A 110,508-nucleotide genomic window follows, 5' to 3' on the forward strand; every position below is an offset into this window, starting at 1 on the left:
ATTTTGACGTTACCCAACACTGAAATCAAAGAAACCTTTTAACAACTTGTTATATAAAGGTTATATTTCAAACTAGCTTAATCGATCAAATTTAGGCTCAAGATTGTTCATTGCATTAGTAGAGTGAACTTTGGAACAAATAAATCCTAGATAAAGGAATTCATTTAGACTATTGAGAGCTAAAGAAATTATCGATTGCTTTGAGATAAATAGTTTGCTTTTAGATAAGTATTTATGACATTTCCTCTCTTGGTATACACTCTTTAGTATACACTTTTCTAAAGCTTAACGTTTATAAAGCGCCAGTCAACTAATAACTTTAGTCAATTAATGTCCATTTCGATTTCAACTTGAGTAGATAAAACGTGATTTTTTTACCATATTTAATTTTTTCCCATACATTTTGTGGTTGGGGGTTTTTTTTTTTCTTCTCTTTTAACCTAATGTGCTGCAATTACGTACATCGATTGGCATTTAATTAAAACAAATATTCAAAACAGGCATTTCTGTTTTTTAGTTTGGATGAGTGGAGAGGTGTGTGCGGCGGGAAGTGGTGAGATGGAGAAGGTAGTACTCGTAACGCATTCATTGAAATCGGTGCGAGAAGCTACATACGATCTCTCCGTCTGTTTGTCTGTCCGGCTTGGTTTAGCTAGCTTATCTCCTCGAATGGATTTGACAGGTTTAGGTTTAAATTTGTTGTTTTTACTTTTTGCGGACTTTGTCTGGTTTTTTTTCTTTTATTTGATTTTCTTTCTTTTAATCTGCAAAGATTTGCATTTGCTGTCCGGTCTGGTGAGAGAAGCCAAATGATTTATACGCTGTCGTCAAAATGGATTTTCCTTATAAGTATGTAATAGTATGTATATTGTATGGGGTTTTTGTTTTCATTAAAATGACAGCTTATTTGGATTTAAATCAAAAACGGACAAGGCAAATTTTTAAGAAATTTCCAGAATCAAAGGGGAATCCCCTGTTAAAATTACTCAAAAGGAAATACTAAATCCGCCATAGATTATATTGTGTAATTAATGAATTAGCAGTATTAATCTTTTAAAGTTAATATTTTTTCTGCGTTATTCACTTTTCTAGTGAAACAATCATTTGAGTTGTACTTTTGATAACAGGCAACAAACAGGCAATGAATTATAATGGAAATAAGTAAATAGCTTTATCATTTCTTTTTCGCATATTTACAAAATGACACTTTGAGTTAAATTGTTAAATGCATTTCTCATGATTTTTGACATAAAACAAGCTAAACAAATTATTTTTAATTGCCTGCACAAACAACAACATCATGAGCCGCAGAGATACACGATGATCGCCCGAGGAAAGTGTGAAAAACTGTAAGAGATCTCTTGAGGTATAAATAATAGAAATGTTGCTGCCTGCCTCCTGACTACTGAAGATCGGGCGGCAATCCACCAAGTTGCTGGCTGGCTGGCTGGCTGGCTTGCTGGCTGCTGTTGCTGCTGTTGGTAAATGGCAAACATTTGGCAGAACAACAAACACCACATGTGGTCCAGCAGGCGGGTAAAAGTCTGGTTCAACATTTTTATCCAAAAACAAAACTTGCAGCGGGGATTGGGAATGCAAAATGCAAAATGGAAATGGTAATGGAGATACCAAGTAACAGCAGCCAACCACATATATGATAGATGCACAATGTTATGACTTGAGAGGATCGGCTTTAGGCATTCGAATTGGTGTTTTAGATTAGACAACAAGAGATTAGTTATACGGTTTTAAAAATTGAGATTAAAGTTCTCGTTTGGTTTGTGATAAATTAACTAGATCAATATTTAATTACCTTTTTGATATTTGTTTGAAGAAGTTTGGCCAAGCCTGAGAGCTACTTATACATCTATAGAGATGCTTCTCTCTACTCCTCTTTTGAAAGCCTAATTTGCCAAAGCAAAGGGGCAAAAGGATTGCGCAAAGATTCGCATATCGTGTTAACCTTGAGCAGATTCAACGATTCTAATGAGTTATAACTTGGCACAACGAAAACAAGACTGAGAGGGTCCAGAGGGTTGGGGAGAGTACAACAAGTGTCAACATTAATTTAAAGATGTCTGCGATGTTCATTTCCAATATATACATATACAGATATATGCGAATGTCGCATAAATTTCACAAATATGCACATGTGTTTGTCTGTATCTATAACTTATAACTCTCTCTATGGATGTGCGCGAGTATCTGTATATTTTGTATCTGTATCTGTATCTGCATGCTGCGCATATTTTGCCACACCCTCCAAGCTGAATTCTTAATTTTTCGGTTTGTTTGGCCCCGCCGCCTGTCAACTTGTATAAACAGCTAATTCTGTTGACGCCTCCAAGAGATTGAGAGAGTGTAGAGAAATACGATCTGCCATAAATGGCATCACAAAAACAAAAAACGATATATATATATATATAGATATATATGTGATAATTTACTTTAAGTCCCAGTCTAATTCATGGACTTAAACCTTTAGCAATGATAAATTGGTTTAACTTCCGCTTTGGAATTGGATTTCCAAGGGGGTTTTGGCACACCATCGACAAGAGTCATATACGTATGTAATAAATTAAAAACTAGAGCCAACTTCAAAATGGGTGGAGTTGAATAGAAGAAGAGAGTATCCTAAGCTAGTTAAAAGAGGTTGTAATTAGAGAAACAGAACTCGAAAAGATTTATTTTACTAATCATTTACCAATTGGGAATGGCTTAATGAATCAGGAGAGTGAGTAGAACGTAATAGCAAGCTCTAATTTAGGCTTATTCATAATAATTAAGAGCTTGACTAGAAAAAAAATGAAAATTCATGAAACTTACTTTAAAATCACTTTTAAAATATCTTTACAAAATCTTTTAATGGAGGGCTGTACATTCAAAACTATGTGAATTCCGAATACTCATATTCGAATGCCCAATACGCACAGACTATTATACCGCACCGAATACTATTTGAATGAATAGTTATCTTCCTTTTTAGAAAATTCAAATAATAAGCGAAACCGAATAAATCATTTTAAGCTGAATGATCGAATGATTAGAAAACTTAGAGTAATCTGAGAATTCAATTTTTAATTTATAAGCTTTACTCATAATATGCAATGAATCAATGATATCGACTACAGCAGTCAGCAGTTGTATTTATCGATTCATTAGTTTAAAGTCATAGTCATTCGATTTATTATGCCACTGAATGTGTTTTAAATTTTGAATACATTCATCTGGATCTGTAAAGCCTATATTTATATCGAATGCAAATACTTGATGCTTATGCTATTTTGAGTTTTCTCACATTTCCTTGCAGTTCAGATTGATACGGACATACATATGTACATATGTAAGTAGTAAATGTGTTTGTATGTAAGTATGTCAGTTGGGTCTAAAGATCTTTTGTGTTGTTCTTTAGCAAACAACAAAGCAAAAGCATTCATTGAATAATTGTGCAAGTTGTAGTACATAGATCGAACGACTTATATATATGTAAATGTGTGTGTGTGTGTGTGTGTTTGTATTCTATTTATATGGAATGAGTTGTGTTTTTGTATACTATACGAAATACATTGGATAATGCCCAAAAGCAGGAAGTGCAACGTATGCTCACTTCTTGTCGACTTCTTCTTTTCGTGCACTGTTGCTCGTGTTCTTTTTGTTGCTGTTGTTGTTGTTGTTTGTGCAAACAAATGTATCTCGGGGCATATATTGAGGCATGCTGCCAGATGATTTAGTAGGCGTTGCAAACATACGCCATATGCATGCAGCATGCGGAATGAGTTCGTCCCAAGTAAGCGAGCAAACGATGCCACTTAAATTTTTTAAAAGGCTGCCACAGAAAGAACAAAAACACAAAAAAAAAAGAAGGAAAACTTAAAACCAAAACAACCAGCAAAAACACACTCACTTACTCCTTCCCCCCAATGCTCAGTGAACTTCTTCGCGCCTGCCTGTCTGCCCCCGCATTGCCGCTTTACCGCGTTCGGCCTCATTGGTGGCAACGCATGCGCAAATTGCTCGCCGACTGCTGGGGCAATAAATTCATAAAAAATCATTAAGCTGAATGTTTTTTTTTTATTCTTGCTCTCTCTTACACAAAAAAATCAACTTCTTTGCCAGGGGTAAGATATGTTAAGCCCATGCGGGAAAATGTCGCATTAATATCAAGCTAAGTCCAAACGGATCGGTGATTCGCTGTTCTTTTATTGGGCCAGCATCGAATTGCCTATACTCTACATGGTCAATGGAATAAACTTAAGCTAACTTCGCCCCAACATTGTCTAAAATAAACTTACGCGACATACTTTAGTTCTAAAAACATACATAGATGGTTGCTACTTATCCTGTGATATGCGAGGCGCATTGCCCCCTAGACTATGCAATAAGTTGAAAAAGTTATTGTTTAAATGACATGCTTTAGACCATGGTGTTGAAAGTTCTAAAAATAACTTTTTCAGAGGGTTACTACTTATCCTGTCATATGCGGTGCCCATTGCCCCCTAAAGTAGGCAATAAATTGGAAAAGTTATTGTTTTCAACCAATTCTTAACTTTTTGTATGTCTTGAAGAATTGAAAAATTGTCTATAAATAATGAATGCTTAAAAGTTTATGTGGTAATCCTTAAAACATACCAAAATTCCGTTGAATGTTATTAAAAAAGAGACATGGTTTTCCTATTTCACAGTCCTAGATAAGACAATGACACCCATAGACCTTATTGATCCCTAAAAAAGCAAGGACGATTTGCATTAGGCTTCGATTTATTCTTAAACCACAAATTTTCAAGCGGTTTTTGTAAAGAAAATCTTTGCAAATCAGAATTCTGCATAGAAAAACTAGAATTGCCCACTCTCTGAGAGATATGTAGAGTATAGAAATGATATCTTAAGCACATCGTAAAGCCATAAATTGGATTCAACAGTATGAAAATAAAATACAGAAAAGATATCGAAGAAATTGTGTGAGTCAAGCCGAGTCATATAATGTGATCATTTGATGATGGAGATGTCATACATACTAGGTTGCCACTCTGATAAAAAACACATCAAAAAAAGACATAAACACTGAGTTGGCAACAACTTACTTGATGGCTAACCCTCCCTCCCCCGAAAGTAATGCCTAAATTCATTTTCACACTCTTGTGTCTTGTGAAACGCTAAGGTCACGAAATGTTTTTTTTTTTTTATAGACATTTAATTTTCCAGCCACCTAAGCAACTAATTGACATAATTTACATATCTTTGGTCTGCAAAAGGGGAACGAGGGGAGAGCAGTGCAGTTAAAGGTACAGAGAGCGAGGGGGTAGAGGGTTAAATGGGCTTACATCACACACATTTTAGTTTTATTGACCTTGCCAAAAGCGAAAAAGTGGTAGAGAACTTGACTATAAATGGCAAATGAAGGGCTCTTGCAGGTGTCAAGCAATAAAACAAAACAAAAAAAAAACCAAAGAAATAACCGATCGTGTGGGCTCTCTAGCTCTAGAGCAGAAGAAGCCAAAGTCAATGACCATGAGGCGCTTCTGCCGCCTGCCCATGCCTCAACAAGAAGAGTGTGTGTGTGTGTGCGAAAGAGAGAAAGGTGGGGAATAGAGTGGCAACGTGTGTCGCTAGTTTATTATTTATCAGAGTCACAGCTGTGATACAATTTGACAAGCTCGACTTGCTGAAGTGAAAATGATTGCAGTTGAAAGCGAAGGCGAAACCCGATACGCCTTCAAGTAGTATCGCTAGCTGGGAGCAAATGAGGCGCAATGGGCGGCTGGGCAGAAGGCAAGGAGGAGGTGCGCAGAGGCGGATCGATTGAACAACTGTTCTGCTATTATTTGTTGTTGTTGTTGTTGTTGTCGTTGTTATTTCTTCTAGAGCCAAGTGCAAAGGCGTCAGTTTGCATTCAATGAATTCCAATCACACGCATATCATTCGCCACTTGAAACTCGGACTCAGACTTGGTCTATGCCCCCCTAACCTCCCACTGCTCCCTTTTTTCTGAATGACAAATGAAACGTATTGGCCATAATAATGAGGAATTGAGTAATTACATTAGTTAAACTCCCGTACATGTGTATGCTAGAACAACAAATTGAAGTACAACTGTTGTAACATTAGATTGAATTACCTGACGACTGCCCTATTTGAAATTCGATATCTTTTATGTTGTTTTATTTCTTTTCCTTAAAGAAATGAGACTTTCTTTATTTTGTGGCTGAATTGTAGGAACGTGAGTCAAAAAACTGTTCAAATTGTGATTCAAAAAGTTTACTTAAAACTATATGCCCATTGATTATCGAACACCCTCAAAAAATATTCAAGTTTATAGTGACAACTAAAGAATTTTGAATAACATTTTCGCATACAGGAAATCGGAAGGAATTTTCTCAAACAAAATATTATTAATCATACTTTTTATTATGGCTTTTCTTGAAAAGTTAGACAGGAATATATTTATATATATGTATCAATTCCTTGTTTTTCAACTCTTTCATTTCTGAATGCTTATTTGATCACTCGATAATCTTTAATACCATTTTTGTTATAGCTTTCTACATTTTTCCTGTGTATTAGGGATATTAAACCCCTTTATATATGTATATAGTAAGTTGAGTATTATAATAAAAAAAGACTCCTCTCAATCAATCTTTAGGACAATCCCAAAAAAAACTTTGGAAGCAAAAACCGTTTGAACATGTTCGTCCAGTTATAACATAAAAATCGGTAAATGAAAATTGGGTACAAGCAAAGAAAAGAAGTTCTTCTTATACGATCTTCTTATTTGATCAATTTAAATAAGCTGTATATTCCTTATGTTCAAACTCTCAAATACTCTCTGTATTTTCATCACGAGTAGTAGGTGAGATTAGATATACATAGCTAAAGAGAGTTTCACATAATTTTCTATGAGTATGGGAAAAAACATTATTTAATCTTTACTCACCATCGATAGATGCTAGTTATGGATATTATTATATTATTTATTATTTAGCGGTTGTGAAGTTGCCTTTGCCTTTTCATCTTAGTGCTGCGACGGGGAACATCAATCAAAAGAAAATTTTTCCAAATTTGCTTTTAGCGCTTCTATAAGCATAAATCATAAACACATCTAAGCCCAACTTGGTTTTGATCCCAAAACTAAAACCAAAAAAATACAACATGAAAAAGAAACTACCTAAGCCATAAATCTCAAGATTCATTAGGTGCAACTTAAACAAAAACAAAAAAAAAATAAAATTGAGCGCGAAAGTTGAGGTTGTGCTTCAGGTTCTGTTTCAGTTACTATTTTTGGCGCGCTTTCTGTTTTTCTGTGCTTTTCCTCCCAAAAAGTCAGCCATAAAAGCCATTGTGGCGACCTTCAAATGGTTAAAACTTCATGCCACTTCACACACACACACACACACACACAAAGGTGGGGAGAGACCCCTACACGCACACAAAGATGCGGAGAGATCACGCCACTTGAAGTTGATGTTGTTGATGTTTTAGAGTTTTACCTGAAGGCGAAGGCGACAGCAACAGCAACAGCAACGGCAACTCCGAGGCAATCGGTAACATGTTTTATGCATCCGCATCGAGAGGCAATGCCAAACAGAAACAGAAAATTTATAAGTATATAAGTTTGTATATACATATATTGGAGGAACAACAACACTGAAATACTTTTAAAGGCTACGCAAAACAGAAACAAAAAAAAAACACAACAACAACAAAAGACAAGAGCAAAAAAAAAAAACAGCAACAAAAAACAGGAGAAGAAATTTCACGAAGGTCGTTTTTATAACCATACTCTGCACCCATAGATACAAAAGAGTGGTATATTAAGTCGCCAATATGTAGACACTTAATCCCCTCATACTTATATACTTAAGATTTTTGTTCAGCTTCAACAGACATTTCGATTGAGGCAGATTTGCCTATAAAAACATAAAGTTATGGAAGAGTTTTGGGCTTGAATTGCTTTTCAGATACGCAATATTACGATGCTGTGCTTAGTAAACAGAATGATTTGCTTATCGAAATTTAAGACACCTAATTATGCATTCAAAAGCTACCAATACATAAAATTTCATCAAAATTCGACCCAAAGAAGTCAAGTTTTAGCATAGAAATGTTTTATAGATGGGCTAAGAGCAAACGAGATGACAAGAGTTTAGTGAAGTACAAGGTATACCCAAGTCGCTTCAATGACTTTTCAAAAAAGCAATGCAAATTTGCTGTGATTTTCGTTTTGCTTAAATATTTTTTACCCTGCATAAAAGAGTAAGTAAGTACATGTTTGCCTCTAAAGATCTTCTCCTTTTTTATGGAAGCTCATTTTCATTGCAATGAGCCTTAAATCGTTCCTCCTCCACAAAAAGAGTTTTTTCCATTTTTTATGTCTTCATTTTCATCATAGAAAAAAAAGTAAGAAAAAAACTGCACTTAGTCAGCATTAGCAGACGTTGTTGTTTTTTTTCTTAAGCCCCACTCACACACACACACACACACTTACAGACTTTTCATTAGTTGATTCAATCAGAGTTGACCAAATTTACGATCACATAAAGTACAATTTAACGAATGTTTCGCAGATTAACACAGTGCTTAACTAAATTTAGCCGGAGGCACTAAGAAACGGTTATACAACAGTAGTAAACTAAAAAACAAAAACAAATTTTATTTCAATCTGCATTTGCATTAAAAATAGAACTACCAAAACCGTTGAAAGATGCATGCTTTTAAGCAATTAAGTATAATTACTTGAAAACAAAAATCAATAATTACTATAATTGCAGCAGTATAAGCTGCTGATCCAAACCAAATATGGCCTTGACTATTTGGCTAATCTCTGGCAACGCCTTTGGGCCAGAAATTGGCAATTGAAGGCCCCGCCGCGGCTTTGGCTTTTGTTTTTTTCGGGCAATTAGGCGAGAATATTTTTATTTGTTATGGTAATTACAAAATAACAAAGCACAACGAACAAACGAACAAGCGAACTCTACAAAATATTATTATTATTATTAATAAAATTTTTTATTATGTTGATTTAAGCTCTGTGTATGTTAGACTTGAAGCAAAATCATATTGGCATGCAAAGGTCAATGATAAACATTTTCATTTTGGGGGGCGTCAATGAAAATTAGATGAGTGGTTGGCCAATTGAAATCCTATGACCATGTGGAAGAAGTATTAAGCAAAAGGTTCAAATTCGTGTTGTTGTTGTTGATTGATGGTTCTTGTCGCTAGGTGGCGCCAATATGTTGAGTTAATATGTTGAATCATCATCATTATTATTGTTAACAACAATTCGCATGTGTTATTTGTTGTTTTTTATGTTAATCTCAAGATAGAATTCCTTTATCCGCATACCAATTCAAAAATAGAAACAAACAAAACAACAAAAAAAAAACGGCACAATAAAATTTTATAGCTAATGAACGATTCGTGCCATAATGGCAATTAATCAAAATATTTTAATTAAAAGACAAAATGCCATATTAAAATGTGCACTTTACAGCTTACAGCAATTTATTTCAATTGCAAATCTGTCGCCAACGTGCAAAAATCACAAACATTCTCTCCATCCCTCTTCCAAGCCTTTGGTTTGGTGTGGTTTGGTCTGGTGAGGTGAGTTGAGGTGTCTCTATCCATGTGAGTGTGTGTCTGTGTGTGTGTGTGTGGGTTGCAATTAGAAGGCTGACTAGATACAGTATGTATAGAAAATAAATGGAAAACTTGAATGAAGCTTAGTTATATAAATGGGGTTCCAATGTGATTCCTCTATTCTTATAACCCTGCAGTCAGGGCCGGACTAACCAAAAACGCCGCCCCTTTTTTTGCCTATTTGTAGATGCAAAATTGTTTTTAAGCTTGTGAATATCGTTACTTCTATAAGAAAAGCCGAAGGAATGAATATGATTGGTCCATTTTGATAGAATTCCGAAGAATTTAACCTATGAATGCATCAATTCAACTTCAGTTGAAGTACTTTTATGGCTACTTTCGTTTGTAAATCTTAAAAAAGACATGACGATTGGTATTTGTATTAAGGCAAGGGTATCTTAACTTCGGCAGGATCAATGTGCTATCGATTCAAAAACAATTGTAACAATTTTAGCTAGTGTTTTAAAGAACTGCGAATATAGAAATGCCCAAAAAAGATAGAGAGAGAGAGAGAATCGTTGCCTATTTTCGAATTGCAAGTATGTAAAAAGGCCTAAAGTGAAGGTTAACTGCAAGTCAAATGACATACATATACTAAATGAAAATCCTATGAAGGCTAAACCCCTCCATACCCCTTCTAAACGTTTGCTGACTAACCTCTATAAGAAAAAAAAAAAAAAAAAAAAAAAAAACAACAACAACAACAGCAACATCTGTACCATTATCATTATCGCAGCATGCGATCTCGAAGCGTGCAATTTGAAAATGTTTATCGATTTCCAATAGTTTTTCCACAATCTGCATACATACATACATATGCATTGAAGTTGCACCTCCGAGGGGAGAAGAAAAATCAAAAGCAAAAGCAACATGCAACATGTTTCGGTTTCATGCAAGAATTTTCCTCTTTGCCCAAACATGATTTCGTGCTTTCTTGGCCCACAGATGCATTCATTAATGCATAATTATAGACAATTAACTGCACAGATCGAACCGATCAAACGGTTCGAAGCCATCGATAGATCGTTCGATCGATCCAAGCTAAAAATGGTGACGCTGAAAATTGCCAATCAGTGAAAATTGCAACAATTCCAATTGCAATAACAGCAACAACACAAAAATCTAGAGCGTTTTACAATGTTTGTTTAAAGTTTATAAGTTTTTTTTTTCTTTTTTTTTTTCCTACTCCTATGGGGCGTCGATATCGTCGTCGTCATCGTCGTCTATGGAACGTGAACCGTCGAATTGTCGAACTCGTTTTCCCACGTTGGAAATTCTTCAATTTGCATGCACAAATCACAATCTCAACTGACACCTTTTCAGTACGTACCCCACCCCATACATATGTATATATACATACATGTACATATATTTTTTAAATACTTCAACCTAGAGAGACCATTTTTTTATCCATTCGAAAATTCATTTCGCAATATTCTCCTCCATTTGACGAAATTTCATTCAATCTTTCTCACTCTCTATCTCACGTTCCCAAAAAAGCAAAAGGAAAAAAATCTGGCAATGACAATGTCCAAATCAATTCAAACAAATTGCACAAAATCATTATAAAAACAAACCAAAAGCTGCTGGGAACAAAACAAAAAACATAACGAAAACAAGAAAAAAATAACAATAATTTGGCAAAAAGAAGAAAGCCAAAGCAAGAGAAAATACAAAAAAAAAAAAACCACACCAACAAAATAGGTAATTGTGTGAAAAATCTTATGACACACTCTCATTGTGCCAAAAATTGAATTTTTTTCGGATGACACAAAGCCACAAAAGAAAACACCAAAAAACGTAATAGTAAAAAACAGAGCCAAAGCCACCAAATTAAATTAAAGGCCACCCAGTTTTTGTTTGTCTTTTTTGGTAAATAATAGAGTAAATACAATTTCCCCTGCGAAAAAATGTAAAAAAAATGTTTAAATCTCCAAGAGAATCAGTTCTAATAAATGCTTAATTTAATTATCAAGTAATATTCTCAGTTAGAGCTCAACAAAACAAATTTGTAGATGGATTTCTTACAATCTTGACAAGGTGACAGGTGAATTTTTGTTAGCCAGAGAAGACAAGAATAATAATTGAGTCAGAAGCCAAAACTGGGCTGAAAGCAATCAATGGAAGTTGGTTGTTTTCTTCTAACTTTTGCACAACGATCTCACATGTTCGAGTTTTCGAATGCATTATTGAAAATGACATCTTTTATATATAAAAATTCAGTATCATTGCTTGAATCTCGATGAATATTTAATAAAAAACTGGCACACGTTGCGTATACATTATATTTTAAGATAGGCTATAGAAAACTTTTGGAAAATGAGGAAACTAGGCAATTATTAGCCCAAAAAACTTACAAGTCTTTAAAATTTAAAAGACCAATAGATGACAGACCTAATAAAATTACTAAGACTTAAAGAAAATCCTTGTTCGTCAAAAATAACGTATACGCAGAGTGTAACAAAAAAAGCCTCTAATACTAAAAACACTATTAATATTAGATTCTATGACTAAAAAAATGAATCACATGACAACACATTTTGTCGGCCAAGAGAATGGGAATTAAAACCACATTTAGACAACAGCAAAACAAAGAGAAATGATCATGGTGTAATTTAACACACATTTCGTATTACACATTCAAATAACGAAAAACAAAAACAGCCTTATCAAACAATATACATAAACTAAACAAATATGTTTTAAATGAAACTAACAAATTCTATTTCGGAATTCATTGCGTGCAAACTCTTTCCGGTTTCGTTTTAAAACAAAACAAAAAAAAAACCAAAATCGTGTCAAAAATGCTTGAAAAATCAACACTAAAACAAAAACGACAAAGAACTTGACTCACAAAACTCATGAATATTTAATATGGCAAACTTTTTTTAAACTTAAAACAAAGCTCAACTTAATTAAAGCATAGGCATAGGTTCAGTCAACTTGTTGAGATACCCTGAGGTTTATAAAGAGTATATCAAATATTTTTCTAATCTCTGAATACTAATGAATTAGAAAACAAGAAAGGGTATAGAACTAACGACGTGGAATGTGCAAATATTTGTAATTCTCTGATGAATGTCTCCTCGGCTCATTAAATCAAACAATCAAACATTTTTTTTTTCGCCGGTTTTTAGTTTATATATGTATATATTTGTTTTTATTGTAATTTGTACATTTTTGGAGTGAGAGTGACCATGAATATGTCCAGCATAATGATTAATGTTAATTAAACGCGCTGCTGCTTCATTTTCCACACAAAAAAAAAAACAAAAACAAACACACAAAAAGGAAAAGCAAATTTGTATAATAAAGTTGTAGATTTCAGATTTGCACACATGCAAAATACAAGAAAAAAAAAAACAAGAAATTATGGTTTCATTGGCAGCTAATCGCATTTGTGGTATGGAGACATTCGAGTGAAATTGCCTCTAAAAGTGGAAACAAAAGATAAACTTTAAAATCTTTGAGATGATTTATAGAGGAGCAAGCTGAACTGAACTGAACTGGAACATAATCATCATGCATATTTATTAATTTATGAGGTTGCTCCTCCGAATGTGGGTTAATCTGAACACGTTTGGCTGCGACTAGATCAATATGGAGAGGGGGAAATCATTTTGGGCTTACCCCTAAAAATAGAAAAAAAACAAGTGTTGACTTTAAGGATCCACTATGTCGAATAACTAAGGAGTTATCCCAAGGCATTTCGTATGAGATGTTCGGACAAGCAAGTTAGTTAAAGTTTAACTTAACTTAACTTGAATCTTGACCAATTTGTGTGTGCTTAACGGGGATTGATAAGAGAAAGTCCCTGCCTATGTTTTGCGTGTAACCACAGCCAAAACAGCCTGCCAAGTGTCATCTATGGAGCAGTTCGTCGGAAACTTGTCACTTGTCTTACACACACACACACATGGAGAGAGAAGATGAAGTGTGGGGAGAAGGAGGGGCAGGAGGATCATAGAAAAAGACGGACCATCGTGGTATGGCCTGGCATCACATTGCATTGCGCTTGTCACTAAATTGACCCATTTCAAAGCTTAAGGCAATGCCAGTTGTAAATAAAAATGCACAACAATTGACCGACCACTTGGATACCCTACAACAAAATAGACATTCCTTTGGACTTTCTACACAAATGAGAGAATGTTAGATAATATTTCAACTATCTTAATGTATACATACCCTATTCATTGTAAAGAGTATTCCAGATACGGGTGGAAAACCAGATTGACAAGTCTAGAAAGAACACAAAAGCTTAGAACCAGTTGCACTTACACCACACTCACTCACACACACACACTCACTCTCTCACACACACATGCATTCTTTTAGAAGAATTCTTCCTCTTGGATTTGGCAAAGCCAAGTGACTAGAGTTAAAGGTAGTGCTGGTGGATGGAGTGGTGAGCAGGGGAAAGGTGGCACACACTGACCACTGATCACTGCACATTCTTATCTTAATATGCACAATTTCTTTCGTGCTTCTGGATCGGCGGTTGGTACATACCATATGTATGTACGTATGTATGTATGTACCTTCCATTGGGTTACGTGCGTTGCTTACTTAAGACCTCGTTATTGCCGCTCATTAGCGAGCCAAGAACTTAACTAACGGTATACATTGTTGTCGGCCAGTTTTGTTGCATAACTATACTTTATGGGCCTATAGATGAGACCTATTTATATTGGTATTGGTACAGAAAAACAACAAAATAACAAAACAACAAACATACCAAACTCTATGTAGATGTATGTCTGATAAATCAACGTCAGCACACAGAATTCTGTCCACACAACAAGTCATCGTTGTCGTTGTTGTCGTCGTAGTCGTCGTCTGCAACAACGTCAACTTCTCTTGTTCTGTCCATCTCCATCTCCATCTCCGTGTCCGTCTCCGATTCCGTGTCTCTTCGCTAATGACACAAATTGCCCCACTGGAAATGGAGTGGGGGGACTACCAGGGGGGGACACAGACAGAAAGAGAAAGAACGAACGAACCATGCGACTGGTCTTCGGCATTTATTGACGGCTTAATTATGCTGATGAGTTCATTTTCGCAATTATTATGCCTGCAAAATGCGTGCGTGTTTTTTTTCTTTTTTTTTTTTTTTGCTTTTCTCTTAGCTACAATTGAAATGCAAGTACAAGTTATTGAATTTATTGTATTTTGGTTTTGCAATTATATCCCAGTTGACCCCATAATACTTAGGATACTTATAGAAGTCGAAGAGAATCGACAAGTCACACTCATACGAGCCGAACGTGTGCCGAAGTGAAGCCTATGGCTTCTCTTTCACTTTCTTATTCGATCATGAAACAGACCTCTTAATATAAAAGGATACGCCTTGAAGCCGAACAAAATCGGCAAGTCACAACCACACGAGCCGAATGCATGCCGAAGTGATGCCGATGTCTTCGCTTTCATTTTGAACAACCTTCTCTAATATAGTTTGAAGAGTTCTAAGGCATCTTGAAATAAAAAATTTCACTGTTTTCCACTTAATAGAAAATCCTAATACCTTGATAAAGCTTTAAATTCCCCTTGACATTTAATATCAAATTATTTTATTAATTTATTATAATATTTACATTTATCGCCCTTGCCATTATTTGTTTTCTAATAATCATTATTTGTTTTTCATTTCCAGGAAATTAAATAAAAATATGTAAGTACATACATAACAAAGAAAACTACTTATAATTGATATAAATTCTTAAACAATTTACTTTGTTGCGCCATAAACATATATATATATATGTATGTATGCATTTTCTTATCATAAAAAATTTTAAAAAATGCACTGAAAATTCACAATGAGTGAGTGACGCATTCGGGAAGTTAAGTGATATTAACTTTTATCGACAAACAAAAACATTGAGATTTATGCTGATTATATAGGTGGGTGGTTTGGTTTGGTTTGGTCTTTTTGGGTGCGGCAGATAGTGTACTTAAAATAGTGGGCTCTTGACCCACGACGCGTCTAATCAATTAAGCTTAAGAATTATGGGCTCGTCTAGGGCTAGCTAGAAGACTTGTTGAAACTCGGCGGTTGGCGGTTGGTGGTTGGAGGCTTAAATAAATTAGAGCAACATTTTGGCTTATGAGCTCGTTTTTGCTGCTGCTGCTCTGTCATTTTTATCAATCGAACAATTATATCTTAGTACCTTAAAAATGCAATGCAATATACATAAGTATCTTTGCCATAAAGGCCGGAACAGGCATTACCCAAAGCCAGCCCACTCGAGAGACTCGCCAACTTTACACAAGAAAAAAACATCGATTCGGTATCGACTTTGGGGCCGCCACAGCACGCAAAACGAGTCACGAAATTTTTTCTTTTTTTTTCTTTTGATCGCAAAAGAAAGAAAAACCATTGGCAGCTGGCATAAAGATGACGCTGAAAAGCGACCAGCAAACAATCATTGGGTCGATTTTCATGGATGCGGGGGCGATAGAGGAGGCGGGGGCAGTCGCTGGTTTGGGGAAGAAAACGCCTTTACTTATTAATTTAACCTACTTTAACGATCGTGTCGCAGTTCAATAAAAAGAAATGAGATTATCCACAAAATCGATCTAATGAATTAGAAAATAATAATGCCAACCATAAACGACTAGAAAGTCAAGCTAAATGTATAATGGAAAAGGAAAGATACTACCATTAAATGAAATATAGTTTAGTTTATATTGAAATTGTAGAAGCCCTTGGAAACTTATAAACTATGAGGGGAGGGCAATTTGTCACTTCAGGATGGCAAAGGAAATATTTTAGGTAAATAGAGTAAGAAACTTAATAAGTCTTAGATTTGAGAGGCAATGATTCAAACTTATTTTCCGATATCTTTTGTTTTTCCTCCCTTGGATGGATGAGGAATTCCAATAACATGGAAATCTTTGTATATAAAACGAAGACGTTGGGGTCTCCTGGGATTCCTCAAAGGTATTGCATACTTTCGATTGCATGTAAACAACCAAATCGTATCGAAATCAACATATGTTATTTAAATAGGGAAAAAGTTGTAACTACCAAGAGATCACTAACCTAGCAAAACAAAGCATTAGCTGATGGGATCCTGAAGTTTTCTCAACTGAATCTTTCTCTAAATAAGAAGATAATTAAAAAACTAACTTACCAATTGTCCTATTCCAATTGAATGAATATATGTAAATGTTTATTTTCTTTGGATTTGAAGAGATGAATCTTATAGAATCATGTATTCACAGAGAAAAAGAAGGCACTAAATAAGTTTTGCAGATCGGATGATCTCTGATCCTATCGATCTTATTGGATCTCACAGTCTGTTGCACATAAATCAATAGTTTTTTTTATGGTTTATTTTTAATAAAAAAAAGAAGCAAATAAAATAAAACAAAAAACAAAAACAATTAAGTAAATAAATAATGCTTAGAGATTCGAAATTGGATGAGATGAGATGTGATGATGATGGAGAAGAATTTTCAGCGATCACTTGAAAACGCGTCAAAAACGAACGAACCTTAAACGGCGACTGAACCAGAACCGGAGTCGAGCTTCAAATTGAAGTTAAGATGAGAGACAGAGAGAGACAAATCTCTCTCGCTCTCCCTCCCCGTGTGTGTGTCTCTAGCCCTCTCTTTTTGTTTTTGCTTGATCAGTGTGGGAGTGCAAAACCGGATTGTTTGGGCTGGCAAAAGCAGAGCTTGTTGTTGCTTATACCTTGTCTTCCTCCCTCTATCCTCCATCAGCAAGCCGTCTCAACTCTCTCTCTCTCTCTCTCTCGCTCTCTCTCTCTTTCTTTCTCTGTGCGTGCGTTTCTCTCTCAGTCTGTTTGTTTCTACTCTTTCTGTCTTTCTTTTATGCTCTTTTGCATTGTGTCGCATAACCAAAACAAACGTTCACGTTCTTTGTTTTCGTTTTGACTTCTGGTTTACCCCCCGCCCACCACACGCCCTGCAATTCTTCTTCCTTTACATTTTGTTTACTCCGTCCGCAGCTCATTAAACTTTTTACAGCTACTGTTCCTTCACTTCACTCTGAAAACCCATGCGTAAATTAATTTGATGGCCTCCGAGCGTCGTCCGACCGTCCGTCCGTCTGTACGTCCGTGCGTCTGTTCGTTGTTCGCCTCCGCCCTTAGTTTAAATCGCTGCGATAAGCGCGCTTGCTTTGCCTGCGCTTGGTCGATCCATCCATCCATCCATCCATCGTCCCCCCACGTTCTCGGCCTTTTTTATTTGGTTTTTTTGGTAATTGACTTTCGTCAAATCAAATTAGTTTCTGTGTTCAATCTAAGCACAGGGCCAGGCATTAGCAGCTGATGTTTCTTCTTTTTATTAGTTATCTCTCTCATGAGTCTTCTACAACGAACTTGGCCTTTAGCGCTATGTCTCTGTCACTGTGAGTCTCATTTTATGTTCTTCACAGTTAGATGCAGTTTCTGATAGGGCTGATAGAATATACATACATACATATGTACATATACACAGAGGTGTTTGTATCGTTCTCTACCTTTTGAATTGATACCAGTTGGTGGCCCTACCTAAGCAATCAAGAGGGTAGAGTTTCTTTTTTATTACTTTAGCATAGTTCTACAAATTAAGTGTATTCGATTTGATGTCTGTATTATGATAATATACCGATGAAACAGGTATTTTTCACTTCTAAGCCTCTTACATTTGAAAGGATTTTCAAGAAATGTTAAGCTAGATCGTTAAAATGAAACCAAGGATCTTACCAATCTCAAAGATCGCTTTAAGTCAAGTTTTAGATAGCTCTGAAGGAGATGAAACTATTTTCTTAAAGAATCTGCAAAGAAAAGTTATGTTAGGTCAATATAACTATGTATTTCGAAAGAAAAGTTAGGTTAGAGAGATAAAACGGAACCCACAATCATCGTCCAAAGATCTAGTTCCTTAATTTCTAAATAGTCCTCGAGGAGAATCGAAAAAAGTGTAAGACAAGTTGATGTAATACACAATTCCTCTCAGTCTTTTGTGGCTGCTGTTTCCTTCGTTCACGAAAAATGAGGTTCAACTATTGGTCTCTCGTCATTGGCCCCCAAGCAAACTTAATTGTTTCTTGCGGTTGTTGCTGTTGTTTTGCTGTTTTTTCTCTTTTTTTTTCTTTATTTCTTGTTGTTTAACATTCGTTTTGCTCTTGTCATTCGTTGCAGTTGTGCGCTTGTATAGGAGGTGGGCAGGAGGTTTGGGGGTAGTACCAACGACCATGACTTTGTGCAACTGGCGACATCGACATGATGTTGAGGCAACATGGCAACTGGCAACTGGCAACTTGATTATGGCCCCATGGCATCATTATGAAGCTGAGGAGCTAACACATATGTACATACCTACATACACTCACAAACAAACAGAGAGAAAGAAAGAGAGAGAGACAGAGACATATGTATAGTTCTAGTGGGTGTGAGAGAGAGAAGGCAAGGGAGATCTTATTTGTTTGAAGCATAAATTAAGTTTAAAGCTCGTGCAAATGTCGCGCCATAATGTTGTTGCATGCGGCAGACTGCGATGATGATTCTGATGATAATTCCAATGATCATGATGATGATAATAATGATGATGGTCTGTCCGGGGTTTGGCCCCGGTGCTTGATTGCAGGTTGCCACATCCACATCCCAATGCCCAAGCTAGGAGTTCTCTTCATCATGATGTCGCCGTTTCTTCCTCTGCCTAATGTGGGTTGGGTTGGGTTATTTATTTTCATTCTCGTGTCACGCTGACATATCTACACAAAACTACAGTGGTTCATATCAAAATTATATAGATCTATGTATATATAAAATATCTATATGAAATATACCTTTTTCTTGTTTATTAACTGCATCGTTATCATGCATCTGTAGTGAATCATCACATGTTGTAATTGGTTAAACAAAATTTTACTATGTAAACCCACTGTGTTGGCCAGATCTTTAAATCTTGTTCTATACGTGGGTGGTTTGGCTTGGATTGAATTGGCTGGCTCTCTTGGTGGTTGATGCAACCAGATAAGATAGGTATATGTTTGCATAACTCCAGCCCAAAACAACAAAATCTACATAAATGTGGCACAGCTAAAAAAAAAAATGTTTACCCAAAATGAGAGAGTGTCAGACTTTTCACATAAAGTAATTGACCCTTTTTTTCTTGTTGCTTGTTGCCTGTCGGGCTCTATACGCAATTTACCTTGCCCTTTTTGATCCAGACTTAATATGTTGGTTATACATATAATGTGTATTAAAAACTTAAACGAAAAACATCTGCCCTACTATCATACAACCAGGGCACGCGCCACAAAAAAAGAAAAAAAAGAAAAAAAACAAAATATAATCAAACAAAAGCAGAAGTTCGCTTGCAGCATACTCGATTAAGTGACAAGGTAAATGCTAAAACCATATTAAAATATTTTGGCCACAAAAACAGCTGGCCATATTCGAGCACGAGCCAAAACAGAAGACAGATCAGGACAGGGTTCAGAGTCAGGGACAAGAGAACACCAACTGCAAAGACATCAAAAGTCCAGGCGGCGGCTGCTGCTGCTCCTGCTGCTGCTGCTGCTGCTGCTTGAATAACCGGTTGCATTTGTCTCCCACAGGCGAAGAGCATAATTTGTTACCCACTTTTCAAGAAACCCAACAAGAAAAGGTATATCAATTGGCTCGAAAAGTTTGCTAAAATTACAAAAACTAAACTAATCTTCTAAGCGAAGCAAATCATCGAAATCTATACGCTTTTATCCTAGGTAAATGAATAGATAGACCATGCATAAAATTTCAATATGCCTAATCTTTACCTCTGTGTCTCTAGATTTTACCTATTTTTTTTTTTCTCTTTCGTGATGCATGTCCAACCGGACACTGCTTTTTCTATTGGAGTAGACATGGACTTGGGGCAATGACAGCAACTAGAACAACTATCACCATTAGTCGTAATCTTTGGCCAATTGTCGTTGATTGTTGCCTCTGCCTTTAGAGTAGTATGTCTCTAAATTTGCTTGATTAGCTGAAAATTGCGTGCGAATCGTCCAGTTACATTTAACCTCGTATATTTTATTTAGGGCAATTGTGCGTTGCTTTAACCATTAAATCATTTAAAGACTAAATTGAAGATAATGAAGTTTAATATGTAATACAAATGTAACACGATTTGTCGTTGTCAAGGATTACATTTAATTGCGTATGGCTTTGTTTTTGTTTTAAAAATGTTTGTGTTGGCGCCAAACAAAAAAAAACCTAGAATCGATAATACATTTAAATCGATTGTTGTGATAGGCAATGTCATCAATTTGTATCGATAAATTTGTAGCTGCTCGCGAGCCGCGATAAATAATGAAATTTGCTCGTCACTAGAAGCACATATTACTAATGCTTCTGCAAGACACAACGCTAACAAGAATCCGTTATGCGTCCTGGTAATCGTAGCCATACTCGTAGGAGCCAGCAGCAAAGCCCACGTCAACGACGAATCCTTTCCGAGAGCGAGGAGTATCAAGAGGAGCTCGATATTGAGGAACTCAACAAACAAGCCCAAGATGAGAAGCGACGACAATCCAAATATTTGACAAGAAACACATCTAAGAGGCCACTTTTCCTCTTACTTGGCGAACAGGAAGAGGAAGACTATGACCAGGAGGAGGAGGACCAGGACGATGGAGACGACGAAGAATTTAGGGAGGAAGAGGAGCGTGAGTTCGATGGTATAGGTGACTACGAGGCACAAGACGATGAAATAGGCCTTGAGGAGCTGAACTCGAAAAATGAATGCATTAGACAAATAAATGCGATTCATCCAGAACCCAAATACCCTTTTAAACGAAAGGAAGGACGATTCCTATGGAGTCCAGAGGCAACAAGCCTACTCCTAGACCTTTGGAAGGCAAGTCGAATGGAACTTGTAACTATGTCTAAAAAGAATACAACCATATACAAACGTATTACTGAAAAGCTAAGAGGCTTTGGCCTCAGGCATTTGGAAGTCAAAAGCAAAATGGACAATATGGCAAGAAAATATAGGTAAATTTATCAGGGCCCATTCTGCTTGCTAATCAACAAGTAAATGTTATCCCCCTCTTTTAGAATCGAAGCGGATAAAGTGCGTAATACGGGCGAACCTTCAAAGTGGGAATATTTTCATAAAACCCAAGCGTGCCTCATTGGCACTAAAAGTGTCGATGTCTTTGAGGAAATTATGTTTGAGAAATCAGCAACAGCAGCAGACGGTAATGAATGATACTGGTTAAACGAAATCCAATATCAACCATTAACATATTGTATATAAACACACATTTCAGATACGAACTCTCGCTTAGACGAAGATTCTGAAATAAATGATGAATCTACTACAAATTTCATTAAATTAGAGGACAATACGGAGGAAATTGACCCGGACCCAGAACCAGAGCCAGAAATGCCAATAGAAGATGATGAACCAAAGGAGTCGAAAAAATTTATTAAAAATAGCTTTAGCAATAATCAAGAGAATTGTCATGCAAATGAGCAATTGGATGAATCTTGTGCCCAAAGTACAACCATAGCGGGTAAATCGAAAAAGAGAAAAATAGCCGATACATTGATGCGAATCGAAGAAGAGAAACTTGCTATTGAGAAAGAGAAACTCCAGATAATGAAGCAAACGTCGAAAGAGTTAAAATTATTCCATAGAGATTTATTGCGGATGTTTAAAGAAAAGTAAAACTACAAAAAAAAAAAAATCAAACCAAACCAAACTAACAAAGAAAAAGTATTTACAAATAAATTTTTCAAATTAGCAACCAACAACCAACATTTTTTTTAGAACCAGTGCTAAGGAGGGTGTTTGATATTCGATAAACGATAAGAATGCTGGTTCTCCCTCCATATCAAGCAAAGCAAGAGCGCCCTAATAAACATTAGCAATGGCAAACGTCAGGAAAACACAAGTTAAAAAAATATCAAGTCCAAATATTATTCAAATTACGGCGACTCCTATCCCAACGCCCGAAATTATATGCAATGAGCCTCAAGCAAGTATTTTGCATAAATTGGGAAATGGCGAGTATACGATAGTAAAACGCAACATATGCAGTTCCGTTTGGAAAATATTCCGCGAAATTCGGCGTCCCGATGGTACAAAGCTATTGGGTCGTTACTATTGTGTTGGATGCAATCAGATTTTAAAGTCTATAGGTGACATAACATCAAATTTACGTTCGCATAAATGTCATGCCGATTTTTTAAAGAAACAAACAACAAATCCATTAAACTCGACGACAATTAGTACCAATGGTAGTAGTAGTAATATAACCGCGAACAATACAGTCACCGGGAAACGCAAGCGGGGATTGGATATGTCAGATACCGAGTGGGAGCCAAACTCTGATGATGGCAAGAAAAATACCTCGCCGGTCTCTGTGCGGTACCAGAAAAATGATAAAAAGAAGGTAATTGCTGCAGTATATTTGGCAAATTTACTCAATAACCACATGATGTTTTGTTGTGTTTCAGAAAAAACCAATTTTAAAACAAACAAAAGAAGTGCCAAAGGAGACACCGAGATGTGATTACAAACGTTTCAATTGGACTGAAGATGCCACAAGAGTGTTTCTACAATTATGGGCAGCTCATATAGACGATTTACGTGGTAGTCGAATGAAAAAAGAGGTACATAAGGAAATGGCCAATGAGATGCAAAAATTTGAAATCACTTACACTGAAGTTAAGGCTAAAATAGATAACATGTCCAAGCGATATAAGTAAGTTTCATTTATTTTAAGTGTAGACGTTTGCGGACTACAATGTTTTGTTTATTTAGACAAGAATCGGAAATGTCTAGTTCAACTGGTATACCCTCACAATGGGAGTATTTTTATAAACTGAGATCCCTTTTAACTGGGACCGCATCTACAGTTAAATCTTTCGAAGAAATCATTGTTAAACAGCAAGGTAAAACCTAACAAGATTATGATATCAACATAATCATTCTAAACAATTGCATTCTAGTTTCTGATAGTGATAATGAAAGTAATCATGCCGCATCATTTGATATGGAACATGACGAGAATCTAATGAAAGAGGATGAGGACGAAGAAGAGTTTGACAATAGTATGATGCTGCAAGATGATCAGCAGACAAATTTATCAACAAGAAGGCAACACAAGGATGAACCAGAAGATGACGATGATTTTGAGGAGCAGCAAGATCTAGACACATCCGCATCGCCATCAAACGTTAGTCCCAAAGTAAATCGAGCCGAACGCTTATTACAAATTGAAAAGGAGAAACTTCAAATCGAAAGGGAGAAATTGAGTGTAATGCGAACATTTAAACAAGATTTGGCATCATTTCATAAAGACCTCATGGAAATATTGCGGCGGAAATTTAATAAATAAAAAAAGTTTGCAAAATAAAAACACATTTTCCTTTGGCTTGTATGTGAAAACAACAAAACAAAAATATTGAAAAGCGAAAACAAAACAAAACGTTCCAGTGAATCAGTCATCAGCTGACTGTACTAGTTCTAAAATTCCTAAAAATGAACCAGTTCTTAGGTGCACGCCAGGTAACAGCTTGGCTGCCTCCTAGGAGATAAAGAAAAAGACACAAAAAAAAAACGAAAAAGAAAACAAGCAACAAAGAGATGTTTTATATAAATGTTCAAGAGGAAGAGGAGAAATGCACGGAATCCCAGTTGGATATATTGCTGAAAATCAGCAAAGGTGAGTACAGACTCATCAAGAAGAAGAAACGCAGCTCCGTGTGGAATGTCTACCGGGAGATTGCACGTGCCGATGGTTCCAAGCTAAAATGGCGCTACTATTGTGTGGGTTGCAAGCGAGTGATGCAGTCAACAGGCGGTTCCACATCCAATTTACGCATCCACAAATGCCATGTTAGATATCTCAAACAGAATGGCAATGGCATGGCATTCGATGCTGCCCCACCATGTCCATTGACCCAGAAGCGTTCGGCAGGATCATCTTCATCACCCATCCCAGCGGTAGTGTGCTCACCCTCCTCCTCAGCTGTAATTGAAAATAAAGATTACTATGAAATTCCCATGGTGGACACAACAGAATACGATGATGTGGAAGAAGATGAGGATGCTGATGACAATTTGGAAGAGGAGCGCATTAAAGATGCAGCACCGCAAGTTATAAATCAACAAATTGCTTTACCCACAACCACCAACACCACATCCCATGCGCGTCCCCTACTCCAGCTGCTAACAGATGAAGAGAACTGGTCTGACGCCGACATGGTCGAAGTGCAACTGCCCATTGAATTGGATAGTGCTACCATTAATGAGCAGATGCCACCGGAGGAAACGGAGCTAGAACAGGAACATGAACCCCACGAGGCCGAGGGCGAGCATGAGCACGAGCACGAACTCCTTGAAACGGAAGACGAAGAACCAGCGACAGTCGAGTTGCAGCACAACTTTGACCAAGACACAATTAATTTACCACCTCAACCTTATCGCGGCTGTACACCCTTCGATTCCAGTGCTCTGGCCGAAGCGGAAAGCTATGCCAGAGCCTGGTCTCATGCCTTTCTTAAGCTAACCGAAGAGCAGAAATTCTATGCGAAGCGTTCAATTGATGAACTCCTCGTTTTGGGTCGTTTGGAGAAACTCAATATATCCACAGTGACGGCACTGACAACAAATTTATAAGTCAGATTTGAAATTCGAGACTATTTAGCCCGATGACATTTAAGATTAGGAATAAAGTGTGAAGTTTTATTACTTCGTTTCATATTCTCAAGCTGAGTTCTTCCATGGAATCTCTCCATCTCCCCAATCCATATGCATATGCATATATATACAGATGGTAAACGATTCAATGAATTCACTTGGAAGATTTTTTTTCTAAATTATTTTTGTAATACTTTATTTTACGCTAAATGAGAAGTGTTTGAAAGTATTTTATTATTACCTTTGATAATATTTGCTTATTTAGAATAGATTACAAATAAAAATGAATATGTATAAAAAAAAACTATGAATAATAAAATAAATTTAAATAAAAACAAATTCATTTATATATATAATATGAGTTATTCTAAATCAGCTAATATAGATTTATATGGTAAAAGGTTTTGAAATGATTTTTGGCATTCATTTCGTTTTATACTTAAGATATATCCCGATTTGCCTTAATGTGTGAATTGAAGAAATTTAGAAGAATATAAAAGAAATTTAGAATAATTTTTAGATAATTATGACAAAAAATATGTTTGAAATCCAATTTGGAACTGGTTTAAATATTTTTCATATTTTGATTTGAAAATAACGATATATTTTTGACTAGTTCCTTATTAATAGGTATAATTTTAATGTAAATTTAAATGTACGCGCCAAAGTGAACTCAAAGATTCGATAATTTGATAGACTGTCAGAAAGTAATACCCATGTATTTTCAAATCAATCAAGCAATCAATCAGGAAACTTCAATTGTAAATTATTCTGCACCCAGCAAGGCAAATCAAATCGAAAAAGGGAATTCAATTTCTGTTCTATTACCGAAATGACATCAAAATATGAGGACATCGATGATGACTGCGACGGCGAGAATAGTCACGATGAGATGGAACCGGAAATTGAAACGGATGCCATTAATGGAGGAGGAATAAGCTTGGAATCGCAGGCCAAGCGATTTCGTCCGAAAGTACAAAAATCATCGACCACTGAAGATATATACAAATTAATTTCCTGTGTTAAAATGGAGCATTGCATTTGGGATCCAGCGAGTGAGCTGTACAACAACAAGCTGGCACGAAATAATGCCTGGTCGAGGGTATGCACTGCCTTCGATTCCCTCTATGATCATTCCGAGTTGCATGCCAAGTGGACAAATCTTCGTATTCAGTATCGGTATAAATCACGTTCCATATGGAAATTTGCCAATGCTTTGGCCTTTCTTTAGCCAATCCTTACCAATATGACGCCGGCGGGATCGTCTGCCTGCAACTCATCCATTGAGGATAGCAATGATAGCGCTTTGAATGTCTCATCGGCTGCAAGAAAAGGGGTGGCTTCATCAACTGGGGCTAAAACTCAACACACTCACAGCTATCGGCGCCATCGTCCTGCACCGTATTCGCCAGCATCCATTTCCATGCCGGAGTTGAGGGATCGGGATCGGGATGCTTCACTTGTCCAATATCTGCATAGTGAGCTGCGTTCCCTGTCGGATCATGAGGCGAGTGTTCTACGCTGTCGCCTTCAACGTACTCTGCTGGAATTCAATGAGGAGCAGCAGACAAGTTTATATGCCAACCGGATCGAAGTATTAAATCGAATTTCAAAGAACTAAAAAGGACCAATTTTTGTAACATATTCAAGTCCCCCCGCAACAGCAAAAGAATTAACTAAATAATTTGGTTTCTTTTTTATATGTAGGTATGTATGTATATATATATATATAGATAATAGGTTTTACATATATTTATTATTGCAGGTTTTTTGTTTTTTTTCTAAAGATTTAGTTACTTGGCTTTACATATAGACATATGAATATATATATCCGCCATTCACTTGTGATTTTGGTTATCAAAAAAAAAAAAAGAACGGAAAAAAGACGAAGATGTAGAAAACTTAACGACAATATTTTGTTTTTGTTATTTCCGCCAGTTCCCTTTTTTTCTCGAATACTTCACCCGCAATTCGCCCCAGTCCAGCCACTACATCCCCCCGTTTTGATTTAGTTTGCCTGAGTTGTGGCCGGTTGAGAGTGGTTGTGGTCATGGCTTGGTGGTGGTGCTGCTGCTGCTGCTGGTGGTGGCGGGGTGAACACATGCGCCATCTGTGGAGGCAATGGCGTTGGCTGGGTGGGAAACAGGCCTCCCATTGAGGGTTGAACTTGCGGATATGAGGGTACTGTTTGGGCAGCAGCCGCAGGATAAGAGAGAGCAGCAGGAGCAGACATGTAGGCTTGTTGGGGAGCAGAGAACATGGGTACAGCAGGCACAGATACCATTGTCGGAGCTGGGGCTGGGGCTGGGACTGGTGCTGGTGGTTGTGGTTGTGCTGTAGCCTGAGGATAGGGTAATTGGGCAGCAGGAATGCTGGGATCTAAAACGCCGGGTATATAAATATTTGATGGTGGCGGCACAGCCACATTTGGTGGTTGTGCAGGAACTTCAAATGGAACAGGAGCAGGAGCTGCAACAACAGATGGTTGTGACGGAGCCGCGGGTGCTGGAACCTGAAACTGTGCCTGAGACGACGGCGGTGGTGCCGCAGCCGCAGTTCCTGGCGTATCATTGGTGACAATGGTAGCTTGTGTTTCTAGGGCAGCTGTTAGAGCATCTGTGGCATCATCTGGATTGAAATATGTTTTGAATAGGCTCTGTTGTTGCTGCTGTGGTGGCTCAATTGTGGTTGGTTGCTGTTGTTGTTGTGTTGCTGGTGGCCTGATCTCGGCATTTGTGGAACCAAATGTATTGGCCAATGGTGGTATGTAAGGCATCGTTGGTGAAACAACCGCAGGTGGAGCCACTGCAGCAGCAACTGATGCTCCTCCCCCAGTTAACAATGGAGCTGCAGCCTCATTGGTCGCTGATCCAGCTCCGCTTGACGTCGCTTGTGCTTGAACTGGAATCCGATGCAAATAGCCGTAACCAATACCACAGCCCAGCGCCCCCTCTCCACCCCAGGCGGTATTGGGTTTAATTGTAACCTCTCGACAGGCATCGTCATCCAAATTGTAGACATACATTTTCAATGGCTGCTGTTCGTGCATCTCAATCAGGGTAAAGAGATCATCGTTCTCATGTCGAATGGCATCCGCCCCAATCACATAATCACTGTAGGCCCTCAGACCAGCCAACTCTGCTGGCGAATTCGGATGCACCTCCAGTATATGCCACACACTCTCATTGGCTCCCTCAAACGAACAGAAACGTATGCTCACACCGAGCAGTCCCTGGCCACCCCAACTGTTGCTCGGTGTCAATGTCAGCTCTCGTACGCTTTGTGTCTTACTCGAGTAAACAGTAAGTCGCACCGGTTTGTCCACATTCTGGCGCAAGAGCTCTTTAAGCATATCATTATCCTGAAGATAGATATAAATATAAGTAGTAACCCGGATCTCATAAGTTTTTAAAACATTTCTTTTTGTTTACCTGGTCAAGTCTTGTCCCAGCTATTGCAACAATGAAATCAAAAAAGGCCTCTAGTCCGGCTTTCTGTCCCGGTGAATTGTCCTGTACTTTGAGTACGTGGTATCCTGCAAAAAAATCAACAACAACAATTCCATGTTTACAAAACTTTCCTACACAACACTTATGTATATATGTATATATATACATACATATGTGTTCTAATTGGAATACCGATAACGTTTACGTGGTCTTCCTTCAATAATGGAAATCATTCTTACGTTACCTTCTGTGCCACCGCCGGGTACATGTACACTGTGACTCGAGCCCATGGTTTTGGTTTTAACTATGACTATGTGGTTCTTTCGTTAGCAGCGGACTGGTCCAATTGACTGGCGTGTCTTATAAAATTCTAGTTTCCTTCCTCTTGCTTTTTGCCAACACAAAATATAAATTACTGTGGCACTTCGTGGCAAGTTCTAAGTGTGACCGGGCCGGATTACATCTAATAGACTATCAATGTTATCGTTATCGATTGATTCTGTAACGTATAAGAGACATCAGACAGACCACCACCAAGTGGCATCACTGTAGCACAGTTATCCCTATAATTTTTGAAACCATTTTAAAGAAATACGAAAATCCGTTTATTCAAAATTTTAAACATTAATTACCTCATGTTTATATGTACAAAGAGTTTTAAGATTTACAAACAAAAATATGCGACGTTATATAGAATATATGATCTCACACATGTGGATATTTTAGTATTCTGAATGAAGATTCAATTCGATAGATGGTGTAAGGATAATCATTCAACTGTTAAATTAAACAATGATAAAAATAAAACAAATGATTAATTGCACTGTAAAAATATATGTATATATATATATTCATACTTTATTCAGCGACTCTTTTTTTTGTATACATTGATTTTATATATATCTTTCTTTTCTTCTCACGGCTTGTCTGTGTGTGTGTGCTGTCATGAAATTTATTATTTTATGTGCTGTGTGTGTGTGTGTGTTGTGTTTGAAGGTGCTAAATATTAAATGGATTTGGAATTTTTTTTTCTTACATTATTCTTTCTTCATTTTCTTGTTTTTGTTTTTGTCCTGTCTTAAAAAAATATTCTTTATAGACCGACTTTTGTATGTAAAAGAGATAAGATATATGTAGATATATATATTACTCTGAGCTAATAACAACTTTAAATCCTTTTCGGTTTTTTTTTCCTTTTTTTGTTGTAGTAATTTTGTTTTTATCATTTCGTAAAACATAATTGTTAAAATTATGAGTTAATAGCGTTAAGTAACTTGCATTAAATCGATATAAAAAAAAAAAACAAAATACAAATTTCAAGGGGGAGTGCGAAGTGGGGGTGGGGGGTGTGTATACAAATGTGTAAACAGAATGTTTTAAGATGATATAAAATAACACAACATAATAGGGATATAAAAGTAAGGGTATTAATATAAGTCATAAGTTTGCCCTGGCTGGGCTTATTACGTTTTATTTTTGCAAGATCTGAGATCCCCATCGATTAACCATCGTCGTTGCAACATATCAATACGAGCAGCAGCAACAGCAACGTCGTCGTCGACGCTTGCGTCAGCGCCTCTCATACTTGGCCGTCGGCACGGAAAGCCGTGTACGTACTCCTGCTCCACCTCCTCCGCCAGTGGCGGCTGCGTTGCTGCTGCTACTCGTATTGTTTAAGGACGATCTTCCACCACGCTCCGTGGTTGTGGTTCGTCTACGGTCAATGAGGCGCTTACTACTTGCTGGCAGTGTATGATTGTTGCTCTTATTGCTGTTGTTGGTGCGGCTAGCTCCTCCTCCTCCTCCTCCGGCAGCAGCAGATTTTCCAGCATTGCCCTCACTATAGCGCTGACGTTTATTGATCGCCGCATTATCTATATATATTATATATATGTATGATATAAGTTAAGTTAAGAAATGATAGAAATGATTTTTGTTTTCCTAAATCTCGTCACAAATTGCCGCCAACTCTCACAATGTTGGCACAATTTTAACACCAACTTCTTCTTCTTCTGCATCATCATCATCATCATCATCTTCCATATCAACATTCACATTAACATCCACATCCACAATATCATCAACATCAACAGCATTGTCATTGTGAGCCACTAGTTCGGGCACATCCAACTGTTTCTGCTCCACATCTGCCAAAAACGTATCACAAGAGGGTAAAGGGAGGAGACAATAAAGAAACAAAAAAAAAACAAACAAAAGAGCATCCGAAAAACAAGAGAGAGAGAGACAAAGAAGAGGATAAAGAGAGAGGGAGAGAGAGAAAGAAACAGAACATTTGATAATGCACAAAAAGGAACATTATCAAATGGTTATAAAAAAAATTTTGATCAAAATCAATTTTGAATTTGGATTTCATTTTTTTTCGAGCTGATGGCGAGCAATGTGGATGGAAATACTATGTGGGTATGCGTGTGGTAAAGCAGGGAATGCCCAAACCGTAACGTAATTACCGGAATACCAAGGGAATCATATGGATAATCTCGAATTAAAATAAGTTACGGTTCGGTATTCCCTGATAAACAATGGTTATGGTAACAATAAATATAAATATATATGGTTGTTTGCTGTGCGAATATGTTGCAAGGATTCAAATGTGTGTGTTTCAGTCCATGACCAGGTATGATAACTGAAAAGCGACCCGCCTGCCAGAGATGAGAGGATTGATTGACATGGCTTGAATGGACGAATGATGATGATGATAATATGATGTAGAATGAGATGATGTTAGATGACAGCGAGATGTGTGTTGTTGTGTTTCCTTGATTCCGAATACCAACCTTTAGCACTCATTTTGCGTTTGGATGTAACAATGCCCGAGGAGCTGGCATTATTCTTTTGGCCATCATTGGAGCCCAGATGTCCTCCCGTTATGGTGCTGCGACGTTTCAGACTTGTATCGGAACGACGCTCTCTGGTATTGGCCAAACTGACGCCTAATGCTGGTTGATCTGCCGACTTTTTGGCTACATTCTTGCTATTGTTGTTGTTGCTGCTGCCACTGGATGATGAGGATAGTGACGAGCCACTTGCCGCCAATTCTTGGGCCGCTGTTTTAGCGGCTGCTGCCGCGGCAGCACGTTTGAGATTTGCGGGCATGCGTTTAGGTGGCTGCATAGTGGCCACCCCTCCATTCGACCCAGTCGATGTCGCGGACGACGACGTAGTTGAGGTAGTTGTATTGTCCGCTGTGGCGGATAATTTTTGCGGCGATGAGGTCTTGGGCAAGGTCTTGAGGTCATCCTGCTTCTTATGCATGCCCACCTCAAGCCAAAACTTGAGCTGAGACTCACGTTGACGCTGCATTAGCTCCTGGCCGGCAGCATATTTGCTTAGCAATCCCTGCAGTTTCTGGACAGTCTTGTATACAGTTTCGGCAGCAATTAAACCGTAATCAAACAGCGAGCACATATGTAAAATGAAATTGCGATAGAGATTCTTGCGGACAATCTCATGGCCCTTGGCGTCGAGGAACATCTCGCAGGCCAGCGGCAATTGGCAATCTCCCACAAATCCATGACGCATCACATGAAGATTCCAAAGTTTCATTAACTCCTTTTCACCCTCATTGACATCGGAGAATTCATCGATCATTTGAATGGTCTTTTGCCGCAACCATAGAGGATCACTCTCGCCCTCTGAATCAATGTCCAGCTCTTTGGGATGTACGGGTAGGCAGGTCTCCGTATGATGATATAGCCTGCCAAAGAGAGAGAGAGAGAGAGAGAGAGAAAAGGGAAACGTGTAAAATATGGAATTGTAGAGATTCATCCGGTTCTCTCACCTATTGTGCCCGGTTATATACGAACGCTGATTGCTAATATCATCCTCATCCAGTTCTAGAAACTCATCTAGGCACGTCTTTTGACGCCTTGGACGACAGACCATTAAACTGGTCACCGAAGTGCGTCGCACTGGGCCGCAGGTTCGGGCGAATGAAGAGCCCGATGGTCCAGCTAGATCATATGGTGAACCGGCATAGGAGCCATCATAGGCATCGTTGATTGTAACATCGATGCGTGCTCCAGTTCCGGCCGGTTGGTAGGTGAAATTAAAGCGGGCATGACAAAGTTTCAAATGCTTGAGTAAGGCATATAGACGCAAGCAATCCAGACCACACCATGGACAATTCAATTCCTGGGTATATTCTGTCTGTTGTCGCGTATTATTGCTGTACATAAAATTGTAGACAATTTGTGTGGTTTGCTGCTCCAACTGGTTGCTCGAGGAATTGTTGTTATTGTTGTTTGTTGTGGAGGCAGTTTTATTGCCATTTTTAAGGCTGCTGCAGTTGTTGTTATTATTATTATTGTTGTTGTTATTGTTGTTATTATTATTGCAATTGTTATTATTATTATGATTAAGGGCAGCAACCGCCGCCGTCTCGCTAACATGTTGAACATAACGCTGCAAATCAGGAGCCGCTATAATCTCCGGCAATTGCTCATTCGATAGGGTCAAATGGAATTTTAACATTGGACTCTGCTGATAGACATCATAGGTTAACGATAGTGGAATGTAGCTATCGGGTATTGCATCCCAGGTGCATTTCTTTGGTGAGAAGGATTTGATGCTTGTGGAATTCAATGGCTGAAGCATGGCCTCGTATTCGCCTTCGGTAATGAAACCCGTGGATTTCTCATACAATATTAACTCGGAGCCATACATTTTCTCATTGGGGCGAGATCGTTTCGACGGCGGTGGTGGCGGCAGTGGTGAAGCTGCATATAGAATTCAAATGATAATGACATCCCTTGTAAATCCCATCTAAACCCGATTCTTACCTAAATTCTCATCATTGCAGGGGTCAGCTGGCGCTGTAGTGGCTCCCCCTGAAGTTGCTGGCATCATTTTGATACGGAAGAGCAGCTTGTAGAGTGTATGCTGTTCCCCCATGGGTCGCATGGTCTGCAATGGTATACTAATGGTGGCATACTCGCCAATACCATTCTTGGGATTGTATATAATTTGTGAACTCTTGCTCAGAAGCTCTTGAAAATCCAGGGTGCTATCTTTGCGTTTGCTTCGTGTTATTTTGTAGAGCGTTGTCTCAACGCATACCGATTCGCCGGCCTTGCATAGCAACTGCTCCTGCAGCAACTCATCTGAATCCTGGGATTTTAGTTTCTCATGCAATGAATCATAGATAACATGCAGGTAGTTTTGTGACACCGCCTCAGATTTTTGTAGAACGCCACCTAGTATGGAATTAACCTTGAAGTTAGCTCTTTTCTTGTTGTTCCTAGACATGCGCTCCTTCATGTAGCTGAGTGTTCGGTTCAGGAAGATGGGCTAAACGGGGCAGAAGAAGATTGATAAATCAATAGAACTAAACCAGATGGGGGCTAATTACATTTGTCTCATGCCGATTCCGTAGATAGCGATAGATCTGCGTGGGCTCTGAAACAGAGAAAATAAACCAAGTTAAAGAATCGGCAACTCGGCGACTAAGCGGGGAGTATGATATATACTTTCAAATGCCTGCAAAAAGAGTTCCTGCTCTTGTTGATGTCCATTGAGTTTGACTTGATTGCTGTTGTCGGTGGCTCCGGCAGTTCCAGTAGCGGCACCCGTTGTGGTGCTGGTGGTGCTTGTATTTCCTGCTGCATCTGTTGCTGCTCCGGGGCCACCAGCACCACCACCACCATTTGTTGTTAGTCCATGGCCATGTCCATTGGATGCAGTGGCTGCAGCGCTATCTGCATTATCTTTGTCGCGTTTTTTCTGTGGTGCCATTGTTTTTGTTGCAGGGGTGCGGGGCGGGTTTGCGGAGCGTCACACACACAAACACACACTCACACACACGCGCGCACTGAACTCTCACGCTTCTTCTCTCTCTCAGTTGCTCTCTGTTGCTCCCGTTTGCCAGCTCACAAAATTCTTAATTAATTAAGTTGTTTAATACATTGTTTGGCAAAATATCAGTTGTTACGCGTAATTTGTTTAGTGTTTTTTTCTTCCGTTTTTTCTGTTTTCCTTTTTCTTTTCGGCGCGAAACAATTTGCTTTTGTCTCAGGCTACCCTACACACTCGATAAATTTCATATTTATCGAGTATACATATACACTGAAAACAATCGATATGTATCGATAGTCGTGCATGGCAATTATTTGTGATATTTATCGTTATCGTCATCGACGTCACATGGAATTTCGGCAGTCACCCTCACACATTTTTTGTTACAAACTATTAGTAAATTAAGTGGAAGTATTTAATATTAAGCAAAAGTAAGTTGCATAAATTAATTACCACTTTGTGACATTAATATAATTTGAACGAGATAATTGTACGTACATGAGTGAATAAGCGGCACTTACACATACAGATAGAAATTCGCCGCCCCCACACACACATACACTCATCTCTAAGTTTGTTAAAAGTTGAATAAATTTTTGTTACAGTCAACTGTTTTGAAATAATCATAATTCGAATATATCATCGTTGAGAAAAACATTAAAAATGGATAAAAACAGCGCAGCGTTGTATAAAAAAATGCAAACCGAGGTTGAGTCATATCAGACCCTGCAAAAATGTGAGTTATTCTCAAAAGCCCATAAACCATTCTGAATACTAAAGATTTCGATCATCCCCCATAGCCTGTGTTAAGATGGTCAAACAACGTGCCCTGCTAGAGAGTCAACTGAATGAGAATAAATGTGTCCTGGATGAACTGAATCTACTTGGACCAGATAATAAAGTCTTTAAACTTTTTGGTCCTGTTCTGGTCAAACAGGAGCTAGAGGATTCGCGCCAGAATGTTGGCAAGCGCATTGAATATATATCCAAAGAACTGAAAAGCTCCAGTGATACACTAGAGAATATGTAAGTGGACGCAAAGAATTGCTCCTTTCATATATAATATACTTATTTACTCATTTCAGGGAAAAGGATATGCTGAAACATCGAGAGGCAGTTGCCAAATATCAACAGCAATGGCAAGTGGCGGCAGCTATGAAGTAGAGTAGTCTTAACAACCTCCCCCTCCCCGCACCCCCATTGAAATCGCAACAAAATTTAAGTTATAATTTATTTTTGGAATTCTACAACACATTAACAACAACAACGATAACAACAACAACACAACCAAATACGAAAAGCATTTAATTATCGTATTCGTTTTGCTTCATTTTGTTTCAAGTTATGTAGATTTATTAAGTTGAAATATGTATTTTTCTTTGGAGATTTTATGTTAATTGCAATCACACAATATAAAAAAAAAAAATATTTTAATAATCAAAATAATCTCTCTAGGGTCAATATGAAGTGAATGTAAGAAAGAATATTTGAGTGCCTGCTGCAATTTGATCAAATAAATGAGTAACAATATGAGTAATTTACGAAATTTGACGAAATGGCCTCAATGTTACCTCAATGTTTTGTTGTGTATTCGACTTGTTTATAAAATATTTAAATTTTGAGAAAGAAAATTTTGAGCCTAAGATGAAAACCGTATTTATTAGATCTTCTTGAACCTTACGGTATTCTAGATTATGTGCGTACAGTAAAAGAGATTTTTGAATTGTAGATAAATTATCTGTTTTTATTTGTGTTTTGTATAAAATTGTCAGTTTTTTTTTTTTGAATATGTAGATAGTTTTTATTCCGATTCTAAAGGAAAACAGAATTTTTGGCAATTATATAGTCAATATCATTCGTCCAGGGATTTTTAAATGCGCGCCATTCGCTCTGCAATTGTATGTAGCCATTGTCCTTGCAACGAAAGCGATAAACCTGAGTGGTTACCTTCTCGGGTACTTGCATGACCATTTTGTGGGATTCCACCAGTGCGCCAATATCCTCACTGTGAAAATACTCGTAAAAACTGGTGCCCAGAATCTCTTGAGGTAGAAATCCGATGACAAGAGTTGCACTAAAACAACAGAAAAAAAAATTGATAAGAGGGAGGAGAAGAGAGAAAGGAATCGCTGTTCTTACCGCTGATCGACAAAAAGAAATTTGCCTTCCGCCGAATGGCGGGATATAAAAAGCACATGCCGTATATTGGGATGAGTGTCCAGCGAAGATGGAACACTGGAGTTAAGTGCATTTGGCGGTATACGTCCGATGGCCACTAAACACGAAATATTTGTTGTCTGATCATTGCTATCGCCATCCTGATCCTCATCTTTTACGGGAGTCCACGATTTGAGGTAGCCAGTACACTGTATAACCCGATATTTGTGATCAATGCTCAACTTTGATTTACGTTTGGTGGAGCTACGTGAACTGGAAGATGTGTCCGATTCTTCTTTTATCTGATTGTTGGCCGCACGCAATTTCATGCGACAGAAAAAAGAACGTCTTGCGCCAGGGCACAGGCGGCAAAGGCTTTGGGGAACATCTGTCTTAACAGGAAGCATGGCTAAACAAAAGTTAATTGGATTAGTCAATTTGAATTAGGAAATGTTGCACTTGTCCGCTTACTCTTGGCATCGATTAGACGTTCACGTGGGCATTGCTCCAAAGAAGATAGCTGCTCCTTCACCTTGCCAATATCCTTGGGATGCAGCACATCGAACCAACTTTGGTTCAATAGATCCGATTGTGTACAATTCAAAACACTCGAGACAGAGTCCGAGACGTAAAGTATACTTCCTCGATCACAACCAACAACGAATAGAAATCCTTCTGATGCCTGCAATATGATCATTTTTAACTCCTGATCGGATAGAAAACTTGGCCTATAGTCGGCTAAGGGATGAAGGCTGCCACTTCCACGTATCCCCCGTAAATGCTGCACCGCCATCCGCAGGACAGTCAACTTGTCCAATTTCCGTTGCATCGCATAGCACATCGGTATCATCGATGAGAGCTCGTTGATGTAGGTGTTCATTTTATCCCGTCGCCGTTTCTCAATCTCACTGTGATTTTGTCTTGAATATTGTAAATAATTAATAATATTAGCAAAACTATTGCATACTTTTGGGGCGTATCATAACGTAACAAATGGGACTTGGGGTAAATAATTCGATAATTACACTAAAAGGACATTAAAAACTTAAAAAATTATTTTATTAAAGTTGATTTTAATTTTATGAAGACTATGAAACAGTTTGATGAGGCGTTCCTACACAACTATTACTTAATTATACACATACTTGCGATTTTCATCCGAGGTGCGAGCTGATTTCTCCTCATCATATGTATCATCCTCCAATTCTTCCAGATTCTCGCTGTAGAAGGATATATAGAAAACGAAACCAGAGACCAAAAAATCAACCCCATTGGAAAAAACATGGCGCTGAAAAGCAACTGTTGCTCGCTTTTCCACAAAGCGAACAATTTTCCGAGTTTGTGTGTAAGTGTGTGTGTGTGTGTGCAAACTTGAGTGTGTGGGTTCTAATCTGCACACACTATTCGCTAAATTATGCACGCACACGTACTCAATTTTATGTAACTCTTGTAATTTGCAGATATATTAAAATCCAAAGACTTACCAAAACTCTTGCATTTCCATATTTAAAAAAAAACAACTAAATTTTTTGGCTTCTCTATAAAGATATTTGTGTAATATTTGCTTGTTTACAAACACGGAATGCGAAAAGTATCTGAGAGGGAAGCTTTTCCCACAGCTTCAACCACTTCCCTTCGAAATAGTTGGGTGGGTGTTGCCAGACATACCGTGAGACACCGTCTCAATGCATTTCTTTTGTCTGGCAACGCGGCAAGCGGACTGCATCGAAAGCTTACATGCTCTCTGTTGCACATGGGGGTGGGAGTGGGCATGTGCCATTCCGCCCCGCTCAATGGAAAATTTTGCAAAAAGCTTTCACAATAGATTTTTTTATTTACAACTTTACCACGTCCTTCGAAAGTGAGGAATATTTCTATCCAGCGCATCTCGAACAACGGTTTTTCTCATATTTTCTATAGCCTACTTTGAAGGGTCTTTGCATTAGTTATTTATTTTAAGAAACCACGCTGCAAAATTCACGTTGATGTCCATCCATTAAAAATTAAACAAAATATTCAGTCAAGTATTAATATATTTAATAAAAAACAGATCTATCTAAACTAAGATTAACTAAATTATATACTATTTCACTCTTATTCCATCATATTTGATTTTTTGGGGGAAAAAATGAAATGCTAAATAAATAACACACAAAAACAAAACAATTTAAATATGATACATTCTATCCAAGCATATGGTAATGACCTGCATGTAACGATCCCACAAACATCGAGTCTCTTGATCTCTGTCAAATAAAAAACGAGAGAATTAAGTTTGAAATTTGCTCCATAATAATAGTCGAAAAATTGAAATCCTACCTGGATATTTCCAGGTCCAGGACACTCTGCGTTATAGAGGCAAGAAATTTGTTTACTTGCTCACGATTCCAGCCGTTCTGACGCCAGGGATCAATTAATTTCTCACAGAGATCAACAAAGAGATCACGCAATTCACGATTGCGATGCAGATTACAGGCAATTGTAATTAAAGCACGCCAATATGATCTAAAAATTAAAAAGTATAATTATTATATATTTTTTTTTGGTTTACTAAAGAATCGAACCGAAAATTGTTGTCCAATTCGTGAAAGGCACGTTCCAGCAGGACAGGCTTGAGGCGGAAACAGACAAGACTGAGGGATGAAATAATATATTATTAATATATCAATAGGATTTGTAATTTTGACTCACTGTTTGATCTCTTTTTCCTTATCGAGCAGACAGCGCAATTCGCGTAGATCTAGAAGAAATTCTTTATCCATTTCGGTGTCGTAGTACTCCGGACCCGTGTGCTATTAGTTTAGAAAAGAATGCTTTATCTCAGTCCTTTATATTGAAAACCATATCGTTTACCTGGTAAGTATACGTCCAATAGATCATTATGGCGTGCGAGCAGGTTAATAAATCGTCAAAACTCAAATATTGCAACTTTTTCTTTGTCGTCTCGAAGCGCAGGCAGGCCAAGAATACAATGCATGCATATTTCCTATTGACACAAAACGAGAACAGACCAAAATTATCTCGTCTCTTTGATTGTAAAGAATGAAGCTAGAACTAATATGCCTACTTGGCCAGATCATTGGAGATGAAGAACAGATGTTTTATGTTATTCGTCAAAGTTCCTGGTAGCTCCTCCACAGCTTTGAAAATGCGTTTAACATTGTCAAATTGTCGACGACATGATTTCAGCTTGACACATGTCTTTTCAGCTACTTCATCCAGATCCTTGCGATATCGGGATGTCAGTTTTTTGCCTAATATCTCACGAGCCACCACATCATCAATCGAATAATATTTTTCTATGATCAAGTCTCGTGTGTGAGTTTCCAGTTGAAAGCATGATTGTTCCTTACAAAATAGAAAATAACAGTTATCATTGAGTGTTATTAAATTGTTATCATTAAATTACCATTAATTTGGTGGGTGCATGAAGGTAGAGCTCAATGAGCGAATAAGTACGATAGTGATCCAAAACATCAGAGGCAATCAAGTCAATTGGAGCGCCCATGGAATGTCCGAATCCTTTCTGCTTTAAATAACATACAGCTTCGCTGGCTATAAGAGTATAAAACTAATTATTTATGTACATGGATATACAAATTGGTTATTACACGAAAATCCTTCGATCCATAGCTGATAGATCTCTGGGTCGACGAGGGTGTAATTGCTTATAAAGACATCGACATCGGCCTGAAACAATATAAGACATGATATTAAATTACAAAATATCCATCTAACCCATTATCATTCCCATTCATAAGTTTTTAATGAAACTTAGTTGATAGCTTTCTGTGATTAAGGAATCATTGTTTCAATTGGATGCAGAAAAAGCTATTCCATGACGTTGCATTCAGAGCCAAAATGATAGAATAGTTTTAAGTGTGTATAAGCTTGGTAGTGCTATTTTTTTCGTATTATTTTTAAAACATTTATATTTATATTGATAAAACCAGAAATTACCATTTTATTTTAATGTATTTAACTATTACTCTCACCCTTAGGACTATTACTCTCACCCTTAGGACTATTACTCGCACCCTTAGGACTATTACTCGCACCTTTAGAACTATTACTCTCACCCTTAGGACTGTTTACTCTTTCTGGTATTTTTTTGGGAAATTTGTCTCTTTCTGGTATTCTTTGGTAGTTCGTGAAAGAAAAAAATGTTCAGGGAAGTGTAAAAATGTATATCGAAAAAGTCGATATCAAGCTATCGATAATCGTTTCTAATGTTTATATGGCAACACTATTTGGTAGTGATGCCAATATTAGTAGAAAAGCAAATGTAATATTCTGGCAACCCTTGACTATGAGGAAGAAGAGGAGGAATAAAAATAAAATATAAATTTTAAACCAAAAAAATGTGAATAACCAAATGCAGTGCAATGTCAATAAACGATAAAATATACACTATGAGAATATAAATGTTAAGCGCGCGCGAAACACACACACACACAAGCGACAGTTAACGAAACGAAACAACAGCGCAACACAACAACAGCGCCAACGCCAACAACAACAGCAACAGCAGCAGCAGCAGCAGCGCAAGACATCGGCGGACATCGTATCCAATTGCAAGTTGCAACAAAATTCGATGAACTTCGATGAAAAAAGAAAAGTAAAAGCGAGTGAAATATAACAACAACATTTAACAACACAACAACAACAACAATTGGCAGCCGAGAGTGTAGTGTATGCGTGTGTTAAGTGTGAGTGAGATAGCGAGTGAGAGAGAGAGAGAGAGCTGGTGTGAGAGTGGAGAGCGCGTAAAATTATGGAACAAGTGGATTCCTCAACGGAACTGCATTTGAGCAGGATACGCGAAGTGAAAGATTTGACGGCACTGGCCGACGATGTGGTAAAAGAGGAGGTGATTCTCGAAAGTCCACAGCATCATCATCAAACACAACATCATCAGCATCAACAACACCAGCAGCAGCAGCATCATCAGGTAACGAAACGCACACAAAACTTTTAGCACGGCTTTCAATTTGCGCGGCGATAGCAGCAGCAGCAGCAGGCAATAAGAGAGAATGGTGAGAACGTAAGCGGAGGGGGTTGGGAATGTGTAAGCTTCTGCTGCGTCCCAATCCTGCTCATGTCTCCTGTGCTTTGCTCTGTGCTCTGCTCAACTCAACACGACTCGACTCGACTCGACTCTGCGCAGTTGTAGAAAGCTGCCTGTATGTATGTGTATGTGTATGTATGTATATGTATGTGTGTGAATGAGAGAGATAGCGTGCGCCCAAGGAGAGGTGATGTGCAGAAAGGGTGAAGGGAGCAGGAGGAGGGAAGCAGGAGGTTGGGGGTGTGTGTGTGTATGACGGCGCCGAAGAAGGAGGGCAAATGTTGGCCCAACGGCGCAACAAAAATGCGCGCGGTGCTCCAAGTCTAAGCTAGGAGCAGCAGCATAACCCACCACCCACCCGCCCAACCACCCCTCCTTCCTCTCCGCCTTCACCCGTACCCCATCCCTGATTTTGTGGCGCAAATTGTTGTGTATACCGATTTTCATTTTCCCATGCTGTGTGTGTTTCTTCTGCTTGTGTTCTGTTGTTTACTTACATTCGAATTTTCTTCTCCTTTGGTTTTTCCATTTTTGCGTACACGGAAATTTTGGGAACAAAAAACAAAAAAAAAAAAAAAACACAAAATAATATACGGAAAAAACACCAACTAACTAACAACAACAACAACAACATCAACGACAACGGCGACACCAACCAACACCAACAACGTTGTTCACATGAAATTCATGTGACGCGGGAAATCATCATCTCGTGTCCCGTGTCATTCCCGGTACGTGCATAAAATAATATGTGCGCCATGGTAATGCAGTTGGATACAAAAGTTCGCATGGTCACATCCTCCTCCGTTAACAATACCGACAATAGCGGCAGCGGCGGCGGCGGAGGCAACGGTACAGCAGGCAGCGGCGGCGGAGGCGGCGGGGCTAGTGCTGGTGGCGGAGGCGGCGGTGGTGTTGTCTCTGTGCCAGTTTCACTGCCCATTGGCTCGATGATAACCGGCACAGCGTTTAATGTGATTACCCCCGATCAATTGCCTCACTTCAAGCCGATGCTGTGCGTCGATAACAATGGCTATCTCTCCGGCAGCACAGTGAGCATGGGTGGTGACCTCAAAACGATTGTCATCCAGCAGCAGCAGCAACAACAGACGCAAACCCAGAGTACGGCTGGCGGAGGAGGGGCAGGCGGCGGCGGCGGTGGTGGTGCTGCCGGTGGTGGCAATGGCAGTGCTAGCACCAATACAACCGCCACAAACACAATTGGACTGAATCACGATGGCTCTGGCAGCAACAATAGCCATGACAGCAGCATGGCCACTCTGGAGCACTCGGGCGGCGGCGGTGGTGGTCCAGGCGGCGGCAGTGGCACCCATCATGCACACACCAATTCCGGCTCCACATGGACGACAGAAAGTGCCACCCAACATATGGAGGTCTTCCAGATTCGTTGTAAAACCACCTGCGCCGAATTGTATCGCAGCAAACTGGGCTCCGGTGGCCGCGGACGATGTGTTAAATATAAAGATAAATGGCATACACCCAGCGAATTTGAACACGTATGTGGGAGGGGCTCCAGCAAGGATTGGAAACGTTCCATCAAATATGGCGGCAAATCATTGCAATCTCTCATCGATGAGGGTGCCCTAACGCCGCATGCCACCAACTGCAGTTGCACCGTGTGTTGTGACGATGAAGCAGGTGAGTCAGGTGAGAGATTCAACACACAGACACCCACATACCCGCACACACACACTCAAAACCAAAATACCCACCCATCCATCCATCCATTGAAATTCTCTAAGCAATCCAAGAAGAGCAAGTGCAATACTGGACGACTAAGACTTGAGAATAAGCTCCAAACCAAACGAACATCAATTCCGATGATCCAACTTAAAATCCAGTTCAACTCCACGGATGAGAAACCACAGATATCCTTCTAGAGAACGAGAGTTTGATTAGAGATTTACTCTGTTAGTTTCTTTAGACCTTTCAAGACCTTCACAAGGTGGTGCAAGATCATTAGAGTTCGATATTCGTTTGGTTAACTAAGAGTCTCTTGTCCCGCCCATGTTACATTTGCTCCTAAATACACCAGACCCAGATCGTGCTTGAGTCATTTGAGTGCCATTTGATTTGATCTCACCACTATTCACTATATGTTCCGTTCTTAATTTCACAGCTTCCGGCCCTGTACGCTTGTTTACGCCCTATAAGCGACGAAAGCGAAATCAAACGGATCTCGATATGGAGCCGGGACCCAAACGTAAACGTAATGCCCATCATAGCAACAACAACAACAGTAATACCAACAATAACAACAACACAAGTGGCGGAGGGAATAGCAGCAACAATGTGGATGTTAATGCAGCTGCTGTTGCAGCTGCCACAGCGGCAGCGAATGTTGTCGATGAGAATAATATGTTCCTCGCTGAGGATAATATCACATCCAAGGATGAGCCATGGGCCGCACTGAATGATAGTTTGGATACATCCAACGAGCTGGTCGATCAATCGCAAATGGGTAATCCCTACGAGCGTGAAACGTTTGTGGTGAATATCAATGATGCAGCCTCCATTGCCGTCTTGGATAGCACCCAATCAATGAAGAATATCGAGCATGTCTATTGCACCATGGTCAAGGCAACGAATGACTTTAAACGGTTGCTAAACGATATGAAACAAAACTTTGATCGGCGCATTGAAGTGCTGCAAAAGGAACGCGATGCGGCTGTCAGTGCGATGCGTGTCCAAGTCCATGCGGATATCGATGATCCGAATATATCTGGCTCGTTGCATGGCAATGAGATCATATCGGCCAAGAAGGTGAGCAAATGGAGAACCCCAAACTCAATCCCCAGTTGGGAATTCCAATAGGCAAAATGTTGCTTCTTCTCTTTCGCACCCACACTCATTTACCATCTGTGTCACTGTCTATTTTGTTTTTTAGTGCGCCAACTGTAATCGAGAGGCATTAGCCGAGTGCTCACTGTGCAGGAAAACGCCGTATTGCTCGGAATTTTGTCAGCGCAAGGATTGGAATGCTCATCAGGTGGAATGCACGCGAAATCCACAGACGACAACGCAACAGGTCATGCTATTGATCGATGATCAGTCCTAAGCCCACATAACGAATTGTATATACAAACACAACACAACAACAACAACAACAACAACAAAAGCAAAACAAAACAAACAACAACAACAAACGACAACAACAAAAAATGATGAAACATTTTACTACTAATTAAAAATACGATTATACAAAGTTTCCACCTGCCCCCTAAGAAAACAAAAAAAAAAAAACCAATCCCCACCCACCACACTTTACCCTGATCCTTTTTTCCCCACTACTCTCACTCACTCACTTACCTAACCAAGCCATGATAAACTGATCCCCCAAATTCTAATCCGTTTTTATCCTCCCTCCCCCAACCTCCAACCCCCCCTCAATTATATAGAAAGCCTATAGCCAGCCAGCCCTCTTAGATTTATGTCCTATATTAATGTAATTCTTAAACGTACATATTACTATATAAATATTATATATAATTATATATATACACTTATATATATATATATATATATATATATACATTTTACTATTGAACGTAGGGCAAGTCAGCAAAGAAAGAAAGAGTAAAAAAAAACAACCCCCCAAAAATGGAACGAAAGCAAAAAATTATACAAAATTACAAAAAACACAACAAAAAATTAAGTAAAACAAAAATATAAAAAATTCAAACAAAATAAACAAAGCAAAAGATAACAACAAAACAAACAAAAAAAACAAAAAAAAAAAAACATAAAAAAAGTAAAAGAAAAAAGGAAATGTGGAAAATAAAATTTTGTAGCAAGCAAAAATCAAAGCAAGTGCAAAGGCGTAGAAAATTAATTAAGCTACAATATTTGATGAAAAATAGAAAGAGAGAGACAGAGAAAGCGAGAAAACAAGAGGAATTAAGAGAAACCCAAAACACATTACTTGTAATTCAATTTAAATTAAATTAAATTTATAAATAGTTGCAAAGCGCATAGCATAACTTACAAGGAACCCACGCTTCCCCTTACCTTCCCTTCCCTCCCTCCCACAACACCACCGTATCCCTTCCAGTCCCTCAACCATACACACACAACCACACACAGACAGACAGACACACTGAGAGAAATTACCCCATACATATTTGTCTATGTATACATTTTTTCACTAGACTTTAAGCATATAGTTAAAAACTTTTAACATTTTACAATTATAATTTTTATGATGGATCTACTGCCGCCTATCCCAATCTGCGTTCTCCACTTAAACCACCATCAGTAAAGAAACAAAAACAACAAAAAATCGAACAAGCGATAATACAAAGAGTATCCAACCTTCCAACCCCCCCACCCCACCCTTTGCCCGTGTCGTTACAAGCATCCAAATAAAGATTTCAAGCAAAGAAGATGTTAAACAAAATCAAACTAACAAAACTATACCCAGACAGATGAAATCAACCGATCTATCCTGATCTCTCTCCCCCTAGAATGACAAATCGATCGAACTTGATATGTAAAACGATTAAAACAGAATTGTGTGTAAATTGTGTGTTTCTGTAGGGTTTTCCTTTCGTTTTTTTTGTATTTTTTTTTTTTGTAATTTCCATATCCATCCAATTGTAAAGTTTTGCCGTCGCCCAACCAACCAACCAACCACTTCTTGTAGTCTGTAGTTTCTCTATATGCTAATACATTCAAATATGTAGTATATACATATATACAACTAGCTATATATTCCGATTCACGCACACACAACAGACAAACACACACACACACAGACACCAAACACGCTGATCCTCCAATTTTTGGGGACCTCCACTCAAAATCCGAATTTGAAATCTTTATTCTTATGTCTGTAATGGTTTCGCATAAATGGGAAAAAATTAATAACAAAAACTTGACGAAATTCTTGTTAAGAGTAAAGACAACCAAATCCGCATACAAACACACACACACACTCATAGAACACTTACAAAAAAAAAAAAAAAGGAAAAAAGAAAAATCAAGCGCAATTGCAGATAGATAAACGAGTTGGAGGAGATTGGAGATAAAGAGATGGCTAGAATGAGAGAAGAAATGAAAATATATATATATATATACATAAATTTAAATTGTACAACGCTTACGTTTTTGTTTTGTGTTTTTTTTTATTGACTTTTTTTTTTTTTTTTTTTAAATTTTCATACTTTGTTGTCGTTTTGTTTCGTAAATAAGTCTTAAGTTTAATGAAAAGAAAAGAAAGAAGAAAAAAAAAAAAGAATTCTTTGAGTCAGATCCGAGAATCGAGTTGCTGAATGTGATTTTAGTAGAAGTTCTTTCACAAGGTAAGCATTTAAGTTAGCACTCGCACTCGAGACTATAGTATAGTAAAAATGGACCGAAAAAAAAAGAAATATTTCAAATAAATCAATTCAATTCCTAATTCATTTTCTATTATTTTGCTAAATGAAAAAAACCAATAAGAAATATTTCCCATTAAAGCCTAAAAGTATGCTTCAGTTTGTGTCTAAGGATACAACCGGAAATGTGGCATCTGTACGTAGAGTACGCCAGATCCATCAGCATTGATGTCGTCATCATAAGTGAATACAAACCCAAAACGCTTTGGCTCTGTACAATACTGTTTCTTCCCAAATTGAATTCATATTCAAAACATTTATCAAATATGTACACGTTTTATTTATAAGGCTTCCTTTATTGCTTTCAGATGAATTAACCGTTAAGACGGTAATGGAAAATTTATATAAATTCTCGTGGATAACTAAATGGTCAAGTAAGTAATATTATTAGGTAATCATTTATTATCGAATTTACGTAACTGATTTCGAATGACAAGCCATATTTTAATTAAATTGCCTGTGAAAATGTTTTATGCATTAGATTTATTTATTTTCTGTTCAATAATTGATTCTTAACAAATATCCAAAAGGTAACCTACAAGTCGTTAGATAGATTAAATGATTTATCGCGGGAACTAGTATAGATATCGAAAATAATATTATTATTATTATTATCGTCATCAGTGAGTTAGTGGTTCAGTTCTAAGCCAAGATCACTAGTTCTTTTGTTGTGACTCCTTTATTCAATGGCTTATAGCTCTTTTTTTTTTAATTCGAAAAGCAATCTTTTTTGTTAATATTTTGGAAAAATAAGCTGAATTTTTAACTGATAAAAAAGAAGAGATAATTGAGCATTTAAGTTAGTTTGATGACTCAAGCGGAGCAAAATACTATTTCATCGAACTGGTTCCAACGTTGAACTAAGTACTAACCCCACACCCCCACCTACACACACACGCACACACACACATACTGGCAAACACTTGTAGCTCAACAATTTGATTGTCACGCTTATCGTTGCTTATCTGAACGAATACGAAATATAGAAAATATAAAAATCAGCCAATCATCGTTATAGGGGTTTGCATAAATATTACCAGTGTTTCACCATCCGTACACGGAATCGCAACAAAAAGTAAAGAGAAGCTTATAGAACAGCGTGCAATATGGCAGTCGGTGATATACTTAATGAGATTTTGACCAGTCCTATGAACATAGGACTTTTGGCAGTAATCTTTTACCTAATATACAAAATAATCCGTGATCGCAACGATGGTGGTCGTGGACCACAGAAACCAGCCGAACCGGAATTACCCAAATTGAAGAGAGATTTCACCATTGAGGAACTGAAGGAATTCGATGGCAATCAACCCGATGGTCGCGTTCTGGTTGGCGTTAATGGCAGTGTATACGATATGACCAAGGGCAAACGTTTTTATGGTCCCGGCGGACCATATGCCAGCTTTGCCGGTCGTGACGCATCCCGCAATTTGGCTACATTCAATACCGAGCCCAACGATAAGACGGAGTATGACGATTTGAGCGATTTAACTCCCGCCGAAATGGATTCTGTGCTGGAATGGGAATCACAGTTCAAGGTGAAATACGATTATGTAGGCAAACTGCTACGCCCGGGCGAGAAACACACCAACTATGATGAAGAACTGGAGACCCAAAAGGATGAGCCCGAAACGAAAAAGGAGAACTAAGAGAACCATCTACCACCTACATATTTACATACACATGTGTAACCATTATACCTATCTATGTTTTGTTTTTACTAATTGTTTATTGTTTTCAAAATCTTGCTGTCCCAGAGAGACGCTCTATTGCGTCTTCGTTTAAAATTTGTTAAAGGGATAAGAGATACCAAAGGATCGGGGACAGCAGATACAGGAAAGGGTTTATATTTTCTTTCACTTAACGACTTGTCGTTTTTTTTTCTTCTCCTTAGATACATATATACTATATATACATATAAAGTAGATTTAAAACCAATAGTAAACTGTTAACACAGTTAGTTAAGTAAAATAAACCAAAACGAATTAATTTGAATATATATACAAAAATTTTGTTTTATATATGTATATCTCCTATATTACGAAAAGATATTGGAAATTGATCAATCCCTTTTGATATTCCAAACGTTTTCCAAATTGACGAACATCAGTCTGAAATTTGAAAATGAAAACTTGAAAGCATTTTCTTCTCTTTTTCTTTTTGTTAATTCATATTATGCACATGTTTCATTTATTATTGCATTTTTCTCAATTTTCTTTTTTTTTTTATTATCTTTCGTTTTTTTTTTCGTCTTGTTTTTGTGTTTTTTCTTATTTTTTGCGTGTTGCATTATTATCCGTATGCATTATTCTTATTGTTATTATTAGAATTCTATTACCAAAAATAATTTCTTAAAACTTTTTCTTGCTGCTGCTGTTGTTGTTATTACATACACACATTAATTAGTATTTAAGTTTGCATTATGCAACTGCTATCCGTAATTTCGATATCGAATTCTGTTTTCCTTTTTTCTTGTTCTTGTTTTTGTTTTTTTTTCTTTTTTGTTTTGTTGGTAACTTCGAACTACAACTATTACAAGGAACTCAAAAAACTTCAAAGGGAAGAAGAACTCTACAAATTGAAAGAACTTGAGGGAAAGATATTTTGCATTATCTCTGTGAGGATTTTTGTTTTTGTTTTGTTTGTTGGAGTGGTGGGTGGGGATCATTTATGTATATAGAATAGTACATAGAACGAAACCGATATACATATAAATATATATAATTATTATTGCTGCTGCTGCTGCTGATCTTGTTGTTGTTGTGGGATATTTAGTAACTAATTTGTGTGATTAAATAATTTAATTGATCAAAAACAATTTTTATCGGTATAAATAACGTGCCTAAAAATTTCGAAAACAGGCTTTCTCCTTTCTTTTTTAAACTCAAATTTCGATTCGTAAATCCATAAATTGAAATTTAATATTGTTTTAGTTGCAATAAATTTCGAATATGCGGAATTACAAATCGATTTTTGAGCGAGTGAGAAAGAGAGAGAGATAACCTTAACATATATTTTGTTTTAATATTTTATTTTAGTTTTTGTCAATTGGCTAAATGATAAATGTTAACTGAAATTTTTTCTTGTTATTGTTCTTGCTGCTGCGCCCAATAAAGAAGGCGAGAAGGAGAAGCAATTAATATATATATATTAAAACAATTGCCAAAAAAAAAAAAAAACAACTAAATATCAATTGTCAATGTACATATATATATATATATAGATATATATATCATAGACATTTACAGATGGACAACGTTTAGGTGGTTAAACAAAGCCAAGGATAGTGGATTGTTGGTGGTGGTTAGGGCCATGGGGGTATTAGTAATAGCGTTTAACTTAATTGAAGAGGCGGCAACGATGACGATTTTCGCTTCGTTTTTGTTTGCTCGATTTTTGTTTCATTTTTTTTGTTTTGTTTCGTTTGTTTTGTTTTTTGTTTTTTTTTTTGGAATCACAAATGTTAGCTAGTATTTAAATACACATGTAGGTAAGATATTCAAAAAGGAAAATTAAATTTGCTCTTGGTGGTGGTGATGGTGGTGGCGGCGGCGGCGGCGACGGTGACAGCGGCGGCTGCAGAGGCGATGGTGTTAGAGAGACAACTTCATGTCGTCGACGACAGCGACGACGACGATGAGGAGAAGAACGACTACGCCTACGACGGTGATAATGTGGGTGGCAAATTGTGGCAACCATGCGGCGGCGGCTGGTGCTGCTCGCTTCATTCCAAATTTCGCACTTCGAATCGCTTGTACGTATAGTTAATGAAGACCCAATCCTTGGCAATTTCACCGCCCTGCGGTATAGGGGCCGATGCTATAGGAAAGCAAAACAAAAACAGTTAAAGTTGATGGGCAAGTCTTAGAGTAAGAGAGAGAGAGAGAGAGTGGGAGATTAACACTTACGTATCTCCAGTGAGACATCGGGAAACTCATCGAAATTGGACGTATCATCGATGGAGCGCACTTCAACGGGTATTGCTGCTGGACGTTCACGTATATGCTCCCAATCCACGCCACGAAAGAACGGCACCGATTTCAAATCATCGAGACCACGCTGAGAGCCAAGTCGACGATCCGCCTCGCAACAGAAATTGATAATCGTCTCTTTGGCCTCCTCGGATATGGGAATTTCCGGTGGAAATATCAATGTTTCACGCCAATTCATTACTTTGCGATAAGTATCCTGTGGATTATCTGAACAGAATGGCGGATAGCCCATTAACATTTCGTACATGATGACGCCCAGCGACCACCAATCGCAGGCAGGTCCATAGCCAGTCTGCAGGAATACTTCGGGGGCTATATAATCCGGCGTTCCCACCGTACTGTAAGCCAAGGCGCGTCGATTTCGTTTCCATGACTCGGCTCGTCGCTTTGAGTCCATGGGGCTAATAAAAATAAAAATAAAAAAACAAATGTGTGTGATTACTATCACCTTTTTTTCTCTGTATAAGTGAAGTTCTCTCTTACCTGGCACAGGTGCCAATAAAATCGGATGGTTTTGCTTGCGACAAATCGCGATAAAAGTCTGTGCGATGTGACTTCTTTAAACCAGTGCACAAACCGAAGTCAGAAAGCTGCAAAAAACAAACCAAACCAAACCATTATAATCGCATTCTGTATATGTCCACAGGATTCTACCTTGAGATGCCCCCGTGCATCGAGCAGTAAATTATCTGGCTTAATGTCCCTGTGTATGAAACCGAGTTTGTGTATCGAATCGATCGCTAATGCCGTCTCACTGATATAGAACTGTGTGCACTCCTCGGATAGTGTGTCCTTTTTCATTAATAGCGTCATCATGTCACCTCCGGGCAAGAATTCCATTATCAAATATAAATTGACCTGGTCCTGTGTATGGGCATAAAAAGCATAACAAATTGTTTAGAATTTTGTATAAATGGTTTATAGCCAGGCATCACTGTAGATGTATACGTTTTTATAGAAGAACTTTCACCAAAAAACACAGTCTGAAGGGTAAAAGGGAAGAGGTGTGATAGGATGGGATGGTGAGATGTGTGAGGGAAGGGAAGGGAAAGTAGAAGACCATATGATTGGCAAGACACTTTTGGTGTTTGCCTCTGCCTCTGCACTTGTATTGGTTTATTGATTTTCTGGATGTGTATGATGATGACTGTTTATGTGTGTTCGTGTCCGAGAGTACATGTGTTGTTTGTTTGTTTGTGTGTGTGTGTGTGAGTGTGTTTCTCTCTCTGTGTTTGTGTGTTTAACACAATTCTTTTGTTTTGCGTTGTTATTGTTGGTGTTGGTTGTTGTTGTGGTTAGCTCACCTGAAAACTGTAATACATCTTGACCACCCACTGATGATCGGCCTCGACAAGCACATCCCTCTCCGCCCGTACATGCGCCACTTGCTCCTTCTCAAGCATATCAGCCTTACGTAGCACCTTCATGGCATACACATGGCCCGTATCCTTTTTCTGTACTAAACGCACCTCACCGAACGCACCGCGTCCAATCACTTTGAGTGCCTCGAAATCCTCGACACCCAAACGTAATCGCTTGAGACGTAAATATTCCGTCTCCTTTTGCGCATGTTGCAGACGTTTCTCTTGCCGTTGCGATTCTGTTAGACTTTCGTCCTTCAGCTGGGCCTCCAATTTGGCCAGACGTTGCTTACGCTCGCCGTATTGTGTCACCAAATTGCTGTAGTAGTTCTCCAATGTTACCTTGGCCTTGGTGGCTTTGTCCAGTGTGTGATCGCTGAATCGTATTGAGGAGCCGTCCGTCGTGCTGTTGTCCGTTCTGCTGCTCATCATCTAAACTGGTTTGTGTGTGTGTTGGTTAGTTGGTATTGTTGTTGTTGTTGTTTTTGTTCTTTCTGCCAATTTCTGTGATTGGCCCTAAATCTGATCTGGTTGGCTAAGGATACGCGGGTGCTTTATATAGGGTCTTTAGAATATGCGTCTATGCCCCAAGCACACACATACACACACACACACTGTTTCGATCAAATATAAAGATTTTATTGCTGTTTTTTTACTTATATTTTATTGCAATTTGTTAAAAATTCCTCCCTCACTCTGCCTTCCTCTGCTTCCAGTGTGGCCAGATTTCGTGTATAAAAAATACCAAATAATAGTGTGAATCAAAAAATGACAAAAATACCGTTCCACTAGAACAATCTTTTCCAACTCTTATTTAATTTATATTTATTGCACATTATTAATCAACGGTATTTTTATATTATGAGCTTGGTTTCTAATCGTTATCAATTCTATTTCAATTAGGTGAAAGAAGAAATAAAAATGCATGTAATATCTTTCACCCGTTGCTAGTGTCATACGGTTCTTTGGTATCATCTGAGCATTAACTGTATTAATTTCGATTGCGCACTTTGAGAACACTAGTTAGAACGAGATAGAGACAGACAGTGTGAAGGAACGAAAGAAGAAGAGCAAGGGAAGAGTTAATTGAGAATTACTAATAACAAACAAACTAAATGATGTACGTAATAAAATAATAATAATTCTCAAAATGGCTCGCACAACGAACCTCTCGGACTTGAGCCCCAAATGTCTGTTGATGATATTTAAGCTCCTGCCCAATCTAGAAGATCAATTAAATTTAGCACGATGCTGTCGGACTTTGCGGGATGTTTTCATTCACCTACATCAACGGCATTTCCATGAGATTCAGGACAGGCACATTAATTTGAAGAGCTTTGAGGATTGGCAAACGTTCTTGTGGCTTTGCGGTGAGAATGTGAGGAGTCTGCACTCCTACTACGACGATGATCATCCTCTGCAGTTATGGCCATTAATTACCAAATATTGCACACGATTGGAGAGTCTGACAATCAGGAATGCCACAGTGGCCAGGACACAGTCGTATCTGTTGCGAATGACGACATTGCAGCGGGTGCATATCAGGAACTACAAGAGCACAAGCAAGGATTTAATCAAAAATATCTTACTGCGACTGCCATATATTATAAGTCTGGGCTTGGAGAGCTTCGACCGCAGGGAATGTGAGTGTTGTGGAAATCGGAACCTAAGAGATTCGGTTGGCTTAATTTCATTTCAATTTTTGCAGTGCAAGAGCTGCGTCATTTTAGAAATCTTGAGGAGCTCCTTATATACGATGATATCCAGTTATCCGGTTCGGAATTCACAGCAATCACCAAATCAATGAAGAATCTGCGTGTCTTACAACTAGGCAACGCGAAAAGGTTTCTTACCACTAGCATACTCAAACAGTTGTCCTCCTGTTGCCCCAAACTGGAGAAACTTTCGTACAACGACAGCACTGCTGATCCCATGTGCCTGGTGAATTTCTCACAGTTGCAATATCTGCAAATCTGGTGCCCCGATGAGTTGAAAACCCGTTTCTTCAAAGCCTTGGCCAGCCAGTGCTCCACGCATTTGGCATTCCTGGTGCTCCAGCGCAAGCGTTGGATCAATGAGGAGCAGGCCCAACATATCAGTGCCTTGCGTTCGTTAAGATGGCTTGTGTGTAAGCCGCGCGACGATAGATCTGTTCATTGGCTGTCTGGCCTGTCCAAGCTCGAGTCCCTATCGGTGCAGTGTGCTAGGGAAATTGGCGAAACGGAGTTATCACTTTTGGTGGCAAATAATGAAAACTTGTGTTATCTGAATATTTGTTATTGCTTGGGCATAACTGATAGTTTCATTGTGGATACTCTGGTTAATCTGGCCAAACGGCAGAGTCATAATCCTCTCGAATTGTATGCTGCTGCCACGGATATAAGACGCGACATTCTTGAAAGAGTGAGTGAAAAAGAGAAGCAACAACAACACATTTTTGTTTAAAATTATTAAAAAAATTAATATTTTCAGCTGCCAACCGCTAATTATCCTCTTCAAATGCTTCAAGTGCATTTTGAGGTGAGTGACGGCATGGTCCTGAATGATCATTATTTTAATGATGAGCCCGAATTCGATCGCTAGAGACAAGAGAGGCAAGAAAGAGGCTTACTTTCCCATCCAATCTTTATATATCAAGCTTTATACGCCAGTTTTTACGTGATTTTAGCACTCAAAGTGGTATTTTTTATACATACTGCACACTCCAGTACCAATCGCATATTGTGTTTAATAAATTAAACTGTTTTTTTATTTGTTATAATTTTTATAAGTGTTCAATTTAACGAAAATATGCAGCTTTTGTATGGCCAATATCAAAATAACGAACAATACAATCGAAATTTTTTGGATAATTGTTAAATAAAAACTAATTCATACTAAATTGCATTTTAAATTATCCCGCCTAACATCTTTTGTATGTTTTGCTATCGTCAAAATGATGACAACCCTGGATTAAAAAATAATCGTTATCGGTTTTTGCCTTGTTTAGCACATCTCTAGTTGTTGAAAGAAAAAAAGTTAGAATTTTGCAGAGTTTGAATTGAATTTCTCTTAAAATTGGTGTATAGAGCAGCTTCGCGATGCTCTCCATGCTGCAGGAGAAGCGCCCGCTAAAGCGGACGCGTCTAGGTCCGCCGGATATCTATCCACAGGACGCCAAACAGCGGGAGGACGAGCTGACGCCCACAAATGTAAAGCACGGTTTCACCACGACGCCGCCCCTGTCGGATGAATTTGGAACAGCACACAATTCAAATGTGAATGCCAGCAAAGTGAGTGCCTTCTTCAGCGGCGTCCTGGCCAAGAAGGAGGAGCTGATGACCCTGCAAGACACGGGCCGTAAAAAGCAACAGATCAACTGCAAGGACAATTTCTGGCCAGTGTCGCCGCGTCGCAAGTGCACGGTAGATGCCTGGTTCAAGGATCTGGCAGGCAACAAGCCGCTTCTTAGTCTGGCCAAACGGGCACCATCGTTCAACAAGAAAGAGGAAATCTTTATAACGCTCTGCGAGAATCAGGTGAACATGCAGCGAGCCACTTGGTTCATTAAACTAAGCGCCGCCTACACCTTGAGTTTCACCGAGTCCAAGAATAAGAAGCGTAGTATTTATGACCCGGCGGCAGAGTGGACTGGCAATATGATTAAATTTATGAAGGAGCTTCTGCCCAAGCTTCAGGAGTACTATCAACAAGGTAAGTGGAACCATTTTTTATTTAAACAGATTCGCGACCTTGAATTTTAATTCCAGATCATCACAAGCCTGCCGCGAATGGCAACCAATCAGCTGGTTTGACTGGAGGATCTGGACCTGGAATGGGTGTTACTACCAATGGGAACACTTCATCCGGTAGCGGAGCTGTGAGCAATGCTGTGGCCCCCTGTAGTGGTCAGCCCAATGTTATCCCTGTACCAAGCATGGCCAGTCCTTTGCCACCAATACATAGTCCAGCCAATGGCGGAGCTCCTGGAGCGACTGGTCCTCCGGGATCGGGAGGTGTCAACTCTGCTGGTAATGTAATGCCTCCAGCTGGATCTGGAGGTAGTATACCTCCAGGATCGTCCTCCTCTTCATCCACCGCCAGCGGTGTGGCAGTGGGCGCTGCAGCTGTTCCACCTGGATCCACGATATCGGGAATTGGCAGTCAGTTTGAAGACAGCCGTAATGCCTTGAAGTATTGGAAGTATTGCCATCAACTGAGCAAATACATGTACGAAGAGTCCCTGTTGGATCGGCAGGAGTTTCTTAACTGGATACTCGATTTGTTGGACAAGATGCGAACCCAGACCAGTTTCGATGAGCCGCTGAAGAAGCTTGTGTTGAGCTTTGCTCTTCAGTATATGCATGACTTTGTCCAGTCGGAACGTCTGTGCCGTAAGATGGCCTACATTGTGGCCAAGAAGTTGGCCCATTTACTCAACTCAGCCGTGGAACAGCAGGGCCTAAAAGAGCTGGAAGCTGGTGGAGGAGAAAAGGCTCAGAACCACCATCAGAACCATCATCACCCGGATCCGTATGAGTTGGCCCTGCAGGAGCAGATGAATTGTCCCCATCATCGGGATATTGTGCTCTATCTGAGCACTATTCTTCAGATCATAACAATTGAATGTCCCACAGCTCTGGTCTGGAGTGGCATAGCCGCCCATCGGGCTCCCTCATCGCTGGTGGGCAGTCCATTGGATCATTTGCCGCTGGCTCCTTCCGTTTTGCCCATGCCAACGCGTTGTCCTCGGACCAATCAGGAACTGCGACGGCAACTGCGTGCCGCCGAAGCCGACATAGTCGTCCGGACCCAGCATGCAGAGCAGAATTGGTTTGCCTCCAAGTGGTTGAGTGCCGGGAAGAACCATTATACTAGTGTCCTGGCCACCCTGGACTACCTGGATACACATTGTTTCGAGCGCATGGATCAGTGCAACAGCATGGATACTCTTTATGCCCACATCTTTCCCAGCAAACGGCGAGAAGATAGTGAGCCCGTGGCAGTGGTTTCTGGATCGGATCAACAGCAGCAACAGCAGTCGCAACGTCCCAGCTATGAACCTAAGCAGGACAAGGACACTGTCAGGATTCTTTGCGAATGGGCCGTTTCGAGTCAACGGTGGGGCGAACATCGTGCCATGGTGGTGGCGATTCTGTTGGACAAGCGACAGATCGATGTCACCAGCACTCCGGCTGAGCAATCCAACGACAAGGAGGACAAGGATTCATTAGCCTCCGGGGCGGGGTTGATTGACGGATTGCCTGTGTTCCAGCATGTTCTGATGCAGTTCCTCGACCACGATGCACCCGTTTTAGATGAGCATTCCAGCAGTCCGCAGCAGCGCACTGAATTCACCAATTTGGTGCAACTGTTCAGTGCTCTAATACGGCACGATGTCTTTTGGCACAATGCCTACATGCACACGCTAATCTCACGTGGAGATCTGCTACTAGAGTCCACACTGGTGAACAAATCATCGGTGGCCACATCAAAAACATCGCCGCCACCGCCGGCTCCACCGCCGCCGACGACAAGTCACGGCTTCGATGATGATGGCTTTGGCGGCGGATTGGATTTCAAGCACAACGAATTCGATGACTCCAATGTCGATGATGATCTGGATAAACTTGTGCAGAATATCAAGGAGAAGGGTCAACAGCACGAGGCGCCAGACAGTCCAAAGATTGGGCCACCTGGCGATGGTGATGGCAATGGAACTGGCAACGGTCACTCCACTCCGCCCATTTCCCGGCATTATGTGTACACCAAACACTTTCCCATTCCCCAGGATGATCCGAGCATGGCCAGTTACAGCACTGAGAGCAACCAGCGATACATTCTTCTCTTTGGCGTCGGCAAAGAGCGAGACGAGAAGAAGCATGCTGTCAAGAAGATGTCCAAAGAGATTGGCAAACTCTTCACCAAGAAGTTCTCCATCGATGTGGCCGAGGGTGGCAAGGTGAAGAAGCATTCCCGCAACGAGTTTAACTTTGAGGCGACCACCGCCAAGTGCCAGCACATGGCCTACTTCGATCAGCATGTCGTCACCGCTCAATGTGCGGCTAATATTCTGGAGCAGCTGAACGGCTTCGCTTCGGGTAACAATAACTATCTGCCCGTACAGGAGCATGTCGCCTTTCTCTTTGATCTCATGGAGCTGGCCCTGAATATCTATAGTCTGCTGGAGCTGTGCGATAATCTGCTCAAGGAGCTGCCCGAAGTGGAGCATCAGTTGCAGCTGAAAAAATCGAACATGGTCCGCGGGTATACCACCTCGTTGGCCCTCTACATTGTGAGTATTCTGCGACGCTACCACAGCTGCTTGCTCCTCTCTCCGGAGCAAACGATGTCCGTGTTTGAGGGTCTCTGTCGGACGATACGCCATGTGAACAATCCAAGTGAGTGCAGCTCGGCTGAACGCTGCATTCTTGCCTATTTGAGTGATCTGCACGAGTCCTGTGTCCTGCTGCAGGGCAAGGAGCAATCCAATGAGTATTATCAGCAGCTGCAATGCATTAAGCGCTTCAAGGACATCTTCAACACTCCAGAGCAGTTGGGTCTACCCCCACAGGGCTACAATCCTCAATTCCTGCAAGAGGTCTTTCTGGCACCGCGCCGTGGGGGCAAGATTGAAGCCCATTGGCTACGCCAACTTCACGAATCACCGGCGAATGTGTATAGCTTTGTGTCCAATGCCCTTATCGCTGTCTGCCGCGAGACGGATAACGAGCGCTTGAACGATATGGCATTGGCCTGTGCCGAGCTAACGGCCAGTTGCAATGTCCTTTCCGAGGAGTGGATAGCCGCCCTCCAAAGCTTGTGCAGCGGAAGCAAAAGTCCACGGTATCCCCATCTGGGCGGACAGGTGGACATTGGTCAGGGCAGGACCCACAATGCCCTGGCTGTATTCGTCTGCATTTTGGTGGCACGTCATTGCTTTTCTCTGGCGGATTTCGTCAGCAAATTCGCACTGCCCACGTTGGCCCGTTCGGTTAGTAGTGGAGCCGGCGTCGGCAGTGTCAGCGAACTGAGCGGAGATGCCGAGGCTGGAGCCCGTTTGACTTGTCATCTGGTGCTGAAGCTCTTTAAAACTCTGGAGATCCCACAGCCGGGTATGTATTCGGTGAGCACATCACCCAATCCCCTGCACGCCGTGGGCAGTGACTTTAGCATTCGCTTGAGCTGTGATCGCCACCTCCTGGTGGGTGCCCATAAGACGATACCCATTGCCGCTGTCCTGGCTGTCCTAAAGGCCATTCTCATTGTGGTAGACAATGCGGCGCTAAAGACCCCAATGGGATCCACCGTCGGTGGACTCGGTTCCTCCTCGGTGGGTGGTGGGGCATTTGGTAGTGGCAAACGTAGCGGTTTCAATACTCCCGTCCATCCTGGCAGCACACCCAAAAGCAATGAACAGCGACCCGCTGATCTCAGTCAAATTTTGGGCACCAGCGACCTGCAATTGGGCAGCACGAGTCTGACTAGCGAACAGGAGGCTCTTCAGCAGCCTTCGGTTGGTGGACTGGAGCAAATCTCTTTGCTGGAATTCGCCCAGGCGGTGCTCAAACAGATCTGCGCCCAGGAGCATGTCCTGGAACGTTGTTTGAAGAATGCAGAGCAACTGTGCGACATGATCATCGATGAGATGCTCACGGCCAAGCAGGCACAGCGTGTACTCCACATGATTTGTTATCCGGAAGCTGAATTCAATATAATCTCCGAACTGGATCAGCGAGCCATGATTGTGAGGATCCTTGAGAATCTGGGCCAATGGACGTTGCGTATCTCATGGCTGGACCTGCAGCTGATGTATCGCCAATCGTTCAGCAACACGGCAGAGCTGAATGTCTGGCTAGACACGGTTGCCAGGGCGGCCATTGATGTCTTCCACATGGAGGAGGTTGTTCTACCGGGAGCATTGAAAGCCACACATAAACCGAAGCCATCCACCTGGCTAGTTGCTCCATTGATAGCCAAACTTACGCCCGCCGTCCAGGGTCGCATTCTCCGGGTGGCTGGCCAAGTTCTGGAGTCGATGAATTACTTTTCCAAGGTCCCCAAATCGGATTGCAATAGCTCGGGAAGTGGCGATGAGCGGGAGAAGAGCAATAGTTGTCACAGCAGCAACAGCTACGGACTGGGAGGTGTGGCCACAAGGAATAAGAAGATGCCACTTAACTATCAGCCATTCCTGGGCCTAATCCTCACCTGCCTAAAAGGTCAAGATGAGTACAAAGAGAATTTACTCGTATCCCTCTACTCGCAGCTCTCCCAGTGTCTTCAATCCTTTGCCGAGGTAAGCTAAAGTCCAATGGACGGCGCATAAAAGAAATTAATAATTTGTTCTATTCGTTCATTTAGTTGGATACAATTGGAGGTGTCGATGAGCCGCAGGCACGTGAAGAAATCCTGGATGCTTTGCAGCTGCGCTTCTCTCTGGTCGGTGGAATGTTCGAGGCCATCCAAAAGAATAGCACTCCCACCACGGATTGGGCCATTCTGTTGGCCCAACTTGTCTGCCAGGGTGTGGTTGACCTCAGTTGCAATCGAGAACTCTTCACCACAGTGGTGGACATGCTGGCCACATTGGTTCATTCGACTCTTGTGTCTGATAGCCAGTCGGAAAGGGATGAGAACAAGAAACTTTATCTCAATCTGATGAAGAAATTGAAAAAGGAAATTGGTGAGAAGAACAATGCCTCGATAAGGGTCATCCGGCAACTGTTGCCACTCTATAAGCAGCCAACTGAGGTGAGTGCCATCGATTCTAGTCGTGATCTGACTCACTAATCTTTCCCAATAAATCCATGTTAAGGTCATTGCATGCGAGCATGCTGGAATGGATACAAAGGGCAACAAGATCTGTGACATGGACAAGAAACAATTGCGCATCTCGGATAAGCAACGCATTAGTGTTTGGGATATACTCGAGGGTCACAAGAATCCGGCGCCCTTCTCTTGGGTCTGGTTTGGAGCTGTAAAGCTTGAAAGAAAACCTTTAACCTATGAGGATGCTCATCGTAATCTCAAGTATCATACGCACAGTCTGGTTAAACCGAGTAGCTACTATTATGAACCATTGCCTCTGCCACCGGAAGATATTGAGCCCGTCCCAGAAAAGATTTGCATTGTAAGTGTTGAGGATTTCCCTGAAAAGGTTTTCTTAGGTAACATTTTTTCCACTTGCAGAAGGATGAAATGATGAAGGCGGACACTCCCTCTTCGGTGGATCAATCTCCTAGTGCCGTTGGTGTGGGCACTGGCCGAGGTCGCGGTAAGGGAACGACCACACGGAAACGTAAGCCTAAGAATCCCAAAACGCCGCCGGTTGTGAATACTCAACAAGGACAGCAGCCTCAATTGGCGCCTCAGCCACAACAACAGCAACAGCAGCAACAACAAATGCAACAGCAGCAACAACAACAGCAGCAACAGCAACAACAGCAGCAGCAACAACAACAACTGAATATGCAGCAACAGCAAATGCAAAACAATCAAATGGGACAAATGCAAATGAATATGCCAGTGAGTGATTCTCCTATTTCGCCTCATCCAATCCACCTAATACTTATCTTGCCTTTTCACTTCGAACACAGATGAACATGCAACAATTTGGACCCAATCCAAATGCCATGATGCAACAACAAAATGCCATGATGCAACAGCAACAGCAAATGCAACAAATGACACCGAATCAGCTGCAACAGCAACTTAATGTCGGCGGCGGTAATGGCCCATTGAATCAACAAGTGAACTTTATGCAACAGGGTCCAGGTGCTGGCCCTGGAGGTCCTGGCCTTGGCGGTGGGCCACAGCAGCAGCAATGGCATAATGCACCGCAACAGCAGCAGACCCCGCAGCAATATCACAATCAATATAATCCACATCAGCAGAATATGCAAAGTGAGTCAAGCGTCAACTTTTATAGCTCCATCACAATCTAATGTATTTGTCGTTTCAGTGAATCGCATCGAAAGACCGCCGCAGAATACCAACTCCAAGCAGGCTCTCTCTCAGTTGTTGCGGCAACGTGCTCCTAGCTCCTTCCAACAGACACAGCAGCAGCAACAACAACAACAGGGAGTTGGCGGTTTCAATCCCATGCAGCAGCAAGCACAACAACAGCAACAGCAGCAACAGGGTGTTGGACCTGGAGGACCACAGCAACAGCAAATGAATCCTCAGCAGTTGCGCCAGCAGCAAATGAATGCCCAGCAAAATCCTCAAACGGTGGCCGCATTCAATGCAATGCAGCAGCAACAACAACAACAGCAACAGCAGCAACAACAACAGCAGCAGCAACAGCAACAACAACAGACTGCCCAGCAGCAACAGCAAATGAATCCGAATCAGCAACAGCAGCAATTTATGCGAGGCGGCAATATGCGACCCGGCATGGCGCCAAATCAGATGAATCAAATGAATATGGGTGGCCAAGGTATGTCACAGAATACCATGATGCAACAACAGATGGCCCAAGGAATGGTCGGAATGGTGGGCAATCCCAATGCCAATCAACTGATGCAAAGCGGCGGCGTACAGGGAGGCAATGGCGTTGGTGTTGGTGTGGGTGTTGGTGTTGGCGTTGGCGTCGGAGTGGGAAACAATCCGAATATGGGTGTGAATGTCGGTGTGGGCATGGGCGCCATGCCACAGCAGGGCATGATGCAGCAGCAGCCACAGCAGCAGGTGCAGTTCCAGAATTTCCAGAATCAATATCAGCAACAACAACAGCAGCAGCAACAGCAGCAACAGGGCATGCAACAACAAGGCGGAGGAGCCGGCATTGGTGTTGGCGTGGGCGTTGGTGTGGGCGTAGGCGTCGGCATGGGACCTAATCAGCAGCAGCAGCAACAAGCCAATTTGATGGGCAATTTCAATCCTCAAATGCAACAGGCGAATCGAAACAATCCAGAGTTTATGGCTGCAGCCGCCGTGCAACAACAACAGCAGCAGCAGCAACAACAACAGCGAGGCAACATGCCCGGCAGCATGATGGGCGGAAATCGTGGCCAATACATGAACCAAGCACCCAATGTTACAATGTCCAATATGATGGGCCCCGGACCGGGTGGTGTGGGCGTTGGACAGGTGCCACCTTATGCCCGACAGCAACAAGCTGGCGGTGGTAAACCCGGTGTCCTGCCCACACAGCAACAATTCCAGCAACAACAACAACAGCAGCAACAGCTCCGACACCAGCAAATGATGCAAATGCAGGGCATGGGTGGCGGCGGTGGTGTTGGTGTTGGCATGGGCGGCGGTCCACAGGCAGCCGGTGGGGCTAATGCTGTTGGTGGCGGCGGCATGGGTGTTGGCGTGGGCGTCGGTGTCGGTGTTGGAGTCCAACAGCAGCAGAGCATGAATCAACAACAGACTCCCAACCTTGTGGCTCAACTGCAGCGCCAGAACATGATGGGGCAGCAGCAGCAGTACCAACACCAACCGCCACCGTATTAGAGAACACTCCTCCTTGCTAATTTTAAGACACAGAATTATATATATATATATACGAATATTTATCTACATTTTTTTTTTGTTTTTTGCAATAAACAAAACATTTTCATGATTTTTATTTATTATCAACAAATCCTATTTAAGTTGCTGTAAATTTAAATGCATTTGCAATCGATTAAAAAATACCGCCGATAAACGATAACTCTCCTTTTTTGTCCCCCTCTATCTGTTAGAGCTGAGTCAAGTGACGATTTAAATGAATTGATAATTATATTAATCAAGAACTAAGTGTGCATGTAGTGCAATAACAATTTATTGTGATTTCGTGTTTTAAAATGAATAATGAATTTTCTGGTGAAACTATTTCGAAAAAAAGCCATGGAGCAGCTTCTCATCTCCAGCAGTTGAACAGCTGACCGCTGACAGTGTAGCTGCGTGCCTGCGTCCGTGAGCGTGTGTGTGTGTGCGCGTGTGTGTTTGTGTGTCGTGCGGGAGAGAGATTTTTTTGTATAAAAATTTTATGTTAACCATTGATTGGTTTTTGATTTGACATTAATGCTAAGTTTTTTGCAATAGCTCAATTGCAACAATGTGTAAAATATCCATGTGATCCAATCGTGCGGTACTCACTCATCGTTTTTCTCCCGCGTCACGTACCGTCGTCTTTCATTCATCAACAGTTACAAAATTGATTGTAGTCCGTAGTTGTTCAGTGTTAAATTCCTAGCCGTAGCGACCAAGTGTGATTTTCCGCGATGAGTGCAACAGCAACACCGGAGAGCAGTAAGAAACGTCAAAAAACGGTGAGTAAAAGAAAAAGAAAAAAACATGTCAGGTACGTGGCCAGCCTCCATCCCCTTTCCATCCCACCTGTATTTGTACAATTGTGTCAAGGAAAGGAAATAAAAGACATGCAACGGGCGACCGTCCCTTCCCCACCCAAAAAAAAAAAAAAAGAATTTTTGGAGCACCTGAACTAAACTGGAACGCGGATATGATGGATGGATGGATGGATGGATGGGGTGTGGTGGTGGGTTCTTATTTATTATAACAGCTGTTGACACCATTTCTTTAGAGAGTTCATCTGTATCACAATTCCACTACACTCTCTCACAACCCCCTTCGCCTAGTTAATGACAACACGTAAACTTCCCCCGACCTATCACCAAAAATTCCCAAAGAACCATAATCAGAAGCTAACGTCACATTGCCATTGAAACCCATTCATTATCTTATCATTCTATACTGAAAGAGTGACCCAAATTCGAGGCAATGCCCGGTTTTTTTTTTATTTTGTCTAATCGTTGATAGTAGAGCATCCCGTAAGTAGGCATAAATACTTTATATAGGAATAAATACTGTAACTTGACTTGCTTCATCAGACTAAAAAACAAAAACTGCCAATTTTGCAGAAATCTATACATATATATGTACATATATGCACACAAGGGCACGTGTAATCTAAATAATTTCTGGAACAGATTACTACAAATTACTCTTACAAAGTCAATAGTGGAATGGGCAAAGTAGGAAATTAATGGTAATAGATATTATGTGAATGGTGGTTCTATTGTTATGATTACAAAATCAATAGGCCAAGTGACGTAGTGGAGGGATTAATAATGAGTTGAGTAATGCGTTGAATAATGCGAGGCATAAAAGTCTCCTTTTTTTAATGGAATTGAATTTTTTATGTACGTCTGCAATTACTTTTAGCCAGTTTTATGATTATTATTTCTTTTCTTATGCAATATCTATGTTAGTTGACTTCCTAAATTTCAACAGGTTTTTATTATCTTTATACACACACACACACACACACGAACTTAGTAAGTGCGAGAGCGAGATAGAGGGAAAAACAAGTTAAAATTAAAAAGAAAGTATCCCCAAGTCTTTTTCTTTTTTGGAGAGGCCCCTGTGCTAACGAATTGTAAACAAGTTGAAGATACTTTTGCGGATGGATACAAAAACTTGGTCAGATTTCAAACCTCAGACCTCAGAGCCCACAGTGAAGTCAGTCAAAAGTTGAATGACCACAACGAAAACGATGACGACTTCTCACATAGTACATAGTTCCATTGTTCCAATTCATTGCCGAATTTCATTTAACTCCATGTTATGTAGGGTAATATACACACACATATGTACGTACATAGACCGTAAGTACTTAAACTTAGTTGTCATTAACAATGTTGAATCTCCTACTAAAGTTAATTGTTTTTTTGCAATATCTTTTAATGGATTTTTGTATGTTTGCTCACAACGATGATACAACTCAATGACTTCGATTTTTAAATTAATTAATATACATAATGTGGGCGTAATGTTTATTTATTCGGGTCTTTCCTTAAGCAAACTTTTCTTATCGTAATAGACTAGAATAGAATTTGCTAAGTCTTCTGCAGAAATACCTGTCAAGTGAATGATAATGAATTCTTATCAAACCAGCAAATAACAGGCAAATGCAAAATGACATTTAATTGGCCTAATTAGATCTCACGTATCTGAAACTTTTGCACCTGCCTGCTATCTGCCTGCCTCTTTCTCAGAGGGGATGCGGGGTAAAGTATTAACTATTGCGTACTTTCGCCCTCGTCTAAAGTTTTTAAATATTTACATTTAGCCAAAAATTGTTTTCTGTTTTGGTTAGTCTTTCTTTTTTTTTTTTCATATAAGTATGTACTCAGTTGGCAATTGGGTTAACAGAAAATACTAAGTTGGAATACACTATGAGAAACAATAAACATTTGTGTGATGGTAAACAAATGCTTTAATTTTTCCATGTTTTTTATCTCTCGGGCAAATGTTAGTTGCCTCCATTTTACACTGAGGCAACGCCTGTTGGTTAGCTGGTTAGTTGGTTGGTTGGTCGCTTGACTTGGTCGTTTGTCTGTATCTCTCCTCCTGACGGTTGCATATTCAATTTAACTTCAGTTGCAGTTTTGAGCTACGTCGAGAAAGTTCACCTGTGTGTGTATATGGTTTCATTTTGCGCTTAACAAAAAAAACTATAAACCAAAAAAAAAAAAAAATAAAAAACAACACGAATCACAGAGACAAAAAAGAAGTCAACTCTCACTTGTTGTTTAATTAACGAAAACGTTGACAACAAGAAAAAGAAGAAAACGCCTCTTTATATATACCACCTCGGAATCACTCTGAGATTGCTTTCTATATATATATATATATAGATATTTGTTTATCTTACTACTTTGTGGGTGAAGAAAAATCAAAAAAGGAAATGTTTACTAAACGCGCCAACTTGTTGAGCCATACAAATGTCAATAATAATAATAATAACAATAACATTGTCAGTTCTTCTCCAGTGACTAAATGTTGCCTATTGAACCATGACAAATGCAATGAATATGTAAGTTAAAAAAAAAAAACAACAAAATGTTTTGAATAACTACAAGACCTAGGATCTCTTACCATACATATATAAATTTATTTATGTATATTTCACATTTATGCCATTTTGTCGTCACTCTAAGAACTATGAAACATATGTTTAAACATTTGTTTCCCCCCCTCCCCACCACCATCATATAGTTTCTTATGAGCCATTAAATTGATATATCGAAATGTGACAAAAGACCACAAAAAGACGACGAGACATCTGGATCCAGAACACGGTTAGTTAATATTTCTGTGATCCAATCCGGCTCAGCTTGGCTCGAGCGAGCTCTTCTCTTTCTCTGTTTCTCTCACTCTTGTTTCTGCTCTCCGCTTTTTGTTTCTCTTCTCACCATCATCATATACTACACCATATAATTCCCGTAAATATTATTAAAACTTTCAGTTCGCTTTCAACGCTCGTCTCGCGTTTGTGTCTATGAGAGTTGAAAGCAAATAACAAACATATTTCCCTCCGATTTGGTTGGTTGGAAACTGGTGAAACTTTGCACAACAACCAAAACGCGCTGCTTGGTGTGTGTCCCCCATCATTTCATTCTGTTATCAGAATCAATTAATAATAAATAATAAGAAAAAAAACAAAAAGAGTGATACATAATGCCGAATCCACCCATTGGATTTTATCCTCATATCAAAAGACGGGTAAGATCGATATAGCCAACAAACTGATCAATCGCTTAAGGCAATGAATAAGGGTCAAAGGATTGAATTCGGTTAATCTTCAATATATTAAACTAAATGTATTCAAAAACTGATCATAGGCAAGAAAGCTTCATAACATATAAGTTTTGGAGTTTTGTTGGAGAAAATATATTTCGGAAGAAGTAATTTCTAAATAAATTATGGAATTGAAAATCTAAGAGTATTTTTGAACTCTTTAGTTTTAGTTTGTTTTTGGTGTTTTTGTGGAGAAAATGAAACTTGGAAAGTCCAAATAATATTGATTTATGAGATTGGAAATCGATAATGGTTTAATCTATGAGCGTTACGAATTCTATTGAATTCTTTTTTTTCAAATTGTCATCCCATATACACTCACTCACACTCACTTACCACAAATATGGATGGATGACTTGGTGTTTATCTCATCGCAGTGCCATTTGCCTCCGGCCTGCTTATGAAATGGAATAAAATAGAGGGAAGAAGGGGTCAACAAACTGTATAAGCGGCTGAGATTCTGCAAAAAGAAATGAAAGAAAAACGCTCGAGGGTCAAATCCAGCAATTGTTCAAAGGGGCCACAGCTTTAGCTAGAGCTAGCTAATGGCACCTGGGGCATCATCATCATCATTATTATCATCATCATCATCATGGTCGCGGCATGAATATTAATTTATGATAATTTTGCACCAAAACAAGATTCAACAACGAAATTCCCCCGCTTCCCTCTGCTCTCTTTTCCCTGCCTACAGTGTCTACAGGTGGCAACGAATGTGACGGAACAGAAGCATCATGTTACACGAGAGACGCGCGGAAAAAATCTGGGTCTATGTCGTGGCTTTCGTGGCTGCACAGTGTGGCTAACCGGTGAGTGAGGATCTCTCATCCCTTCCCCTAACATCCTAGAGTGATTCAAACTAATTCTCAGGTTTAAGCGGTGCTGGTAAAACATCGATCGCATTCGAACTGGAGGCGTACTTGGTGTCCCGGGGAATACCCGCCTATGGCCTGGATGGAGACAATATACGCACTGGATTGAACAAGAATCTGGGATTTACGCCCGCCGAGCGCGAGGAAAATATACGACGAGTGGGCGAAGTGGCCAAATTGTTTGCCGACAGCGGAGTTGTGGCCATCTGTAGTTTTGTGTCGCCCTTTGCCGATGATCGGGAGATGGCCCGCAAAATTCACAAGGATGCTGGGCTTAAGTTCTATGAGATCTTTGTGGACACACCGCTGAATGTGTGCGAGACCCGCGATGTGAAGGGGCTCTACAAGAAGGCACGGGAGGGCACCATCAAGGGCTTCACCGGGATCACGCAGGAATATGAGCGACCCCAACAGCCAGAGTTGGTTGTGAATACGGATGGGTATACGGTGCGTGAGTCCACGCAGGAGCTGGTTACCCTGCTGGAGCAAGAGGGTATCATTCCACGTTCCCTGCGTGATGTGGATCTGCTACCCGAATTGTATCCAAGCGATGCGATTGCCTCGCAGACTTTACGCCACGAGGCCGAATCGTTGCCGGGACTCGACATTAGTACGGTAGAATTGCAATGGGTTCAAGTCCTTGCCGAAGGATGGGCCTTCCCTTTGCGGGGATTCATGCGTGAGGATGAGTATTTGCAGACGCTGCACTTCAATACGTTGCAAAGTGGCATGGATGGATCCTATCGAGAGAATCACTCAGTGCCCATTGTCCTGAGTGCCACAACAGCGGACAAGGAGCGCCTGGAGGGTGTGTCTGCCCTCACATTAAAGCATCAGGGTCAGGCGGTGGCCATATTGCGGCGACCTGAATTCTACTATCAACGTAAGGAGGAACGTCTGTCTCGTCAATTTGGCACTAGCAATCCATCGCATCCGTACAGCAAGCAGGTCTATGAAGCTGGCGATTATCTGGTCGGCGGTGATCTGGCCGTCATTGAACGCATCCGATGGCAGGATGGTCTCGATCAGTATCGCCTAACGCCAAATGAGTTGCGTCGCAAATTCAAGGAACTCAATGCGGACGCTATATTCGCCTTTCAGCTGCGTAATCCCATTCACAATGGTCATGCTCTCCTTATGCAGGATACCAGGAGGCAGCTGTTGGACCGGGGTTTCAAGCAACCGGTTCTGTTGCTCCATCCATTAGGCGGTTGGACCAAGGATGATGATGTGCCGCTGCAGGTCCGTATGAAGCAACACCAGGCCGTCCTCGACGCCGGAGTGCTGAGGCGCGAGGACACTGTGCTGGCCATCTTTCCATCGCCAATGCTGTATGCCGGTCCGACAGAAGTCCAATGGCATGCCAAGGCTCGAATGAATGCCGGTGCCAATTTCTATATTGTCGGAAGGGATCCTGCGGGCATGCCGCATCCCGATAAACATGCCTATCCCGATGGCAATCTCTATGATGCTACCCATGGAGCAAGAGTCCTAAAAATGGCCCAAGGACTGGATAGCATGGAGGTGGGTTGCACACACACACACACACACACACACAACCAACAACTATCCATTTACTATTCATCCATCCCATGATAATTCCAGATCCTGCCCTTCCGTGTGGCCGCCTACGATAAAACTGCCAGCCGCATGGCCTTCTTTGAGCCACAACGCAAAGATGACTTTGAATTCATATCGGGCACCAAAATGCGAACATTGGCCAAAACTGGAGCCAGTCCCCCGGATGGGTTCATGGAGCCAAATGCCTGGCAAATCCTGTCGACCTATTATCAGAATTTGCCTCAGGCGTAACCCATGGAGACAGCTCCAGAGCTGCCGTCGCGTGCAATTCCTTTCTTTCTTCCCTTGGCAATATATTTACTTACATTTACTCAATCGCATCTTGTCTATATAATCCTAATCCGAATCCGAGCCTTGTGTGTTTGTTACCCCAATGTATGTGTATGTATGTATGTCGTGCTCTACTTTCTTCTATTTCTATCTCCCTTTTATACTATTCCAATGTTCGTAACGTACAAGTAATTGTATCTATATATATATATATACATATTTTTAAGCTTATCCATTTCTCTGTTTATCGTTTTAAGACAAAAAATCAAGCAGCTATTTTTTTTTTTTTTAAATACATTTATAAAAGTTATTGAAACTCTCACAGGCTCAAATTGGATTAACAGTGTCCAAATGTTATTAACATATTGGATGCCTGTTAATCGGCTGTTTATTTATTAACAGAGTGTAATACCCTTCCATTCTCTAAAGGTATATCAGTTTACTGATGCATTTGGACCTTTATTTTTATTTATTTAGAAACAAAAAAGAAATGTCATCGCACTTTGAGCTTATAAGTTGTGGTCCAATTAAACGAGATATGAAAAACAATCAACTATATATATTACCAAATTGGAATTCTGTAGTGTTTTTAAATGTAACAAGAAGTTCGGAATTCGGTAAGTTGGCTATAAAACTATTATAACTTCTGGCCTAACCAGACAGGGAATTTGCAGTTTCCATTTACTAAATGACATAATGGCTTACGATAGAATCTTATTTTACTGCCCATTAAAGTATGATGTCTTGTGACTTTATTACACATTAAATTGAATGAATTAATATCTCCCAGATAATCGAAAGTAAGTAGCTATAAATGTTGCAGCCGCTTGCTCATAATATTCTCTAGTCTAAATTATTAAATTCAGGAACAGATTTAGCGAAGTAAAAGCCCCAGTGCTGAGATACTCTCTATACTCTCATTTTTTGAGGGCCAAATACGGAGGTTTAAACATAAACTAAGTCTTGTCTAACGTTCTACAAATCATTTTCGTCCCACCCCCACTTAACCTGTTCTTAAGTTAGTCCTGGGTAAGTCCGACAAGATTCAGAATGAATTTGTTTCTTGCACGTGTTTTTATTTTTATAAAATTGTATACGTTTAATAATTAATATTACAAGTAATTCATTAATATCAAATATGCATTTAGTTATCAATTAATTTCACAATATGTATTTTGTTTTGTTTTGTTTTTTTCTTTTACTTTTACTGCGCTGTATGGATTTCATTTCAATTTTAATATTAAATATATATCATTATTATTATTATTATTACATATTATTATCATTATCATCATCCAATCGTATTACAAATAGATACATACATCTGACCCCATGTACTACAAATTTCCATATTCACGATTCTCATACCTTTCGTACATTTATTATATATTTTTATTAGAAATAACGCTTTATTCTGTTTGTTTATGTGTGTGTGTGTTGTGTGTGGCAAATAAACGAGAGCAATAAATACAGTAAAAACTAGAAATTAAGAAAATGAAATGTATGTGAAGAAATAGAGAAAGGGAAAGGAGACAAGGCAGGGAGTGAGATGTAAGCACCCGCATGGCTAGGAAACGGATCAAACGGAATGGTCAATCCATCAATATTAGAGTGCACGAGGATTAGGAGAGAGGACAAGGAGTTAAACAGGAACAGGAATATTGGAATTGTGCGTCTGAACACCTTGTTTATGTGTGTGAGTGTGTGTTAAATTATATATTTAGTTATATATATATTTATACGCTTAACAAAATGGCAAAGAGGATGGGAGGACGAGGAGGGATTGAATCGATTGAGCAAAAAGGAACCAAGGAAACTAAATGATATGCATATAATATATACATATATTTATTTTACAAGTAATTAATTACACAAATTGACAACAACCAAATAATAATCTTCGAGTTAGAGGAGGTTGGACTAGGATTGAATGCAGATTGGATTAAATTGGTTCGGATTTGATGGGTTTTAGTTTTTCCTTTGAATTGGATTAGATTGCATTGCATTGCATCGGTTGCTATTCATTCATTTTGGAAACTTAATTTTAATTATACTGCTTTCTCGATAACTGTATAATTTATGTATATATACCGTATATATATATATATATATATATATATTTCGTACACCAAGTCATGTTCGTTTAATTAATAATAGCTGGTATTATAAATGTATAGTTTAATATTACAATATTTCCATTATGTTGCATGATGGGTAGGGATTGAGGAGGAGCAGAGGAGGTGAGAAAAGGGCCTGGAGATGTTGTTGTTGTTGTTGCTTTTGCTGCTGTGTGTTGTTTGTTTTGTTTAGTTGCTGTTGTTCGAACTTAACAAGAGTTAAGAAAACTACTACCACATATATTATCAGAATTATGACCACCTTGCCGCATCAGTGCCAATTGAACATTGCCACGTCAAAGCAGACTGCATCTGGACAACCAACTATCCTTTGGCCGGCTCTCGGTAAGTTTCAGTTGATGTCCTCCCTTTGGTGGGTTGTTCGCCTCCTAGAAAATAACAATAAAAATAGGTGGAATAAAGGCTTGTCTTTCTGTGTGTGACTTTTATAATAACTCGACTCGGACTAACCATTCGCTTTTCCGTTTTCGCTTTGATATCACTGGCGAGTGTGAGGAAGGCTTCTTCCACATTGATGCTAGCTTTCGCGGATGTCTCCATAAACTTGATGCCATACTCAATAGCCAATTGCTCGCCACGTTCTTTTGAAACCTGTACAACAAGGAGAACACAACAAAATATCAATAAATGGAAATGAAATGTTTTGCCCATTATATGGTTGATATATTCCCATCCCTTGTGGTTTGATCATCGTTTATTTTCAATTCAAACAAACCTAAGCTAATCGTAGGTCGATTGCTTCTTTTTCTTTTTTTTTTTTGTTAAGAAAGTGCTCAGACTTATCAACGATATTGGTAGTACTTGTGTTTGTTTAGTAGCCGTTATTAAGCACTTGATTAATCACCATAAATAAATGTGAATTCACATTTCACCTACCTGTCTCTTATCATTCAATTCACATTTGTTGCCCAACAGCATTTTCTCCACATCCGCTGAGGCATTCTCCTCGATATTTCGTATCCAGTTTTTAATATTCTCAAATGATTTCTCCTGCGTTATATCATAGACCAGCATAATGCCCATGGCACCTCTGTAATAGGCCGTGGTTATTGTGCGGAAACGCTCCTGGCCGGCAGTGTCCCTAGAAAAATGAAACCAACGACGCTATCAAAGAAAGTTTCAATGATGATAATGAGCAAAAACGAACTTACCATATTTGCAATTTGATTTTCTTGTTATCTAATTCAATTGTTCTAATTTTAAAATCGATACCTGTAAGGGAAAAAAGACAAATTGATTTCATTAGTAATTTTCTTCTTTTGCCAAAATCTTTTCCACGTCTTTAATTGTGACGTAGACAAAGGGCCCCCGAATCCCACACGAAAAGGCCAAAAAATGCAAACAAAACTAAGAATTCTCGGCAGCAAATCGCAATTGATTAACAAACAATGTTGCTATTTGTTGTTGTTGTTGGAGGAGGAACGTGCCAAATGGTCGAAAATAAACAATTTCTTGAGCAATCTTGCACTATCATGGCCCAGCTGTTGGTTTGGTTGGGTCGTGAAAGAGGTAAGTAGAGGGTTTGGGGGGAATCAATAAATGTAAATTATATATAACACATATACATATACAACATTTACATTAAAGCATGACCTAGCCCTTTCCTTTCCTTTCCTTCCCTTCACAACAGTATCTCATACAGTCCAGTCCAGTATCAATTTACAAATGAGCCCCCGTGGCAGCTATTTTACTGATAATGAGCAGCGTAAAAAGTTTAATGACTTTCAGAGAAGACGAAAGCAGGAAAAGAAAGATTTTTTGGTCGATACCAAGATGCGGGAGTGAACTATTTTGAGGCTCATCGGGGAGCAGCAGCTATTAACCTTTGTTATGCCATCAAAAGATGAAAATCAGATGTACATATACAAGGGGACTAGCTTAAGTTTCTAAGGATTTGCAACTTGATATGCTAATAGTTGGTAAACTGATCCCATCGCCAGCTTATCGAATTCAATGCTAAATCCTAATCCTAGCCTTTAAACTTGATTTACTTATATTCTTTTCTATGGAAGCGATTAAAAGTTCTTTGTGTTGCCATAGCCGGATACTGGGGATATTGCTGATAGCTGTTTGTAGAAGAAGAAATTCCTTGCCACGCCTATTATAAGCGCCCTTATGGCATTCCCGCCGATACCAGTAACAGCAACAACAACAAAAATAATAATTATCATAATAATTATGACAAATAAAAGGCAAGGCAAGGCAAAAGACACAAGGCCCAACAAAATAAAGAAGAACATTTCATTTCGCTTCACGAAATGAGTCACAATTTGAGTGTGAAATGTGAGTGCGAGTTCCCGAGTCCGAATCCGAGAGCGATAGCTGGTGCTGCTGCTCGCCCGGCGGCGTCATAATTAATTAAAAAACAAGACAGACCGCGACCGGGACCAGGGCCGGGGACCGAGGGCAGAGAGACAAATATGATGATGATGACGATGTATGTTAATGATGTTTGGGGCGATGATGTATGCGGATAGGAATGGTAGTTTGCTCTGGGTGTCTCTTTATCCCTCTCCCATTCCGTCTCTCTCTCTCGCTCTCTATCTTACCTATTGTAGATATAAAGGTTGTATTGAACGCATCCTCGGAGAAACGAAACAATATGCAGGTCTTCCCCACTCCAGAGTCGCCAATGAGTAGCAGTTTAAACAGATAATCATAGGTTTTGGCCATTATTCTCTGTTGTTGCAATTGCTGCTGCTGCTGATTCAATCACAGGTAAACTTAAATTTCCGTGGGTTTGATGGGGTTAGACTTGGGTTGGGTTGGGTTAAGTTCCGTTCTGTGCTCCTCCTCCGTTTCCTGGACTGATGGTGATGTTTTTGTTGTTATACACGGTGGTTTATTTTTAGTCAGTGTATGATTATTACTATTTACTACTACGGATCACGCTGCGTGCTATAACAAACAAAAAAAAAATTCCTCGACGTAACCAAACAGACAAGCAGACAGCCACCAACAAAACACTGTATATTTCGGTTTTTTCAGAGATCTCTGGGTGTGTGTGTGTGTGTTGGTTTGATAGTGTGTGTGCGTGTGTGTCACAAATGGCGACGTAGTTTCGTTTACAAAAAAAAAGAAACACACACAAAAACTCCAATTGCAATTCACAATTTAGCCGCGTCGCGTTCTCAGCGTTCTCTGTGCGGCTCAGCTGCACTTTGGGAATATATTGTATGTTTGGGGCTGCTGCTGCTGTTGTTGGCGGGACTTAAAAATTACGCTAAATTATTGCTTTGCTTTCTAATTTACTTTTCTAATTTACTCGAGACTAGGGCTGCAAACCATCGAACATCGGAAAAAAAACATCGATGTATCGGTTTTACCCATCCCCAATTAAACCATCGAACCGCTATTTTGATGTGACGCAACCACCGAACTTAATGTTTTATTAAGTTTTCTATATTAATAATTAATTAATGGCAGAAAAAAACTACACAATCCAAACAATTTTATTTCAATTCCAAAATTTATTTATTTCCCTGCAACCCAGTGAACATTTAATGCAACTCAATTATTGTTCGATAACGAAAACGAATCATAATTTTTATTGGTTGACTTTCATTTCGCTGGTACCCATGAATCCTTCACCTGGAACAGTCCCCCTTTGTTCGCCATGTAACATTTACTATATTTATTTATTTTAGATAGTAACATAATTTACGTAGCTTATACCACCACTCAATTTGAAAAGAGCGCGCAACTCAAACAGCTCGATTCCCCATGTCCGTCAAGTTAGCGACACTGTTAAACTCGAGTTAGCGACGGCCCTCTGTTAACCCTCTGTTAACTTTTTTGCATTTATAATTTTTAATTTTTCACCTATTTATCAACTTTTTTGAATAAATTATGAAGAATATATTAAATTTTAGTTTTAGTTCAGTGTTTTAAAGTATTCCATGTATTGACAATTTTCCCACCAGAAAGTAAATTTTACGTTTTCGCATAGCTCCCCCTCTAGCAACACGGTCCAATTCTTCATTTACATATATGCCCAACAAGTTTCAATAGAAATTTTAAGTATAGTTTTCGAGAAAACTGAGTATGTCCAGAAAGTCTCATTATGAAAATTACCAACGTTTTCGACTGCAAGAGCAGCCGAACATTCCACGATTTTATAATTCAGGATAAAACGTTTGACTGCCAGAGCAGTCAAACAACGCGCCAAACAAAACAACAGACTGGCAACACCATCATCCATAAAAAACAGCGTTTGCCAGCACAGAAATCTAGCTTTAAATTAGTCTTTGCTCATGGGTGAGTCTGCTCGTTAACAGAATGAGAAAAGGCTAAGTTTTTGGCCGAAAACAAGCCAATACCTCATCACTGCGACGAAAGCTTCGTTTTGTATTTTTTTTTTCGTAAAGTAACGCATTAAGTATCCGACCAGAACGTCGTGCGCGCACTTCAATTTTTTTTCCTCGTGTTGGCCAGATCGAAGAATTTCTCGAAAAATATTCAAATTACGGTTTACCGGGTGCATTCCGTTAAACTCTGAGCCAGTGTCGAGTGTGTGTGTGAGTGGTTTTTTGTGTATTTGGGTGTGCGCGAAAATTGAAAATAAATATGTGAAATTATCATCGGGTAATAAATATCTACATACATATATTGGAATCGAGAAAGGTGTGCATATTAGCATAGCGAATTGAAGCATAAAAAAAAACATAAATATATGCATATGCATACATGTACTTACATGCATACATATGTATTTATTTATGCATATGCATAAAAGGCAAAAGTCGCGCAGGAGGCGAAGTTAAAGCGGCGATCATTCATTATTGCTGCCTCTGCCGTAGTCGCAGATTCTGTTTCTTCTTCTTCTTTTTGTTCGTTAAATTCTGCTTTGGCCACTTCTGCTTCTTCTGCAACTTGGACTTACTTGCGCGACGTGTTTTGCGCTTACCTGTCCCCACCGCAAAGCGCTCGTTTGTATTAGTGCGAGCGAGCGTGCGAGAGAGAGATAGACAGAGAGAAAAACCAACACACACAGAGCCTCGCTCTAGCTAACTGTGTGTGTACGTTCACCGATTCTCTCTCTCTGTCTTTTTCTCTTTCTCTCGATCTTTTTCGATATATGTACATATATGTATATTCATGTATATATGTATTATTATTATTATTATTACTTTTTTGTTGTTGTTATTTTCTTACTTTTTGCACATGCAAAAAAAAAAAAAAAACAAAAAATTCCAGTTGAAGCTTTCAAGTCGAAGTCAAAGTTCTTGTTGCGTTGGCGTCAACTGCGGCGGCGACGTTGGCTTAGGCAGCAACAGGTTAGCCGCAAAAATAACTGAAACAAAAAAACACAACACAACAACAAAAAAAAACAAAAAAAAAAAAAACACAACTTGTACAGGTTAGTTGGCATTTTATCTGTTGTACTCTCTTTTTCCACAATTTATCTCATATCTGAGCTGATCGATAAATTGAAATTTCAACAAAAAAAAAAAAACAACAATTTACATCTTTAGTTTGCATTTAATATGACTCAGTTTGATAGATATTTTTATTATATTCTTTTATTATCCAAATACAATTTGTTTTCTAATGATGAATTTAATCTGACTAATTTGAATATTTATATACATATACATTGTAGTTTTGCAATCATCGCGATCCCCGATGATCAATATAAATTGTATATATATATATATGTACATATATACATATAGATTAGAGTTGTTCTGATTCGTTCAGATTGTTATTTAAAGGATATCGATTTATAATATGAGCAGATTTTTATGCAATTTATAAGAGATTTACAGAGATCTTCCTTCCGAAATATATGTATGTATCTGAACTAGAAACTAAAAGTGTTTAACAATTATGATTTCATTCTTTAAACGTTGAAATGTACTCTAATATAGAAAGATAATTAAATATAAAGTAATTAAATATATAGGAATTATAGTTTTTAAGAGTTGACGTTAGATTTTTCCCCAGTAAGATGCATCCATCAGATGGCGTATCTTGCTTTTCATTTTGGTGAGCACTTGGAGAGGGAAAATCTTTCGAAATCGTTGGAAATTTGAACAATTTGATCGATTTTCATTCATTTATTAAGTTTCACAGTGAAAAGTGTTTTTCTAGTTTGCATTCAGACCTTGAGAACGTATATAATACATATATTTGGGTTTAAGTCGGCTTATTTTTGTAATAGTTGGGATTTACTTTATTCAATTGAATTTAATATTATATTCCTTGGATATATCCAGAGGTAAAATGTGATATTTGGGGACGAATTTAATCTCATGAATCTCATATGGGGAAGACATTTTGCCATTGTTTAGACCAACTATTTTACTTTGAGGATTACTTTACTTGAATATGACTAAAATCTTAGAATTTTATTCAATATATTTTTTGAATTTTAACGCTTTCTAAAAAGGCTTAAACGAAAGGTCTAAAGACATATAGAGTGAGTTGTTGTTGTGGTTTTTTTGAAACTTTAACTTGGCCAAGTTGCTTGATTTGAGGCCAAATCGTTTTTCACATGCTATGCATATAACTTAACATTTGGACGTCTTATCAGTTAAACGGGTTAGTGGAAGGGAGGGTGGAGGGTGAGAGCCAGAGACTCATTACAGTTCTGCTTCTTTATGGCCCTGTGTGTGTGTGTGTGTGTATGTGCTACCTGCTAAAGTTTTGCATAGTTTAACCGTTTCTGTCGTTGACTAGGAAGAAGTACAACAACAACAACAGCAACAAAAACGACTGCTGCAAGTGAAACATTTTAAATTGCTTGCAGTCACGGCAATGCAGCAGTGTGTGTGTGTGTGTGTTTCGTTTCGATTTAAATATGCAATGTTTTTGCAAATAATTTGAAATGTTTTACCACTCTCTCTCTCTCTCTCTCTCTTGGTCTCGGTTGAGAATCGCTTCAAAGTTAATTAACAAATGTCCCAAAAAAATAATCACCAACAGCAGAAAAAAAACAAAAACAATGGCATGAGGATATGCCCATATCGCAAATTTATTTGACCCATTTGGTTTTAAGTACAAAAATAACAATTTTTAACAAATTCGATTTTTCATTTGGCACGAACATTTGTTTTTTTTTATATTTTTTGTTATTGTTTTTTGTTTTTTTGGTCCAAGGCAAACATTGTATACATAAGTCAGCTCCTGATAATTGATTCAAAGTCGGGATCAGTTTCCTTAGTCTTACTTAAAACTTTGCCGTTTGCCTTTTCCCATAAAAAAGATATGTAAAACGACAAGAAATATCGTTGAGTCCCTACGTATTTGGACCATGTGTAAAGAAATTGACCAAATATTCCCGAAATCTCTTTTCTGGTAGCAATTGACTCAATAAGAAGGATCTGTTTGTGTTGTCTAAAGTTCACATTAAATAACTTATAACGTTCAAGTGAACGAAATTTAAAATGGAAAAGGGGAAATCCTTACAAAGAAACCATATCATTGCCATTTGGATATAAAGGATGTAAAAAATTAATCATTTTCTGGCGGGATTAGTCCATATATAGGAATCCTTCCGTGTAACTGAACCATGAGAAAATCTAAAAGATCACGGAAAATTTGTTTTGTTTAATAGAAAGAGCTTAACAATCACATAAATGTTACAAAAAACAAAGACAATAAATGCTCTATATCGAAGGGAACTAATTAAATTTATAGCTTTTCATTGCATTTTTTTATGCACAGAGCATTCTACAACTTTTGAATGTGGTTCAAAAAATGAAATCCTTAAATGTTTATTTCGTCGTTTTGGGAGCACAATTAAAATTTAAACAAAGTATAGGGAATAATTCGCATTTGACTAGTTTCCAATTCGAAGTCGATTCCCTTTAATTTATAACAACTTTAACCGTTCGAGTAATCTAATCCTGCGAATCCCATTCCACTGATGTCCTCATTTTATATCCCTATTTAGGTCATCGTTTTGCGAGGTTTGTGTTAGGTCATTTTTAGGAACAAAAGGTTAGTTGGGTAATTAAATTTTGGGTCAATTTTAGCAGTCGCCCCACTAGCCCCCCCTCACTCATCACCCATTTACACACATATGACATTGTGTAGGTGAATTCCCTTGCGTGTCTGACTGTCATCGTAAAAAAAAAACCCTGAGCTCATCAAGCAGGAAGGAGAATACAGGTGGGGAGAGGGGATATTCCCACTGTTTACTATACTTAAATATATATATATATATACATATATTTTGCTTGACGCTTGGTCAACTTCCTAGACATGGCAGGAAGATAACAACATGGAACGCCCATTCCAAATCCCCCCTCTCCTATCCCTTCTTCGTATGTGTGTACATACACGTGATGTCAGGGTTTTTGTTTTTGCAAGGTGTGGAACAGAATCTCGTAAAAAATGAGAACGAAAAGAAGAAGAAGCAGATTCCCAGAATTCATTAGTTAATAAGAGTGGAAATTGATTCGCCAACCTCTTGATAAATAAGCATTACGACTGAGAAATAATTCTATTTAATTGTAGTATTTAGTTGTTTTTTTTTTTAGGTAATGACCTTTAACCGAATATTATTTGTTGCCATGCGATCTGAAAGGAAAACAAGAAGAGCTTGATAAAAGAAAGGATATTCGCTTAGAACTAATTGAATGCCTTCTCCTTAAGCAGTTTGCCAGCGAATATCCCAATATACGACAATCTGGCTAGCCTCTCATAGATGACCTCATATGGAATGGAAAAGAATAATACATTTTGAGAGAGGAAATGTTCTTTTAAAGGTCTCTGAATGCCTTTCATTCATAATAAATGAAACTCTTATAAAATTTTATATAGAAAATATCAACTTTAGTATAAATCGATTGCCTATAGAAGTGATTTTTCAATCAGTCTTTGTCATCTTTAAAAAATTTCTCATACTTGACTATTCATTTAAACATTTTTTCTGTCTCTTTCGCTCATTTTATGTTCTCTGTTTCTCTATTGCTGTCTTTGACTGGCTATTAAACCAGTTCAACGACTTTGGCCAAAAGCATTTGCATATTTTGACCATACAACAAAAAAAAAAGATAGAAAAAAGAGCCAAAACCAGAAAAAATGAAATAAGAAAAACACCTCGTCAGAAAATGTTAAGTAATTTAAACGATAAGACACTCAGACGTGCCCATCCATAATCCAAGAAATGAAAAGAAAAATCACAGTGTGAGAGAGCGAGAGAGAGAAAAACTGTCAACAAAGATGCAAGCGCGTGCCAGGGTCATAATTTCCCAAGTGCATATAGTCCAAATATCATTTTAATCTTGAATGAAACTTGAGTCTTGTCTTCAACAAATATCTAAGAGACGAGAATCTCCAAGGCTCAGCATGAGGATCAAAGATGAAATTAACCAAACAAAGTGACATTTCTTTTGTTAATTGTTGATTAAAAATAGAAGCCTCGCCTAAGTTTTTCCTTTTATTATTTGGGAGCTAAATGCTTCCGTTAAATATATGCAACTCATTTCCTGTGCTGCAATTCCATTAGGTGGTTTCAATTTCAGATCAATGCAATGCTAACATAATTCTCACTCACTCTCTTCCCATCTCTCTCTCTCTCTCTCTCTCTCCCTCTCACAACGGATTCTCATGTATGTAATCAAATCAAAACAACAGGCAACCAAATGCAATACAAATTGACAAAAGAATCGCTGAACCACAACCATCCCATCATCCCATCCTCACCCATCCACTCGTCCCTCTTGTCCGCGTTGTGTGTGTTATCTAGAGAGTGCAGCAGCTACTACTATGTGGCACTTAACTAGTTGCATAAATTTCAATTAAAATGCAGCAGCGAAACAGAAAAAAACCAACAAAAAGAAATGGTCTAACTTTATGTATTGTGTGTAGTAGGCCTCTCTCTGTCTCTCGGGCTGAAAGGGCGACTTAAAACTCAATTACATGACGGCACTTAATTACACGCAGCAGCAGCAGCAAAAGTGACCATTCGAAAGAGAGTGAGTGAGCTAATAAGGGGGTGGACTGAGGACTGAGGGGGAGGGGGGAGATAGAATGCGCAAAAAATTTGCATAGAACAAGTTGCAGTCGAGCTGCTGCAGCTCGAGAATGACCATGAAGGCGGCTTACATGCAAAAACAAAACAGAAGAAAAGAACCAAAACTGACAACACTCAATCGCAGTGGTGGAGAGTGGTGCACAGTGGGTCAAAGTGATCAATGGATATTTAGTTTTAGGAGCAAGGTTAGCCAGGCATGAAATAAAATGTCTAAAAGCTTGAAAATCCTTGTTATTTCGCCACATTTTTCTTAATTTTAACCAAGTTTCTCTGACATTCGCTTAGGAAAAAAGAAACATTCCTTAAGGATTCATTGAAATTCCTAAAGAGGACTAGTAAATTGTAAACTTGGACTAGTAGACTAGTAAACTGTGAGGTGAATTTTAATGGGAAATCAAGTTTGATTTTTTCAACGATCTCCCTCTCTCTTTCTATCTCGCCTTCTGTATTTTGGATAAGAATGTTTTTGAGTCACTGTGCCGCCTGTTGCATGCATTAAAGAGGAGCTGGGCGAGGAGCGGTGGCTACTTCTTCTTCTTCTTGCCATCCCACAGAAAGCTGACCACGCAAGTGTGACGTAGTCGCCAGCCGATGTCTGGCTTGATGTTATATTGGCCACTCAACCAAAGCTTTATTTTGATGTTGTTGTTGTTGTTATTGTGGCCTTCGTCGTCTCTCTAAATCTCTCTCTCTCTCTCTCACTGATCTGCCCACATTATGTAAAAATAAAACAGAAAACAGAAAACAGAAAAAGGTAAAAAGCCAAATGGAGGCGTGGTAAAAAGCCAAACAAACCAAACCAAAAATTCTTTGAATGCGCTGCCAGCAAACAAATTTCATTTTGTACATACAATAACAAAAAGCACCATAACCAGTTAGTTGATGGAGGGCTGGCTAACGGTGCTTAACGTCACCTACTTTTTTTCGACTTTTTTTTGGTAGATAAAAATACCTTCCCGGTCATATGGATGGATAGTGCGTTTTGTATGTGTGTGTGTGTGTGTGTGTATGTGAAAAGGTAACTGTTGAAACCGGTTTCTCTTCTTATTCAGATTTGTATATATAATTTTGGTGCATTGAAAACGAAATTTATTTTGAAATGAAGTTGAGATCAAAGTTGAGCGAGAGAGAGAAAGAGAGAGAGCGAGAGGGAGAGAGAGGAGCAACAGCAGCCCCCTGCAGATTGTTGGCCAAGTTTTCTTAGAGATTTTTTCTTTAGAAACATATTTTCTTCTTTTTTTTTTTTTATTAAATTTGATTAGAATAAATGAAATTTTTGGGTCATTAATTGATGGCTTCGATTTCGTAACTGAGGTTCAATTACTATAGTAGCACTTTTCCTCCCTCTCCTCTCCCCTTCCTACTCACTAAGTTTACGCAATTTGGGCGAGGTCATGGGAATTGACATCCATTCTAAACACATTATGCATATTGAAAAGAACGAAACGCCAAAAAGCTGTTCCGAATTCCATTCTAAGCATTGAAAGCATCAAATTGCTAGCGATTCAAGTTATTCAAAATATATGATTCATTTGGTTTTTGCTTGGAAAAACGAAAAGAAATTCGAAATAAATATGATTTTTCCCTTATTTTAGGTAACTTAGAAAAGACATTCTCAGAAAAAACATGCGAAAAAACTGTAGTAAATTTTCCAAGATACAGCTTGAGGAAACCAAGATTGCCAAAACTATATTAATATAATTCTCAAAATCTATCTAGAGTATTTCTTATTTTGCGCATCTGTAAATTAATCGATTCTTGCATCTTCTTTCTTTTGAATTTTAGATTAAGATTAAAACCTTGCAACTTTACTTTCGACTTGGAAACATTTTGAAATTTTTCGAAAATATTTAAGTTCTATCTCTGAAATAATCTTGGCAGTTTAATGACTTTTAGCGAAACTTAAGTAAGCAATCCGTCTTCATTTGAAACTAAGAAAACATTCTGCTAAATTTTTATCTATAAATAAGCTATTCTGTCTGTTTGTATTCTTATTTTGCAAACTTATCTTATAATATGTAAAGTAAGCAAATATTTTGTATGTGATTTAAGACAACTTTCTAGTCTTATGAGTCATCCAGCAGTTGGTTTCTTGAAATTGTTAGAATTCTCAACTGGTTCAATAGATTGAAAATGTTTTGGATTAGGAAAGAGTTAAAAGAACATAAACTTAACGCCTAGAGTAAGTAAATTTTCATAGTTAATTTGTTGGGACAATTATATAATTATTTAGCATACTAAAATGAAAGAAATGAAATTAGAAAGCCATCAAGGGAGACATTAAGATTTACATTTTCGTTTACTTTCATTGCCTCTCGCCCCATTCATTGTCTCAACGTGATTCACGCAATTTCCAATTTTATGACATTTCTCCTTTCCCTCTCCCTCCTCCTCCCCCTTTTAGCGCCCCATTTGTCTAGTCATTGCTTCGTAACTTGCATACAAATTGTTTAATGTTTATTTTGAAATTTTTTTGTTTCACTCTTGACTGTTGACTGTTGTAGGTGGCGTAAGCGTAAGTGTGTCTGTCTGTGTGTAGGTCTCTAGGGTAATTGTCAAGTAATTTCATAGTTAACTTACTGCTAGCTACATAGCTACTCGTTTTACTTTTGCAATTCAAGGCACGATATTACAGCAAAGATAAGGAGTTGTAACGTGAGTTTATCATTTAATTAAAGGGAAATGTGTGCAACATCATAATGTCAAAAGTCATAAGCAAAATTTTCACATCACTTGCAGGGAAAATGTAATTTCTTATAACATTTCTTGAACATTTTCTTCGTCTTTTCATATCTTTTTAGCTCAACAAAACGCGTTACAAACATGGAACATGGATTATAGAAGATCGAAAGGGTTTTAAACTGATTGAAAGCCATTTCCAGATCGCTTTTTTATTTAAGGTAAGTTGAGAAAAATTGCCAACCAACTTTACCCAACTAACTTTCAGCACAAAGTGCAAAGAATAAGTAAGAAAAAGTTTTGTAACAAAAATACATAAAAGAGTCACCTTTTACTTTGAACAAAAATGACGGAAACAAGTTCGTTTTTATTGTTATGGTATTGGGAAGTTATTCGACTTCTTTTGCGTTTTAATTATGTAACATGAATGACAGAAAATAAATATCAAAAGAAATCTATTTTAAAAAATATCTATTGGAAAAGAAGCTCGTTCTCTGTCTCTCTCTCTCTCTTTTTGAAACCCTTTTCAACTTGGCCCTAAGCTTAATGAATTGCTAAGGCTTTTTACTTTTGACCAAGTCAACATACACACACACACACAGCGTAAAATTTTGGCCCTTTTTTGGTTTGTTTTCTTCTGTGTGTTCATTCTTTTGGCATCGCATTTCTAATTGACAAAGCGAATAAAATTCCCATTGGCGGTCAAGGTTGTTAACCTGAACCGCGCCTCTCAAGAGAGAGAGACTAAAAGAGGAGGAGGGAAGAACGAAACAGGATAGATAGAGTGGATAAGGGGCAATTTTTACGCATTTTTATGTTTGCCAACAACAACGACAACAACAACTAGTGGTCGGTCTTGCCTTTCGGCATAATTAAATTATGTATACGCAGTGTATACAACAAAAGATAAAGGGGCATAACAAAAAGACACAAAAAAAAAAAAAATTATAATAAAAAGGGTTATAAATTAAATTAAAATATGCCAAAAACGAAGATGAAAAGTGTTTGCATATGTGTGTGTGTGTGTGTGTGTGTGTGAGTATGGGGAGACACAATAGCAATAACCGGTTCGGTTCAATAACTGAACGAACTGAGACAACGACTGGAAATTATATATACATATGTAAATATATATTCAATTACTTTTGTACCGGGTTCAAGACACTTTACTTAAAGTAATACAAAAAAAAAAGTCTCTCAATTAATCTTGAATCAATTATTATCTAACCTGATCTACAGATCAAAAGGAATAGCTATGTAATAAAAACCAACCCTTTAACAGTTTTCTTGATGTTAATTTTACTATATAAGATCAAAAAATGGTCACAGAAATTTCATTTCATTCACTAGTTTGAAAAGGTTGTTAAGATTTTAGTTGAATTCTCTTTTGGCAATTATTATATAATTTAGTTTCATCTCTTCTCTTTAGATCTTTGAGTAATAGAAAATTAGTTACCATTAGCATTTAATTAATAAATCTTTTCACTTTTTACTTACTTTGCCATTGTCTACAATTGGATTTACTACATGTAACGATTTTTTAGTTGTTTTCGAATTGTTCTTCTTTTTGGTTGTTGTCTTTTTGGTCTTCTTCTTGTTGCCCTCTTGTTGAGGCTGAATAAATCGAAAAGGATTGAGAATATACGAAAGCCAGGAGAACATTTTTGTAAAAAAAAGAAACCAAAAAACAAATTGACAGACAAAAGAATTTTAATTTTAAGGCAACTTTTTGATAGAATTATCAACAGCCAACTTATTTTATATCAAATGAAAAAAAAAAACAAATGATCCGATAATTATGGGAAGAGGGGTAACTACAAAAAAAAAGGGCAGTGTCCAGAAGAAAAGAAAACAAATTATGATGACAACATGTGACTCAGCTCACCTCAAGAACCTCACCCGCGTTTAATGAAGCAAAATTCTTGACACACAACTTATCAGCCAATACACACACACACACACACACACAAGACTCTTGTTCACATATCGAGAAGTTCAGTTCAAATCATTTGAAGTTCTTGCGGCATAGCGCTAACCTTTGCCACAGACAATGAAAACTTGTTTACCAAAAACCTCGCAACTTGGAAACCAACTATTTCAAAACAAAAATTGTCTTTCATAATGATAATTTTATTTATTATGTTGTTGTTGTTGTTGTTGTCTGTTGTTGTATTGTATTGCTCTTGTGTTTGTTGGTATCCCACAACACCGGTTATATCTGCATATGGCATATCAAGCATTTTCATACGAAGAAACTTGTCAGACATTGTCTAAAAAAGTTGATGAATGTCGTAATAAATATGCATGATTAACATCCCCTCGTTGTCATCATCATTATGTTAGTTTTCATTGTTTTGTGGAAAATTATAAATAGTTCATATGAAAATTTCACGATGACATTCAGTGAAAACTTGACATTATATTTTTTTGAAAATTGCTTTTAAAGACAATCATGCACATTGCGAGGGTTGTTACATTTGTTTCACAACAAACATCTCAAACTCATTTGAAAATGTATAATCCAATCCAATCAGTTAGCCTCAATATCATTAAAACTTATAGCTCTCAATGTGGCTAGATCTTGACGATTTATTGAGGTATTAACTACTTAAATTAGTTGAAAAACTTTGAGTTTTCAGTCTGTTGGAGTTTTATTAAAGGACAAGACTTTTAAAAACTTCGTTTAAGGCGCTTTTTAAACAAATTTTTTTAAAGTCTTTTGTGTCTTGAGTGCTAAATGATGTATGGAGGGATTGATGTGTATGAGGGACAAACTTTCCTATGATGTCTTGGCAAAAACAATTTCTTCGAAGTTTTCAATTTGACTGTAAATATTTATTTAATTTTCTTCGATTTACCTATGACTAATTGTAAGTCTAAAGTCTTCAAATGAAATCAAGACTAAGTCTTAAGAGAACACTAACCAAGCTTAATTCTTAAGCCGATTAAAGGCTAAGACTAAAGGAAACTCATTCTAAACTTGACTCTGTTTTCTACGATTTAGACTAGGATTAGGGAGGCGACTCCTCTCATTATATTTAGTCACTTTTAGCTCTGTTTTCTTAACACTTATTAAACACACCTCGCCTATTAGTTTGTTTGCTTTCTTTTTAATAATCTTGAATCTAGTAAAGCACTTAAATACCATTAAGCAATTATTTTTACATCATGAATATAATTTCAACTGCTCAACTTCAGTTGTTTTTGCCTTAAAAGCAAATGTCGCTGGTAAATATCTATATCTTGATCAGACATTATATTGGAATTTAATTGAGATAACACCGGATGCAACTCAGGGAATAGCTTTTAATAACATTCAATAAGAGTCAGAGAAAAATAGTTCAAAATTAATAAAAATACAAGGGAAAACCCTTTTGAATTATAATTTTCTATTGGTTTTATTTTCACATTTGCATTTCACAGAGTTCATTTATTTATTTATGTAAAGAGAAAAAAAAGCAAAAAAAAGATGAAACTGAAAAAAAGAAAAATTCGCATTCGCTCAGTTGCCATCGCATTTCATATCTATTAAGTTTATCTAAACATTATTCATATTGGCAAAGGCATTGGCAATGGCCATTTCGTTGTCATGTTGGAGTCAGTTTACCTTACTCTCTCCCCCTCCTTCTGCTGCTCCTCTTCCTGCCTCTTCTCCTCTTCTACTTGCAATGTCAATATCAATCTCAATCCGTTCGGTTTTTTCTTTACTTTTTTTCCCATAATTGTCGTCTGGCTTCCTATCTATGTATCTATCTACACATCTCTTTTTGCTCTTTTCGAGTGTGAGTGTTGTGCTGTGTCAGCTGATTAAGTGCTAGATATTTGCCATTTCACACACAACACACAGTAAACACGCAGCAGAGGGCAATATGATACTCTACTCACACTGCGCCAATTTGGCATTCCTTCGATGCAGTCGATAGATCACGCGTTCATTTTATGCACACACACACACAAACACAACACAGACTCGAATTTGAAATGGGCAAGTGGTTTGTCAGCTAATTGATGATTAAAAGCACGTTGAAGGTAAACTAAAAGTACTTCCGTTTATTGTTTAAGGTGCAGGTGGTCGAAAATTTGTTATATCAATTGACCAGAACTAAATATTAAGCTAAGGTGGAGTTGCCAGTTGCCAAATTGCATTTGGATTGTGCAATTTCTTTCTAATCTTTTTGTGTGTTTCTATCTAAAATTGTAATCTATAAAATGCCATAAACAAGTTTCATTTGGCCTGTGTCAAGTTCAATTTATTTAACTAACAACCAATTATCTTTTGACCAAAATATGCGTTCTACATTTATCACTATGCCATAAATTGTCTTGCTAACCTAACGGTAGCCCCATCTTCATTTCCATTTAGCCATCCTCTCTATCTGTGGCCAGGTTTTTTGAGTTAGTTTAGACGCTTGGGGCGTTAAATATATACAGCACGCAAAATTATGAGCTGAAAGCCGCTTCTCGACACGTTCTGTTGGCTCTTCTACATAGAGTCTAGTCTAAGTCTCATCATGGAGCAGCAGCAGTCGCCTCGTTGCACTTTCTACTTACTTATTTGCCAAGCCAGTGAATCGCTCTAGTCTCGTAACGTTTCTTCCCTTTCTCTGCCTCACCCACAAACCCCACCACAAAGTGTTGTTGTTGTTAGAGAGCGGGTGGAGGGAGGGGGTGGGAGGCTACTTTAGCTAATGACTTTATTGAATCGAACCCAAGAGGAATCTCTTGACTCTTTGTATGACTTTTGGCGTATCAAGCGCAAAAATTAGCACAAGCAAATTAAATGAATAGACTACAGAGGGGGCCCATCATAATCATCATCATCATCATCATCATCATCATTATAGTTCTAATAGGGTGAAGGGGTGAAAAAAAAAACTAATGGGGAGAGGTAACACCTTGGGTGTTCTCTATCAACAACGATGGACAACATAAAACTGGGTTAATATGTGTGAAGAGACGCATAATAGGAAACTGTAACAATTTTAACACTTGGCGTTAAAAATAAAGGGTATAAATAGGGTATATCTCTCTTTTCTTTCTAAAAATAACAAGTTACTTATAACTCCTTTTCTTTAAAATTATAAAATAATTGACTATCTTCTAATTTTTAGTAGAATTTTTATATTATTTTCATTTTGCGTGATGAAATTTGACAACAAATCGTTCTAAAGAGTTGCAGGATAAAGGAGAGGAAAAAATTTATGGAATTTCTACTTCATGTTTTTGGGGTCAACTTCTCAAAATAAATGCAAAACTATTTTTAACCTCATGTTTTGTTTAACTGTGCTCGTACAATTCTCTCTACAATTCTCATCCTCAACCTCAACGTATGTATATATAACCTTAACATTTTCAATATTGTCCTTTAGCCTTTTGAATCGTCTCTCTTTACGTCTATATTGCAAATTTGCCTTTAGATGTCGTGCTTAAACCTCATAAATAAACAAGGTCTTAGTCCTTCTCTTCATCTCTCTCCGGGGTTTAACTCATTTTACTTTAATATCAACTTGATTTTAAACCCCTTTAATAACAACAACTAAAACGAACAACAACAAGCAAACAACAAAATCAATTAACTTCCATTTCCAATGCTTTTTAAATAAAGTAATTTCACGTTTTGTGACCTAAACGCTTGGGATCGAGAGCCGCTGGCTCCACGGTCAATAAACCCCCCCAAAAAAAGAGAGCGAGAGAGAGAAATAAAAAAAAGTCGTCACTTAATCAAATAAGCAAAATCTTTTAGGGCTAAAACCGAACCAAGAACTTGGTCTAATGAAAAGTCGTTTTTTTCGCGGAAATTGGGTCAACACATGGAAAGCGGGAACTAGAGAGAGAGAGAGAGAGATAAAAAGAAAATGCTAAAGGCAGGCCCAAGCAGACAGGAAATTTACTTCAATTTGTCGGTCGCCTGGGAATCAAATGGCAAAACGTGTCGCCGCCGCCGCCGCCACTCGAAGAGGAGCTACGGTATAAGGCTTAAAAAAGAGTCTCTCTGTCTCTCTCACTCTGTCTCTGTCTCTTTTACACTCGCAGCACTCTATCTGTCTTGCTTTCTAACTCTAATGGGCCCTTTTTAGCTCACCTTTTTTTTATGCTATTGATTTTCACCCGAATCGTGTGGTTGGCCTATTGTTTGATTTTTAGTTGGCAACGCGAGTTTTTTGTTTATGCTACTTGGCCTGACTACCCGTGCTGGCCCGTGTCCCCCCAATACACCCCTCTCTGTCACTCTGCCCATGTGCCTGCACTTGTTGCCATGGTAAAGTGCAAAAAAAAAAAAATAAACAAAAAAAAGGAAAGAACCAACTAACTTTTTTGTTAGCTGTTGTTGTTGCTGTTGTTGCTGCTTGGTGGGGAGCAAGGATAGTTTTTCCATCGTTTATATGTGTGTGTGTGGTTGTGTGTGGCAAGAGTTTTGCGCTTTTCTCTCCCAGTATGTTGCCTTGGAAAAAAAAAATAGAAACACTCTTAGGTAGGCTGGTAAATTGGGAACACTGGAAAATGCAATTTGCTTAACGTTACTTCACTTCAAATTTCTTGCCAAGGAGGAGACCTAACCTAAAGCAAAAGATGGCTTAATTAGATGATGAAACTAATGCGAATCGACTTCTTTAATAAGCTATTTACATTACTTTACAACTTTACAACTACTAAATGCTATTAACAAGAGAAGAAAGTTTCGCAGTTTCATCGATTATTTATAATAAATTAGCAATAGATATCGATTTTGCATATCAATTTGCCATATATCGCATTTAACTAGCTAACTAATAGAAAATTAAGTAAGTAAGTTGTCTCGCCGACTTAGGTATACCATACACCAGTAAAGCAACTATTTCAAATTTATTAAACAAATGCATTTTCACATGCTTTTTACAAGCATATCTTAGCATCTCGCTCACTCAAGCATACGAGCACCCTAGCGCCCCCACCAGCCAACGGCCAACTCCAGCCTTATGAAAAATCGTTTATATGCATAACTCGACTGTTTTTTGTCCGATTTTGATCAAATTTGGTTTATCAACTAATTTTGCTGGATATGAGTATCAAATTTAAGTGTACCAAATTTGATTGCATAAGGTAGACAAATACGGGAGATAATCGAGTTTTTTCAAATACGGGGGCGAAAAGAGGCGTGGCAAAATCTTTACCCATACATAATGTGCGCATTTACTAGGCAAATATACCAAATTTGGTGTCTCTAGCTAGTACCATTTCACCCTATGGGTGTATGGAAAAGTTTCCTGTACAAAATCCAAATATTGTTAGCTCCACCAATCATATGATATAATATATTCATATATTCATCATAGTTTATAATTACTTTTTCCTTTGAATATATATGTATGTATAGGTATATTTATAATTATATCAAAATTCAATTCATTTCAAAGATAATGTTTGCTGCAATCAAATTTTCAATATTTGAAATATTTGAATAATATTTGGTTCTTAATCTATAGCACAGCTTATTTTATGTTTTAAGTAATATTTAAAACTAGGATAACTAGGCGAAAAAGGGCAGAAAAGGTCGAGTTGATTTGATAGTTCCCCAAGCGAACACTCCTGAAAATATTTGGATTAAATTCCATTTCTCTTCTAACAACTAAATTGAAATGGGTCTTAAATGAAGTAGGCATTATATAATTTCTTTCAGTTTTGTTTTTTGTTCCCAGGCAATAAAATAACCAATTCACAAGTCCAATCTTAATATACAAATTCTTGTTTTAATGGCCAGTTACAAACAGAAACATACATATGTACATACATAGTTGTCCGTTAAGTAGCGAAATGGCAACAACTTCCGTTTGATGGAATCTCAGACATGAAGAACCCAACTTTAACTTACCCTCAGACTGAAACTGTTTTTTTTTTTCTAGCCTCAGGCTCAGAAGATCTTTCTATCTCTCACACACATGCTAATCTTTACAAGAAGCAGAAGTTGTTATGGGATAGAAACTTCACTTAGGTAGCATAGAGTCACAATGGAAATAGGTCACTCCATAACAACAACAACAACAACAACAACTAACGGAAGGAGATGTATGGTGGGGCGGGGGGTTCTTCAGCTGTCTGAACATAATTTCATCTCTCTGTCGTCATAATTGTCATTGTTGTTCTTGTTTGATTTGTGGTTACCACATTTCTTTTTACTCTCTTTTTTTTCTTCCTCTTTTCCAGTTGCTTTTCTCACATATATGTACATAGTTTGTTTAAGTGTTTGGTGGAAAAACTTTTACTTTGTTGCATTTGACACTGCTCTTTTTCATCTTGTTGTATTATGTTTTCTTCAATTTTTCATTTCTGGGTGAAAGTTTTTCTTAGTTATTGGGTTTAGATTATTCTTGTAAGATAGATTTTAAATACCCTTCAATAATACGTAATCCTCTTGATTGATAAAGTTTTAAAAAGCCAACCAAAGCTTGAAACATAGTTAACTAGGAGCCAACATAGTTGTTTGCTTTGACACTATTAAAAGTGTGAAATTTTATGGCAAATTTTTAAAGGAATCCATGTCGTTTTTGATCGAATTTAGCAGAATTTCATCTTGACCAAGTTTGGTATATATGGCAGAGAGATATAATCTATGTGATCTACTTTTCTTTTAAATATACAAAAATAATTGTCTAGAATTTCGTCACTTTTGCCTTTACAGAGTAAGGGACTTCTACACATAAAACTAGTCACTGGATTAATTATACGAAAAATAATCATCAATTTTACCTTTCAACAATTTTGTATTGATTATTGATGAGTTATATCGATTATATTTTAAACATTTTTGATATCTATTAAATAGAAAATTAATAGATAAGCCAACTAAAAGACTTTGACTTTCTTTAATATTATCGTAAGTGTATTATATCAAGGTAATATGCTTGATCACAGGTTATCATTTCTATACAGGGTATTAGCCTAACTATTTTGATGTGTTATTTGAAAAATGCTTGAAATTTTCATATTGTATATATATGTATTTGTTTTTTCTTAACTGTCATTGCATCTGTCCGAAAGTTTTTGTGTAGTATAGTTGTGTATATATACATATATGTGTATATATCTGCATACATAAGTACATGTGTGTGTGTGTGTGTCTTCCAACGTTGTCTGTATGTATTTATCTTTCATTATGACAATGCTGCAGAAAAGTTGTGCAAACAATCAACCTGCCAACGCCCTCTCAACCAGTGGCACGACTGCCACTGGACAACTTGCATTGACAGGGGAGACTAGTAAGAAAGTGACAATGGTGATGGGGGGTGGAGGTGGTAAAAGCCCTATCACCCTGCTTAAACTATTCAAATACAGAGAGAGAGAGACAGATGGTATATGTATGTGTGTCAAGCCCATGTTATGCTAGACATTGTCATTAATGAAGAAGGCACATACACTGAAATCGAGGTTGCAGGTGGTTAGAGGATGGGGTTACCTTTTGTGACCAACTGTTGTCTATCCCATATACACATGCTGTTTCCCTTTACCCCCATTTACCATTTCCAGACGACCGTCCATGCCAAAAAAGCAAAAAAAAAAAAAAAAAAACACATTCAAGTAAAACTTATTTACATAACATGTGTTGCATTTTCCATGTATGCAATGGTTTTCTCTTTGTGCCATCCTTGTTAGTTTTTGGTCTTTGCCAAACAATTAAGCATAATTGTTATAGTTTTTTTTTCCACCTTTCTTCATTTTCTTCTTTGACAATTCCCGCAATTTTCTTTTAGACTATTTCCTATTTATTGAACAGAAATGGTTAAACTTTAATTCATTTGGTTTGCATTTAAAAAACAGAAATAACTATATATATAATGATAAGATTTTATGCGAATTAAGACAATAAATTAAATAAATGGTAGAGAAATTCAAAGACTTAATGAGATTTTCAGATTTCTCATGGAATAGAGAATAGCACATTCAAGTGAAAAATGTTAAAACGAAACCTAATCTAATCGTTTACTAGTCATACTCAATCATTATTATCTATATCTTGTATTTGCTTGCCATTTTGTTTGCCCATTTAGTACAAATGCTAGGGCTAACCTCCTAATCCTCGAATCTACTCTTGCTCCCTCATCTCCAGCTTCTGCTCGTTCTCTTCATACAAAAGTCAAAGTCAAGGAATGAACTTTTCTTTCAATTGTGTCACGATTTTCAACTTGCATAAATTTTTTGGGCCATAATACCTCGACGCCACGCTCTTTCACCTCCATCTCCAACTTGGCCGATCGTGTCTAGTGTCTCTCCCTCTCTCACTGTATCTCTCTGGTGGCATGCCACGGCGTGGGGCAAGAGGAATAGTGTTAGAGTAGTGCTCTAGGCAATTTGATTACCCGTCATGCGCGTGATTCAGAGGTGATGTGCATATATTTATGCCATTTTTTTTTTGTTGTTCCTCTCCTTCTTTTTTCTTTTTCTTTTATGATTTACGGTCACAGAAAAGCTAACGCGAGCGTTGGTGTCAAAAGATAAGTATATATATAAATAGAGAGAGAGAGAGAGAGAGAAAGAGTGAGATGCTGGCAAGTTAGACAAAGTTGTAGTTGGCTTATTGAGTAGCCAACACGTTTTTGACCAAGTCAAAGTAATTGTCAGCGGGTAATCGTATGGCATACAGACAGTTATCGTGTGGGTTTATACCCCCTTCTCGTTCTCTCCTCACCTCACACTTGGGCGGCATGTCTGCGTCAGCTTTTAAAGTCGAAGGCCATAAATTATAATCTATTACTTACATTCATATAAATGTCTTTTTGTCTAGTCAAGGTTGCACAATTTAAAGGGTCCACATCTCCCTTTTTCTTTGCCTTTCGAGAGAGATAGAGGGAGGGTTACTTATCGATGCTAAATTTATAGACTTATCTTTAGATCTTACTGATAATAATTGGAAAGGAGTTTAAACGATCTTAATCGGGAGGAAATCTAAAAATCTTTGCCATATTAAGCCTAACGAAAGCTTTTCCAATAAATGAACAACCGAAAATTTGACAACCTGTTGGACTCTTTGTTCGTTTCACTCGCTCTCCTTTACAACATTGACTCCCCAATCTTCTCCATTCTATTATAAAACCCCAAAAAAAAAGAATGAAAAAGAGAAAAAAAAGAATAAAACGTTCCACTCAAGCAAGCATAAGTCGTACTCGTAGTCAAGAAGCAGAACCACCAGCATTCGTTTGGGTAATTTAAGACCCTACCAAGAGGTATATCCATTCTCCCCGCCCCACCTTCCATTTCCACACCGTGCCCCATCCAACTCCATCGCTCGTTCTTTCTGTCGGTGAGTGACTTTTTGCATTCACTTTATTGTTATAATATGTGGCCGCCTGGTTTTTGGTTTGGTTTGGTTCGGTTTGTCTATTTACCGCTAAGAGCAATAAACAGCCGCTGGAAAGTTGATCAAAAGCCGGCTTCAAAATTGGATACTCCACACTCCCCCTTCCCCTCCCACACACAGACGCATCCACATGGTTGGTTGGATAGCTGGTGAGTTGGTTACTCAACTTAACTGAGTCTCAGATTCGTTTAACGTTCTCCCACTTTTTTTTTATTTTTTTTTTTTTTTTTTCGTTTTTTCTATCGACTTTTGTCATCTCCAGTTTCGTTCTAGTTTTTCAGTTGTCATTGAGTTTGACTTGAGTGGCATGGAGGAGAGACCAGGGTAAGAGATTTCAATGTTTAGTTTATTAGCATGTCACAGAGAGATAGAGAAGTGTATTATATTCTGTTCAACTAGTAGTGATCATATTATTTGAGAACTATAACAAATAGACGGAACACAGACTGAAAGAGGAGACATACAGGGAAAATAGAGATTGGCTTTGATTGATCCTTAATGTAAGTCAAGTTAGTCAAGTTGAGTTGACATTAAGAGCAATGACTTGCATTCTAAATGATATGTTAATTTCTCCATATACGAGTGTCTCTATATTTAGCTAGTTACTAGTAGATATGGTCAAAGAGTTGTAGTTTAAGTTACTTTCCTTGGATTTCTCTTGAGCAAATTTTTTCCTGTGAATTTTGAAGAGGATTAAGCTCAAGAGGATCTATCACTTAAGGCATTTAAGTACTTTCTCATCTGTTATAAAGACGAACTTCTTTTTTTTTCGTGGTCTTGTCTGCCTTATCAAAGTAGCCTTTGACACGAGATAAAGTGCAGGTCGATAATCGGACAAAGCCATAAATCTATTAACCTTTTTAGTCCTTATTGATTGTCTTCATTAAACACCGCAGTTCGTTTTAAAAAAGGTAGTAAAGAAACCAAATTAGAATGAAATCAGTCTCTAGCTATGATTCTACAGATTTATAAAGTTTTATTTCTCTATATTCGACACCTGAAAATATAACCTTGGATTTATTTCTCTTATGAATAACATTTTATGACAATCTAATAAGAATCCAAGAGTGACTTTGACGTCAAAGTTACTATATATCGAAGTGACAAGGAGATTGTAGATTATATTTTTTATTTTCTGTAACTAGGATACCTAAGGATAAAGGATAAAGCATAGGGATGTTTTTGTATTTGGGGCCACCCTAATGTGATATGTAATAGACATTGTCTTTGTGTTTCGTCATCATACATATCGTATATATAATTTTATATTGACTGTTTATTGATTTCCACATACCTTATCAGCAACTAAAAAATTAGATCACAAACAAAGAAAAGAGTGTGAAATTTATGTGGATATATACATATGTAAGTTTTAACACTTTCCTACTAAATCGAAGTTAAATGAATATCAAGTATACGGCCCTTATTGTTGTCATATTATGAAAATCATGCATTGTCATTCTGTTTCTAAATGGCACTTGCTACTTTTCAATACTACACAATTAGCAAAGAGTTGGTAAAATACCAATATATGGTATATATATCTGCACATAAATTGAATGTATTTGGTTTGAACTCATCTTGAAGTAACTAAACGATTTTTAATTACATGTTAAATGAAAATCGGCTTAACACAGAATACAAATATTTGACATACAATTGAGACAACATTTAAGTATCTTACGGATGCACAAACACATATATAATTCCACACACACACACAAACACACGCGCACCCAGCCACCCACCCACACACACACGCACACGCACACAGATAATGATTTGTAAGAAAAATTTTCTGCGTAAGCATTTTTGTATACCCTGTAGCCATGATAGATTTCATGGGTATATACAGGCACAGCCTAGATCACTCCTCAGGGCTGAGCATTTAAGTCAGTGTCAGTTATTGCAGGGTATGACACATAGTCGATGATGAGCCAAGAGATTAAGCTGTATCATTATTTTTTTTTTCTTATTTTTTTTGCGCAATTTCAAGGTCAACGACAAGTAGCAGCTCTTTATGTATGAATGAGATCTAATTGTTCGTTTATGGTAAAAAAAAAAAGAAAGAAAACGAAAACGAGAAGAGGAAAGTGGCAGGCAGGCATTACAAAGGGAAGGGGCATTGCCAGGGAACGCGGAGGCGAAGGTGCGCCTTATGTAAGTACAATGCCAAATATTGGATTACAGAAGCAAAGAAAAAAAAACCGTAATGGCACGGCCTAAGAGAAAGAGAAAGAGAAAGACAGAGAAAGAGCTTTCATCTCATTTCTAGCAATAAAAAATGGGCTTGACAATGACTTTTGTTGTTGTTGTTGTTGTATATTTGAAATATGGCTCAAAGTCAATGCAGTTAAAGTATATAAATATCTAAGATGATGACATAATTGAGCAAAAGAAATATTATTTATGTTCCCATTGTATTATTAAAATGATATTTCTATTGATCTCTTTTCAGTTTCTTGGATCTCAACACACATTCTCAATTTTTGCATTATTGTTATTCGTTATGCTGTACAGTAAAACATGGCTAAATCGTCACTTTATGCTGCTGGGGTGACCTGTTTGGGTTTCATTTGCTTTGCCTTGGCATCGGTGGCCATTGGTATACCAATTTGGGGTTACTACAATAGTCCATCGGGTGAATATATAAGTAAAATTTACAAAAAAAAAACAAAATAATATGTAAAAAATGTAATTTTATCCTTTTTTTGTTGGTTTTTCCCACAGGTGGCTTTGATTTGGATCGTGGATATTTTAGCCCGTTTAAAGTTTGCAAACAATTGACATATAATCGCGAAAAATGCGGCAATGATGTTTCGAAATTTAGATTAAGCAGTAAGTATAAATACACATAGAGACAGAGAGAGAGAGAAAGAGAGAAGGAGAATAATTAGTAAGTCAAAGCCGAACACTGTAGACAAATATTACTTTAATAAGGAAAGAAACGCTCGGAAAATGATTTGTTTAAATTTTCCAGCCGTGTACTGCTACTCCTGCGATTAGCATATATGCCAGAGAGGGGCGGCCCCTCCCCAGTGCCGGATTAAGCCACCGCAAAAGCCTGTAGCAATCCAAAAATCGATAGATATATAGGTTTTCGGGAATGCATGATGCAAATTAGAAAATTATTTTCATGAATCGTTTGAAAACTATTTTTTTTTTTCTGAAATTTTCCGACTTTATTTTTGCCAATTTCTTAGTTCTTGCATTAAACACTTCGATATTTGTAATCGATTTTTTAAAAAGTCAAAGTCCATTAGTAAAAAATGTAGTCAATGCAATATAAGTTTCGGAAATCGGTTATTCAATTTGGCAAACTTGTAGATTCGCAAAATTTGAAGTTATAGAAATACGACCAGATTTACATCGTAAAGAAGTTTGTCTGTATTATACTTTACCCTTTTTTTCCAGATGTAGTCTTTATCAGTGGCCTATTGGCCATTGGCAGCTCAGCTGTGCTGGGCGTATTTTGCATACTCTCGGTCATTCAACATGCAATGATCTCATCGAGGGAGAAGGTTGTTATGCCCTATACAACACTTGTGATAGTGAAGCTACTCTTAGCCCTGTTAGGTGGTAAGTGAAAATCATTTCCAATTGCACTTGTTAAATGATTTGAAATGATTGATAACTCTTTTGGTTTTCAGGTGTGCTGGCCATTATAGCCACTGTGTTATTTGCCCTGCAAATTGATGAGCAAGAGCGTTTTGGTTTCATAATCACTCGTGGCATATCCTTTTACATACAGGTAAGTGGTTGTGGTAGTGTGAATATTTCGAATCGTTTCGTTTAATCAGTGCAATTTGTATTACTTGTATAAGATTGTGGCTATTGTGCTGTCAGTGGCCCTGTTTGTGGCCGCGTTGTACGATGTGATCTTTACACGCAGTCCAGGCGGTGATCCGACCATGGCATTGGATGCCTCATCGCCTGCCAGCGCCACAACCTTCAATAATCCCGGTTTCAAGGAGCCACGCAGTCGCAATGGCGTATCGGTGACGGATGCTTCCGGCAAACCGTATAGCGGGATTCGCAACGGTGCCGGAAGTGGCGGCGGTACAGCGGGCAGTGTGGCCTCCATGAGCACCACAGTCACAAGTGTTTCGAATGGTTCGACACTTGATTCGGTGACACGATCACCATTACGTTCGAGCCTGAAGAAACCCCGACCACGGCCAGATCCAACGTTGGGCATACAAAATCCGGGCTATTCTGGTTCCGGTAATTCACCGCCGCCCATGCGACGAAATGGTAGTGTGAAAAAGGTTCGCATACAGACGCACAGCACAGAGGTTTAAATACATATGGAATGTGTAGAATCTGTTCAGTAGAAGTAGTTAATAAGTGTCGACAAAAGCATTAACAAACAACAGCAACAAACAACATTTACAAAGACTGTGTACAGTAGCAAACAAAAAAAAAAAAACAAACAAACAAAAACAAAACCACGAATTGACACAACATTCGAACATTTGATTTCAACAAGTACTTTTCAAAAATTTTCATTTTGTTTTCTTTCTTTGATTTTTGTTTCATTTGTCTTCCAACAATGGCCGCCCTATACATACATATATCTTCATATCAATGTGTGTGTGTGTATATAGCAGGCTATAACTAATTTGATTTCTGTTTAAGGCAACGGGTTCCGTCCATGGGCAAAAAAGAAAAACAAAAAAAAAAGACAACATAAAGTATTTCATTTGAATTTTCTCTCAAAAGTATTTCAAAATGTCCTCATAAACCATTAAACCCCCCCACATACACACACACACATTCACCCACCCACACACACGGCCCAGTTCCGTTCCACAAATCAGTTATACTTATTATCCACAAAATGAAATCCACAATTAATATTTAATTTAATTTTAGTTTTTCACCTGCAATATATATTATATAAATTAAAGTTTCTTTCTCTTCTCTACATAATATTTAAATGAAAAATATCTTAATATAATTTTTTTTTTTTTGTTTTTGCTCTTGTTTAAGCAAAAAGAAAAAAAGATTTGTAAAATACATAAAAAACAAAACAAAAATCTAAAGCAAATTGTTAATTATAACTAAGTTTAAGCAAAAAACAAACAAGAAACAAAAACATATTTAATAATTAATAATATGTCATTATTGTTAGCGTTAAATTTCTTTCTCTACATACATATATTGTATACAAACAAATATAAATATATATATATACATATATATATATATATATATATATATATATATATATATATATATATATATATATTTATATGCATATAAATTAATTGTTACGCTAAAATTACCAATTGAATTGCAAAAAAAAAAAAACAAAAACCAAGCTTGTTTGTTTAATTATCTTTGATACCCTTCTTTTTATAATTGAAATTGGAAAATGTGTGTTTCATGTTTTTTCCGCTATTTAAGAAAATAATAAATTAAATACAAAATTATACAAACGTTAAATATTAATTGGATTTTTTTTCCTACAAAGTTAAGTATAATATCTTTGTAAACGGTAATAGTTCATTTTTTTTTTAATTATAGACTTTGATCCTTTTCATCCGATCTTCAAAAATGGTTAAGCATTTTTACTTTAAATAAATGGAGAGAAATGTAAATGTCAAATATTTACGAACTACGGATGGCGCCACTGTTAAAGTCGAGCCTCTGTTAAATAAAATATAGATTTTGTCTGCCTGATTATTCGTCAATTATTACAACGTCTTCTGGCTACCATTGACTATTCCAAAATGGATAAGGACCCTTTTTATAATATTGTTGGAGCATCTGGGCTACTCAGCTATCAACAGAAATTCCAATATTTATATTTAACAAACGGAAATGGCATAGCCAATAGTCAACGGAAATTGCCATTTACGTTCAACTAATTTAATTAACCTTTATTTTGTTAAGGATCATCTATTGTTTTGAATAAAATGCTGCAATTAGTTTGCGAAAGGCGTTAAATTTAAAAGTGATATTAGTCTTGCTTCTTGAACGTTTTGTTTTTAAATAATTTGAAACTTTACATCAATTTTACATTTGTATGTTAAGACAAATCGAATTTGAATTCAAAATGAATGCGGTATTTTCAGCCAGTGTTGAAAAATGTTGCTACACAAAATGTTTGTGCTCTTTCTATCTCTTGTCTTTCTCTTTTGGTCGGCGGACGTACTCCTTTGTTGCATGTTCGACTCTATTGTCGGAGTTCGACTCTTTTGCTCGACTTGATGGTCGAAGTTCGACTCTTTTACCTGATGTTGGTACTATTTTATACGATTTTTACTGTTTTGTTCGAAGTTGGGGACTCTTTTGGATGAACTGCGCTCTTTTGTTGCATGTTGGATGCTTCCATCGAGTTGCGAGCCCCCTTGCAACATGTTCAACAGAGCCACTGGCTATAAATAGACCCGCCGTCAAACACATTGAAGTGAATTAAATTGTTAACCAAATAAAAATATATTTATGCAATTTCAAGAGGTCTCAATAAAAAAGAAATCCAATAGACATGGAGCGAAAATTGCACAGTGGAATACATCATCCAACGTTGCGTTTGCTGCAGGAATCCGGATGTGAAATACTGCCACATAATCTAATGTATCCGGTTTTCATTGTCAGCCATGATGACGATGTGCAGCCCATTGCCAGCATGCCGGGAATCTCGCGATTTGGCATTAACAAATTACGTGAACATCTGGAGCCATTGGTGCCACAGGGATTGAAATCAGTGCTGCTCTTTGGCGTCGTTGAGGGCAATCTCAAGGACGAGATGGCCACCCATGCCGATTCGGCGGAAAATCCCGTGGTCCGTGCCATACCCAAATTACGCAAATGGTTCCCCGAACTTTTAATTGCCTGCGATGTGTGCATCTGTCCGTATGCTTCGCATGGCCATTGCGGCCTGCTGGGTGAGACCGGTCTGGAGAATGGGCCGAGTATAAAACGTATTGCCGACATAGCTGTGGCCTATGGCAAAGCGGGTGCTCACATAGTCGCCCCCTCCGACATGATGGACAATCGGGTGAAGGCCATTAAGCAGGCACTGATCGATGCCAATTTGAATAGTGTCTCGCTATTGGCCTATTCGGCGAAATTCGCATCGAATTTCTATGGACCATTCCGTGAGGCAGCACAAAGTGCTCCGAAATTCGGCGATCGTCGTTGCTATCAATTGCCCAGTGGTTCACGTAATCTGGCAATGCGTGCCGTCCAGCGGGATGTTAGCGAGGGTGCCGATATGCTAATGGTTAAACCCGGCATGCCTTATCTGGACATATTGCGGCAGACCAAGGACACATATCCATATCATACTTTGTATGTGTATCAGGTATCTGGAGAGTATGCCATGCTATATCATGCCGCTCAAGCGGGTTCCTTTGATTTACGTGAAGCTGTCCTAGAGTCAATGAAGGGTTTTCGTCGAGCTGGTGCCGATTGTATTATAACCTACTATACACCATATCTGCTCAATATCATAGACAACAAATCGGCATGAGTTCCCCTTTGTCTTTCTCTCTCTCTCTCTCTCGGACCAGAAGTGTACTTAAGCTCCTAGCTAGCTTCCCCTTTCCTTCCACCTCTCTATTCATTTAATTCAAAGTAGTTTCTAGTTTTTGCCTTATCATTGTTAAAGCGCAATATATGCTTATCGCTTCGTGTTATATTTGAAAGTCTAATTGTAAGGCCAAAAAACAAAAAAAAAAACGTAGAGTCAATTCAAATCAATTTTTAACAATTTCATTTTGCATTGCGTCAGAGAAATCGCTCTGGATACACTTTCTATATAACCGGTTCCAAAACTCTGGAACATTGTGATAGTCAATTAACATACATAAAAAAATTTATAATTGTTTGTTTTTTTTTGTTTTTTTAATATTTGCTTCACGTACAAATCATTTAATCTTTCATATTTATTATTTTTGGTTTGGGTTTTTGCAATACTTTTGTGACACTGTGAACTCTGGCTATATATGTATGTATATGTATTACTTTTAGGGATTTATATATGTACGATATATATATATATATATATATATAGTTAAGGTTTCAAGTCAGCTTACTTAGCTAATCTTACACGCTTTTTTGTGTGTTAAGTCTTAAGAAGAAAGTGTACAAATAAAGTCACAAAATAAAAACTAAATGCTAATTTAAGTACAATAAGAATGTTGAATTGTTAATTGATGGATATACACACATATCTATATATATATACGGAGAGAAATCAAAAACAAGTTTTTTTAATTCCTTTATATGTATATTGGATTTTGATTTTATAAAATCAAAATTATGCAATAAATTGCTATTAAACATTGCGTTTTTTGACAAATTTTAAATTACAAGACACGAAAAAAAAATTTGTTAAAATTAATGAATATCTTTCCAGCCTCTTGCATACTTTAAGGAGCAAAATTCACACATTTTACATCCTAGATCTGCCCATGAGGTCAGATATACAAAGTTTATGAAATTGATTATAAACTTAAATGAAGTGAAACAAATCTTTATGTCTGATACATATTCTTAGGTCTCACAACGAATTACATGCGATTTCAGTAAAGGTTTTTTACAATTCTTAAAAATATATTTTTGTAATTTTGTAAGGAATGATATTGAAATCTTCACATGAAAAAATACAATCTTTAAATGTGTCTAAAATTGTTAGGAACTCTTTTGTTTTTTTTAAACATCGCTATAATATTCAAATTGTATAACAAATCGTACTCGAAATTCAGATTTCAAAGAAAGTTAAGTTAAGTTTAGCTTAACAAGAAAGCAAATAAAGTATTAACTACTTTCAAAATATTGAAACACTGTACAAATACATACTAAGTAGAAAATTTCTCATGGATGTAGGGTTTGTTTTCAATCTGCTATATCTATATATTGATATAGATACATATATGTATATAATCTCTATTTAAGAAAGAAAATACTGTGTGTGTGTGTGTGTGTGATGTTTTTTGTTTTGTCTTCTGGGATTTTTTTTTAGTTGCTTTCACTACTGTGTATCTGACTGTGTTCTAATATATCTGTATTTTGCATGGGTTCCAAATCCGTTTCCGATATGATCTCGGCCAGCCATTGTTCGATTTGGACTGGATGAAATGAATCTTCATCTCCACTGTTGGCTTCTAGAATGATTTTAAGATTCTCAAAATTCTTTAAAATCAATCGTTTGCCCGGCTGCAAATGGGAAGACATCGATGATGGCAACTCGCTGGCGTCATCCTCATTATCTCTATCTTTGTTGGTGGTGGTGGTGGTGCCGGTGGTCCTGGGTATTGGTGGTGGCGGTGCTGGTGGTGTTTTTTTGGTGGGTTGGGTATTGGCATTACAAGTAGAGTCGGCTGGAGCCGTTGTGGCATAGATACGTCGTGGCTTTTCCTTCATACTCTTTTTAATTTCATCGAGTAGACGATTATAGAAATCGCAGGTGACATCATGTGTGTCCTGCTCGACAACCACTTCCTCAAATTGATACGAATTGGAATTGGTTGAGGCAGCTTCTTCAGCGGCTGCTTCAACCTCATGTTGATTGGAGGCGGGAATCGCTTGGGTAGATTTTCTGGTGTTGTTGCTCTTTTGTTTCTTTGACTGGGAACGTGAACTAGCATTACTGGAATAGCTTGAACTGGATGCTGTGGAGATAGATTGGTCGGTGGTATTTGTATTTGTATTGGTGGTGGTGGTGGTGCTGCTACTCGATGAATCAGCAGAGATCGACTGCGGCGGCTTGGCCAAGGGAATTTTGGTACTAACCGCCTCCTCTTGGGCACAATTAATGGTTAGACTGGCTATATTTCGCAAATTAATGGTGCCATTGCAATTATTGATTGTTATCTTTGGTTTGAAACGTGGCTTGCGCTGCTGCTGCTGCTGCGACTGTTTCTGTGTCGATGCGGGAGGAGGTTTACCATGCTCCAGTAATGTACTACTCTTCGATCGGGATGAGTCACGACCATCGCGACCTAAACTGGATACAGCTTCGGCTATAGATGATTCCAGCTCATCATCAAGCTCTTCGAGATTAAGGGGCGGCACAACCACCGCCGAGTCTCGTTTGATTTTCGCCTTGCGTACCAATTCTTTGGCCTCCTGCAGTGTTATATTGATGATTGAACGTTTTGCATTGATATTATTCTCCTCGATCAGCGATTTGTTGGTGAAATCGACCACAATGGCCTCGGCGTTAGGGGGCGCCGCTTCTTCATCACCATCAACATCATGCACATCGTCTACATCTAAATCATAGGCATAGGCTATATTACGCTCCTGTAAGCATTTATACATGGTCTCGTGATCATCGATTGGCTCTATATAATCTTCATTCCGTAGCCCTGTATTGCGATAATCCTGCAAAGCAAATTGCATATTATTGTTGTCCAATTGAAAGTGTCCAAAGGTGCGTATAGCTGCTAGCAGTTTATCCTCCTCATCACCATCGCCAGTAATGAACTGAATATCACCATCGGCATCCGAAGCGCCATCTCCTCCTCCTCCTCCTCCGCGTCGTCCTGGCTTGAGCATTTGCTGCTGTTTCTGGGTATTCGCAATGACTTCCAATTGTCGGAGCAGCAATTTCTCACGCATATGGAGAGCTGCTCGTATTTCATTAAACTTTTTTTGCACATTTCCTTTGACCTACAATAGATGATAGATAGGTCCAGAGTGAAATTGGACAGTGAAAAATATTTAATTTACTTTACCTCATTTAAAATGTGTTCCATTTTGGAAACTGAGCCCTGGATTCAGGTCCAAGTCTATGTTAATTTTTCCTTCTTTTTCTGTCTCCTGAGGAGTTGCCGTGGTAACAGCTAATAATAATAATAATAATGCCTTGGTACCCTTAGGTACCGATGTCTACGCCCCCGCCCTTTGCTTAAAAGTGTGTGTGTGTGTGGGTGTGTATGTTAGTGTGTGATGACGCAAAAGGTTTTTGTTTTATTAATGTTAAAGTTCACTGAATATTGTTGAGTACTCCAGGTGCTATTGATCTCATAGTGATCGATAGTTTAGTTTAGTTTTCTTTTTTTTTTGGGATTTGTAAGGATAACTGGATAACTTGTTTACTGCGTAATATATCTTAGATAGATGGAATGTGCTCTCAGTTGATATCAATGTGTAAATGTTGCGTTTTTTACGTTTACTCAAGATTCCGTTATATCGAAAACATAAACAAAACAAAACTGACAACAAAATTCACCGCAATAAATGAGTTTTATTCCCCACAAAGAGACAAATTCTGCCCACACACAAACACACACACATTCTACCTAACGTTGCCACAATGTTTGCACTTGCATCTATTTCATTGGATGTGGCAACACTAAATTTCAAATATTGCGGCTAAACCAATTTTTGTCTAAGGCTGTGGAAATTTCCAGGAACTTGACTAACAAAGAAATTCCCTTACAAGCTTTAATTGCTTATTTGAAAGTAAACAAAAAGAAAATTCGAATTACAGGTATACCTAAAACTAGTAAAAACTTCGCAAAGATTTGGCGCCAAATCTAGTACACTCAAACCGCCTTTTTTTTGCCTTGCAGACTCATATATGAGTAATCGTTAATTAGCAGACTCATTTACGTGTGTTAACAGACGCAATTTAAGTTAACAGTCACTCATTGTATGAAACTCGTTAGTTAACATACTCGAAGTACGGTAGCAGGCTCGCTTTGAGTGATTCTGCTAAAAGGGCGACTCACCGTGAGTCTTTTAATTTAACAGAGATTCAACAAGTGTCTGGCAGTAACAGAATTTCTTTAAAAATACTCTTACACAGAATAGTTGTATTTAATTTACATCAGTTGTATGTATAAATTTTAAATTTACAATGAAGCAGTAAGGTAATTTAATCTACCATATCTTTATAATTCAGTGCGTTTTGTAATAATGTAATGCAGATATTTCGCTGACCCTAATTGTAATGCATATGCCAACACCGAAGTGCCTATATTACATACATATGACTATTATAATTTTGATTGTTTAATAAGCAAAATGTTAGGGTATCAAATATGTCTGCATAATGTATGCTTAGTCTTCTTAACCATAACATGAGTTTTTTTTTTTTTAATTCACTAGCTTTTTCTAGCCTATTTGAAATGTTAATATGTTCAGGCCCTGGAGATATCTGTTAAGTCGAATGCTCCAATATTCAACTTAACATGGCCAACAACTGTTAATTTGTTTCTGTTTTCAAAGTGAGCGGTTGTGCGGTCGCTTGTTTTCGGTTTTTTAAAAAGTAAAATTTTTGAACAACTTACTATTTGATAATATTTGTATTATTTTTTGTTCAGTGTTATTTTTGTTTTCAAGTGAAGAGGTTGTGCGTGGGACTGACTCTATCTATCTTTCTCTCTGCCAGCATATAATAGTCAACAATTGACGAAATATTTTTTGAATTCTACAAGTGTATCGGATAGAAAAGTGGCTAACGGCGGCGCGAAACTATAAAGCAGAACTCGTTCAGTTTTGGAATTTCATTTTTGAAGATCTCAAAAATTATCCTTAAGACTAAAAATTGTTTATAATATTTATATGAGAGACAGCAAATATGCAAGGAGAATGAACAAAAGTATGCCACGAATTACTTAGCCAGAGAGCCAAACAAAAACACACACAACAAAAAAAAAAATCGAAATCTAAGGCAAAACGTACAAATTGCCGACGACGCCGACTGTGTCTCTCCTCTGGCTTTGTGTGTTGTCTGTGTTGTTGCTCAGCTGCCACTGCCACCGTCGACGTCGCCGTCGTCGCCGCGTCAAGTGTTTGATTTTGTAATATGTTTTTTTTTTTTTATTTTGCTGTTTTTGCTCATTATGCATATGAATTTTGTGTTGTTTTTAGTTGCACATATTTTTGGAAAAAAAATTTAGAAATAAATGTATAAAGTTGAGATAAACTTTTGTTGTTGTCGCTAGTCTGAGTAATTTACAAAAAAAAAATACAAAGAAGCAAACGAAAATACAAAAAAGAAAAAAACTGCCGACGTGTGTGTGTGACTTATGAGTGTGTTATGTCTGTGTGCGTTTGTGTTGTTAGTTGTATTTGTGTTTGCATTTGCTTTTGCCAACGTGTTTTGGTGTTATTATTATTATTGTTTTTCTTGTTATTAATATTACCTAAACAAAAAAGTATTTGTGTACATTTTGAATCTAAAAAAAGACGAAAAAGAAAATAACAACACACAGACACAGACCAACACACACACAAGTAACAAAACAAAAGCAAAGGCAAAACAACACAATAAAAAAAAGTAAATGAAAGAAAGATAAAAAGCGAGGCAGGAAGAGAGAGACACCCAGAGGCCAGAGCGAGAGAGTGCGAATTGTGTCAATGCGGCGGCAGCGGCAGCAGAGACACCGTGATGACGCCAAGATTTTAAAAATATCTTTTACAAATGGTCAATAATAGTTAGTTAGTTAGTTCATCTCCTCCCCACCCCACCCCACCAACTAAACAGTTGCTATTTGGCAGGTGGTGGGATGGAGGCAGAGGGCAAAGGGCTTAAAAATTAATTTCTTCAACTATTTTTAATTGGATTGGCAACCACAAACCACGTTTAAATTCTCTTTT

The 110,508-nt window shown here is 38.3% G+C and overlaps 18 protein-coding genes across 26 annotated transcripts; 11 read left to right on the plus strand and 7 right to left on the minus strand.

The window, feature by feature from the left end:
- The first annotated feature begins 20,956 nt into the window (after positions 1-20,956).
- Positions 20,957-22,342, plus strand: LOC6639291 (golgin subfamily A member 6-like protein 22). The gene is made up of 3 exons (XM_002061815.4): positions 20,957-21,626; positions 21,690-21,832; positions 21,905-22,342. The coding sequence occupies exons 1-3, from the start codon at positions 21,016-21,018 to the stop codon at positions 22,303-22,305; spliced, it is 1,155 nt and encodes a 384-aa protein (XP_002061851.2). The 5' UTR covers positions 20,957-21,015; the 3' UTR covers positions 22,306-22,342.
- Positions 22,343-22,459: 117 nt separating this feature from the next.
- Positions 22,460-24,001, plus strand: LOC26528807 (trihelix transcription factor ASIL1). Its single transcript, XM_023181365.2, has 4 exons — positions 22,460-23,032; positions 23,097-23,344; positions 23,404-23,534; positions 23,592-24,001. The coding sequence occupies exons 1-4, from the start codon at positions 22,508-22,510 to the stop codon at positions 23,978-23,980; spliced, it is 1,293 nt and encodes a 430-aa protein (XP_023037133.1). The 5' UTR covers positions 22,460-22,507; the 3' UTR covers positions 23,981-24,001.
- Positions 24,002-24,122: 121 nt separating this feature from the next.
- LOC6639290 lies at positions 24,123-25,559 on the plus strand. Its single transcript, XM_002061814.4, has one exon. It carries the CDS (start codon positions 24,229-24,231, stop codon positions 25,261-25,263), a length of 1,035 nt encoding a protein of 344 aa, XP_002061850.1. The 5' UTR covers positions 24,123-24,228; the 3' UTR covers positions 25,264-25,559.
- Positions 25,560-26,973: 1,414 nt separating this feature from the next.
- On the minus strand, positions 26,974-29,204 carry LOC6639026 (Golgi reassembly-stacking protein 2). The gene is made up of 3 exons (XM_002061812.4): positions 28,978-29,204; positions 28,716-28,819; positions 26,974-28,645 (listed from the first exon to the last, which is right to left on the minus strand). Exons 1-3 carry the CDS (start codon positions 29,021-29,023, stop codon positions 27,293-27,295), a joined length of 1,503 nt encoding a protein of 500 aa, XP_002061848.1. The 5' UTR covers positions 29,024-29,204; the 3' UTR covers positions 26,974-27,292.
- A 954-nt stretch (positions 29,205-30,158) lies between these two features.
- LOC6639025 (polycomb protein Su(z)12) lies at positions 30,159-34,778 on the minus strand. Of its 2 annotated transcripts, none has more exons than XM_002061811.4 (6): positions 34,220-34,778; positions 34,102-34,148; positions 33,533-34,040; positions 32,533-33,469; positions 31,529-32,448; positions 30,159-30,607 (listed from the first exon to the last, which is right to left on the minus strand). In XM_002061811.4, exons 1-6 carry the CDS (start codon positions 34,482-34,484, stop codon positions 30,303-30,305), a joined length of 2,982 nt encoding a protein of 993 aa, XP_002061847.2. In that variant the 5' UTR covers positions 34,485-34,778; the 3' UTR covers positions 30,159-30,302. The 2 variants fall into 2 exon arrangements, with proteins under 2 accessions (XP_002061847.2, XP_023034189.1); XM_023178421.2 differs by lacking the exon at positions 30,159-30,607 and adding an exon at positions 30,609-30,880.
- An 86-nt stretch (positions 34,779-34,864) lies between these two features.
- Positions 34,865-36,100, plus strand: LOC6639024 (probable prefoldin subunit 6). Its single transcript, XM_002061810.4, has 4 exons — positions 34,865-34,975; positions 35,150-35,280; positions 35,345-35,570; positions 35,630-36,100. The coding sequence occupies exons 2-4, from the start codon at positions 35,208-35,210 to the stop codon at positions 35,706-35,708; spliced, it is 378 nt and encodes a 125-aa protein (XP_002061846.1). The 5' UTR covers positions 34,865-34,975; positions 35,150-35,207; the 3' UTR covers positions 35,709-36,100.
- Positions 36,101-36,286: 186 nt separating this feature from the next.
- On the minus strand, positions 36,287-38,330 carry LOC6638988 (protein cycle). Its single transcript, XM_002061809.4, has 5 exons — positions 38,186-38,330; positions 37,847-37,921; positions 37,173-37,621; positions 36,684-37,110; positions 36,287-36,618 (listed from the first exon to the last, which is right to left on the minus strand). Exons 1-5 carry the CDS (start codon positions 38,203-38,205, stop codon positions 36,357-36,359), a joined length of 1,233 nt encoding a protein of 410 aa, XP_002061845.1. The 5' UTR covers positions 38,206-38,330; the 3' UTR covers positions 36,287-36,356.
- A 386-nt stretch (positions 38,331-38,716) lies between these two features.
- LOC6638987 (acidic fibroblast growth factor intracellular-binding protein) lies at positions 38,717-40,724 on the minus strand. Its single transcript, XM_002061808.4, has 9 exons — positions 40,662-40,724; positions 40,313-40,391; positions 40,111-40,256; positions 39,769-40,049; positions 39,555-39,687; positions 39,393-39,493; positions 39,266-39,334; positions 39,021-39,206; positions 38,717-38,947 (listed from the first exon to the last, which is right to left on the minus strand). The coding sequence occupies exons 1-9, from the start codon at positions 40,662-40,664 to the stop codon at positions 38,869-38,871; spliced, it is 1,077 nt and encodes a 358-aa protein (XP_002061844.3). The 5' UTR covers positions 40,665-40,724; the 3' UTR covers positions 38,717-38,868.
- A 262-nt stretch (positions 40,725-40,986) lies between these two features.
- LOC6638986 (deformed epidermal autoregulatory factor 1) lies at positions 40,987-45,360 on the plus strand. 3 transcript variants are annotated; one of them, XM_015179062.3, is made up of 4 exons: positions 40,987-41,652; positions 42,540-43,437; positions 43,910-44,553; positions 44,678-45,360. In XM_015179062.3, the coding sequence occupies exons 1-4, from the start codon at positions 41,476-41,478 to the stop codon at positions 44,846-44,848; spliced, it is 1,890 nt and encodes a 629-aa protein (XP_015034548.1). In that variant the 5' UTR covers positions 40,987-41,475; the 3' UTR covers positions 44,849-45,360. The 3 variants fall into 3 exon arrangements, with proteins under 3 accessions (XP_015034548.1, XP_002061843.1, XP_046868140.1); XM_002061807.4 differs by having other exon boundaries at positions 42,540-43,428; XM_047012184.1 differs by having other exon boundaries at positions 40,987-41,319.
- Positions 45,361-48,053: 2,693 nt separating this feature from the next.
- LOC6638985 (membrane-associated progesterone receptor component 1) lies at positions 48,054-49,174 on the plus strand. Its single transcript, XM_002061806.4, has one exon. The coding sequence runs from the start codon at positions 48,272-48,274 to the stop codon at positions 48,812-48,814; it is 543 nt and encodes a 180-aa protein (XP_002061842.1). The 5' UTR covers positions 48,054-48,271; the 3' UTR covers positions 48,815-49,174.
- A 1,180-nt stretch (positions 49,175-50,354) lies between these two features.
- On the minus strand, positions 50,355-53,240 carry LOC6638984 (serine/threonine-protein kinase tricornered). The gene is made up of 5 exons (XM_002061805.4): positions 52,462-53,240; positions 51,812-52,021; positions 51,641-51,747; positions 51,074-51,558; positions 50,355-50,984 (listed from the first exon to the last, which is right to left on the minus strand). Exons 1-5 carry the CDS (start codon positions 52,948-52,950, stop codon positions 50,890-50,892), a joined length of 1,386 nt encoding a protein of 461 aa, XP_002061841.2. The 5' UTR covers positions 52,951-53,240; the 3' UTR covers positions 50,355-50,889.
- A 287-nt stretch (positions 53,241-53,527) lies between these two features.
- Positions 53,528-55,279, plus strand: LOC6639102. The gene is made up of 3 exons (XM_002061804.4): positions 53,528-54,161; positions 54,227-54,921; positions 54,991-55,279. The coding sequence occupies exons 1-3, from the start codon at positions 53,669-53,671 to the stop codon at positions 55,099-55,101; spliced, it is 1,299 nt and encodes a 432-aa protein (XP_002061840.1). The 5' UTR covers positions 53,528-53,668; the 3' UTR covers positions 55,102-55,279.
- Positions 55,280-55,531: 252 nt separating this feature from the next.
- LOC6639101 (mediator of RNA polymerase II transcription subunit 12) lies at positions 55,532-64,020 on the plus strand. The gene is made up of 7 exons (XM_023181724.2): positions 55,532-56,211; positions 56,268-60,796; positions 60,862-61,251; positions 61,316-61,630; positions 61,690-62,025; positions 62,097-62,403; positions 62,462-64,020. The coding sequence occupies exons 1-7, from the start codon at positions 55,599-55,601 to the stop codon at positions 63,958-63,960; spliced, it is 7,989 nt and encodes a 2,662-aa protein (XP_023037492.1). The 5' UTR covers positions 55,532-55,598; the 3' UTR covers positions 63,961-64,020.
- Positions 64,021-64,324: 304 nt separating this feature from the next.
- On the plus strand, positions 64,325-70,859 carry LOC6639100 (bifunctional 3'-phosphoadenosine 5'-phosphosulfate synthase). 2 transcript variants are annotated; one of them, XM_015179063.3, is made up of 4 exons: positions 64,325-64,760; positions 68,786-68,900; positions 68,962-70,487; positions 70,569-70,859. In XM_015179063.3, exons 1-4 carry the CDS (start codon positions 64,713-64,715, stop codon positions 70,773-70,775), a joined length of 1,896 nt encoding a protein of 631 aa, XP_015034549.1. In that variant the 5' UTR covers positions 64,325-64,712; the 3' UTR covers positions 70,776-70,859. The 2 variants fall into 2 exon arrangements, with proteins under 2 accessions (XP_015034549.1, XP_023037458.1); XM_023181690.2 differs by lacking the exon at positions 64,325-64,760 and adding an exon at positions 67,953-68,016.
- A 1,324-nt stretch (positions 70,860-72,183) lies between these two features.
- Positions 72,184-76,226, minus strand: LOC6638725 (ras-related protein Rab-8A). The gene is made up of 5 exons (XM_002061801.4): positions 75,502-76,226; positions 74,104-74,164; positions 73,829-74,033; positions 73,403-73,543; positions 72,184-73,320 (listed from the first exon to the last, which is right to left on the minus strand). Exons 1-5 carry the CDS (start codon positions 75,623-75,625, stop codon positions 73,228-73,230), a joined length of 624 nt encoding a protein of 207 aa, XP_002061837.1. The 5' UTR covers positions 75,626-76,226; the 3' UTR covers positions 72,184-73,227.
- A 1,091-nt stretch (positions 76,227-77,317) lies between these two features.
- LOC6638724 lies at positions 77,318-101,834 on the plus strand. Of its 5 annotated transcripts, none has more exons than XM_023181691.2 (7): positions 77,318-77,575; positions 85,739-85,837; positions 99,404-99,598; positions 99,676-99,783; positions 100,360-100,524; positions 100,596-100,696; positions 100,770-101,834. In XM_023181691.2, exons 3-7 carry the CDS (start codon positions 99,472-99,474, stop codon positions 101,244-101,246), a joined length of 978 nt encoding a protein of 325 aa, XP_023037459.1. In that variant the 5' UTR covers positions 77,318-77,575; positions 85,739-85,837; positions 99,404-99,471; the 3' UTR covers positions 101,247-101,834. The 5 variants fall into 5 exon arrangements, with proteins under 5 accessions (XP_023037459.1, XP_002061836.1, XP_023037460.1 ...); XM_002061800.4 differs by having other exon boundaries at positions 99,404-99,586; XM_023181692.2 differs by having other exon boundaries at positions 77,318-77,469.
- A 1,489-nt stretch (positions 101,835-103,323) lies between these two features.
- On the plus strand, positions 103,324-105,158 carry LOC6638723 (delta-aminolevulinic acid dehydratase). Its single transcript, XM_002061799.4, has one exon. The coding sequence runs from the start codon at positions 103,439-103,441 to the stop codon at positions 104,423-104,425; it is 987 nt and encodes a 328-aa protein (XP_002061835.1). The 5' UTR covers positions 103,324-103,438; the 3' UTR covers positions 104,426-105,158.
- Positions 105,159-105,872: 714 nt separating this feature from the next.
- LOC6638722 (probable myosin light chain kinase DDB_G0279831) lies at positions 105,873-108,184 on the minus strand. The gene is made up of 2 exons (XM_023181302.2): positions 107,637-108,184; positions 105,873-107,571 (listed from the first exon to the last, which is right to left on the minus strand). The coding sequence occupies exons 1-2, from the start codon at positions 107,655-107,657 to the stop codon at positions 105,916-105,918; spliced, it is 1,677 nt and encodes a 558-aa protein (XP_023037070.1). The 5' UTR covers positions 107,658-108,184; the 3' UTR covers positions 105,873-105,915.
- Between the last annotated feature and the right edge of the window lie 2,324 nt (positions 108,185-110,508).

This window comes from Drosophila willistoni (assembly GCF_018902025.1).
Source record: "Drosophila willistoni isolate 14030-0811.24 chromosome XR unlocalized genomic scaffold, UCI_dwil_1.1 Seg144, whole genome shotgun sequence".
In the NCBI taxonomy this organism is placed as follows: Eukaryota; Metazoa; Arthropoda; class Insecta; order Diptera; family Drosophilidae; genus Drosophila; species Drosophila willistoni.

Bases quoted from the DNA above. Each gene is read 5' to 3' on its own strand.
- LOC6639291 (XM_002061815.4), top strand. From the start codon at position 21,016: ATGCGTCCTGGTAATCGTAGCCATACTCGTAGGAGCCAGCAGCAAAGC. The intron at 21,627-21,689 runs GTAAATTTATCA...CCCCTCTTTTAG, and splicing joins AATATGGCAAGAAAATATAG to AATCGAAGCGGATAAAGTGC. The intron at 21,833-21,904 runs GTAATGAATGAT...CACACATTTCAG, and splicing joins ATCAGCAACAGCAGCAGACG to ATACGAACTCTCGCTTAGAC.
- LOC26528807 (XM_023181365.2), top strand. From the start codon at position 22,508: ATGGCAAACGTCAGGAAAACACAAGTTAAAAAAATATCAAGTCCAAAT. The intron at 23,033-23,096 runs GTAATTGCTGCA...GTTGTGTTTCAG, and splicing joins AGAAAAATGATAAAAAGAAG to AAAAAACCAATTTTAAAACA. The intron at 23,535-23,591 runs GTAAAACCTAAC...ATTGCATTCTAG, and splicing joins AATCATTGTTAAACAGCAAG to TTTCTGATAGTGATAATGAA.
- LOC6639290 (XM_002061814.4), top strand. From the start codon at position 24,229: ATGTTTTATATAAATGTTCAAGAGGAAGAGGAGAAATGCACGGAATCC.
- LOC6639026 (XM_002061812.4), bottom strand. From the start codon at position 29,023: ATGGGCTCGAGTCACAGTGTACATGTACCCGGCGGTGGCACAGAAG. The intron at 28,820-28,977 runs GTAACGTAAGAA...ATTTTTTTGCAG, and splicing joins ACCCGGCGGTGGCACAGAAG to GATACCACGTACTCAAAGTA. The intron at 28,646-28,715 runs GTAAACAAAAAG...ATCTATCTTCAG, and splicing joins CTGGGACAAGACTTGACCAG to GATAATGATATGCTTAAAGA.
- LOC6639025 (XM_002061811.4), bottom strand. From the start codon at position 34,484: ATGGCACCACAGAAAAAACGCGACAAAGATAATGCAGATAGCGCTGCA. The intron at 33,470-33,532 runs GTAAGAATCGGG...TTCTATATGCAG, and splicing joins CTGCAATGATGAGAATTTAG to CTTCACCACTGCCGCCACCA. The intron at 32,449-32,532 runs GTGAGAGAACCG...TCTCTTTGGCAG, and splicing joins TATATAACCGGGCACAATAG to GCTATATCATCATACGGAGA.
- LOC6639024 (XM_002061810.4), top strand. From the start codon at position 35,208: ATGGATAAAAACAGCGCAGCGTTGTATAAAAAAATGCAAACCGAGGTT. The intron at 35,281-35,344 runs GTGAGTTATTCT...CATCCCCCATAG, and splicing joins ATATCAGACCCTGCAAAAAT to CCTGTGTTAAGATGGTCAAA. The intron at 35,571-35,629 runs GTAAGTGGACGC...TACTCATTTCAG, and splicing joins AGTGATACACTAGAGAATAT to GGAAAAGGATATGCTGAAAC.
- LOC6638988 (XM_002061809.4), bottom strand. From the start codon at position 38,205: ATGGAAATGCAAGAGTTTTG. The intron at 37,922-38,185 runs GTAAGTCTTTGG...ATCCTTCTACAG, and splicing joins ATGGAAATGCAAGAGTTTTG to CGAGAATCTGGAAGAATTGG. The intron at 37,622-37,846 runs GTATGTGTATAA...ACAATATTCAAG, and splicing joins ACCTCGGATGAAAATCGCAA to ACAAAATCACAGTGAGATTG.
- LOC6638987 (XM_002061808.4), bottom strand. The intron at 40,257-40,312 runs GTAATAACCAAT...ATACTCTTATAG, and splicing joins ATGGATCGAAGGATTTTCGT to CCAGCGAAGCTGTATGTTAT. The intron at 39,494-39,554 runs GTAAACGATATG...CTAAACTAATAG, and splicing joins ATTGGACGTATACTTACCAG to CACACGGGTCCGGAGTACTA.
- LOC6638986 (XM_015179062.3), top strand. From the start codon at position 41,476: ATGGAACAAGTGGATTCCTCAACGGAACTGCATTTGAGCAGGATACGC. The intron at 41,653-42,539 runs GTAACGAAACGC...ATGGTAATGCAG, and splicing joins AGCAGCAGCAGCATCATCAG to TTGGATACAAAAGTTCGCAT. The intron at 44,554-44,677 runs GTGAGCAAATGG...TTTGTTTTTTAG, and splicing joins AGATCATATCGGCCAAGAAG to TGCGCCAACTGTAATCGAGA.
- LOC6638985 (XM_002061806.4), top strand. From the start codon at position 48,272: ATGGCAGTCGGTGATATACTTAATGAGATTTTGACCAGTCCTATGAAC.
- LOC6638984 (XM_002061805.4), bottom strand. From the start codon at position 52,950: ATGATGAGCAGCAGAACGGACAACAGCACGACGGACGGCTCCTCAATA. The intron at 52,022-52,461 runs GTGAGCTAACCA...GCCCATACACAG, and splicing joins AGATGTATTACAGTTTTCAG to GACCAGGTCAATTTATATTT. The intron at 50,985-51,073 runs GTAAGTGTTAAT...GCTTTCCTATAG, and splicing joins CGATGTCTCACTGGAGATAC to CATCGGCCCCTATACCGCAG.
- LOC6639102 (XM_002061804.4), top strand. From the start codon at position 53,669: ATGGCTCGCACAACGAACCTCTCGGACTTGAGCCCCAAATGTCTGTTG. The intron at 54,162-54,226 runs GTGAGTGTTGTG...CAATTTTTGCAG, and splicing joins GAGCTTCGACCGCAGGGAAT to TGCAAGAGCTGCGTCATTTT. The intron at 54,922-54,990 runs GTGAGTGAAAAA...TAATATTTTCAG, and splicing joins GACGCGACATTCTTGAAAGA to CTGCCAACCGCTAATTATCC.
- LOC6639101 (XM_023181724.2), top strand. From the start codon at position 55,599: ATGCTCTCCATGCTGCAGGAGAAGCGCCCGCTAAAGCGGACGCGTCTA. The intron at 62,026-62,096 runs GTGAGTGATTCT...CTTCGAACACAG, and splicing joins AAATGCAAATGAATATGCCA to ATGAACATGCAACAATTTGG. The intron at 62,404-62,461 runs GTGAGTCAAGCG...TTGTCGTTTCAG, and splicing joins ACATCAGCAGAATATGCAAA to TGAATCGCATCGAAAGACCG.
- LOC6639100 (XM_015179063.3), top strand. From the start codon at position 64,713: ATGAGTGCAACAGCAACACCGGAGAGCAGTAAGAAACGTCAAAAAACG. The intron at 64,761-68,785 runs GTGAGTAAAAGA...CCCTGCCTACAG, and splicing joins GTAAGAAACGTCAAAAAACG to TGTCTACAGGTGGCAACGAA. The intron at 70,488-70,568 runs GTGGGTTGCACA...TGATAATTCCAG, and splicing joins AAGGACTGGATAGCATGGAG to ATCCTGCCCTTCCGTGTGGC.
- LOC6638725 (XM_002061801.4), bottom strand. From the start codon at position 75,625: ATGGCCAAAACCTATGATTATCTGTTTAAACTGCTACTCATTGGCGAC. The intron at 74,034-74,103 runs GTAAGTTCGTTT...TCATTTTTCTAG, and splicing joins AAAATCAAATTGCAAATATG to GGACACTGCCGGCCAGGAGC. The intron at 73,321-73,402 runs GTTAGTCCGAGT...GTTATTTTCTAG, and splicing joins CGAAAACGGAAAAGCGAATG to GAGGCGAACAACCCACCAAA.
- LOC6638724 (XM_023181691.2), top strand. From the start codon at position 99,472: ATGGCTAAATCGTCACTTTATGCTGCTGGGGTGACCTGTTTGGGTTTC. The intron at 99,599-99,675 runs GTAAAATTTACA...TTTTTCCCACAG, and splicing joins TCCATCGGGTGAATATATAA to GTGGCTTTGATTTGGATCGT. The intron at 100,697-100,769 runs GTAAGTGGTTGT...TACTTGTATAAG, and splicing joins GCATATCCTTTTACATACAG to ATTGTGGCTATTGTGCTGTC.
- LOC6638723 (XM_002061799.4), top strand. From the start codon at position 103,439: ATGGAGCGAAAATTGCACAGTGGAATACATCATCCAACGTTGCGTTTG.
- LOC6638722 (XM_023181302.2), bottom strand. From the start codon at position 107,657: ATGGAACACATTTTAAATGAG. The intron at 107,572-107,636 runs GTAAAGTAAATT...CATCTATTGTAG, and splicing joins TGGAACACATTTTAAATGAG to GTCAAAGGAAATGTGCAAAA.